Genomic DNA, 144,179 nt, shown 5'->3' on the forward strand with positions numbered 1-144,179 from the left:
GGAGGGTAAGAGAAGTACAGGTAGACCAAGACGACGATGGTTAGACTCGGTTTCTAACGATTTAAAGATAAGAGGTATAGAACTAAATGAAGCCACTACACTAGTTGCAAATCGAGGATTGTGGCGACGTTTAGTAAATTCACAGAGGCTTGCAGACTGAACGCTGAAAGGCATAACAGTCTATAATGATAATGTATAAAACATTATACATTATCATATTATTATTTTTAATATTATTATTATTATTATTATTATTATTATTATTATTATTATTATTATTATTATTATTATTATTATTATTATTATTATTGTACCGGGATGTACACCCCAACGTCGCGCATTTAAATCTAGCGCCTAAATGAACTCCCCTATTGGTGAAACAGTGAAACTGAAACTACACCAACTTAGAAATTTACTCAGAAAATGTCACCACTAAATTATGATGTAATTTTGTTATTGAGAACTTTCCTGAACTGACTGTATTTCTACTAGTTTTGTTTGCTATCTATCAAGAAGTTTGGACATTCTTCCACAGATATCACTACTAAAAACTATGATCATGCACCCTGGTGCGAGGTATAAGAACTTATATTTCAAAGAAGGTTTGTATTCATAAGTTGTTTTTTTTTTACTGATTGAGGTTCATTTATTTTTGGGTTGGCAATATTTCCTTTTTATTTCCGCCAATTTTGAATGTAGCCAATCCCAAATCTTCTTCTTCTTCTTCTTCTTCGCTTTTGAGTGTAACTTTTAAAGTGACCAATAAACGTGAGAGGGTGTGGCTAGTTTAATCTTGAATGATCTCGAACTTTCCCCGAGGGTTTATGAACTGCGGATTTTCTCGTTTCTGGGCCAATTTGATCGTCATCTTACTAAGTGTGTGAGTAAAAGCAGGAGGCGGGCGGCCTTTCTTCAGGCAGCAGTACATCCACCAGGTAATGGCCGTATAACATCCTTTTTTCTTGCTTACTCCGCAGTTTAACCCGAGGGAAAGTTCCGAATCATTAACTATGTAACCTTTCTTTTCTAGAAATGTAACTTTCTGCCGGCTAATGTAATAACTTCATAAAATCCTTAACTGAAATGAAATGTCGTATGGCTTTTAGTGCCGGGATATCCCAGGACGGGTTCGGCTCGCCAGGTGCAGGTCTTTTTATTGGACTCCTGTAGGCAACCTGCGCGTCGTGATGAGGATGAAATAATGATGAATACAAAACATACACCCAGCCCCCGTGCCATTGGAATTAACCAATTAAGGTTAAAATCACCGACCCGGCCGGGAATCGAACCCGGGACCCTCTGAACCGAAGGCCAGTACGCTGACCGTTCAGACAACGAGTCGGACAATCTTTAACTGTGAATCGGGGATAGAGAGTGATGTACCCTCTCGAGCTCCCCTTCATCTTGGTGTGAGGTGAGTACGTTTGTAACTGTTTTTCTTCCTTTCCGTAATGTATTAATTTACCCTTATACGAGTCACTTCAGTAGTTTGGGAATAGCCTCTGTTTCACCGGCCTAGTGCCCTTTAGGTTTTTTTAATTTTTCACTATCTTGGAGCACTGTACGCCTCCATTCACTTTGTGTTTCGGACCATTGACTTAACCTGTTCTTTCCGCAAAGGCCCTATATGTTGGGTACGAGATACCCCTGTTTCAATTTGTAAGTTGAGCCGTGGAGTGCCAAAAGAGTGTAAGATTTTTTGGGTGTTGCCTTGAGTAGGCTTGAGAAACTGAGAGCACGTTAGCTCGTTTTCAAATGTTGTAAAAGGTGCCTCTGGGAGGCTTGATATTGTAATTTTAGGAGCAAGTGCTCTTTGAATTACAGGATTTCTGCCCTTGTATAAATTTGTGCTCTCTTGTAAATTTGAGCTAGGAGCTCAGGAAAAGTAAAGTGAGGGCTTGAAGCCCACGATCTGTTAATACTACTAATCTTGTCCTTCCTAGACTTGTTTAATGTTTGCTACTTGTACCTGTAAAAATTGTTAAGTTTGAAGTTTGTAAAAATATAACCTTCAATTTAAGTTTTAAACTCAATTCTTGACATTGCAGTTAGACCCATTCACCCCGGTACCTTCTTTCACCTCTGCGTCCACAGATTCCCCGGAACAATTATTATTATTATTATTATTATTATTATTATTATTATTATTATTATTATTATTATTATTATTATTATTATTAGTGGTGGTAGTAGTAGTAGTAGTAGTAGCCTAGTAGTCCACCCCTGTGAACCATGTGACCTTGCCACGGTGGGGAGGCTTGCGTGTCCGAATGAATCAGATAGCCGAGCCACAGGTGCAACCATATCGGATGGCTATATGTCGAGGGACCAGACTAACGAATGGTTCACCGAAAGGGGCGTAGCAGCCTTGCAAGGGCGGAAGTTTAGATAATTGACTGATATGGCCTTGTAATAATATCCAACATGACATAGACGTGTTGATACTGCTACACGGCTGAAAGCAACGGGAAACTACAGCCGTAACTAACTCCCGAGTACATGTAGCTCTCATTGTATGAATTATGTACTGATGATGGCTTCCTCCCGGGTAAAATATTCCGGAGGTAAATTAGTCCCCCGTTCGGATCTCCGGGTGGGGACTACACGAGAGGGGGCGATCATCAGGAAGATGGATACTGACATTTTGCGAGTCGGAGCGTGGAATGTTAGAAGTTTGAATCGTTGTGGTAGGTGAGAGAATCTGAAAAGGAGACGGATAGACTAAAGTTAGATGTAGTTGGTATAAGTGAAGTACGTTCGCAGGAAGAACAGGATTTTTGGTCAGGTGACTACCGAATTATCAACACGATATCAAACAAGGGAAATGCAGGAGTTGGTTTAATAATGAATAAGTAAATAGGGCAGCGGGTAAGCTACTACGACCAGCATAGTAAAAGAATTATTGTTGTCAAGATAGACACCAAACCAATGCCCACCACAATAGTGCAGGCCTATATGCCTACTAGTTCAGCGGATGATGAGGTAATCGAAAGAATATATGAAGAGATAGAAGACTTAATACAACATGTAAAAGGTGACGAGAATCTAATTATGATGGGAGACTGGAATGATGTGGCCAGGGAAGAGAAGGTAATACAGTAAGAGAATTCGGACTGGGACAAAAGAACGAAATAGGATGTCGGCTGGTTGAATTCGGCACTGATCATAATTTAGTCCTTGCCAATACTTGGTTCAAACACCACAAGTGGACAAGACCTGGAGACACTGGAAGGTGTCAAATAGACTTGGTTATGATTAGGCAGTGATTCAGAAACAAGTTTTGGATTGCAAAACTTTCCCGGAGCAGACGTTGACTCTGACCACAACTTGGTGGTTATGACATGCCATACGAAGTTGAAGAAACTGAAGAAAGGATGGAATGCAAGGAGATGGGATTTTGGCAAGTTAAAATAAAAGCGTGTGAGGGATTGTTTCAAAGAACATGTTGCACAAGGACTAAGTGAAAAGGCTGAATAATTACAATAGAGGAAGTGTGGATAGTCATGAAAAATGAAGTCAGTAGGTCCGCTGAAGAATGTTAGGAAGGAAGAAATGATCAGCCAGGAATCAGCGGATAACTCAGGAGATACTAGACATAATTGATGAACGAGGAAAGTACAAGAATGCTAGAAATAAAGTGGGCAGAAATGAATACAGGTGATTAAAGAATGAAGTGGATAGAAAGTTGAAGGTAGCTAAAGACGAATGGCTGAGGGAGAAGTGCAAGGATGTCGAATGTTGTATGGTCCTAGGAAAGGCAGATGCTGCATACAGGAAAATGAAGGAAACCTTTGGAGAAAGGAATCTAGGTGTATAATATTAAGAGCTCAGATGGAAAACCACTTGTAGGGAAAAAAGACAAAGCAGAAAGATGGCAGGAACTTATCCAACAGTTGTATCAAGGTAACGATGTAGATAATTTGGTTCTGGAACATGAAGAGGTTGTTGATGCTGATGAAATGGGAGACCCAATTTTGAGGTCAGAGTTTGACAGAGCTATGAGAGACATAAATAGGAACAAGGCAGCTGGAATTGATGACATTCCCTCTGAATTACTGATTACCTTAGGAAAAACCAGCAGGGCAAGGTTATTCCATTTAGTGTGTAAGATGTATGAGACAGGAGAAGTGCCATACAATTTTTGGCAGAATGTTGTTATACCTATTCCCAAGAAAGCCGGTAGTGACAGGTGTGAAAATTACCGCACCGTTAGTTTATATCTCATGCCTGCAAAATTTGAACACGTATTATTTACAGTAGAATGGAAAGATAAGTTGAAGCTGAGTTGGGAGAAGATCAATTTGGCCTCTGAAAAAATGTAGGAACACGTGAATCAATCTTGACTTTACGTTTGATCTTAGAGAATCGAATTTAAAAGGGCAAGCCCACGTACATGGCGTTCGTAGATCTAGAAATTGCTTTCGATAATGTTGATTGGACAAAGCTATTTAAGATTCTGAAGGTGATTGTGATCAGATTCCGAGAACGAAGAATTATCTACAATCTGTATACAAATCAATCTGCAGTGATAAGAATCGAGGGCTTTGAAAAAGAAGCAGCAATCCAGAAAAGAGTGAAGCAAGGCTGCTATTTGTCCCTCCTCCTTTTCAATGTTTATATAGAACAGGAAGTAAAGGAAATCAAAGAGGAGTTTGGAAAGGGAATCACAATCCAAGGAGAGGAAATCAAACCCTCGAGATTTGATGATGATATTCTTATTTTATCTAAGACTGCAGAAGATCAAATAAGTTGCTGAATAATATGGACGAAGTCTTTGGTAAGGAGTACAAGATGAAAATTTAAATGTTGAAAACAAAGGTAATGGAGTGCAGTCGAACGAAGACAGGCAATGCAGGAAATGTGAGATTAGGAAATGAGGTCTTAAAGGAAGTAGGTGAATATTTCTACTTGGGTTGTAAAATAACCAACGATGGCGGAAGCAACGAGGACATAATATGCAGACTAGCTCAAGCAAAGAAGATCTTTCTTAAGGAAATAAAGTTGCTCCCTTCAAACATTGATATAGGAATTAGAAAGATGTTTCTGAAGACATTCATCTGGAGCGTGGCATTTTATGGAATTGAAACAAGGATGACGACTAGCTCAGAAAGAAAGAGAATAGGAGGTTTTGAAATGTGGTGTTACAGAATGATGCTGAAGGTGAGATGGATAGATCGAATCACGAAAGAAGAGATACTGAATCGAATTGGTGACAGGAGATCGATTTGGCTAAATTTGACGAGAAGATGAGATAGAATTATAGGACACATCTTAAGACACCGAGGATTTGTTCAGTGTTTTTTGAAGAAAGTGTAGGTGGTAAGAACGGTAGGGGTAGACCAAGGTATGAATATGACAAGCAGATTAGAGCCTTGTAGGATGCAATAGTTACGTAGAAATGAAAAGATTAGTACCGAGTAGGATGGCATGGAGGGCTGCATCAAACCAGTCTATGCACTGATGACTCAAAAACACACATACACAACACATTAGTAGTAGTAGTAGTAGTAGTAGTAGTAGTAGTAGTAGTAGTAGTAGTAGTAGTAGTAGTAGTAGTAGTATTTAACAGGGCCTATATTGGCGAAAATTCTTTCTTACAGTGGTTGAGCGCGATGCCATTTGATAATGGTCTAGTGGAGACCCCTAACATTTCAGCCAGACATCGCATACAAGAATTACAAAGAAACTGGAGAATGTGACCCTCAATGAGTTGACATACACATTACGTCTGTTGCCTTGAAGGAGGCGTGTGGTTCGTCCCTTCATTCCCCTCCCCCTTCATTGTCGAGCAACTGGGACGTGTGGGCAGGCGGGGAAGCAATTACCCTCCCCTCCGCGTGTGTTTCGTTCATGCTAGATATCATCGTACTTCCGTGTTCACTACCTCCCCTCACTCATCAAATGTGTGCATCTGTTAATGAATCTAATGGATATGAGCATGTGAGAGAGTGTGTAAGCAGGTACTGTGTGGTTCTGTGGGCTGTACTGATTTCTTGGTTGAAATTGATGTTTCTGGCAACGAGATATTACATATTTCGAGTCTACCTGGTCGCTGCCTGTTTCCCAGCATCTGCACATCACTGGTCTAATACGTCCAACATCAACATCTTCCGAAAATGTATATTTATTTTCACCAAAGTGGCGAACTTTTTCCAAGGGGGATTAGTAGACCAACGCCGTATCCACTACACCACTGCGGTCGGTGGTCAAAAGTTAAAGCAAAAATCGGTCTGATACCTCTGACTTTACGGTATACTACACGTGCTAAGAGTACAATAGGGGAGACAATCCCGACGAGCAAGTGTGCAGGTAAATGAGTAGAATTTTGCTTAATTTCTGAATCGATCTTTCCAGGAAAAGAGTTCCTTATCTCAAATTGATCAATTTTCCATTCTCCATTATCCCTGAAAGTTGTAACATCATCACGGATTCTCCCTGTATATGGGTATGAAAGTAGGTAAGGGTTGTTCTGCCCGTAGGCAGGTCCGTACCTCCGCAGAGGTGTTCCTGAGCCGGAGTTTACGTTCAGTAGGGTGGCCAGTTCCTTTCCGCTCCTCCATTCCCTTACCCCCCACCAACAGCGCGTGGCAACCCATCCAACTCCTGACCACGCCCAATGTTGCTTAACTTCGGAGATCTCACGGGATCCGGTGTTTCAACACGGCTACGGCCGTTGGTATGAAAGTGGACTACCCGAAATAAAGAAAGGCAGAAAGACAGAAAGAAAGAAAGGAAGAAAATACAGAGAAAGCTTCGAAATGTAACTGTAGAGAAGAATGCTGCGCATCAAGTGGTCATATATGTCTAACATCATCGAAGTACTGAAAAGAGTGAAGGAAGATGAAATCCTCAATAAGAAAATGAAAAGGAAAGTAAAGTGGATTGGTCACATTCTGAGAAATGATTGTCTACAAAGTAAGAATGGAAAGAAAGGTTTTAGGAAGAAAGGGAAAAGTTGTGGTTGTGACGTTAATTTAGTGCTAATAGTAAAGATATAAAGGAGAAGCGGTATAAGTCTCTGGTACGACCCCAATTAGTGTATGGTTCTAGTGTATGCGTCCCACACCAGGAGTATATGATACGTGAACTGAAATAGATCCGAAGCAAAGCAGCATGTTTTCTTGTGGATGATTTCCGGCAAAAAAAATAGTGTGACGAAAATGTCACAATCTTTGGGCCGGGAAGACTTGAGAGACAGGAGACGAGCTGCTCGACTACGAGCTGACAGTGGAGGGATGGCGTGGAATGACTCTTATATATCATACCATAAGGACGAATTTGCAATTCAAGACGAAAAAATGGAGACTATATTCATTGAGTGGAAGAGGAATTAGGGTTTGGAATAACTAATCAATGAAAATATTCGGAATATTTCCAAGTTCTTTGAAATCATTTCAGAACATTCTAGGTAAAGAATTGATAGGTGATCTGCCACCTGGTCGACAGCTCTATGTGCAGATCAATGATTCATCGATTGATAAATCTGTTGACTTAATGATTGAAGAGAATGAAGAAAATATGATATATTGACTGAAGTGAAAAATGGAAGTGCGAATAGCATAGGAGTCTTGTTCAGGACGGTAAACACTGGAGTAAAGATCCAGTTGAAACCTGTTAATGGACTTAAAAATGATGATTATTTCCAGAGGCTAGAAGGAAACAGTAGAGGTACTGGCTGCGGTTAGCCTTCCTTGTGCTGTCAGCCTCGAGCGCTTCGGGATTGTTCGATTCATTATTTTACTCGTTTTAGAGAGATAGTGAGGTATTTAGGAAATGTTTACAATATTTTCAACTATTAGGCAGTTTTTGACACTCTTAATCTAGTTTTCTAACAAACAATATTTATTACAGATTTTCCGTAGACAAAGTGAATTACTTTTCTTGGTACGACCTTACTCCTGAGTTATGCTAATTTTGCAGCGCACGGTTGGCTTCAGTGTTACCACAGATTTGTGGATGTATGTGCTACTAACACTTGTACGATCTCACCTTAAAACCTATTCGGCAGACAGCATGGATCTTCCTTTTTCAAATGAGTTAATATAGTTTTGCTAACTTTTAATAGTTTTGAAATTATCCCAGAAAGTCTGGGGTACACTTGTTTGAGACACACTAAATATCAACGCGGACATATTTTGGGGCTGGTGGTGGGTATGGAATTTTCCCGACAACATAGTAAACATGGAAACCAATGTTCGTGGTCAGTAACGCCATCTTTCCACTGTGCGCTTTCTTCTGTAACTAAGGATTTGAGAATATCCCTTATCGAGTGAATCCCTTTCAACTCCTCGGTCCAGAATTAAAACAAGCCCAGGACCTTGGAATAAGAGACAGGAGGCTGCCCCTACACCACAGGGCTGGCAAGTGGCAGTGTGGTTTGGGCCACTTAGCTATCAGAACACATCCGGGAGATAGTGGGTCCGAAGCTCACTGTCGACAGCCCTGAAGATGGTTTTCCGTAGCTTCCCATTTTCATACCGGACAAATGCTGGAGCTGCATTGTAATCAAGGCCACGGTTGCTTTCTTGCCACTCCTGGCATTTTGCTCTCCAATAGACGCCATGAGATCTACTGTATCTGTGTCGGTGCGACGTAAATCAGACCGTAACAAGAATGGCCAATGAAAATAATAAAGTAGGCAATAAGGGAAGAACCAGAGAGATGGATTTAGCCTATGAATTAGTATAGAATAGATACAATAAAAACTATGTTTTACAGAGCAAAGGTCAGACATTATACCACGGTTATAAAGCCAGAGCGTCTTTACAACTCACACTGTCTGATACTGAATAAGAAAGGGGAAATGGATGAGCTAGAAAGAACGAAAGAAAAATCTTGGGAAAGATCTTAGGATTCGTAAAAGGCAACGATGGTAAATGGAGGAATAGGAGAAATGAAGATCTATTCAGACAGACAGAGAAGAGCACAGGCACCATACGTGAGAGGAGATTGAAGTCCTATGGGCACCTCACAGGAACATCTTTAACTACATCATCAAATGGAAAGAAACTACTCAATGGGTAGGAGAAATAAGGAAAGAGATGGAGGAATTTGGCATCAATCCAAAAGAAATCATTTAGAGAGATAAGTTTCGAGCTGAAATACAACAATTCAAGGGTTTCATGGAAAAATAAAAAAGGTCCAAGAACATGTGGTCAGAGGAGAGAAAGAAGGGGAACAACAGCGAAATTAGGAAAAAGTTTTGGGAGAATAAAATAGGTGTGACCAGCATGTCAATTGTTTACCGTGGGTCAAAGTAGGCCAAAATCGAAGAACGAAGAAGGAGAATTTCATTATTATTATTATTATTATTGAAAACCTACAACCTGTTTTCCAGTCATTGACCGGGTCAGGGATGTAATGAATGAAACGTATATAGGCTGTTATTACAATGGGGTCGCCACCCTCAAGGTGATTTATTAATGAGTGATAAATGCTATGAAATGATAATGGAGAGTGTTGCTGGAATGAAAGATGACAGGGAAAACCGGAGTACCCGGAGAAAAACCTGTCCCGCCTCCGCTTTGTCCAGCACAAATCTCACATGGAGTCACCGGGATTTGAACCACGGTATCCAGCGGTGAGAGGCCGACGCGCTGCCATCTGGGCCACGGAGGCTATTATTATTATTATTATTATTATTATTATTATTATTATTATTATTATTATTATTATTATTATTATTATTATTATTATTATTATTGAGAGTTCTGGAATGGCCATAATTTTCTCACAATATATTATCCTTAGCATTCTTTTGTGGATACACTAAATTTTCTTTCGATTTATCGAAACTTTTTTACCTCCTTGTGGACGAAGTCACAGGATGCAATATCTGTACCCCCTCCATGCCGTAAGAGGCTACTAAGGGGGGAAAATCCAAGGAATCCCTATTAGATCTCTCCTCCTCCGAGCATAAAATATGTATCCATGATTCGACGTTTTTCCGTGTGCAGAGATTTTTACCAAGACACCCAGACGGTAAAAAATGATAGACTTATCCTAGATCAATGAATGAAAGGCAGAAGGAAAGCAAGAAAGAAAAAAAGGAAAAAATGGGACCCCGTACGGTAAAAAATGATAGACTTATCCTAGATCAAAGAAAGAAGGACAGGAAGAAATAAAGAAATAAAGAAAGAAAGAAAGAAAGAAAGAAAGTGGCACCCAATACGGTAAGGAAAAGGATAGGCTTATCCTAGATCAAAGAAAGGTAGAAAGAAAGCAAGAAAGAAAGAAAGAAAGAAAGAAGGAAATGACACCCAGTACGGAAAAATGATAGATTTTTCCTAGATAAAGGAAAGAAAAGCAGAAAGAAAGAAGGAAAGAAAGAAAGAAAGAAAGAAAGAAAGAAAGAAAGAATGAATGTAGGAAGGAAAAACGGGACCAGGTACCGTAAAAGAATGATAGAATTATCCAACATCACCTCCGTGCCTCCGAAAACAATATAAATAAAATAAGTTGGAAGATTTCGGAACTTAGAAACTCACAAAGCTTGTCAAGAGTCAGGCAGAAATTGTTATTAGAGACAGTCTTCAATAATAATAATAATAATAATAATAATAATAATAATAATAATAATAATAATAATAATAATAATAATAATAATAATAATAATAATGTTGGTTTTATGTCCCACTAACTTCTTGTACGGTTATCGGAGACGTCGAGGTGACGAAATTTAGTCCCGCAGGAGTTCTTTTACGTGCCAGGCTGATGTATTTGATCACCTCCAAATACCACTGGACTAAGTTTGGATCGAACCTGCCAAGCTGGAGTCAGAGGGCCAACGCCTCAACCGTCTGAACCACTCAACCCGGCGAGACAATCTTCAGAGACTGAGATCAGAACAAGTGGTACCTTCATTATTTACCATCTAATAAGCGTGCTACATATCACTCCACTTAGGTTGCAGATAGCCGGTATGCTATATCATGCTATTTTCAAAATAATATACGTACTCACGACGATCGTAGAAGGTAGTATGGAGAATGTAATCCTTCTGAATATTTATTCACAGTTCACACACAAGAACCTTATGTCATTGCTTTCTAAACTCCTTCTTGAAGCGATAAAATATCTATAAGTCTCAAATGGCTACCTGTCAACACTGCTCTGACGCTTACCTTCGCTTTCGATGTAAACATTACAGAAAATCAATATAGTCTCTCTTCAACCCTGCATGGAACATTGATAAATTGAGGGAAAATTTGGTCTTAATTAGATACTCCAAAGAAATCTATTTATCAATAACTGCATATTTTCTGAAGCGTTAAATTTATATTGTGGTGATAAATGACAGAACATGATAAATCGTTACTCCGGTGCCAAGACGGCGAATGTGACAATGCTCTTCCTGTCCATAATTTTCCTTAATTATGTCACGCCTCCGAGCCACATATTGTTGTGCAGTCCATCAGAACATTTTCGTTGAGTTGATTTTCTTATGCTAAAATGTAAAGGAATAGGAACCTTAAATTCATCATACTCTAGGAGTGGTTAAATATCATGCAAACATACAGCACGGTACAGTAAGGTTCATTTTCCTTTACACACTCATCCCTTACAGGAAATATCGAAGGAGAATCCGGAAGGCTGGAGGTCGCATGGGTACATAACAGTATACAGAGTGTGTCAGAAGTATACCGTCAGAAATATCAGTGTTGTCTTCGTGTTTCCCTATGCTACAGCATAAGTCGCTGCCGTGCTTCAGGGAGGAGAAGAGGTGGGGAGGGGGAAGGGAAGTAGGGTGTATGATGGAGACAGGGATTACATTAGATTTTCAATAAGCACCACTCCTACTTCGATGTAGAAATGACTTTGTGCACTCTGTTGAGGATGTGTGGTGTGTCGCGAACGAGCTGAAAGACTGCATTTATTCTTAGTACAACTTCATCTCCTCTTTGAACGGGATTGCCATAGTAGTTAATTTGTACAGAACACACTGTACACTCCCTACTAGGGCTTCAATGCGACTATGCGAAACGAACGAGAAACTTATGCATTCTCTCTGAGCATTACCTCTGTCTCCCCCTTCCCACTTTCCACTTCCTCTCCCTTCCATTTCCTCCTCTGACGCACAGCAACAAGCAGCCGCTGGCTCTCTGGAATAGCAAATACGGCGAGTTCGTTAATTTGAATCGCGCGCCCGGAAGTAACAATGTAACCTTTTCTCCACCAATCCGATTGCAGCATCGTTCTTAATATAATACGAAGAGCATAATTGATTTCTTTGGTCGGTATCGGCCTAGTTCTGATACACTCTGTACTGCCTAGAACTCTCTCCACTTATTCCTCAACTTAAGCACCGAGTATCAAGAAATTCTGCTTGCCGTTTTCCTGTTTTTTAAAAACAAATATACATAGGGCCACACAGAGACAAAAAATTAAAATTAACCTGAACCTTTTTTCGACTTTTATACGAAGTATTTGGCCTAAGTATGAAGTGCACAGGAAAGAAGTGTAATAATATTTTTATGTATGCTTTAAAATATTGATAATATATGTCAATTTTTTCCTTCAATACGAAGTATTTGGCCTAAGTATGAAGTGCACAGGAAAGAAGTGTAATAATATTTTTATGTATGCTTTAAAATATTGATAATACATGTTCATTTTTTCCTTCAAGTTGTTTTACGTCGCACCGATGCAGATAGATCTTATGGCGACGATGGGACAGAAAAGGGCTAGGTGTGAAAATGGGAAACACCGGCCAAGTTGCTGTTAGGAGCTTGCATCCGTGGGTTCGAACCCCACTGTCTGCAGCCCTGAAGATGGTTTTCCGTGGTTTCCTATTTTCACACCAGGCAAACGCTGCGGCTGTACCTTAATTAAGGCCACGGCCACTTCCTTCCCAATCCTAGGCCTTTCCTACCCCTTCGTCGCCATAAAACCTATCTGTGTCGGTGCGACGTAAAGCCAATTGTAAAAAATGGGAAACCACGGAAACCTCTCTTCAGGACTGCCGACAGTAAGGTTCGAACCTACTAACACCCGAATACTGGATACTAGCCGCACTTAAGCGACTGCAGCTATCGAGCTCGGTTCCGAGTTTTTAGGCAGTAATAGGTTAGAATTAAAAGGAAGTATACTATATCCTGCACAACGGTTATGCTGTGAGCTTTGCATAAACAGTAGGGGTACGATCCATCAGAACCCCTAGCATACATGTTACTCTCATTACACTAGACCTGACTCTGCTCATGGAAGCACGCAAGTAAATCGGCTCTCCGTTTAAGCGAATTTTGTAGGTGAACGGAAGCAGTGTGTGGTGTGTAAAAGTGCAGATCTGTGGAACGTGTGCCAGGGTTCAAGTTGAGACCAGTTTTTAATCGATATCGTTGTGTATATCAGCATAATATTAAAAATGGGCCGTCATCCTAATAAAGCTAGCAGCGGTAGTGCCAGCAGTGGTGCCAACGAAATCGAACAGGCGGTGAGAAAGGTACTGGACGAGGCCGTGCTCTCCGAACGCTTCGTGGAAAGTATTGTAAGTGTAGTGGCAAGACAGGTGACGGAAATTGTGGTGAAAGAACTTGAGCGTAGTCTCCAGTTCAATGCTGAATTGGTGAATGACCTAAACAAAAAACTCGAGTGCCGCGAAAGAGAAATAAAAAATCTCAAAGAAGAAGTTGAGGTGAAGTGCGACGCCCTTGAACAGTATCAAAGGAGGTCAAGTTTACGTCTGTTTGGTATTGATGAAAGTGAGGGTGAGAACACAGGCGACATTGTTGTGAGCCTCTGCAATAAACTGGACGCCAAGGTAACCAAAACTGACATTGACAGGAGCCACAGAGTAGGACCGAAGGTGCCAGGAAAACCTCTACCCATCATTGTGAAGTTCACGTCCTTCCGCTACAGGCAAGAGGTTTTCACACGGAAGCGCCAACTGAAAGGAACACCTACCACGATACGAGAAGACTTGACTGCAACTCGTCTAGCAATTCTGAAGGCAGCCATCACTGTTCATGGACTAAGGAACACTTGGACTGATCACGGGGATATCATAATTAAGTTGGCAGATGGTACAAGGCGTCGTATCAACCGCATGTGTGATATTCCTAGATTGTAATCTGCAAACATCACCACATCAGTACAGAACTACATTCGCTTTTAATGTGAGTACCGAAATATTGTCTTCCCTTGCTTTTATAGTAGGAATTCTCTACAGTTAAGTTTCACTTTCTCTTTCTCCTCTCTCTCTCTCTCTCTCTCTCTCTCTCTCTCTCTCTCTCTCTCTCTCCTCTTCCTCCCTCCCATTCATCAATCTCCCATAACACACTTCCTATCACATCTTTTACTATATCAGGTATCTGTTTTCCAAGTATAACATCGCTAGTTAGAACCCTCTAATTTAAAATTAGATTCATTTGTGTGATTTACCTTGTATAATCTGTTTGTAGTGTGTTCTGTCATTGTTATTAGCTTTGCACTGTCTTTTATTTCTCCAGTGATCAGTATTGCTTGAACTGTATTTAACCGTAGTCCTCCCGTTAGTACTGTTTTAGTTTTAATTTTCTGTTCCGAAGTTTGGCATACCTTTTAACACAACAAGGGCATGCTTCTGACGACAGCAGGTCTAAGCGCATTCCTTTAATTCCATCCCCTTGCTCCCCTCTTCCGTTAACCGCTCCCTTCACTCACATAGGTGCTACAGCAAACCCAGGTCCTATTTCAGCCGCTGCTATCTTGAAGGAAACCGTGGACCAATTTCCAAGAGCTCTTAATGTTTGCCACTGTAATGTGCAGTCTTTGCTCTCCCAAACGCGCATGGATGAAATGCATAACCTGTTTTCTACGCGCCAGTTCCATGCAATTCTTATGTCTGAAACGTGGCTGAGCAGCAAATGCCCCAGTTCAGCTGTTGACATAGACGGGTACGTCCTTCTACGAAATGACCGCGAGGGGAAAGGCGGTGGGGGGGTGGCTGCTTATGTTGCCAGAGACCTCAACCATCAAGTAATTAGCCATTCACCTTCACAGTATGAACGTAAACCAGAGTTTTTGTTTATAGAGATAACACTGTCTAGAACGAAATGCTTACTGGGAGTAGTTTACAAGCCTCCGAAAGTAGGGTATTTGACCGACCTTGAGACTGAAATACTAAACCTTCTGCCAGACTATGAACACGTTATTGTAATGGGCGACTTCAACACAAATTTGTTAGACAGTAACGCAGCTTCAACTCGACAGTTTCGTAACATTTTCGAAGCATGTAACATGACAATTTTACCTCTCGGACCAACCCACCACACTAATAGCAGTCACACCCTTCTCGATCTAATAATAACAAACAATTCAGCGAAAGTCCTGCAACATGGACAGACATCAGCCCCGGGGCTATCTGGACATGACATAATCTACCTGTCCTACCAATTACAAACTCCGAAACCAAGGTCGAAAATATTATCATTCAGGGACCTCAGACGAATTGACGCAGATAAATTAGAAGAAGATGCTCTTTCCGTGCCGTGGATGGAGATAAATCGCGCCAATAATCTACAGGAAATGGTCTCAACATTTAATAACCTAGTAACGCAACTCTACGATCGGCACGCCCCAGTGCGTACGGGAAAAGGTTCCAGAGCTCCTAAGCCGTGGATAAATGACGAAATTCGCCACTTAATGGCTAAACGAGACGCTGCTCATAGACGATACAAGCACTACCCAACGGAAGTGAACCACCAGACTTATAAAACACTGCGTAATAAAACGACCTCTAAAATTCGAAGCGCTAGACTACGTTACGCCCATAACTTGATTAGACCTGACGTACGCCCTGCGACGATGTGGAAATCTATGAAATATTTTGGTATCAATAACCAGAAATCTAACGATGAACTAAATGTTAACGTAGATGAATTAAACGACCATTTCATCTCGCCAACGGGAATTAATCCGGTCGTAAAGGAGAAAACTATTAATACATATGATAATACGCCATCTCCACAGAGAGATCAATTTTACTTCAGTCACGTCACACCGCAAGAAGTGATTGACTCAATAAAACGCATCAAGACCAGGGCTAGGGGCGTAGATAATATAGGCCATGAAATGCTCATGAAAATTCTCCACCACATCATTTATCCATTGGTGAATATTTTTAATTACTCACTGCAACAGGGGACTTATCCGGAAATATGGAAAATGGCCATAGTTCGCCCGCTTCCGAAAATAAGACTTGCGAAGGACGTCGGTGACTATCGGCCGATTAGCATCTTATGCATATTGTCAAAAGCTTTAGAATTCATAGTTCACAAGCAAATTACCGACTATCTTATTCAACACAATCTTCTTGATATCCACCAGTCCGGTTTTAGACCGAAACACAGCACCTGCATTGCATTAACACATGTGACTGATGACATAAGGCAAGCTATGGACAACAAACAACTGACAGTTCTAGCGTTATTGGACTTTAGTAAAGCTTTCGATACTGTTGACAGGGACATACTTATATCCAAATTAAATAGTTTAAATTTCTCCGCGAGTGCACTCCAGTGGATCAGATCCTATCTCACCGGTCGCCAGCAGTGTGTACTTATCAACAATGAATATTCAAATTGGCGTACGGTCGACGTAGGAATACAACAAGGATCTGTACTGGGCTCCCTATTTTTCTCTTTGTATATAAATGGCATATCTTCCGGATTAAAACACTGTAAATACCACTTATACGCTGATGACCTACAGATATATATACACAGCAAACCCGAAAACCTACACTCAGAAACACGTCACTTGAATGAAGACTTGATGACCATAGATATATGGGCCAGAAATCACGGTTTAAAATTAAATCCATCAAAATCCCAGGCAATTATTATTGGTTACCCTAAATTACTTTGCAAGCTCAATCGAACAGCGTTACCACAGTTATCCATAAGTGGTACTCCCATACAGTATAGCCAAAATGTTAGAAATCTTGGCATAATACTTGACGAACATCTGTCCTGGTCTGCCCAAACTATATCTGTGTGTAGGAAAATATACGGAACGCTGCGCTGTCTCAGTAAATTCAAATTAACTTTCCCTTTTAAACTAAATAAAATTCTTGTTGAATCACTCGCATTACCTCATTTTGATTATTGCGACATAGTTTACAACAACCTAGGAGTAGACTGGGGAAGGAAATTACAGTGCGCTCAGAATGCCTGTGTAAGATTTATCTGTGGACTTCGTTACGCTGACCATGTCACACCGTCTTATATGCGGCTCGGGTGGCTTCGCCTGCAAGAACGACGCACACTTCATACTCTTTGCTTCTTGCATACTATTCTTAAAAGTTCTCAACCAGCCTATCTCCGTGATCGAATGAAGCTCCTCTCCACAGACCATAACAAAAATACCCGATCCTGCAGCACCATGTGTTTATCCCTTCCTGTACACAGAACAGCAATCTACACGAAATCATTCACCGTTACCGCAGCCCGACAATGGAATCTCTTACCAGTGGACGTCAGAAGCATGTCCAGCAGCTTAGCTTTTAAACATGCCTGTGTCGAAATACTAGGTAAACATGCATGAATCATCAAATTATGACCTGAAAACACCTACTCCTACCGCCTCTTCATCATCATTTCCCTCTTCCTTTCACAGATATTCTTCTTCTTCCTCTTCTTCTACTTCTTACTAATCCTTCTCTTCACCTCTCAACTGAAGGCGATATTTCGGTGTACTGTAGAAATGTATATATTTTCTAAACTTTTTCTTAAGTAGTTGTTATAGTACTCATTATTCATAATGATATTCTTAGTACTCATTTTTCATAATTATATTCTTAGTACTCATTATTCATAGTTATATTCTGCACTTTACGTACGATTTATATTATATAGATGATATGATTTTTTTTAAGTGTGGTTACTTTTGTTAATGGTATTACTGTTACTATTGTCCATATTATCATATTTTTGTCATCAGTAGTTATTATTAAGTGTTCTAGGTTAAGACTGGTTAAGTGTAAGAAAGGGAGTACATCCCTAACTTTGCCAGGATAAATAAAACATATTACTATTACTATTACTATTACTATTACTATTAGGGATGACCGTGTTAGATGACACTTTCTTACTAAGTAAATTAGTTTGCATTCTAAACTATTGCTTCCCAAAAATTCGGGGTCTGTTGCGAACCATGTAAATAATACATATAATATCTAACTGTACTGCTGCCTCTGTGGCTCAGTGGTAGAGTGTCAGCTTCGGGATTACAAGATCCCGGGTTCATATCCGGCGGAGTTTGGTGGAGTTTTGAAGAGTGGAAACAAGTCCATCTACACTCCATGTCGAAGGATGCCGGCAAGTAAAAGATCGCTGGTGACACATTTGGTGTTAATTTAAACTTAGTATTAAATCACCAAAGATCGATTTGGTTTATCGTGTCATCTGGTAGAGTAAACGGGAAAGTCGAAATCGAGACGCACGTAGCCTGGACGGTGTCTGCCCAAAGTAGGTGAGGTTAGTTGGCCTTGCGGTTAGGGGCGCGCATTCGGAGAGACTCTACTGTCGGTAGCCATGAAAATGGTTTTCCATGGTTTCCCATGTTCTCGCCAGGGAAATGCTGGGGCTGTATTCTAATTAAGGCTACGGCCGCTTCTTTCCATTCTTAGCCTTTTCCAATCTCATCGTCGCCATAAGACATATCGGAGTCGGAGCGACGTAAAGCAACTTGTACAAAAATAATGGATTCTTCTTCTTATTTCTTCTAGTTTTATATAGTGCGACTAAGGGCTACGGCGTTCAACTAATACGTTTGGAGTGGATTTTGATGTTTGACCAGTAATGGTGCATCGTCTAGCCGTGCTGTTCCATCCTCTCCTTAATACAGAGGGTATCTCTCTTCCTTCTTGGACGATCATTATTATTATTGTTTCTCCATTACAGTATTTTAGGGACCACGTGACAATATCATTGCTTCATCCATTGTTGTTCCTTCTTACTCCTGTAGTATTCCTTCACCTTCTCACTAAGTCTTCTTTTCATTTCCTCGGACTATTTTGAGTCTGTTCCCTTTCCCACCCTACCTTAGAATTCTTCCAGTTTTAACACTTTATTTCTAAAAATGTCTCTCTCTCTTTCTCCGCATCTCTCTCTGTTGCTACTTCTTCTCTTATATCGTTTCTTTCCAAATCTTTCTTGACTTTATGAATCCAGGTTGTGGTTGACTTCTTGTTCCAAACATATTTGAAGATCTGTTTGGTTAACATGTTCTCATCTGTTCTGTACAAATGTCCGAAAAATATCAGTCGCCTCCTCCGCACTGTTTCCATTGAGTTTCCTCTGTTCCCATGTATTTCATCATTACTTCTTCATTACTTCAGAGTTCTGTATTTCTTAGCGGACCGAGTATTTTTCGTATATTTTTTTTCCAGTACTTCAAATTTTTTTCAGCTTGTAAATCTCTACAAGACATTCACTCTTATATAGGAATTCTCGTTTGACTACTGTCTTGTAGTGTTGCATTTTGAGGTTTTAGTTATTATTATTGTACAGGAGGTACATCTCCATTCTACTGAACTGCGCACCATCTAGAAGACCATTTGTGATGTAAACCCTGAACTGTGTATCTAAAGAAGTTTGCACCATTAATCTTCAGATGTCTCTACTGTCGACTTATGTGCCCCCTCTGGTGGGAGGACGGACAATTAAATTTTAAGGGAATTTAATATTGTAAGTTGTTAAACCTTAAGTGCACATTTTTTAATGTGCTGAGGTTATCAGCATTTCTAAGGCTTCCTTCTTCCTTATGTTATGAACCAATCAGAGATGTGTGTATATATTTTTGCAGTCAATTAAAATTGAGGGTGTGTACAGGCCTTAAGCCTAGAGAGTTCTGGAACTATCACCTCGGTTATATAAGCTGTATACGTTCTAGCATACTTCTCAACCAAACTTGGCACACACATGACTTACTATATGAAAGGAAATTGCTATGGGGCGGGAATGAAATATAAAAACACAGAAAAACCCGTGAAATATAGAAATAATAGACAACAACAAATATTAATGTACATTCCATTGTTTTTGGGGTCGCTGAGGTGAATAATAACACTCCGGATGTCGTTATTCAGCCCTCAGCGGCATGGAGATGAGAAGGGTTGGAAAATAAAACGTTCAAAATGACCGAAATTACGGATGTATGTGTGTTTATTCTAGCATATTCTAGTCATTCTAGTCATAAGAACTTGGTACACATATGACTTATAATATTAAAAACATGCTGTGGGGCTAAATCACCCCTAGCACTCCTAGGGGAGGTGGTGAAATATAAAAATAAACGAAAATGACTTATATTAATTTCGAATACGTTGTTTGCGAGGTCGCTGAGTTGAACTGTCACACTCTGCATGGTTAAGTCATACTTAAGCCGCAATCAGTATGGAGGTTGAGGAGGGGTGAAAATGAATGTAAAAATAACCAAGATTATGGATGAATGTGCGTATGTTCCAGAGTACCTCCCAAAGATTCTTGGTTGGCCTACACATAATGACTTACAATCTGAAAAAATAATACTATGGGGATGAAACATCACAGAACCCGCTGAGGGTGAGAGGAGATGACGTGTAAAAATAACGGAAAATAACCGATGTTTACGTGGAATTCATTGCTTAGGTGTCGCTGATACGAATTTTGACGCTCTGGATACCGTTCAGCCTTAATTGAGACGGAGAATTGAGAGGGGATTGCAAGTAAATAGTCTAAAATGACCAAGATTACTGCTTTTGGATTTGCAAGGCTGATTGGTGACAGTCGCAATAACAGTTGAAATCGTGTACATCATGCCTGTATCGCGACGGGTAAATGCATATAGTTATCACTATTTTATTTTTGAAAGGATCAAATACTTCCCAGCCGATTCGAAATTCCACAAGGACGAAGTTTTAATCAATGATTAAATAGTCTACAGCTTGAAATAAAACACATCTAAATAACTCTAAAATATCAATCAACATTTCAAAGGAATGGTATAAAAATTCACTTCACACATAACTAACTGGTAATACAAATCTACTACATCTAGTAATAATAATAATAATCGAGCATCCTTAGCATAAGAACAGGGATAAGAAAGTAAGTTAACCGTCTATTACTAAGCGGTCCATAAATGGCCATTTATTTCAGTCATCGATATTTCTACACCATCAGTTTACAATTGCAATACACTTTGATTTTCTCACATTCCGGTACCTTAAGATGTTATTCCTTGTGCTGCTGTTGTGTGATGATCTTCACCAGATAAAACGTGACTAAATCTTCAACGGTCACTTGAGGTATTAGACTTGGTGTGATTTCTGTGAATTTTTAACCACAGGCGCAGCGTTAGGAAGTAAATGATCTCCACTAGGCTGAGGATACTGAAACCCATGAAGAGTCCAAGCAGTCCTCCACAGTTCGCTGTAACAGGACAAACATTCAGTAATTCCCTCATAATCATGCTTTGATACCTTATGTTATTGTAACGGAATCAGTCAATTCAACTATCTATCTATCTATCTATCTATCTATCTATCTATCTATCTATCTATCTATCTATCTATCTATCTATCTATCTATCTATCTATCTATCTATCTATCTATCTATCTATCTATCTATCTATCTATCTATCTATCTATCTATCTATCTATCTATATATCTATCTATCTACCGGATGCAAGCTCACACCCGCGCGCCCCTAAGCGCACAGCCAACTCGTCCGATGAAAACAGAAAATGAGTTGACTGATGAAAGAAAGGAGGCTCGCAGAAAGGGAATGCAGGAATTCTGGGAAAAAATTAAAGCTCAAGGATGCAAACGATTGATATAATGTGGTTCACAACAGGCCGAAACGAAGAAGAAGAAGAAGAAGAAGAAGAAGAAGAATGGGGAGAAATCATTTATTAAGAAAACTAGCTGATGTACCCGTGCTTCGCTTCGGAATTCTACATTGTATAGGCTACAGAATTGTAGGTTAGGTAGTGTACACGTTGTGAGCAAGACTGTATTAAATTGCATAGCTCTTAACGTTACCCTAGAAACGCGACGAAGAAATCACCAAAAGTCTTTTCTCATATGAAGACTGCGTTAGGGAATTTTCATTGTAATCGTAGGCCCGCTTGCCTATCATCAGTCACAATCAGGTTGGGGAGTTGCATTATAATGGCAGACACTCACACCCCACCTGCCTTTTCACATCCTCAGAAAGACTGTCTTAATGGCTTTCCCAACTGAAATGAACATAGGTCTTTACAATGACGTCAGTAGGAATGGCGCGAGTAAAAGCAATGATTTCATATGAAATACTCGATGAAATTAAAAAAACACACATTTTATCACTTTTAACGAACAATACTCCGCTGCCTATCTAACAGTCCAAAGTTCCACAGTTGGGATAACCAGGCCGCAGACAGCCATGATCCGTGAACGAATAGTGAAGAGTCCCAGGGCAAAAACTATGCCCTTTTACTAATCTGTTTCCTAAGAGTACACGAAGAGTCGGAAAATCTCAATTCACTACACTGACTATTTCTTCCTCCGAGCCAGAGGAGAAACTCCCTCTTCACTGCTAATTTTTAATAAAATGAATATAGAATTGAATAAAAGTGAAGAGAAAGAAGTTTGTTTTAACAAACGGCTCTTTTCAGGGTTGAATTTTGAGTTATTTACAGAATTGTGGTGCTATAATTTGGAATATGCCTAAATTGTAATTGCAGACAAAACAGCACATCAGAGTAGGGATCGAATAGCTGGAATACTATGATGAACTAATGAATTACATACCAGCAGTATCAGAAAATGTATGAACTGGAGGAATGACATGCTAAAGAAGAAAGTTTTCTAACTCCCCAGCTATTTCCCGCCAATATTCAATCAAGCTGTTATACTCGGTACTCAGCAGTAATCCCATCTATCGGAGTTGAGCGGCAGCATAAGAGACAAAGAACATCACTACAAACAATGGTCAGTATAATGTTATTGCTGATCAATGTTATGCGCTTTCAATATTCTAGGCCTTCACATTTAGTTTTCTTCCGACTCTGAAATACCACTCTTATCATAGACGGTACGGTTAAATTGAATAAAACATAAATTACTGGAAATTGTATTATCTATAACTTTTGTTATGTAAGTTACTACATTCCGATAGGAGCAAGAAAATAAGCATTTAAAAATTAAATTTTAGGCGCCTTCTCCTAAACTACAATTTCATACAGGGCGAATAAAATTGCTTATAACTTAGACTCCAGTTTCTTATTCCCCGACTCAATATACCGACTTTAATTAAATTCTGTTAACCCATTTTCTCGTGGCTCGGCGTTGATATGGACTTGGCAATAAAAATACAAATTCATGAATATCTGTGTTATCAAAGCCGGTATGGTAACAATGTATGACATAAATGATCAGAAATGTAATTCTATATAACTTTAGTTATGTAGTATTTATCAATAGGACCACTAATAATAAAAATATTTGAGAATTAAATTTTACGCCTTCCCCTAAACTACCATTTCAATCAGCGTGAGTAAAATGATTTATAGCCTAGATTGTAGTGGCTTATTCCCCAACTTCACATACCGATTTTGATTAAATTCTGTTCAGCCGTTTTCTCGTGATGCGTGTACATACAGACAGACAGACAGACAGACAGACAGACAGACAGACAGACAGACAGACAGACAGACAGACAGACAGACAGACAGACAGACAGACAGACAGACAGACAGACAGACAGACAGACAGACAGACATTACGGAAAATTAAAAAATGCATTTCCTTGTTACTATGGACATGACCGATACAGAAATACCATTCTTTTCAAATTTTGAGCAATGTACAGACAAAACTCTTATTTTATATATATAGATAGATAAAGCTGCCAACTTCGACACAAGTTTCCCAAAGACACATCATACCAATTTAATAATGAGGAAAGACAATATTGTGAACGCATTTACATTGGCTCTGTGAGGGTGTTGCTAAATCCACACCTATCTTGAGACTTCAGCTACAGTAGTTACAAAGAAACTAATCTGAGTGTATGTTCTCCTTACCCACAAAATCTGAAGGTCCATACAGCTCACTGCGCCGTCTAGTGATGATTTGCATGTCTCTTAAGAATATCGTCAGAGTTCCGTAAGTTGCACTGAAAAAAAATCTTCTATTAGCCTAGGTAAACCTTCGAGAACACATACTTGTATTTATCATACGACTTTAGACAGCACTGGCAAATAAGAAACAAAATATTTTTACAACTTAGTATACAATTAAAATGAATTAGAAAATAATTGTACAACCAAGTGAAAAGGAGCTCGTAGTGAAGTAGAATTAGAACATTAATATTAAAAGTACACGAAAACATAAGTACATGAAGAATATCATGGAAAGAGGTCATCAGATAATATATTAATCGGGACAGTGTTTGGGAAGACTGAACAAGACTAGGGTGGAGACTTACAGAAAGATTCTTTAACCATATAATTTTCGCTGGTATCATGTCTTGAAAGTCTGCACCCGTTTGGAGACAGTTTGCTAGTAGGTGGTTAGTGGTTGGTAGATCCGCAGTAAGATTCTGGGGAGTTTGAAATTTACCGTCCACGAAGCAAAAACAAAATGGGAGGTACTATTTCCGGCCCTGTCATAAAACATCCACCGTTGGCAGCCAGCCTAGCCATAGAATCATGTAAAATTTACGTACACTCCATTTCGTTTGGAATTCAGAATAATTTAAAATTTCAATGAAGCAATCTTATTTTAATACCTTGTGTTGTCTGACGTAGTTTTTTTGTTTTTCTTTCATTTACAGTTTGCTTTACGTCGGACCGAAATTGTCTTATAGCGACCATGGGAGAGGAAAGTAGAACTCAGAGAATTGGGGAAAAACTGTAATATATTGGACATATATGTTTTCTTGTACAGTGTGTATCAGAATTACACGGACAGAAAAATCAAGGATGCTCTTCCTGTTATATTAAAAACGATGGTGGAATCGGATTGGTGGAGACAATATTTTTTTCGAGGCACGCGATTCAAATCAACGAACTCTCCGTATTTGCTCTGCCAGAACACAAGCCACTGCCGTGCTTCACGGAAGAGAGAAGGGGAGTGAGAGAGGAATTGGGGTGTATGGTGGAGACAGAGATAACGATTCGCGCGTATGCACAAGTTTGCTCGTTCGACTCGCACAGGATTGTACTTGTTTCTTAAAGGTAATATCCACAGATCGTTTATTTTTTAATTTACTTAACTGACATTTGCTGGAACAACATTTAGTCATCCTCCGCGTACGAGGAACACTCACAGCACATATACAAAAATATAAATAGTCAGCGCAAAGTACATATAAGAAATAAAAAACCTTATCTTCCACATTCTTCAAGCACATAACACCACACTGAATTTCCCTTCCTGGAGGAGAGGGGAGAACAAAACAAAACACTGGCAACAATGCTATGAGCACAAAGTTAAATTCTTATATCCACCGTTCTCAAAAAAGTCCATCACAGCATTGAGAACTGAGTTCTTTTCACCTTGCAACACCAATGGATCACTGGTCGGGAACGGCACTTGTAGATAAAATAGTTCAGATAGAAAGTGGCTACGAGAAGCATCATGAAGGCCACACTTACACAAAATGTGATTTAGATCTCCATCCTTCTCATACTGACATTGCCAATGTGGTGAAACCAAAACCCCTATGCGATGTAAATGTGAGTGGAATGATGCATTATTTAGCTTCAGTCGGATTACTCAAAATCGTTAGACCTCGTAACCGATAAAACTTGTAATACCATGGTTGAGGAGGTATGTTGGGTTGTACGAGAGCACAAGTTTTACCTATGTGCAGTTGAGATGTTCCCCATTCCGTAGACCATTTGTGACGAATTTGTTGTCGAATAGTGGGAATAAAGATCATCCATGAGGGTTGCAGAGCTGTAAGTAGACCTTCCGATGCACCACGTTTGGATAGTATGTCAGCCTTTTCATTGCCAAAAATTCCACTATGTCCTTTAACTCAAAGAAATGCTATGGAGAAACCTGAAGAGTAGATGTTAAAATCTCGCTCCGCGATGTCATACAAGTAACCATGCCTTTGGAGATTCCACTGGAGATTTTTTTAATTTCTTCATAACACTATGGGAGTCCGTAATGATGAGAGCGGAATCGAATCGCTTGTTTTGACAAAAACGAAGCGCAGCACATATAGCTCAAAGTTTTGCTGTAGAAATAGAGGATTCTCCCGTTGCTGGCATTAATATACATATCCCACCGAATCATCGAATTTGGAACCTTCCGTGAAGATATAAGTACTATTGGGCCACATTAAGCGAATCAGAGCCGGAATGTAGTTCTGTGTATGAGCTTCTGTGATGAGACGTCTAGATAGATAGTATAAAGGCAGTCGATGTGGAGAACATTGGCTTCAAATCCGGGCATGTTTCGTGTTTTGAGAGTTAGTGAGAAAATCTTTTTCTGTTCGTTGTAGCAGCGTAACAGAAGCTGTGGTTTGTATCGTGAGCGTCATCCATGTCTCTCGTGGACAACGGTCAATCGTTGAAGTGCAATAAGAATGGGATGCTGCGAAATAACAGAACGTTGTAACAGAAATGCCTTGCCTATCAATTCTCGGCGCATTTGCAAAGACAATTCTCCAGCTTCTATTAAGAGAGCATTTGTTGATGTGGATCGCATAGCACCCAAACAGATGCAAATCGCCCGAAATTCTATGGTGTCGAGTTTCTTCGTGACGTATGCAGGAGCATTCCTATACCAAACAATTCAAGACCCTTATTATGCAACCATTTTTCCAGTTCGCAGACAACATAATGTAAGCGAAGAGATATAACATCGAAGCTACAGGAAGTAGTGTAAATACACACATCGTCCACTTATTGTAAAAAGGAGCGTCTGATGGTGAAACCAGTTTGTCGATATGGCGTGCAGTTTCAAAGCCGTAACATTCCTGTAAACTCGTGGTTGTTCCTTGGGCTGACAGCAATGAGGTGTCAATCGGCAATTCTGCATGATATTGGTGGAATTCCGTTGGAAGATGAAATCGTCCTCGAATAGCATTAAGGGGAGTTGTTATTACTTGAAAAGTACCACGGAGTGTAGCCCATTATTTCACACCGTAAGCTGTTTTCAGGCATTTTCTATAATTTTTACTATATTTCTATTCTCTTCTCTTTTCCGCTTTAATGTCCTGCCTTCGCCTTGCCTCTTTAGGCTTATGTAACAAGAGCATACGTCAATTTATTATCTGTTTAGCTAAGAATCCCTGTGCCTAAATTTCCCCTCTGTTACCGCCTTCTTATATCCGTAACGCATACCATCATAATTTATTGAGGGGCATTAAATTTTCCATAACATCCACTTGGTATTTAGAGTTATTTGTCCTATACGGCTGTCCTCAGTTATAATCCTATTTTCGATTAATTTCAACTTCCATAAATGAATTACTTTCTTCCTTAATTACTCCGTATGTGTGCGAGTGACAATCCCAAAACCTGGACACTTTTTTATTTGAGGAAAAATTCCATTCTGTTGATTTGTATAACTTTAGGCCCCTTAAATTATCGAATGATGAATGCAATTTTAATGTCGGTTAGACCTATTGTAATAGGATCAAAGTTGTAGATCACTCTAAATTGAAGAGCGATTGTGCTATCTGTTTTGTCATACGACTTACCCTTTAGCCACCAACTATTTGTCGTATCCCTATCTCTTATACGATAAATAGAGCTGTATATCTCTATTTCAAGTTAATTTTGTACTTTCTACACGTATATTTTATCGTTTGGAACACTTGTACGAAAGAAAGTATCATCAAATTCAGCAAGCACATTGATATGACCAGAGGCCATATGCTAGCTAAATTTTATTATTCCAGCGGTCACATGAGTATCAAGAGAATGAACATAATCTTACTCACTACCTTTACTGTAATTTACGGAGAAATCCGTATACAATGTAGAATACCATAGCGAAGCACGTGTACGTTTGCTAGTATATCGTTGCTAGGCAATGAGAACCTCGTCATTCCACTGACAAGTAAACCACGTTTATCCACCTCTCTTTTGAAGACTTGGCGCGTTGCCTGGGAATTGAACAGAAGACACGAATGGTCGAATAAGTGGGCTATCATCAAGCAGTGACAATGCTAGGAACAGTACTCCGATCATTGCTGACCGCCCAATTTTTGGGCTTTTCTGTTGAATTTTCTTCGAAGGAGATACGAGGTTTAATTTCCCCAGCGACGTTATGTTGTATATTCAATTCACTACTGTTAATATTGGTGAACAAGGTGGTGCAACGACTTAGCTGGTTGTCTGTCATCCAGGCGACAGTGCTTTGATTCCTGGTGTTGCTGGGGTGAAATTTTCAATTGAAACTCCCGTGGAGTCGGGGAGGGCATGTGACCTTAAATCCCCAGCTACAACTCTCTCATGTAAGAGGGATAAATTGCGGAATATGGTGATTATTATAGTTTATTTGGCATCCAGCAAGAATCATTTGTTACTTCTGGTATAATCGCAATATACTCAAACATTGGGGGTACGGTGGTAAAGCAATTTAAGGTAGGAGGTACGCCAAATAAAAAATTGAATACTACTCGTACTACTCACAATACTAAGCTCTTATTCACGGCTTCCACAAACAGGATCGTAACCTCCTGTGGAGTTACCTATATTCGATTCAGCACCTTCCAAACATGCAAGCAACAAGTTTCATTCAGCTTTCTTGAAATTAAATCGCCTGCGGAAAGAGACGCTCTGCCGCAATTACCTGAACTGTGCTTCGAATGTGGTATAGAAGGGACGACACTCTTCACATGAGTGATTAATTCGCTGACAAAAATTAGGTCTGGATTGTAACCCAGCTCCCATCGCCCGCTGTTGAAAGAAGAAATCTGTTTGGCGTCATGGATCAAAAGTAGCTGATTAGCCCCTGCCCACTCTAACATTGCCTCTTCATCTTCACTGTCGTCTTATTAACCCCATACAGAGCTATGACTGGTGAAACATACAACCACGATATGAACAATCTGACTGTCATAATTTCGTGGCCTCTGGAAGTGGAATACACTGCCGGGCGGTTTGAACACAGAAACAGTACAGTGGCTCAGCCCAACTGTATGAAACTCTACGTTATCATCCCCCGATAAATGCCACTACCGTAATGTTGATTCGGTATCTCTACCATTAAGAGGACAATAACTGAGGACAGCCGGATAGGACAATATATAAATACCAAGTGGATGTATTGGAAGTATGAAATGCCCCTCACTAAATTGTGATGATATGAGTTACGGATTTAAGGGAGCGGTAACAGAGGATAAATTTAGCCAAAGATTCTTAGGTACGAAGATGACTTATAGTGTTATTACTGAAGCCTTTAGGTAAGTCAGAGGAAATAAATTAAAGCCAGAATATGTAAGTACAAGAGAAATACACTAAACATTGCAGCAAATGCCAGAAAATACCTCTCGATGTGAAATTATTGGCTACACACCGCGGTACTTTTTGGATATTGACGGCCACCCTTAGTGCTATCCGAAAACGATTGTAACATCCACAGGTAGTCCGCAGATATCCCGCAGAATGGCAGCTTGACGTCTCTCTCGACTTATACCCAACGAACAACCACGAGTTTATAGGAATGGCATTACGTTACTTCCCTGACCGAGAAAGCAGGCCGTGCGATTAGGGGTGCGCAGCTGTGTACTTGCATTCGGGGGACAGTGGATTCGAATCCCACTGTCCGCAGCCCTGAAGATGGTTTACCACGGTTTTCATTTGAACAGCAGGCAAATGCGGGGGCTGTAAGTAATTATGGCCTCGGGCTCTCCTTCCCACTCCTAGCCTTTCCCCCCCTAGTCAAGATAAGATGTCGGTGCGACGGAAAGTCGATTGTAAAAACTAAAATAACTTATAGAGGCAGAGGAATATTAGGGTATGGAATAATTTACGAAGGGAGATGTTTTATAAAAACTTAATTCCTTTCAAATCATTCAAGGAAAATCTAGGTAAGCAACTGATAAATTATCTGCTATCTGAGCGACAGCCCTAAATGTAGGTTAATGAAGATTAGTTGATTGACTGATTGATTGATTGATTTCCTGATTGATCGATTGATTGACTGATTGATTGATTGATTGATTGATTGATTGATTGATTGATTGATTGATTGATTGATTGATTGATTGATTGATTGATTGATTGATTGAATAATTGATTGATTTGATGTTTATACGACAGACATGCCCCATTACGTACTGCTCGAATAAAGCGACCCTCTAACCCGTGGCTCAATCAAGAAATTCGTGATAAAATGAAAGATAGGGACTCAGCCTATAGCTACTATGTGAAACATCCAGCGCAGGAAAATTTTGAGAATTATAAAAAACTTCGAAATAAAACCACGCAGATGATAAGAAACGCTAAAATACGCTACTCGTACGAAATTTTAAATACACATGACTCTGCTGTTGCATGGAAGACTCTCCGAGATATGGGTCTAAGTAAAACGAAGACAAAGGACAGTAACTGTAATGTACCTTTGGATGATCTGAATGAGTATTTTAGCTCAAGAAACGTCCAGACGAACGGAAATACCAAGAGAGCCACTATTGACAGAATATTTTCAAAGGGAAAGCATGGTGGTGAAACATTCTACTTCTCTCACGTGACTCCAGGTGATGTAAAGAGCGCCCTTAATGACATAAAATCAAAGTCTACTGGACACGATGGAATAAACCTGTCCCTTTTAAGAAGAATTCTAGACATCATTCTTCCTACAATAACGCATATTATTAACACCTCTCTTATGACGGGAATCTTTCCTGGGAACTGGAAAAATGCCATCATCCGACCCTTGCAGAAAAACAGTACCCCCACAACCCTTGACGATTACCGCCCTATTAGTATTCTCCCTGTACTAGGAAAAGTACTGGAGAAACTAGTACACAAACAAATGACAGCCTATCTCTTACATCATAACTTACTCGACAGATATCAATCAGGGTTTAGATCGAACTACAGTACCAGCACAGCATTAGTAAAAGTAACTAACGATATTCAGCTAGCAATGGATAACGGACAAATGGCAATTCTTATTCTTCTCGACCTTACGAAGGCATTTGATTGCGTAGATAAAGACATTTTACTAGCTAAATTAGAAATGATGAAATTTTCTAATAATGTATTATGCTGGGTACGTTCCTATCTCAGTGGACGTAAACAATGTGTGTCAGTGGGAGAGAATGTGTCTAGGTGGCGAAATACTGAGATGGGGGTAGCACAGGGTGGGGTGTTATCACCACTTCTGTTCTCCCTATACATGAATGACCTATCAGAACAACTGACGAACTGTAAATATCACTTATACGCTGACGATATCCAATTGTTTATTCATACCAAGCCGAATGACATACAAGAAGCAACCATGAAATTAAACGAAGACTTATTTAACATTAACGAATGGACTAGTAGCCACTGCCTGAAAGTAAACCCATTAAAATCGCAAGCCATCATAATAGGATCTAGAAAAGCGCATGCCAAGTTAGAAAGCATCAACGTACCGGTTGTCAAGATCAATGAAACACCTATAGCACTGAAAGACTCCGTTAAGAACCTTGGAATAATTTTTGATAAGTATTTAAGTTGGTCAGAGCACGTAACAAAAATTTGTCAACGTGTATTCGGTTCATTACACTCACTATACAAACTGAGAGATTTTCTACCTGTCAAAACCAGGAAACTGCTCATTCAAGGACTAATACTACCAATATTTGATTATGGTGATGTAGTCTATAACAACATAAGTTGTTCACTTGGTTCTAAACTTCAACGGGCGCATAATGCCTGCATTCGATTCATTCTAAATGTTCCGCTCCATTCCCACATCAGCCCATTCCTCCATCAGCTGTCCTGGTTAAGATTATGTGATAGACGTAAGTACCATGCTGTTTCCCTTCTTCACAAAATACTGCGAACAGGTAAACCACATTATCTGAGAATAGATTTCAACTACCTCTCTCCCTCAGGCAGAACACCCTCAAGGTCATCAGTACAAACCCTGCTGTCCATCCCCACTCATCACAGTAGTACGTATAACAAGTCATTTGTACCGGGGACCATACGTTCCTGGAATTCTCTCCCGGCTGAAATTAGAGACATAAGCAACCTCAAGCTATTCAGAAGAATGTGCTGGAAATTTTACCTACACTCAGATTGATTTACTCTTAGAAGTACCCTTAAATTTTAGATTATTAAGTTAAATGAATAAAATGTCAATGTAAGGTTAGAAACATTATAGTTTATATTTTTCGAGATATAGCTTTAATAATAGTAAATATTATAAATTAATTTTAAAATGTTAAAATGATTTTTATGATGCTTTACATTTCATACAAATTACATTTCACATTAACTTTAAATTATAATTAACTTATTTTTTAAGTAGTTATAATGTTCAGTATATTATGTTTATGCAGGTGCATAATTATATGGTTTGGCATAATAGCAGGCTTCATAGCCTGAGCCCCGCCATGTACAGAAAGACATTAATAAAATTAACTGATTGATCGATCGATTGATTGATTGATCGATTTATTGATTGATTTGTTGATTTATTGACTGATTGGTTGTTTGATTGATCAATCGATTGATTGATTGATTGATTGATTGATTTTTGACTGATTGATTGATTGATTGGCTGATTGATTGATTTGATGATTGATTGTTTGATTGATTGATCGAATGCTTGATTAATTGATTTATTTGTTGACTGATGGATTGACGGATTGATTGATTGGTTGATTGATCGATCGACGATTGATTAGTTCATTGAATGATTGATTGATGGATTAATTGGCTGATTGATTGACTGATCGATTGGTTAATTGGTTGATTGATTGATAGATTGATTGATTGATTAATTAATTGATTGGCTTGTTGATTGACTGATCGATTGATTGATTGATAAATTGATTGATTTGCTGATTAATTGGTTGGTTAATTAATGGATTGATTTGTTTATTGATTGATTGATTGATTGATTGATTGATTGATTGATTGATTGATTGATTGATTGATTGATTGATTGATTGATTCAACGCTTAAAATTGCTCATGGATGATTGTTAATAGGAAACAGTAGGCTATCATTTTTCGAGAACACTTTCATATGATCTAAAATACAGTGTATTTGGGACATTTGTGAGTTGGTCAACCTTTACAAATTTTTACATCAAATGAATTTCAGGCAGAAACTGGAGGAAGCTAGAGAAACTCCGAAACATATCGTATAACGAACCTCTTAGCCATAGTCGGAATTTGCAGAGAAAGACACGTACTCACTTTTCCATGTCCTTTCTGATCTTGCCCCACAAGTATGCCGCCTGGGTGGTTTCTACGTCGTACCTGAGCTCCGTACAGGCTGGAAGACAGCTACACTTGCTGTGATGCTTCGTGTCATAGTTGTATTTATCTGTCAAACAAAAGTCAAACAGCGACCAATGTACAATGTGTTGATATTTTACTACAAACTCAGTCTTCAGCCTCTCCTTGTAAACAATGAATACGGGATATTTTGCTTTTTTGTGTTATTCATTCAACGGAACAACGGTGTTGGTCATGATTGGACTTAATAATAATAATAATAATAATAATAATAATAATAATAATAATAATAATAATAATAATAATAATAATAATAATAATACAGGAACGCATTCAAAAGTTTGGTGAACAACTCTCAAGGTTTCAAAATGGCATAAACTTCCAGAAGACGGGAAAGACCTTTGTCTGAAGGGCATAAACAGGCACTCGTCGCTGGGCTCAGAAGATACTGGCAGGAAGTGAAAGCCGGAACAAGAACGGAACTCGTCTTGATATGCCTGTCGTTATCATATTGTTTTGCGTAACCTTCTCACTAGTTTTATGAACATTTAATACCGGTAATGAGGTTTATAACTTTTTTCATACAATATTCTCTGTACTTCGACCATTCAGCCGTATCTGGATCTTAATATTTTCGAACGACCTTGTCCGATGTAATGCAACATACAATTGGTCGTAGCTGAGTACTGGTCCGGGTGAGTAGACTACTCACTTGGTCAAGCGTTTGTCCCTGCGCTTTATTAATGGTCATACAGAAGGCTATGGACTTGTTACTTTCCGGTCTGTACGTACATAGACTGTTTTCTCTTAGTAGCATGTAAGTTATTAGAAACGTTCTGTTGAGTACAATAAGAAGCTGGGGAAGATTAGAGAATCAAAGAATATCTAGCATCTTCCATCATCAGAGGAAGTGTATACTCTCTGGCTTCACAGGTAGTAATCACACATGGCTGCTTGCAATGACATCAGAATATTAACGCAAGTGTTAGTCGCTTAGCAACCTGTAAAGTACACAATGTGTTGCGTGTTAGGGTGACCCTTCGCCTGCAATTTTTGGAGCGATCATTTAATGACTTGACTTTATGATTACTCATTGTTGGCTGTACTTAGAGACCTCTCAATGTCTCATGATTCACTGGCAGATAATTCCGGAGATAATAGAACGAAAATGAAGGAAATCGGTCCAATAGATCGGACGGACGGATTTGCCAAACTGGTTTTTAGAAAACTCTTTTAATATAGAGATCAATAATAATAGTACGCCTACAGAATCACATGGAACGCGTACAACAAAATATCAGTATCTCCGAACATTAAATAAAAACACTATAACCCTGTAATTAAGCCTGCATCAGAACCTTGATCATTTTAGGCAGATCACCCTCTAAATGTAAAAAAAAAAAAATACAAGAAAGGAAAATTCTTAGGAAAATCTTTAGCCCAGTATACATAGACGACTGAAATCTTATGGCCATATTCAAAGAATGGACAAGGCTTACTAAAATATACTTTATTGTGCCACATCACTAAAAGTCAAGAATAATTGGATAATAGAAACTGAAAAATACCTTCAAGAAATACGTATAAGAGGTGAAATTATAAGTGACATGCCTCTATTTAGTACGTTGTTGAACAAACATGATTTTGCTGAAAACCCCAAGATGATAACCGTCACTGCATGGAGGAAGGAACGAAAGGAAGAATCACAGCGAGAGGATGAAGGTATTCTCGGAAGGGAAGAAAGCTCATGCTTTTGCTAAATAAGTTCCATCCCACTCCTTAGTTGGGCACAGTGCTCCGAATAATAATACTAATTGACTCAGGCAACCGGTTTGAGTGACTCAGGCGATTGAGGCGCTGGCCTTCTGACCCCAACTTGGCTGCTTCTATCCTGGCTCAGTCCGGTGGTATCTGGAGGGGCTCTAATACGCAAACCTCGTGTCGGTAGATTTTCTGGCACATAAAAGATCTCCTGAGGGTCTAAATTTTGGCACCTCGGCGTTTCTAGAAACCGTAGAAGAAGTTATTGGGGCCTAAAACAAATAAAACGCTGGTAAATTTACAATTGAAAAAGCCTAAAAATTTTAAGAGCATAAATGTTTTTAACATTTGCAATCGATAAAATTGAATCATGGTTATCTTCTAGGACACTTTTTTTTATATAGGCTCGGGCCTCTCAGCTTGCATGCACTGTGCACGGTGCAAAAGACTTCTTCGCTTGGTTGACCAGAGTGCAGACCACCACTCCTCGATTTGGAGCAATAGCGCTGTCTCTCTCTTTCCCCACACCTGTCTCGCTCGCTCCGCCTGTCTCCCTCTTCCTCACTTGCTCCGTAGCGCTCCAAATCCAAGCCGAGTTGAGCCGAGTTGAGCAGAGCTTAGCCGAGTAGCCCAGAGACGAAGCGCTGGTCCGAGCCGAGCCGAGCCGAATGGGACTGATTCACTGTGCACAGGAACTCTGTGCCCCAGTTTGCACGCGTGAGATTTTGGGCGTTTGAGAGGCCCTGATGTAGGCCAAAGGCAGGCATTCATACAAGTGGAGGCATATGCTTCCCCTAGTCCACCGCCACAGCATTGTGCTACATAGGAGGATTGTAGTCGTGTCTCAACGCACTAGCGCCAGCGTCTTGGAAAGGTATAGCACTCCAACTAATGAGCCCACTGCTACACTGGGGAGGAACGCTGGTAATTTCTCGATTGGAAAAGCCTAATGACTTTAAGAGCGTAAATGTTTTTAACATTATACTGTATTTATCGACTCAAGGAAGACGAAATCCGTTCGCGAGATTGTGAGCCCCTTGGAGAAATGAAATGTTAAGATACCTCGGTGAAATCCTTTACAGGTAATGATAATGGAATGAAAGCACTTGGAGAAAGAATGAGAAATATAGAAATGGCAGTATAACTCTACTATGTTACCTCCAAATCCAGATCCATCTCCTTCAACGAAACACTGACACACTACTGTACAGAATGCAAACCAGTCCACCGTCGATACCCTGGTCAAAATATAAGGGGCAGTCAAATGGAAACCGAATACCCGCCATAACACACATACTGCGCGAAAGTTGGCAACGCTTTTGCTACGTATCTATGCTGCCATTGTTGTGGTAGGAGAATTGCATAGTGGCAACTCACAGGTGCACGCAGTTGTAGGGTTACGACTTTGTTGTTGCGAGGACTGGTCTATTGTGTTCGTCCAGCTATAGAAATGGAGGCTAGCAAAGAAGAGCAGAGAATTGTGGTTAGTTTTCTGGTGGCGCAGTGCTATGAAGACACTTTGCAAAAACTGCGACGCACCATAAAGTCAAAACGCCCTGGAATGCCGTCGGACGGAGTCATCCTGTTGCATAATAATGTTCCCCCCCCATGCTTCCAATCTGGCGAACATCCTTCGTATAGTCCGGATCTTTTACTTTGTGATTTTCACGCTTTTGGTGACCTGAAGAAAGACATTCACACCCGTCGATTTCATTCGGACGATGAAATCCAAGAGTGGGTGCGATTGTGTATCCGTCAGCGACCTATCTTTTCTACGAAACTGGAATTGATGGTCTCGTCCCCCAGTAGGATAAATGTATTAACGCTTTTGGTAATTACTTTTGTATAAAACCACTCCATGTTCACGTTGTAGATGGCGTTCCCTTTCTCCTTCTAAATCAAACTCCCTTTCCGAGATATTTTAAATATAAATCTCTCTTCGTTTAGAAAACATGGATCCATCAGTCTAACTTTTGACGGTGCAGGATTATCATCCATATTTCAATTCAATGCGAACATATGTACTTCACAAATAAAAGTACACTCAAGTCCTCGTTCCGAGGTTTGTGCAATTCCATTCCGGCACACTTCCAATGGAGGTGAGTTGCATGTACCATTCTGACCTTATGCCAGCCTTCCTACCATTTTTAAATCTGCGTGACTCCCTGAGGCAGCCCTCTAGTTAAGTCTAAACGAGTACAATATAACAGCCATCTTGCACAGTAGCTTTGCCTCAGTTCTCGCATGTCAGGCCGATCAAAGTAATAGGTCATAAGTAGCAAGTTGCGAGCCCCTGAGGCAGCCTTCTAGTTAAGGTCTATACGAATAGAGTATAACAGCCATCCTGCATGGTAGCCCTTATCTCAGACCACGAATGTTAGGCTGGTAAAACTAATAGGTCCTAAGTCACATGTTGTAAGCCCCTGAGGCAGCCCTCTAGTAAGGTCTATACGAATCGACTATAGCAGCCATCTTGCATAGTAGCCCTTGCCCCAGTTCTCGAATGTTAGGCTGATCAATCTAATAGGCCATAAGTTACAAGTTGTGAGCCCCTGAGGCAGCCCTCTAGTTCAAGTTTATAAGAATACAGTATTGCAGTCATCTTGCATAGCAGCCCTTGCCTCAGTTCTCGAATGTCAGACTGATCAAACTAATAGGCCATAAGTTACAAGTTGTGAGCCCCTGAGGCAGCCCTCTAGTTCAAGTTTATAAGAATACAGTATTGCAGTCATCTTGCATAGCAGCCCTTGCCTCAGTTCTCGAATGTCAGACTGATCAAACTAATAGGTCGTGAGTTACAAGTTGTGAGCCCCTGAGGCAATTCTGTAGAGTTAGGCCTATAAGAACAATGTATTGCCATTAGCTCCTGGTCCATCTCCTTCTCATATAAACAATGCAGAGCAACCATCTTGCCTCGGGGGCCCTAGCACTAGGAAGTTGTACGTTGCCGCCATCTTGCGCAATCGCCCCTAGGTCGCCTCCTTAAATCCTATGTCTTCCCTGAGCCAACTTTCTCCGTAAGAGCCCGTGTATAGCCGCCATCTTGCGCAATCGCCTTTAGGCTCTCTCCTTAAGTCCTATGTCTCCCCTGAGCCAACTTCCTCGATACGAGCCCGTGTATAACCGCCATCTTGCGCATTTGCCCTTGGACCAGCTTTCTCCATAAGAGCCCGTGTACAGCCTCCATCTTGCGCAATTGCCCTTAGGCCGTCTCCTTAAGTCTCCTGTCTCCCCAAGACCAGCTTTCTCCATAAAAGCCTGTGTATGAGCCAACTTTCTCCATAAGAGCCTATGTATAGCCGCCATCTTGCACAGTAGTCCCTGGCCCAGTTCCCAAGAGTTAGTCGCATAAGAGCCCGTGTATAGCCACCATCTTGCCCATTAGCCCCTGTGCCAGTTCCAGCTATTTTTCCTTACTGATATAGTAGGAAGCTCGGAGGAGGGACGAGCAGTTCAGTACAGAATAGTATCTGTAGATACTGCCGTAGAACATTTAAAACCAACCTCAGTGGATATCCTAATGAACTACATGCCTACTTTGTACTAGCTCACATTACTACATTACTGGAGATGAAAAACTGTTCTCAGTTTTTGCACCATACCAGAAGATTTTCAGACATGGGGAAACAATTAAAGACAAACTTGAAGTAAATTTTTCAGTGCAAAACTCTCTTGATTTTTATGCGAACAAGTTATTCACTTGTAAGCAATAACACAATGAAAATGTAACGCAATGGGGGAATAAAATTGAGAAAATTACAACTGAATTAAATAAGGCACTCACTAGACAAATGATAACTTGGTCCCACGAAATGCAAAACGGAGGAAATACAACTATTTCTTTGTTAAGTAAATGTTGCTTCATACATCTGGAATTAATGTACAAGGAATTAATGACGGGACAGTTTACTTAAAATCAAATCAGAGGATATACTTTTAAAGCAGTTAATTTGGACAGCGGTCGAAGAAAAAAGCGGTAGAAAATCCAGAGATCAATTCAGAGCATATAATGGAAATTACGGGAGGAATAGTTTTATGGGGAGCAAAGGAAGAACCCCAACACAGAATTTGCGAAACGGAGGTGAAACTAGCACATATTCTGTGAACACGAAAAAGGAACCAGGAGTGAATGCGTCTTCAATGGTCACTTGTTACCGTTGTCAGGAACCTGGTCACATTTTAAATGCATGCAGAGGCAGAATTTTTACCTGAAATGTAATAGGAGTGGACATGTAGCTTAAGTTTGTCGTAGTACTAACTATCAGGGAAACTAACGGCTGGACTGTCTAAGCCACCCGGTTAGAGTTCAACTTGACAAATTAGAGATTGCAACCCGGAAATAATAGCTTGTAGGGCTAATTATGAAAAGGAAATAATAGCTTGTAGGGCTAATGATGAAAAGGAAATAATAGCTTGTAGGGATAGAGATGAACCTAAAATAAAAGCTTGTAGGGCTAATGAGGAAAATGTAATGACAGCTTGTAGAGCTAATGGAATGAAGGCCGATAGTGCCAATGTACATGAAATAAAGGCCGTAAGAGCCAATGTTAATGATGACAATATAAAGGTCGTGAGAACCAACAGAAATGTAAATAAACAAAATGTGAAGACAGACAACCCGTATATAGTATATGTATTAAATGATCATTTCTCAGAACGTTATGGAGAAGCTTTAATTGACACCGGGTCACATGTATCTTTAGTTAATAAAGACAGTTTAATTAACATTAAAATAAATCCTGTATACGTATCTTTTCAAAGTGTAACTGGTAAAAAAATCCCAGTAAAAGGAGTAGTTAATTTGCGTGTTAATAATGTGAATAATGAAAAAGAAGTGCCATTCTATGTTGTTAATGATTTACCAAGTGAAGTCGGCATGTTAATTGGACAGGACTGGTTAGATATTCATAATAATGAAATTAAAACCCCTTGGAAGGATACTTCAATAAAATTAGAAATTTTGAGTGAGACAGTATTAGTTCCAAACATTAGAACCAGGAACATTAATCTGTCAAGAGCAAATGATAGGAGAAAATATAATTTGTGCATGTAGCATAGTTCAGTGTGATAACAATACATTTTGTTGCTTGATAATTAATTCTAATTAGGAAGAAACCGTAAACGAAAAAGTACAAGAACTGACAACCATTAGCTTGAAGGAAAATATTTTCGTCTTAAATACTAAATACTAAATACAGAAATAATTTACTATTAAATAAATTACGTTTCTGACATATAAGCAAAAAAGTAGAAGAATTAAAGAGTAAACAGTCATTTTTCGTTTGCCAGGTCATCGGTTAACAGAAACGAGATCAACTGTACATGCAATACCAACACCTTCAGTGGTACAAGGTAGAGCGGTAACCCTTAAAAATTATAGAATTCCTGAACAACATCAGAAAGAAATAGATAAACAAGTAAATGAAATGCTAGATCAAAATGAAATAGCACCTAGGAATTTCCCTTGGAATTTTCCTATCGTAGTACCCAAGAACCTGGATGCTTCAGGTATTAAGAAATGGAGGATATGCATATACTTTCGAAAATTAAACACAAGATCACGATAGGTGATAGTATCCTTTACCTAATATGCAAGAGGTGCTGGATAAATTAGGCAGAGCAAGATATTTTTCGGCATTAGATTGTGCAAGCGGATATTGGCAAGTACCAATAGCTGCAGAAGATCAATGGAAAATAGCTTTTAGCACCTAGAAAGGACATTTTGAATTCAGAAGGTTGGTTTTTGGTTTAAAAACCGTCCCAGCAACGTTCCAAACATTAATGAACACTATTTTAAGTGAACTAGTTGGATTATGTGTCTTAGTTTACCTCGATGATTTAATAATTTTTCAGAAACACTCCAAGCACATAACGCTAGATTGCGACAAGTATTTCAGAAATTAAGTGAATATAATATCCAATTAGAACCAGATAAAAGTGAATTTCTGAAGACCGAATTACAATACTTAGGTTATATAGTGAAAACAGTGAATTGAGTATCTCCAGGATCCTATTAAAATTCAATCTATAGTAGAATTTCCAACTCCAAAACTCAAAAGCATGTTAAATCATACCTAGGACTAGTAGGTTATTACAGGAAATTTATATCCCAATTTAGCAGGATATATAAACCTCTTAATTATTTATTAAGGAAAGATCAAATTTGGAAAAGGAAAGAAGAACAAGAAGAACGTTTTCAAAAGCTAAGAGACAAAATGACGTCACCCCGAATTTTAAAGATTCCAGATTTTACGAAACCATTTGTATTTACTACAGATGCTAACAATTATGCACTAGGTAGCATATTAAGTCAGGGAGAAATTGGTAAAGATCAATCACTAGAATTTGCGAGTAGAAATTTAAATAAGCAGAAATTAATTACAGTACAATTGAAGAAGAATATTTAGGCTTAGTTTGGAGCTGTAAATGTACAATCGTGACAGATCACAAACCATTACTTTCGATCATTAATATAAAACCTCGAGTTCTACGTTTAATAAGATGGAGATTACTATTAGAAGAATATCAGTTCGATATAGTCCATAAAGCAGGCGTTAAAAATGTAAATGCCGGTGCAGTTAGTAGATATCTCATTGTAAGTCATACTCAAAAGACTAAATTTCAGAAGAGCGAAAAGCTAAACTACTAACAGAAATGCGGACATCAGGGCGTTCAGAAAGCGTATGAACGTTTAAAATTATATGTTTCTTGGCCTAACATGTTTAAAGACATAGAATCTTATATTCGTAAATGTCCAGTTTGTCAATTAAATAAACAAACACTACCGAAAATAAAAGTAGAATTGCAAATAACAGGTACACAAAGGAGACCATGGAATAAGATTTATTAAATATTGTAGGACCATTTCAGATTTCTGAGAACAACAAATATCATCTCACGTGTCAAGGTAATTTGAGTAAGTATATTATTGACATCCCAATTGAAGATATGACGGCAGAAAGTTGGCTCGAAAATTTGTATTTGAAATAATTATAAAGTACGGAATACCGGATCATTTATTACCAGATTGTGGAACACAATTCATGAGTGATATTTTTACGAACAGTTGTAAACTGTTGAAGGTTAAGGTTTAAGACGAGTGTATATCACCCAGAAACGAACAGTAGCTTAGGGAGATCACATAAAGTAATAGAGTATCTAAGATGTTTTGGCAATACTTTTCAAAACGATTAATATCAATGGACCCTTTTTGCTTCTTTCACTTACAACTCTACACCACACAGTGTAACAAAGTTTACACCATATGAATTATTGTTTGGCAGAAAAGCCAATATACAAGGACAATTACAGCAAAATCCTCAGCCAATGTACAATTATGAAAGCTTAGTGCATGGCATTAAACAGAAGTTCTAAGTAGCATAGCAACAGGCAAAACATCGATTACAAGTAGCTAAGGTAAAGCAATGTGACAAGTTAAATGAAAATAGAACAGGAAAACAAGTAGGAGAATTAGTATTTTTAATAAGCAAAGAAGATAATTAGATCCATTTTGGAAGGGTCCGTAAGAAATTAAAGAAGTGAAAGGCACAAATATAACTTTAATTAAGGTAGGCACAACTGGCAAAAAGATAACGCAGTGTCATATTAATAGGACGAAACCGTATGCTTCAAATCAGACAGAACCATGACGACGTGGAAGTTACTACTTATTATTTGGTGGTGGACGAGTCGGGTCGCAGAGGATGAGTCCGAATCGATGGATCATAGCAAGGGTTCACAAATTACTGAGATCAAAAGTCAAACAGGTGTTTATTTTGATCATATAGTAGATGCATATTTTATTCGTACAGAATTGAGTTGTGTCGCATATGTAGATTTTAGACCCGTAAATATTTTATAGAGGGAAACTAAAACTAGAATTATGAATTTGAATAATTTGTATGTAATAGGCGAAAAGTGAGACATGTTTTGCATATACAGATTGCCAACTAAGTATTCCTTATTTTCAATCCAAAAAGAGAATTGTCGATAGGTTAAGACATACTAACAGATCTGATGGGAAAGGACTCAAATTCAGAAAGAAGGAAGCGAGATTTCTTCAATATCGGAGGTAAAATCTTCAAATTCTTATTTGGGACAGCTACAGAAAATGAAGTAGTTACTAACTTAGAACACATAGAGGCTATGGAAAAAGATCATAACGAATTTTTTAATGAATGGTTTCAGAACAATCGATAGTTCTAAAATCAATCGTTAAAAGGTGGGTCAACAAACGAGAATAAAATTAAGGATACAGACGTTAATTAAAGACATAAATACGTAATTTGTGAAATTTATGATATGACATTCTTGTACTAAATGAATGAATAAAACAAATTGTACGGGGAATCAAGGAATGTCAACACACTCTTGATTTAATAACTGATGTATACTTGTATGCTCAGGATGGTACTTTACAACCACAAATTATTACTATACAAAGGATCAAAGAAACTCTAATGCAACAAACAATGCAAGAATCTACAATGTTACCACCCTTCTCACCACCCGAACTCCTTTCATTAATTCTACCAACAATCTATACACAAGGTCCATACTTAGTATATGCTGCTCAAATACCTTTGGTATTAGAAAGTAAATTTAAATTACATAAAGTCATACCTTTCCTGGTCATCATGAAATCAAACATGACGACTAAAGTATTAAATGTAGAAAGAGAGTATATTTTTGTGGATGCTCTAAATGAAAAATATGGGAATATGACCCGGTATGAATTGGTTAAATGCCTTCAACCGAATCAGCAATGCTATGTATCCACAGAAAGAAATCCGATTGTTAATTATATTCCAAATATGGAATGTGCACCCACCTTGTTACATCCTGATACCCCTCAAATACCATAAATGTGTAATTTTAATTATCTACCATTAAGACAAGTAATGTGGTTACCACTAAACAGAAGTAATTCTTGGTTATTTGTAGCACCTAAAATAGAACTTTGCACAACTTTATGTCAAAACGGAGAAAAATACTCTAGTAGATTACTAGGCAGAGGTACATTTAATTTAAGAAAACGTTGTAAGGGTTTCAGGCCAAACAGAAGTACAATTGATATGATTTTCAGTGCAAGGCAAGTGCAGGAAAAGTCTAGAGAGCAAAACCAACTCTTGTACATGGCTTTTATCGATCTTGTCAAGGCGTTTGATTCTGTTAATCGAGAAGCTCTATGGAGAATTCTAGCTCTGATCGGATGTCCAAACAAATATATACAGATACTCAGACTGCTACACGACGGCATGTTTGCTACTGTTCTTTATAATAAAAAACAGGAGACCCTTTCTGTATTTCTACTGGAGTCAAGCAAGGTTGTGTAATTGTTCCAACATTGTTCTCACTGTTTGTTGGAACTATACTACACTTTGTGGATGATAAACTGCCATCAGGAGTAGAACTTCTGTATAGAACTGATGGAAATCTGTTTAATATTAACAGACTACGAGCTAAGACGTAGGTGTCCTCAGTGTCAGTTATAGAGCTTCAGTACGCAGATGACAGTGTTATCTTAGCCAACACAGAGGAAGATCTGCAATCAATCCTCAATGCTTTTAATCAAGCATATGAAAGTATCGGACTGTAAATTAATATTGATAAGACTAAGATCCTTTACCAGCCGGCGCCTAATTCCAATAAGAGAACTTCGATTATTACAATCAATGGCCAGTCTCTGCAAAACAAAAATCATTTTCCTTACCTTGGAAGCCATCTCTCGACATGTGCAAACATTGATGCGGAAATCCAATATCGTTTAAGATGCGCTAGTGCGGCTTTCGGTCGTCTCCTAAGAAGAGTGTTTGACAATCATGATATCAGTGTGAGAACCAAACTGTACGTTTACAATGCTGTTGTAATTCCTACTCTTATCTATGGTTGCGAGACCTGGACAACCTACAGGAGAAACCTAAAATGCCTGGAAAAATACCATCAACGATCCTTGTGGAAAATACTGAAAGTTAAATGGCAAGATCATCGAACGAACATTAGCATCCTCGAGGAAGCCAACACTACAAGCATAGAGGCAAAGATAGTCAGGCATCAGCTACGCTGGGCTGGTCATTTCGTCCGCATGCCAGATACACGCCTCCCAAAGAAAATCTTGTACTCCCAACTAAAGAATGGCCAGCGTAACCATGGAGGGCAGCTTAAACGATATAAGGATGTTCTAAAGTATAATCTTAAAAGATGCCATATTGATACGATCAACTGGAAATATACAGCCGAGAATAGGCCCAAATGGCGTAGCATTGTATACAATGGAGTTGAACATCTAGAAAAAGATAGGAGAAGATTAGAAGCTGAAAGGAGGAACCGCAGGAGAGAACGAGCGAATGCGAGGGATGGCATTCTAGCACAAACATCTGCTACAACTACTATTGTGTGCTGTCACTGCAATAAAATCTGTGCATCCAGAATCGGACTGTTCAGCCATCTGAGACGGCACAATTAATATGTCCAAATGACATTGTATTTATATACTACATATTCGTTGACGAATAAATGCCTATGATGATGAAAGGATTAAGCAGAAAAACTACTTTATTCCCTATTTCATAACATGAGGCTAATTTAACGATGGATGACTTTTTCCCTTTATTGATATCGATATTGATTGTTGTGTAACCCTTCCTGAACATGAACATTAAAAAAGGTGCTCCTCTGAACCTTACTCTATCAAATATTGTATCATATTTAAATGATTAGCAAATGGCTAGTTATAAAATTTATGAAGTAAATAAATTCATAAAAGAACAAGAAATCAGAGAGGAACAACGAACCTATTCTTGGAAAAGAATTGGTACATCATGGTGTACGTATGTATTATCATTAATTTTATCCACATTTGTTTGGTTTTGTGGATATTGCTGTTGTTGCCCTTGCTGTCACAAGTTGAACTTTTGGTTATTTAATCTATGTTCCCCTAAAATGGTGGAAAGATTCAAAACAGTTTTGTACTAAAATCAAATTTTAAAATAGTCCTGTAAATCAAATTAATCTCTCACTTGAAAGCATTCCACATATCCAACTGGAACAACAGAGTCTAATGAAAGCTCCTCAAATGAAAAATGAAAGATCGACTTCGGTACGATCACTGCCATCAACACCAGAATTAATGGAATTAGAGAATAATAAAGAAATAGAATCTGATCATCAATTGAGAAGATCAAGTACACTCAAGAAAGGGGAATTATTGTCAATGTACAAATATTAAATTATTTATGAAACTGCAATATTTGTCTAGAAGAGGGGAAATGTGGAGCAGCCACGCAAGAAACTCTCCCGTACGAAAATATATATTATTAAGAAATATTTAGTTATTCACCAGACTCCATTTTCTTATCTCTTGTGCAACTCAAACTGGCAATACATGTCAGAGATGAAGTAAATACCTTAATTTTTATGATCCAAATCTGCAATACATATCAATGAGTGAGGTAATACGTTATCTACTATATCCTGTTAACATATCAACCCTATGCGGTTTATCCAGTTAGCCTAATGACCACATCGGTCCACCTTTCTAAGAAAGGGAAACTCATAAACATGTTGATATCTAATTGTAACCAGTCAATAGGTTAGGACAGACCAAACACTCTCGATTGTGAGAGTATATAAAAGGACTGTGTAATCTATGTAAATTTGTGAGTGTACAAGCACCACCACTGTAGCACGTGTACTGGAGGACTTGACTTCACTGCTATTAAATATCATCTGTACATTTCATCTTTAAATAAGGCTTACTATTCAGAAGTTGTCGTAGTACCACGACAACTACGAATATGATAGAATCACGTACTTAGAAAGCGGAATAATACTATCATCACTCTTCGACTTGTAAATCGACATCTTCTGTTTCAAATTTTCTATTGGACTCGAGTTACAGCTTAGGTCTGAATCCAAGATGATTTCATTCTGAAAATAATTCAAAATTGATTATCGTCACACATTTGGCTACGCGTCATCGCCATCTATGACCCTATAATAACACCCAAAACAATAAAAGAATCCACTTGCTAGATTAGAACAACATCAAGAGATGGTTCCAGCTGAGTGAGTTAGCGAGGAGCTCAGCCGAGAGTTTGGAGTTGGAGTTCACCTGGTGTAGTGAGTTCAATGTGTGGACTCAGTGAGTTAGCGAAGAGTGCAGTCAGTGTGTTAGTGACAGCCTGGGCTTAGGTGTCAATCTGTTTGAGCCGAAGACGTGATTCGGTGCGCCTGTTGTCATGCGTGTGAGTGTCTTGGACCAGTTGTTGCAAGAGCACCTGCCCTGTCCTGTGCACCGTGGAGGACAATGCTGGGTGCCGACATGGTTCTGTGAGTGGAGTTCTGCGGACTGAGTGGACAGCTGATATTATCTCGAGATGCGATACTGACGTGTGTAGCCTATGGTGATAGGCATAACGAAGTAACTGTGTAACTGAGCGAAACTGCAATGTCGGTGATAGTAGTCTATGTCAATTAGTGTAAATAAGAGAAAGGGAGAGCGAACTGTGTAATTGTGTGTACTTGTGTAAGTCGTGAGCTCGCTTATATTTTGTGTGTAAATGTGTAGCTGTAGTGATTAGGTAATCAATTTTAGAATTAGAACTCTGCCAGATTCTATTTATTTACCCCGCCAAGTATGATAAAGTGAGTTCACACGACCTTACCAATTATTGAGAAATTAAGTCTAACTTTCTTGTGGGTATATGTTCACCAATTTGTGCTCGTGGGTGACTTACCTTCTGTTGTTTGTATGCAGTCATAACTCCGCATGCCACAAATCGGTGTGCTACGATGTCCTGTAAAAAGAACAACTTTCATTAAAATGAGCATGCTTTCTCGATGGACTTATGCTAAATTGTATCAATGTATTTATTTCAAAGAAAGAAGCTAATGACATAAATATGTCTTATTGCTGCACGAAATGTGTGATGCGATGTTACGTAGCAACCGTACAGGCTGTGATGTGAAGTACTGATGGATGGCCATGACTGAGGGACATATTATTAAAGAGAGGCATTAGAGTAAAGATTGTCGAAGTAATCTTGCAGGCTGTGATGTGAAGTATTGATAGATGGCTATGACAGCGACATGTTACCGAAGAGGAGCGTGGCCATACAGGTTGTCAATGTGACATTTTGGACTGTGATGTGAAGTATTAATGGATGTCCATGCCTGGACCATCTGGCGCACCGTGTTTATCTGCCTCTCGTTGACTCATTACTTCCCGTTATACAGCGTAACGACAACACGGGAATGCTCGCACTTCGCACTTCAGGTTCATGCTTAGAACGTGGATTAAGTGTTGATCTGTCGCTCCAACAGTTCTCGAGATGTAAGTGTTATTTCGGGGTAAACTTCTCACAATGCTTCCGCATGTGTACGTAGTACAGGAAAAGGTATTTATGTACGATAATTATGTGAAAACAGAGTCTTGCAGGGAAATCGTTAGGTGATTTGTAACACAATTTCCATGTGCACGGTCTCTGCATAGAGGGACAGTGCGAAAACTCGTAAAAAAATAGAGAGGGTTCTTTACTCGATAAGAAGCGAAGTTCTAAAAACATGTAGTTAATGAGGAAAAAGTAAATGACATCGCTGAAAGATTAGAACATACGCCTATAAAATTCCTAATACGACTTGGACATAAAGCCGGTGTTTCGGAGAGTTCAACATAGCGGGATACGAAAATGTTAAAATTGAAACCATACAAGGTAACGAACTGCATCCATGTGATGATGATAAGCGTGTACATCTTTGTAACTGGATGTTGCGAAACGATCATGATGAAATAATTGATCCTCGCTTAATATTTTTCTCTGTCGAAGCATGGTTCCATTTACACGGGCATGTTTCGACGTAGAATAACATGTACTAAAGTACAGGAAAACCCCATTGCATATACGACATTCCTTTATATGACGAATGGATCAGAGTATGTTGCGCAATGAATGGATACAGAGTTGCAGGGCCTATCTTTTTGCTGGGTACATTCAATGCGCAAAGATACAGGGATTATATACTCAAACCATTGTTTGACGAACTGACTGACTGTTGAACTGGATATTTTCAGCAAGACTCCGCCACCGCGCATACATTAAACTTAATTGAGGACACTTTTGAAGACCGTGTTATTAGTGCGGACTTATGGCCGTCACGGCCCCAAATTTAACTGTTTGTGACTATTATCTATAGGGGAGTTTAACAAATAAAGTGTATACAAGAAACCCTTACACGATGGACGACCTGAAAGAACATATCCGGAGTGAAATAGTCTCAATTACGGAAGACGAACTTATGCGTGGGAATCGGAGTTTCCTAAGACGATGCCAGAAATGCGTGGATGCAAGAGGCGAACATTTCCAATATTTTCTGCCATAAGGGACGAACTTATTTTCTTAATGGCTAATCACTAATTTTCTTAATTGTTATTTCCTTAATTTTAATGGTTATCTCATGTCATTCACGGATAAAAAGAGTGGACTGCTGTCCTTGTTCCTATGCCGCGGAGTGAGGAGTGACGAGTCAACGGGAGGCGGGTAAGCTGGGTGCGTCTGCCGGCCAACCAATGAGAGAAACTCACTGTATATCTTGCCGTTCTACCGTTAGGTCGCTGAGTTGCACAAATTTTAGGGGTTCAATTAGTTCATATCGCTAATATTTTTGCAAATCTCACAGTAGAACCCTTATGCGGGTACCAGAAACTTGCGCCTTGGAAAAGTACGTCTGCATTCTGACTTACACATGCATAAAAATCCTGCCAAGATCATATCTGAACGATTTTTAGGTCCTAAACATTCGAGCCATAATCATCATGTTTGATTTTCCTTCTGCTTACGATTTGGCTGTCCCTTCTCACAGGTGTAAACATAAGTTTTTGCCCGTTTTTGTGGTAAAGAAAGCACGTCATGTTCAAGGGAAATTCATTTTTCCTTGCTCAAAATATAGGCCATCGGCTTCTACACACTTCCCCAATCTTTCAGGTAAGTTGTGAATATCATGCAAGAAAAACTGCTTGTCTTTTGCGGCAAACTATTTGTCGAGCCATTTTCGAACTTCCTCGAAATTGCTGAAGTGCTGCTCTGCGAGTGCATGCCCCATTGAGCGAAGAGGTGATAGTCAGATGGGGTCAGATCGGGCTTGTACGGCAGGTGAGGACGAATGTCCCTTGGAAGTGATTTCAAGGTGTCTTTCTCTGGTTTTGCTGTGTGAGACGGCGCATTCGCGTCTAACAAAATCACTTTGGCATGTCATCTGGCCCATTCGATCAATGCGTGATTTAAACTAATCATTTGTGTGGGATAGCGTTGTGCATTAACGGTTTTGCCGGGCTTAAAGAGTTCACAATACCGCTCCGGTCCTACCAGACACAAAGCATGGTCATCTTGCCGAAGCGATTTAGCTTTGGTGTTGAAGAACGGCCTTCGCCAGGTGACAGCCACGATTTTATCTGCTTCGGGTTTTCAGAATAAATCCATTTTCCGTTACCAGTCACAATTTGGCACAGAAATGATTTTAAGCTCTTGAAGTTTTAGGCTTTTCCATTCGTGAAATTATCATCTTTTCGCGCCAGTGTAGCAGTGGGCTCATCAGTTGGAATGTTAAACCTTTCCAAGACGCTGGCGCTAGTACGCCGTTGAGACACCACTGCAACCCTCCTATGTAAGACAATGCAGTGACGGTGCACTAGGGGAAGCATGTGCTTCCACTTGAATAAATGCCTGCCTTTGGTCCGTGTCAAAAAGTAAGGTTCCTAGAAGGAAACCATAATATAATTTCATAGATTGCAAATGTTAAAAAGATTTAAGCTCTTTAAGTCTTTAGACTCTTTCAATCGTGAAATTTCCAGCGCTTTTGCCGCACTGTAGCAGTGGGCTCATGAGTTGGAATGCTACACCTTTCCAAGACGCTGGCGCTAATGTGTCGTTCAGACACCACTGCAAGCCTCCTATGCACAAAAATGCAGTGACGGTGCACTAGGGGAAGCATGTGCCTCCACTTGTATAAATGCTTGCCTTTGACATTGATTTTCTTTCGTTGCGTTGAAGCAGAATTCAACAAGTGACTTTGCGATTTTCCATTTTCCGTTAATTCAGATGATGTGGGACCCATTTACCGAGTTTACTGATCTTCCCCACTGCTCTTAAACGTCTGCTGATTGTTTCTTGTGACACATTTAATGCTTCTGCCAATTACTATTGAGTTTGAACTCCGTCTTCATCCAGTAACGCCTGCAATTGTCTTTCACATTGAAATCACCACGTTTAAATTGTCGATACATGTTCTAATCGATAGACCGTGTTCACCATATGTCTCTACCAGCAAGCGATGACTTTCCACAGCCGTTTTCTTTCGTTTAAATAAGAAAACCAATGCTTGCCACAAATGCTATTTTTCAGGCACAAGCGTCGAAATGATCACTGAACGATACAACACAGACTAATGTACAATCGCCGTGAGTTAGCTCACAAGAGCTAGTGACGATATAAGATATTACAAGTATTTCTTTAACGCGTACGCGGTTTGTGTTAATAACGTGTGCGAGTCATGTAAGATATAACCGCAGTCAAGGACTCATTACAACCGGACTAGTTCCCGTTAATTAGTGCCGCACAGACGGGACTCATCTCCGAGCTGAAGATATAGTCAATAGTAGCCAAACACTAAGGTTGTAGTCGTGTGTACGATCATGCTAAGCGGTGAAGTAGATGTTCTGAAGTAACTCCACAATTCCAGACACGACCAGGATCAAGCAGCTGACAACCATGATGTGTCCAGGGGTCGAGCAGAAGACCTTCATCCCTGTGCCGTGTGCCGTCATCATGAGCTAGGCATGCATGACATAGCGGTCATGTGTTTCGTCACTTGTGGAGAGGTTGCTGTTAGGTCCTTTTGTTCTATAAGCATGTGAAGTAATATTTGATGCACTAGTTTAGACCACTCTTAAATAAGTTAATTCATTGTTAAATGTAAGCCAGTGAGCCATTTTCTTTCTTCAGTTTAAGTAAAATTGAATACGTTCAGGGCTGTATGCATGTTCAGGCCTCGAGCTAAGTGTTGCATAGATTAGATGGGAACAGGGGACAGAATATGTCAGATGTAGGTGTGTGCATTAGTTATTAGTAGTTTATTCCTGTATGAGTTGATTTTTGATAGAGTTGTTGGGCAGATTCTTCATAATACCTAATGGGCTGAACGCCATCAGCGTCGCCAAATTAAACGGATTAGACTAGAGACAGCATATGTCATGATGTTTCTGTGCAAGACGCATGCATTTTCAGCTGCAAGGAGACGTAACGGGAGTGAGGCTAGAATTGCCGTGAGATCTTTACGGGGCTGAAATGATATGAGAAAGGCTTTGAGAGCCATGGTGCATCATTTGGTTCCTTGATATACATGTGTTGATAAGCCAGTCTGTTTGAATGCGTGAGAATGTGTAGGCCGTGAGCTATATTTGTCAGTGAGAATTTTGTGCCATTATGCAGCACCAAATAGGTCGGCCAAGCCCCGAAGAGATAATTGCTTCCCAGATAGAAAGAAACCCCTGAGTCAGCTGCAGGCTGATGGCTAAGTTTAGTGAGTGAAAGTCTTTACAATAGATACCGTTACTTCCGTGAAAGGCCAACCACAAAAACCCCTTATTTAAATGTATTTTGCTAACCAGCTGATTTGCTAACCAGCTGATCTCCCCTGTCGTGACGAGTCATGCTGAAATGTTGTGTCTATGTGTGACTTGCAATATTCGGAGCCTGAGTAAGTTGAGATCGACCCCCGGCGCATCTATTATCTTTAGAGAATATCCTGTTTGTGTTTTATTTTTCAGGTGTGATTTATATATATTTATCTTGTGTTGTTTATTGTTGCGTCCAGTGTAATTATTTATGTGTTGTAGGGTCCTCTGGTGATTACTGGGGAGACTAGGCTCGATGGCTAATTTTGGGGAAGTAAGGTTCTGTCCTTATACTTTGCTCATTTTTACGGATAAATATGATTAGAATCGTTGTTGTTTTGGATGGGTAATTTAGAGCAATCCTGAACAAGTGTTTTATATATTTGTGTCCGAGTTCTTGGAACGTACGTATTTAAATTAGGCCAATTACTAGTGTATCGGATATCACATTCGCATCTCATGAACGGTTTTAGATCGAGTATTTGAACAAAGAATTTGGGAATTGACGAGGCAGTCAACATAATGAAATAACGTAACCCATACAAATTCCATGTAACATGATATCCCTTTTTCTCGGGTTCTTTACACTTTCTAATTAGTAAACGTTTGTTAAAAATGTCAATTAACGTAAATGTGCGTATTACTTTCCTTGTGGTCGGTTCTTCATTTTGTTTGATAAATGGTTTTTAATTAGTATGATATTAATTCATGCTTTTAGTTAAATGAACCTATTATGCCCCATATCTTCATTCACTAGCTTTATATGTACGTATTTCCTGTCCATATACTTTTAGTATACTTTAGTAACTAGTGGACGTACCACGCACTTCTGCCGAGACCTAGGACGAATTTAAGATAGGATACGGTACAATATGACTGAGATATAAGTAGTACTTGAAGTACCCACATGTACTCACGTGTCATGTGGAACCGCGCACAACCACACATCTCCACCGTGTAGTTGTTGAAACACTCTATCTCACAGTTCTCCTGGGTGTAGATGTTAAAAAAGTGGAGATTTCGTTCATTGTCGAAGTAGCATTGACGTAGTTTTGGGTTGTAATTTCTTAATTCCTCGGTGGTAGAAATTATTTTAGGATGTATTCCAACCACCACATCTCGTTGGGAGGGGACACGAATAAACACTTCTTCTACTTCGGGGAACACCGCTGGATTGTGTACCACCACCTAGAAATACATTCACTGATTAGAATGCGGATTATTTGTACGTCTTCTGTATCAAATTATATGAAGTATGAGGTTAAGGATCCCAATGAAACAAATGATCATAGACGCATACCAGGTGTATGCATAGGATTTTGCCGGTTTTTGTGGTAAAGAAAATACATTATTTTAAAGGGAAGTGCTTTTTTTTGTTTATCAAAATATTGGCCATCGGCTTCTGCACTCTTCGCCTATCTTTCAGGTAAGTTGTGAATACTGTGCAAGAAAAACTCCTTTTCTTTTGCGGAAAACCATTCGTCGAGCCATTTTCCAACTTTCTCGAAATTGCTGAAGTGGTGTTCTGCAAGCGCGTGCCCCAGTGATGCGAAGAGGTGATAGTCAAATGGCGCCACGTCGGGGAAGTACGAGGGTGCGGAAGGATGTCCCATCCAAGCGATTTCAAGGTGTCTTTCACTTGTTTTGCTGTGTGAGACGGTGCATTATCGTGTAACAAAATCACTTTGCCATTTCATCTGGCCCATTCCGGTCGTCTTTCAATCAATGCGTGATTTGTTGGTGATAGCGTTGTGCAATAACGGTTTCGCCAGGCTTCAAGCGCTCATAATACGCAATACCGCTCTGGCCCCACCAGACGCAAGGCATGATTTGCTTGATGTTTAAATTATCGAAACCATGTCTTACTTGTTCCAATTGATGGATCGTGTTCACCATATGTTTCCACCAGCACAGACTTGTCCTTTTTATTAAATAAGAAAGGCAATGCGTGACGCAAATGTTTTTTTCAGGCACAAATGTCGACATGATCACTGAACGATACAACACAGTCGCTACTGTGTTTGGCGTACTCGACTAGTGTGCTTTGGTAGGTTAATCTCAGACGAAGAAACTGACGTATGTGTCAATTTCATACGCTGCCTGCTGTTCGCTGAGGCAATCTCTTAGTGAAAGCGGAAAAGGCTTATGCATACACTTGGTAACATCTGGATACTCACAAGCAGTGGCTGCTCTTAGTCTATTCAAGTGGGTGTGCGAACTCTCTCTTCCACATACAGAAATACGCACAGAAACAGAATAGAAGACTTAACCTTTCACAATTCGTTGACACTCCCCAAGTAACGGTTTAGACCAACACAGCGATGTATTAAGTCTATCCTACTGTCCTTTATACTGGAAAATTTATCTATCATCGGAAACGAAAGAGATGAGCACGTAGGCAAAAAGCGGAGTGAAATAGGCTCCACCCTTAAGACACATTTCACTTGGTTGGTCTGATCAAGCAAGAGTGAGTAATTAGTATGGGAAGGTGTTTTAGGCACGCATAAGTAGGAATATATAAGTATTTAACCAAGGCGAGAATGTATTCTACCCTCACAACGAGTTCGCACTGAGATTTACATAAATATTAGCGATCTGAACGCCTAACATTTATGCAACTCACCTACACAACTGTAGAGCGGCTAGACGGTACTTGCGCCTTGTTCAAATACCAAGGCCAGTAAGCATGTATGCGAGGCATAAAAGAATGCTGTAGTAGAAACAGTTAGCGCTTGCAAGGCTCAACCAAGTGTATGCTTTCACAACTTACGCAGTTTTCACTCTAGGGCTCTACACTAGGTCACCTAACATCACACAGACATTGAACGATATAAAAGCGCAACGCTAGTGCTAGTATCCTAAACTGTTTGGTTTCATCAAGGCTTAAAGTGGGACACATGTTGAAATTGGCAGTCGTTTGGAGGGACAGACCGGGACTCCTAAATTTTAATGGCTTTAAAAATTGAAAAATAAAAATTTCAGCACAAACATTTTTCATTAGTTATACAGAACAGAACAATAAAGTACAGTCACACTCTGAGGACACATTCCTCACACGGAGAAGAAGTATCATCTTTGATGACAGACGACATCTTATATGAACAAAGATTAATTTTACATTAGGATGAAAACACATTTTCATGAAATAATCATCGTACTTAAGCTTGGTTCTTACAAGGTTTTAGCACAATTAATATTAACATTATTATTATGTAATGATCAGAGTCCAGCCTCCGAGGCTCAGGTGACAGCGCGTCGGCCTCTCATCGCTGGATTCCGTGGTTCAAATCGCGGTCATTCAATGTGAAATTTGTGCTGGACAAAGCGGAGGTGGGACAGGTTCTTCTCCGGGTACTCCGATTGGACCTATCATCTTTCATTCCAGTAACACTCTCCACTATCATTTCATTTCATCTGCCATTCATTAGTCATTGCCCTAGAGGAGTGTGACAAGCTGCAGCAGTCGGCACAATTCCCACCCTCGCCGCAAGATGGGGCTTCATTCATTCCATCCCTGACCTGGTCACTGACTGTAAACAGGTTGTACGTTTTCAATGATCAGAGTCAGAGTCCAGATTTTTAGGAGCTGATAGGTTAGAATGCAAATTTAGCTTGTAACAAGTATACACTACCCTGTACAGCAATTATGTTATGAGATTTGCATGGGCATTAGACGTACGGCGGATAGAACTCCTACATTTTATGTTACCCTTGCTACATTATGGAAGGAAGGGTTGCACGACATTTCCAACAAATCAAGACAGTTTATATTCTAACCCATTACTAGAGCCCTTCACGGATGCGAATATCCGCTGATTTAGTTAGTGTCTTGGTGGATGCAAACTGTATGGCAGTGCGCATAGTTATGCTGAATAATTACGTTTATTGAGATTAACCCGGCTATACTTTTAATTTTGCTTGTATTTAGGCGACCCTTGATATTGGTATTGGAGAATGGTGATATAATACGTAGCCTTGAGACCATAAAGCCGTAAATCTGACCTAAGTTTAACTGGCTTGTGCCCGTAATTCAAGGAAGGAAGGAACACAAGTCAATACGACCGTTGTTATCGCAAGAGAAATCCCTCATGAACCAGTGACGTTAGAGGTTGTTTCCAGGTAACAGGCCTGTTGTATTACGTTAACAAATGTATCCGTTTCCTCGTTAGTGTAATGTGCTGTAGTTAAATATCCAAAATATTCGCGGATAACCATGCGCGGATGTGGATGCGGGTGCGGATATGGGAAGTATTTTGTATATCCGCGCAGCGCTCTTCCCTTTACTGCCTAAAATTCCGATGTCTAGTAATGATAACTTCCCTTTCGAATTTTGGATAATTTTTGCGCGAGATGTAAAAGAATAATGGAAACACCATATAGGAAATTTTACATTGTTGCTATGTACCACATATGAGGATTTCATTCTTATTTCAATACAGGTTGGAGAATAATACTTCTTACTTTATTATGAGTTACAAGCTTTTTTACAATTAAATGGGAATAAAATTCCTATATTTAATAACAAATTACTTCAAGGGGCAATTCCAGGAACCGGTTTACTGTTTTTACTTGTCTGGTTTGAACTGAAGGTTATCATAAATAACATTAAGGTATTTTTAGTTACATCTGTCATCTCTTGCAGGTGTTTAAATTTAACTTCTCTGTTTGGTACCTCAGATCCATACAAGTCCTTAGGAACTATTGAAACATTCAAGGGCTGTCTTCTTCGTCTTCTTCTTCTTCTTCTTCTTCTTCTCTGTGCCAATACAACAGAGTTCTAAATAAAATAGTTCCATCTGAAAGATATTTCAGAGCTCGAATACTTGTCACAACGTGATTCTTAGATTTGGTTCCAGGTGTGAGACTGAATGTTTGTGTGCGCTTCTTAAAAACTCAAAAAGAATGAGCAATCTATAATTTCGACTTTGTATGGGTTGTTCTCATTCGAGCAACATAATCCAATTTTCGGAAACCTCCTCTGTCTAGGTTAGCATTTGAGAGATATTCTGTCATCAATAAAATTCAAAACTACACATAGGATTATTCATAGAATTACCGCTCACACTATTTTTCCTCACATAGGAGGTTGTCTATCATCAACGACCATGTGTTTTATGGACGCTTTATTTCCATGTTAGAACTAGTTTTTTTTTTGCTACTTGTTTTACGTCGCACCGACACAGATAGGTCTTATGGCGACGATGGGACAGGGAAGGGCTAGGAGTGGGAAGGAAGCGGCCGTGGCCTCAATTAAGGTACATCCCCAGCATTTGCCTGGTGTGAAAATGGGAAACCACGGAAAACCATCTTCAGGGCTGCCGACAGTGGGGTTCGAACCTACTATCTCCCGAATACTGGATACTGGCCGCACTTAAGCGACTGCAGCTATCGAGCTCGGTAGACCTAGATTTCAACTACTCTACATAGTACAGTAATTATTGGAAAACACAAAGGAGCAGAATGCTTTGACAACAGAGAGGAAGCAATCCAGTCTGTAGGGAAACTCCATGAAATAACAGCCAAGCAGGACTTGAAATTTCTTATGGAAAGGACTACGTAGATCAGGTTTCAATAGTCAACCATTAATCGTGAAAATATGGAAATATCGCTCAAGTAGACAAATTTAAGTATCTAAGATAAATTATTGAATAAGTAGGGTTAAATCAGCAAACTAACAGTAAAAGAACTGGAAAACTTCAAGGATCATGCAAATTTACTTGGAAAAGTTACAATAAATGAACTACGAGTTCATTAACCCGCGAGTGATCGCTATATGAGGCTTTCTCTCACATTATTTTTTATTGTGATATTACTTCACAGTGATGAAAGGAAGGTGACTGTTACCTCTTCCAGCTGAGTTTATAACTGTCGTGAGTAGAGCGATTCACATTTGAAACATAAGCACCCCTCCCCTAGTCAGAACAAAGGGTCCTATATACCCGTGCGCGCTGCGTGACAGTTTCTCTCATCGCGCGACTAATGACGTTGGTGTTATTTTGAAGTGGAGCGGGAAACTTCCTCCTGTTGTACGCGTTAGTATTTGTATTATGAGCACTTCTTGTTTTTGAAAATGTTATTGTGTTCAGAATCCTTGCTTTTTACGTAAATATTACTAGATATAATGCATGTGTGAGATTTTATTATTTACAACTTCAGGACGGAAGTTAGTTTTATGTACATTGCATATGTTATTTTAAGTAGGAATTTGTATCTTTAATAAACAGCTAATTATTTCATTTTTCTTTAAAGTATATACGGTAGAACTTACGTTTTATTTCAGTAGTAAATTTCAACCTTACGCCCCACAGAACTGTGAAAAATATTGTATTTATTTTAATGTGAGAGAAAGTTGCACGCGACCACTCATGTTACATTTCGGCTAGCGACCACTAGCGGATTAAAACAGGCAGAATTGCGACATTAAAACACAGTAGTTGAAACAAAAAGGACTTTATATGCATCTGAAGCCATTATAACTGCGGTAACTTTCGATTAAAGATGATCGAAAAACAGGAAAGGAAAATCCTCACAAAAGTTTTGGGAATAAAGTGCAAAAATGGAACGTGGATGAAAAGTACATCGTATGAAATATGTCAAAATACAGAAAATATCGAATACCATAAGGAAACGGCGATTACAATTTTGTGGTCACTTATATAGAATGGATCATAACACGATCATAAAGAAAATTTTAAACTTTGCCTTATCAATAAAACATCACACTAATTAGCTATAAAGAGATCAGTGAGTACCTAAATGAAATTCTCATTAATGAATAAACCACTAAAGTAGAATATAATTAATAAATTTACAAACACAAAATTTCTGTAAAGCCCACCCTACTAAATACAGGATGAACTGAACAACGTAAAAAGGAACAGAACGAGAAGATGAAGAGATACTGTGATGAAAAGAAGGAATAACACAAAAGTGCTAATAAGTACAAACTCACTACTTAGTTGGGCATGATAAATCCAAATAGGAAAAAAAGGAGCAGAATGTGCCAGCTTGCCACATGAAATACTCAAAATGTCCTCCGTTATTGATTCATGCATGAACCGGCAATAGCAATCAGTACTTTTACATTTTCAGTAAGAAACTTACTTTGAATCCCTCCATAGGTATCTGACAATACGAGTCCACTTCATGATCCAGGGCTTCCATACTGATCATGAGACCAGCAGACTTGCCGTCGGCTAAAGTTCGCCGTGGGTATGTGTCATTGAAATCCTCCTCGAAGAAGTAACCTCTCTCCAAACTCCAGTCCTTGGTCTTCTGTGATTTTCCAATAGTCGAATAATTCTTTTGAACCCTAGAAAATGTCACTATGTTAGCAAAGATATCATATTTATATTCAAGCCTTCTGTTATACTATAGAGCAAACCTCAGCAACATGCTGGGTATGAGAGGATATACTACTGTGCGTTGAGTGATGTTTGAGAACACATAATAAATTGGCAACATCGCCCAGCTCCTACACGTTGCGTGGGAAAGCAGGCACGTATCGTCGCTGCGGTGCCAAAACCGCGATTCTGTATCCAACGTTTCCCTTATAACTGGTCACGACTCCCAGCAATATACCGATATGCAGTCCATAAGATCATTAATATCATTATTATTAACAAATACCTCGCAATTGGAAAATATCCCTGTGGCAATCATCGCTTACAGTAGTGTAGTAACAAGTTAAAACATAACTAACCAACAAAAAACAAGAGTACAACAAGAACGTCTATGGAAATAAAATATTACAAGAAATAATACTACCTTAACATTCCAAATCCAGCATCATATACAAATTCACGACAAGGTAAGCACTTCCAGTGCTTAATACTACGGCTTGCAATACTATAGGTTGAGCTTTTCTTTGTGTTCATTTCCCTACGGTAAAGTGTAAAAGAAAAACTGAAACTTAAATGCATGATACTCTAGGAGTGCGTAAATATGTCATGTAATCGTACATTCCTACAGTAATCTATAGTAAGGTTCATTTTCCTTTACATACGCGCATAGGAAAATGAACTAAACGAAAATTATGTACATGATGTAGGCTTTTTGGCTTATGTCGTGTCAAGAAAATAAGGTAAATTCTTTATTTTTCGCAGAGGACTTCGAGAATAAAATCTCGTCTGTTCACGAAGAAGACTTCCGCAATAATGAAAGTTCAAAACTTGAAAAGTTTGGCACCGTCACTAAAACAGCTCACAGACCAGGTAAAACCAAGTGCAGATTGTCTCCACTTTGACATCCTGGGATGTACGAAATTCCCAGTACTTGGGGCAAGATATTCATTCGCCAAACATGTCCGTCTATTGGTACCCGTATCAACCAACACGAGCAAAATATTCGTCTCAACCAGCCAGAAAAATCAGCAATACCTGAGCACGCCCTGTCGTCGTGTCATGATGTCGAATTCCAAGATTTGCGAGCTCTTACCCACACTAGACAGTACAGGTCCAGGATTATACGGCTGTGGAAATGCGTAGAAACCGTAACAATATCAACAGGGACACTGGCTATCAATTAAGTAATACGTTGTTGCCAGCCATTAAGGATTTACGTAGGCAGTTGTCTACCCTGTCTTTTCACTATCGTTATTTCGTTTCGGTGTTTTCCAGATTCGTGCGTTCCTCATCACCAGATGTTTCATTCCAGGCTTTCATCAGTGTCATACTTTCGTAATGTGTGTATACTTGTTGTGCCCTCGCCTCTCATTCATTCCCCATCCCAGACCGATTCTAATGGTGCCCTCAGCTTCCGCTTCGAATGCTAGCGCTGTACAGCGAACCGTGAGCCATCTGGTGACGAATTAACGTACCACTTACACTTCTATTATTAACGTCAAAATTCAAACTGTCGTCAGTGGAGTAGTCTTCCACGTCAACTATAGAGATTTCCTTCTGAAGACGTGGTGCAAAGTTCTCTGCGAAACATAAAGAAATTCACCTTAATTTCTTGGCACGATATAAGCCGGAAAAGGATGTAATCGTCTATATTACGGACCGTGAATGCATCAATGGTAACATTAAACGAAAATTGTTCTGATGTACTGCATATCAATATGTGGCTGGGAGGCCTGAACAGTCCTGAGGGAAATAATGGATAGGGTGAACATTGTCACGTTGACGGTTTTGACACTGCAGCGATGATAAATGGTGTGTGTATGTGTGTGTGTGTGTGTGAGCGAGTGATCACTCTCTTAGACTGTTCTCCACACGGACAAGACTTTAGTTCCATGAATTGCGGCATGGCCAGTTTATGGTTGATAACACAGTGTTCTGAATCGAATGCCCTGTCAAAATGTTTTCCAGCAAATAATGGTATGGTTTGTTTATTAAGATTAAATGCTTTCTTTCAATTCCTTGCCCGTACATTTCCACCTACATCAACAGCTAACTCCCCCCCCCCACGCACACACAGAGCGGTAGGTGTAGCTCTCCCCCATTGGTTGTACCGGGAAAAGCAGCTACAGAATTGGTGAGGCAAACATTTCCTGGGAGTCTCCCGACTTTAAAAGCAGTTGATGTTGTTGTTTGGGACATCAGTCCATAGACTGATAGGATTCAGAGATATTCTCATGGAACTGGAGTGTGTATCGTAGAGATATGGTAGGAACGGTAGGAGGGGGAGTATTCATTCTGGTGAAAGAAGAATTTGTAAGCTACGAAAAAGTTAAGGATGAAAAACATGAAATTCTGGGTGTAAGGCTCTTCTCTAAAGATAATAGGCAACTTGATGTCTTTGGAGTGTACAGACCGGGAAAGGATAGCGCTGACGCTGATTCAGAATTATTTGATAAGATAATCAGCTATGTTGGAAATGATATGGAAAGGAATGTGATAGTAGCAGGTGATCTCAATTTCCCAAATGTCAATTGGGAAGGTAATGCGAACGACAGGAAGCATGACAAACAAATGGCAAATAAGTTAATATGGGAAGGGCACCTGATTCAGAAAGTGATGGGACTAACTAGAGGGAAGACTATTTTGGATATGGTGCTGATAAAACCAGATGTGCTCTATAGAGAAACAGAAGTAATAGATGGTATTAGTGATCACGAAGCTGTTTATGCCGTAGTTAAAAATAAATGTGAAAGAAAGGAAGGTATAAAAATTAGGACTGTTAGGCAGTAACATATGGCTGATAAAACAGGCATGAGGGAGTTTTTAAAAAGTAACTATGATCGCTGGAGAATGGTATATAAAAATGTGAACAGACTCTGGGATGGGTTTAAAGCAATTGTTGAGGAATGTGAAAATAGGTTTGTTCCTTTAAAGGTGGTAAGGAATGGTAAGGATCCACTATGTGATAACAGAGAAGTAAAGAGACTAAGAAGGAGGTGCAGACTGGAAAGAAATAGAGTTAGAAATGGTTATGGAAGTAAGGAGAAATTGAAGGAACTTACTAGTAAATTGAATCTAGCAAAGAAGTCAGCTAAGGATAACATGATGGCAAGCATAATTGGTGGTCATACAAATTTTGGTGAAAATGGAAAAGTATGTATAGGTATTTTAAGGCCGAAACAGGTTCAAAAAAGGACATTCCAGGAATCATTAATGAACAAGGGGAGTGTGTATTCGAGGATCTTGAAAAGGCAGAAGTATTCAGTCAGCACTATGTAAAGATTTTTGGTTACAAGGATAATGTCCAGATAGGGGATTTGAGTAACACTAAAGAAGTATTCAAATTTACCTATGTTAACAATGACATTTACAGTAAGATACAAAAGTTGAAAACTAGAAATCAGCTGGAATTGATAAGATTTCTGGGGATATACTACAGGCAATGGGTTGGGATATAGTACCATATCTGAAATACTTATTTGATTATTGTTTGGTTGAAGGAGCTATACCAAATGAATGGAGAGTTGCTATAGTTGCCCCTGTGTATAAAGGAAAGGGTGATAGATATAAAGCTGAAAATTACAGGCCAGTCAGTTTGACATGCATTGTATGTAAGCTTTGGGAAAGCATTCATTCTGATTATATTAGGCTTGTTTGCGAAATTAATAACTGGTTTGACAGAAGGCAGTTTGGGTTTAGGAAATGTTATTCGACTGAAGCTCAGCTTGTAGGATTTCAGCAAGATATAGCAGATATCCTGGATTCAGGAGGCCAAATGGATTATATTGCGATTGACCTATATAAGGTATTTGATAGGGTAGATCATGGAAGACTACTGGCAAAAATGAGTGCAATTGGACTAGAAAAAAGAGTGACTGAATGGGTGGCTATATTTCTAGAAAATAGAACTCAGGGAATTAGAGTAGGCGAAGCTTTATCTGACCCTGTAATAATTAAGAGGGGAATTCCTCAAGGCAGTATTACTGGACCTTTAGGTTTTCTGATATATATCAATGATATGTGTAAATAAGTGGAATCAGAGATAAGGCTGTTTGCGGATGATGTTATTCTGTACAGAGTAATAAATAAGTTACAAAATGTTGAGCGGCTGCAGGGTGACCTCGATAGTATAGTGCGACGGACGGTGGACAATGGTATGATGATAAACGGGGTTAAAAGTCAGGTTGTGAGATTCACATAATAGGAAAAGTCCTCTCAGTTTTAATTACTGCGTTGATGGGGTGAAAGTTCCTTTTGGGCATCATTGTAAGTATCTAGGTGTTAATATAAGAAAAGACCTTCATTGGGGTGATCACATGAATATGATTGTTAATAAAGGGTACAGATCTCTGCACATGGTTATGAGGGTATTTAGGGGTTGTAGTAAGGATGTAAAGGAGAGGGCATATAAGTGTCTGGTAAGACCCCAACTAGAGTATGCTTCCGTTGTATGGGACCCTCACCAGGATTACTTGATTCAAGAACTGGAAAAAAATCCAAAGAAAAGCAGCTCGTTTTGTTCTGGGTGATTTCCGACAAAAGAGTAGCGTTACAAAAATGTTGCAAAAGTTGGGCTGGGAAGATTTGGGAGAAAGGAGACGAGCTGCTCGATTAAATGGTATGTTCGGAGCTGTCAGTGGAGAGATGGCGTGGGAGGACATCAGTAGACGAATAAGTTTGAGTGGTGTCTTTAAAGGTAGGAAAGATTGCAATATGAAGATAAAGTTGGAATTCAAGAGGACAAATGGGGGCAAAAATTCATTTATGGGAAGGGGAGTTAGGGATTGGAATAACTTACCGAGGGAAATGTTCAATAATTTTCCAATTTCCTTGCACTCATTTACGAAAAGGCTAGGAGAACAACAGATAGGGAATCTGCCACCTGGGCCTAAATGCAGATCAGTAGTGATTGATTGATTGATTGATTGATTGATTGATTGATTGATTGATCTTTTTTCTTTGCTGTTTGCTTTACGTCGCACCGACACAGATAGGTCTTATGGCGACGATGGTATAGGAAAGGCCTAGAGTGGAAAGGAAACAGCCTGGTGCAAAAATGGGAAACCAGGGCTGCCGACAGTGGGGTTCGAACCCACTATCTTCTGGATTCAAGCTCACAGTTGCGCGCCCCTAACCGCAGGGCCAACTCGCCCGGTCCCTTTCAATCTTCCCACTCCTAACAAGGCCCCTGTTCAGCATAAAAGGTGAGGCTGCCGGGTGAGGTACTGGTCTTCCTCCCCAATTGTATCCAGATAAAATGCCTCACGCTTCAGGATACTGTCCTTGAGACGATAGAGTTGGGATCCTTCGCTGAGTCCGACGGAGAAACCAACCCTGTACTGTAAACGGAATAAGAAAGAATAAGAAACGGATCCTAATGATTTTAGTACTTTTCAACGGTCACCTTATTAATTTATAGAAGTGTTTCTGTGATTACCTAAGCTGCTGATCAATCTTCCTCTATTTTCACCAACTGAATCCTGACTTCGTTGCAAAAATTCCCATCCTCAACAAACTTAATATTTCTTATTTTGGAAAACACGTCACCTGGGCATAAATTACGTCGTGTTTCAAATGTCGTAATATTACGTATGTAGTGCCTCGTATTGCTTTGGTCTACCAAGTTACACTTCAAATATCGACTGATTTAACCTCCGCGATGTTTTTCTCATGAGACATGATCAAATTTATGCATAATAGCCTGCAAACAGGGCCACGTTTTGCGTGAGCTCCGAGTATCAAGAGCAATCCAGCAATGGTAACGAGAGTGCGAGAGAGAAACTTTGCATTTTGTGGGAATTTGGGAGGGGGTATTTAAAAAATATATTTGGACGAAATGTTCAACAATATTGTTACGAATAAAACAATCTCTACCGACCGAATGGCTGCACGGTATGAGTTTCATGGCTGCCAGCTTGCATTCGGGACGTAGTAGATTGGAACCCCACCGTTGGCAGCTCTGAATATATTCTTCCGTGGTTTCCCATCTTCATACCAGGCAAATGTTGGGTCTCCTTAATTAAGACCACGGCTGCTTCCTTCCCATTCCTAGACCTTTCCTACCCCCATCGTCGTCATAAGACCAATCTGTGTCGGTGCGACGTAAAGCAAATTCAAACAAAAAAGAAAGCTTTCAGGCTGCATTCGGGAGATATTGGATTCGAACCCCATCGTCGGCAGCTCTGAAGATTGTTTTCCGTGGCTTCCCACTTTCACACCAGGTATACGCTGGGGCTGTACTTGAAGGGGGGAGGTACTCCTTTCGCATGACAATTCCTGCTCTGTTAATTTTTTATACCGAGCTCGATAGCTGCAGTGGCTTAAGTGCGGCCAGTATCCAGGATTCGGGAGATAGTGTGTTCGAACCCCAATGTCGGCAGCCCTGAAGATGGTTTCCTGTGGTTTCCAATTTTAAGACCAGGAAAATGCTGGGGCTATACCTTAATTAAGACCACGGCCGCATCCTTCCCACGCCTAGCCCTTTCCAGTCCCATCGTCGCCATAAGACCTATCTGTGTCGATGCAACGAAAAGCAACTGCAAAAAAAATAATATATATATATATATATATCTCATAAACTGCATGTTGCAAAGGAATAATACCTAGCAGGATTATTAAACATAGTTCACTCATGTTTACGAACAAAATCATTTTATTATATGTTTGTAGTCATGCTTTATCGTACCACTAAACCTTCGTGCTGTTTTTTGTACGGTTGGACGGCGTTTACGTGATAAGTACCCCAAAATTTAAAATACTTACATTAATGTTCTTTTGAGCTGTTGGTAACATTCTCGGCTACAACATACACCAAAATAATTGATACACATATTCAGGATTTCTTTCATATCCTTACTCTAAATGCATACATGATTTTTTTTTTTTACTTTTGTTGAGTAAAAGGTATTCTCTTAAATGGGAAGTATGTTTGATATACAACATATTATGGTGTGTACTGTTCATATTAGTACAATACACAATCGTGAAAAATATCAATGATATATTTTGAATAGTGTTTGAGTTATCATGTAAACGCTGTGTGAAAATACAGTTTTTGAGAAACGAGCTTCAAAGTTATCTCAGGGTAGAATTTAGATCAAAGAGGCCCTGCTGCATAAACTAGGCCCTCCTTGTAGCTGGTTTTTGCTGCTTCTCTAGTTGAAGCCTTCTTTTGCATTTTCTGTCCTCTTTTGTGGCTTCATATGCACGTCTATTTTCTTATCGTACCTGTTTGTCATCCTCTTCATAAGGTCACCGTCAATTCCTTCCCACTCCTAGCACGTTCCTATACCAACGTCACCATAAGACCTAACTGTGTCGGTGCGATGTAAAGCAAATTCTAACAGCAACAGAAAAGAAAGCTGGAAGGTTGTATTCGGGAGACAGTGGGCTCGAACACCATGTCGGCAGATCTGAAGATGGTTTTCCGTGGTTTTCCGTTTTCATACCAGCAAAATGTCGGGGCTGTTACTTAATTAAGGCCACGGACGCTTCTTCACATTCCTAGCCTTTTCCTATCCCTTCGCCACTATAAAACCTATTCGTGTCAGTGGGACGCAAAGCTGTCCATTTACAAGTCTCTGTCCTCCAGTTAGGTCGTGTACCCGAATGGGGGATAATCCTTATTGAGAGACTTCCTTTCACTTTTGCACCTGCAATCTCAGTCAATTCACACACACACACCTGCACGCTGAGAGCTAGATTTGAACACAGGGCTGCTGATCCCCACAAAGCAGGATGACTGTTCCTTAGTTTGATTCCAAGCAAAGTCCAGTAATTCTCACAGCCAACAAAGTTATTCACGGTGTATCTATACACAGGGAACTACTTAACAATGACAAATAAGCCGTGGTAACAGAACAACAGTAACTCAACAGTGCTAGCCAACATTGAAGTACTCCTCACAACAACGACAATTAACACTGCTCCAATTTTGTTCACGACAGTTGCTTCACACACGGTGTGTAGTCCGCGGCAGTACACATCCAGTACTCCAAGGCAGCACACAGAGATTACTGCGCTTCGTATGAGACGATATTCTGACTCCAGCAGGGCACAGCACTCCATTCACTCAATCAACGTCGGTACACATTCAGCAATCCAGTCACAACTCCAAAGCACACCGCCGGGACAGTAACACCAGCCACCACTACCAATTCAGCCCAGCTACTGAACTCCAACACTAGGTGACTGTTCGCGGCTAGCCTCCTTTTTATAGCTCGGGTGATGTGTACCGGGATATTCGCAATGTGGGGAGAGGCGGAAGTTTCTTGCTTCCCGTTCCAGAAAGCGCACGGAGAAACCAGACAAGGAGAACAATACTGAGAGTGGCCGACTATGACCTCCAGGCCGGCTGGGAGGGCCCCGGTCGAATGCCTGTTGTACACCATCAAATTGTTCTTTCAATTCAATACTTCGGAAGAAAAATTGTCACATCTTGGCAAAGATTGTTCGACATTGCTGAAGGTTGACGAGATTTCAAAATATTTGGCAAGGTTTTATAACGTTTTAACATGAAGGAAAAACAAACAATAATTATTGTTCTTGGAGTAGCAGTGGAATACGTTCTAAAAAGTAAGATAAACACGTAATAAACCATAATTGATATGGAGAAAATCTTAATGTGGTTGTCTTCAACATATTTTTTGCAACGTATTTACTGTCGTAACATCTTTTGCAGAATATGTTGCATTTACTCACATTAATTGATTAAAAATGACAGCAATGCAACAGAAATTCATATCTTATTACATGAAAACACATGCGGAATTCCATAATAATAATATGCGAAGATCGTCACAAGAAATGTTTACTTATACTGTAAGTATCCGTTTAGTAATAAACGTAAAAGCTGTCTATATCCTTGAGATATTTCTCTTGAAGTCTCCTCGTAGGCTGTCGTTTTATTCATTTCATTGTGCTACTCTGTGGTGTAGTGGTTAGTGTGATTAGCTGCCACCCCCGGATGCTCGGGTTCGATTCCCGGCTCTGCCACGAAATTTGAAAAGTGGTACGAGGACTGGAACGGGGTCCGCTCAGCCTCGGGAGGTCAAATGAGAAGAGGTGGGTTAGATTCCCACCGCAGCCATCGCGGAAATGGTTTTCCGTATTTTCCCACTTCTCCTCCAGGCAAATGTCGGAATGGTACCTAAGTTAAGGCCACAGCCGCTTCCTTCCCTCTTCCTTATCTATCCCTTCCAATCTCCCCATATCCCCGCAAGGCCCCTGTTCAACATTGCAGGTTAGGCCGCCTGAGCGAGGTACTGGCCATCCTCCCCGGTTGTATCCCCCGACCCAGAGTCTGAAGCTCCAGGACACTGCCCTTGCGGGGTAGAGGTGGGGTCCCTCCTTGAGTCCGAGGGAAAAACCGACCCTGGAGTGTAAATAGATTAAGAAGAAGACTCTAAAGTGTCCACTGAATATAGGCAAGGACGTCCCTTACACTTGGCAATAAAAACACACACAACATATCTCGGTCATTCTTGTTGTTTTGATTCCCGTGCCGGCAATCCCCGCGTGCCAAGATGCACAGCAAGGACCGTTTGTACTCGAACTCCATTGGTCAATTCTGTCAAAGACTTGGCAACTCTTTGATCGATTAGAACATGTTCTAATTCATTTTCAAGACTTTTGGAGACTTCTCAAGACTTGCAAAGTATTACAAGTGATTTGACAAGTAAACTTGGAGTATTGACAACTGTTGTGCAGTCTTGTGAAGTCTTGAATTTGATCTTTACAACAGTATTAATTCACTAATCTCTTCCAGTGAATACGGAAGTGAGATACGAGAGACCTGGCACTTTAAAATATTAATACATACTGTATTTTACCTCCCATTATCCTTATGATACGAATATACCTGCCAGGTAAATAAGTCAATGTGCTAACCATAGGTTCAGACGTATAATACAAAATACTGTCCTTACGCATGATCTGTAAAGAGGTGCTCGGCGGTAATCGTGTTGAAGGTGTAGCAAAGACCATCGTCAGTGATGATGGGATGAAACAGTTCTCTGCACGGTATTTGTTTTGATCTCCACACACAGAACTTGAGCAGATCGTCTACTTCCGGCGCGAACTGAAACAAAACGTTTCGTTATCCATTTAATTGCAAACTTTATCATAATAATAATAATAATAATAATAATAATAATAATAATAATAATAATAATAATATATACCTACAGACACTAAAATCGTATAACTTAACGCCCACTCAAATATCACTAAAATATGCTGCCCCACATGGCTAAACATGAGAGTACTGTGCGAGTTGGCCGTGCGGTTAGGGGTGCGCAGCTGTGAGCTTGCATCGGTGAGATAGTGGGTTCGAACCCCACTGTCGGCAGCCCGTGGTTTCCCATTTTCACAGCAGGGAAATGCTAGGGATGTAGCTTATTTAAGGCCACGGCCGCTTCCTTCCCACTCCTAGGTCTTTCCTGTCCCATCGTCGCCACAAGGTCTATCTGTGTCGGTGTGACGTAAAGCAAATTGTAAAAAAACAAAGAACATGAGAGCTGGCCTTATAAATACACCTAAACTCCCTGTGTTTTCTCTACTGTTAAGGCAATTTTTATTTAGGAAGAGCTATTCCAGCGAAGCTCATCTTATAGGATTCCAGCAAGATATAGCTTATATCATAGATTCAGAAGGTCAAATGAACTGTACAGTTATTGACCTATCCAATTAGTTTGATAGGATAGATCATGGGAGAGTCCGCCTCTGTGGTGTAGTTGTTAGTGTGATTAGCTGCCCCCCCCCCCCGCAGGCCCTGGTTCGATTCCCGGCTCTGCCACAACATTTGAAAAGTGGTACGAGGACTGGAACGGGGTCCACGCAGCCTCGGAAGGTCAAATGAGTAGAGGTGGGCTCGATTCCCACCTCAAATATCCTGGAGGTGGTTTTCCGTGGTTTCTGACTTTTCCTCCTGGCAAATACCGGGATGCTACATAACATAAGGTCACGGCCGCTTCCTTCCCTCTTCCTTGCCTATCCTTTCCAAACTTCCCGTTCCCCCACAGGGCCCCTGTTCAGCATAGCAGGTGGGGCCGCCTGGGTGAGGTACTGGTGATCCTCCCTAGTTGTATCCCCGACCCAGAGTCTGAAGCTACAGGACACTGCTCTTGAGGCGGTAGAGGTGGGACCCTCGCTGAGTCCGAGGGGAAACCGACCCTCGAGGGTAAAAACATGAAGAAGAAGAAGATCGTGCGATATTATTGACGGAAATTAGGGCTACTTCACTGGGCAAAACAGTGGTTGAATGGGTGGTTACATTTCTTTTCTTTTTTAATTTACAATTTCCTTTAAACACAGAGCTCTTATGGCGACGTTTGAACAGGAACAGCCTAGGAGTGGCAAGGAATCAGCCGTGGCCTTAATTTAGGTGGAACCCCAGCATTTGCTTGGCGTGAAAATGGGAACCAGCAGAAAATCATCTTTAGAGGTGCCGACCGTGGGGATCGAACCCACTATCTCTGGGATGCAATTTCACAGCTGCGAGTCCCTAACTGAACAGTCAACTCATCCGGTCGGCTGCATTATTTCTAGAAAATAGAGGATAGGTGAAACGTTATCCGATCCTGTATTTATCAAGAGGGGATCCCACAAGGCAGTATTGCAGTATTATTGAACCTTTATGTTTTCATATGTAAATAAATGATATGAGTAATGAACTGGTATCACAGGTAAGAATATATGCAGATGATGTTATACTGTATAGAGTAGTAAATAATTTGCGGGATTGTGAGCGACTGCAGGGGGAAACAATGCTGTGAGATGGACGACAGACAATGGTATGGATCTACGTGGGATAAAAAGTGAAGCTTCTAATTTTACCAAGACGAAAATTTCTCTCAGTTTTAATTATTGAGTTGAAGTTTTAAATTTTCTCAGGGGCACACTGTAGGTACCCAGGTATGATCTACATTGGGGTAGTCATATTAACACGGTTGTTAAGTAAGGTTACAAATCTCTTCACATGGCTATGAGAGTGGTTGTAATAAGGATGTAAAGGAGAGGGCGTGTAATTATCTGGTAATACCGCAGTTCGAGTATGGCTCCAGTGTATGGACCCTCATGAGAACTACTTGATACTTGAACTGGAAACAATTCAAAGGAAAGCAGTGCGGTTTGTTTTGGGAGATTTCCGACAAAGGAGTAAAAAAACCAAAAAGCAAAAGTCATCTCCGTACAGGCCATGAAGGCGCCTGGAGAGGTGGAAGACTTCCTCTATCCGCAACCTTGGCACTCGGTGGGGTAGAGTGGTTAGCTCTACGCCCGGCCATTGTTGACCCCAGAAATTAGCCTGGTACTCATTTCTTGCGTAGGCTAAGTGAACCTCAGGGCCATGTGCACCTCGAGAGGTGGAAATCTCGTTTCTTAAATTTTACAGCTTCCTGACGGGGAACCGAACTCATGTCTTTCCATGTGAAACGAGCAAGCCTTTACAGCCTCATCCAGGCAGCCCCATCCGACGAAGGAGTAGTGTTACGAAAAATGTTGCAAACTTTGGGCTGGGAATACCTTGGAGAAAGGAGAAGAGCTGCTCGACTATGTGATATATTTCCAGCTGTCAGTGGTGAGTTGGGGTTGGAATGACATAATTGGAAGAATAAGCCTGAGTGGAGCTTTTAAAAGTGGGAAAGTTATGATAAGATATGAAGATAAAGTCGGAACTCAAGAGGACACGTTGGAGCGAATATTCATTTATAGGACGAGGAGTGTCCGCCTCTGTGGTGTAGTGGTTACTATGATTAGCTGCCACCCCCGGAAGCCCGGGTTCGATTCCCGGCTCTGCCACAACATTTGAAAAGTGGTACGAGGACTGGAACGGGGTCCACGCAGCCTCGGAAGGTCGAATGAGTAGAGGTGGGCTCGATTCCCACCTCAGCTATCCTGGAGGTGGTTTTCTGTGGTTTCTCACTTCTCCTCCTGGCAAATACTGGGATGGTGCATAACATAAGGTCACGGCCGCTTCCTTCCTCTTCCTTGTCTATCCCTTCCAATCTACCCATCCCACCACAAGGCCCCTGTTCAGCACAGAAGGTGACGGCGCCTGGGTGAGGTACTGGTTCTCCTCCCCAGTTGTACCCTCCGACCCAAAGTCTTACGTTGCAGGACAATGCCCTTGTGGTTTTAGATGTGTGATCCCTCGCTGAGTCCGATTAAAATCATCAACCCTGGAGGATAAACAGATAAAGAAGATGGACAAGGAGTGAGGGATTGGAATAAATTACCAAGGGAAATGTACAATACATTTCCAAGTCCGTTGAAACATTTAAGATAAAGCTAGATAATCAATTGATAGAGAATCGGCCACCTTGACAACAGCCCTAAATGCAGGTGATTGACTAACAACATACTACTGTAAATGATGCCACGAGAGAGCAACTAGCCCGATTACAACGAGCTGCTACCTATTTTTCTCCTCCTTACGCTATGATGCTCATGTTACTCCTTATTATCGTCCGCATTCCCCTTCTAAAATTTGAGCAAAATACAATCCTCCACGTAGCAGTATTGATCTTTCGAATATTAAATGGGGAGAATGCCCCCTATTGGTTCTCTTCACAGTTACATTTCCTATCATATTTTAAGCAACATAACTCATGCTCTGATAGCAATCTTGCTATCCCTCTCGGTAGATCGCCAGCAATAGCCAATGCTTTGTTTCAAACGGACATAGAATGTGGGACTCTTTTCCGCGTAACTTTAGAGCCGTAAATAGAATAAATGATTATCATCAATAAAACTCCGTATGTTTTCTTTCTTAATCTGTTTACCCTCCAGAGTTGGCTTTTCCCTCGGACTCAGCGTGGGTTCCAACCTCTACCGCCTCAAAGGCAGTGGCCTGGAGCGTGAGACATTGCGTGGCTGATAAAACAGGGAAGGAGGACCAGTACCTCTCCCAGTCTGCCTCACCTGCTATGCCTTATGGGGGGGTGGGAAGATTCGAAGGGATAGACAAGAATGAGGGAAGGAAGCAGCTATGGCCTTTAGGTACCATCCCGGCATTTGCCTGAAGAGGAAGTGGTAATCCGCGGAAAACCGCTTCTAGGATGGCTGAGGAGGGATTTGAACCCACCTCTACTCAGTTGACCTCCCGAAGCTGAGTTGTCCCAGCGCCAGCCCTCGTACAACTTTTCAAATTTTCATGGCAGAGCCGGGAATCGAACCCGGACCTCCGGGTATGGCAGCTAAACACACTAACCACTACACCACAGAGGAGGACTTCGTCTGCTTTATTACTGTAATTTATGTCAGGATGACCCAATAAAATGCAGACACACATACGCACTGAATGACAAAAAAAGTAAAACACACAGAAAGAGTGGTTCAATATTATCCTGTTTCGGCATACGTGCATACAATTGATGTGCGAGTAAATTATTAGATTTACAAGGACCTGTAATGTGCAAAACGCCCACCAGAGTGCATTCCTGATGGCAGATTCCCGTTGCTGATAACTTGTTAGCAGTCAACTTCTGTGAGTCAGGCTGTTATGCAAGACGTGCAGAGAGGACTACGTACATTACGATGCACCCGCGATGCCTCACAGACGCGTTAGACAGCCTATCCACCAACTGACAGCATTTGACAGAGGCCGCATTGTGGGACTCCAAGAGGCTGATTGGTCGTATCGTGAGATTGCGATCACGTCGTGCATGTTCGGGTAAACCAAGAAACATTACCCCGAGGAAGGTCGGTCGTATGGTGTGCCAAGCATTGTAGGATCCCATAAGTTCCGCACCCGCCATTCACGAAGATCTACTGGAGACTCTATAACATCCTGTGAATTCCGGCACAGTGTCTCTACGACTCGAATCCTCTGACCCATACGTCGGTTGCCATTGACATCGGAACACTACCGCCTGCGTTTGGAGTGGTGCCTTGCCCGGGAGGCATGGGCAGGGGGACGACTGGTGTCACATCATGTCCAGTGATGAGTTCCGCTTCTCCATAATTTCCGATGACCACCATGTGCAGGTTTGGCGGCGTCGATGGCTAAGGGCAGATCCTGCCACAAACACACACACACACACACACACTAAGGCGTAATCCCTGGCATCATGGTGTGGGGAGCCATAGGATATGCGTCCAAGTCACCTCTATTAGTGCTTCGGCAGGCTTTGACGGCCCAGATGTACGTCACAGATATTCTGCATCCGCACGTTTTACCACTTATGGCATAACACCCTGGAACAGTGTTCCAACAAGGTAATGCACGTCCACGCACAGCACATGTGTCTATGGACTGCCTATAGCATATTGAGGTACCCCCCGTACCCAGCAAGTTCCCAGGACATATTTATCCAACCACAACAACTACAACAACAACAACAACAACAACAACAACAGCTACAAGAGTACAACAAGCAATTTCCTGGAAAGAAAGTATTACAAGAAATACTACCGGTTTAATATTCTAAAGCGGCATCATCATATAAAAATTCATACAGAACTTAATTATTTTCAGTGCTTAACATTACGACTTATAATACTACAGGTTGAGCTTACTACTAGCTTAACACTACAGCTGATATAAAGAAAAAGTAAAACATAACTGCTCAACAACAACAAGAAAACAACAAGCAATTCCATGGAAAGAAATAATTAGAGGAAATACTACTAGTTTAGCTTTCTAAATCCAGCATCATCATATAAAAATTCACTTCACGTCGCACTGGCACAGATGGATCTTATGGCGACGATGGGTTAAGGAATGGCCAGGAGTAGGAAGAAAGCGGCCGTGAGCCGAACTAATGTACAGCCCCAGTATCTGCCTGGTGTGAAAGTGGGAAACCACGGAAAATCATCCTCAGGATTAGTCGACAGTGGGGTTTGAATCCAGTATCTCTCGAATGCAAGCTCACAGCTGCATGCCCCTAACCGCACGGCCAACTCGATCTGTCTTCATTGAAATGGCAGGTCGTCTTATCTACTGTCGGTCACAGTTTGGTTGACTTGTTTTCATTATAATGGCAGACACTCACTCTACAACAGCCTTTTTATATCCTCAGGAAGACTGTCTCTACGGTTTTCTCAAAGTCTTGAAGGATCTGCAAATTGACAGAACACCAAAAAGTAGTTACCCAGTGGCTGAGCAAGCAAGGGATGTGCCTGTTGAAGGTGGCATGAGAATAATTAAGGCCTTTTGGCCAGTAGATGGTTGCTGGCATGTACGTACTTCTTGTCGGTTTGGAATGGCAAAATTCCTTTTATCAATGTGGGAGTATAACAATTAATAGTTTAGAGAATTCGTGGATGAATTGTATTGAGTTCCTGCATAGGTGAATATTAAATAGTATATGACAGACTTCATGTATTAATGGGTGAAAGTTTTATTTTCGATGAATAAATGAACGAATGAGCAGATTGGTTGGTGAATGATTGAATGCTTATTGTGGGGTATGTGGGTGACCCGGTCTAGAAAGCCAAGAATAACGGCCGAGAGGATTCGTCGTGCTGACCACACGACACCTCGTAATCTGCAGGCCTTCGGGCTGACCAGCGGTCGCTTGGTAGGCCAAGGCCCTTAAAGGGTTGGAGTGCCATGGGGTTTGGTTTGGTTTGGTTTGGTTTGGTTTGGTTTGGTTTGGTTTGGTTTGGTTTGGTTTGGTTTGGTTTGGTTTGGTTTGGTTTGGTATGTGGGTGACATGTTACTTTATGTTTGGGATGAAATGTATTGGGTCGGAAATGGGGCGAGGAATTCTTGGACCGAGTGAACAACTTGAGTAGCTCATGACTGCAACAATTCGAATCAATAAATAGTATTCCTGCATTGTGTTAGGTTACTTTCAGTACCGATTCAGAGGTAACGAGACAGTTACATGTAACAATGAGCTGGGGCTGTACTTTAAGACCACGCCCAATAATTCCTTCCCACTTCCAGCCTTTTCTGTTCCATCGTCACCATGTGACCTATCTGTGTCGGTGCGACGTAAAATAAATTTTAAATAATAATAATAATAATAATAATAATAATAATAATAATAATGAGTGGGTTAAGACAGAGAAGAAGAGAAATATTCTGCAAGATACGTCAACTGCGAATTTGAGAGGTTACCTACAAATTGTACAAAATAATATATAGGCCTATATTTAAAGTAATTATCCTTGAAATTGATAGAATCCATCAGCGGGTAGTTGCCCGTAGATAATGAATATTACTACTAACATTCTTATTCTAAGCAAAATTAATGAAATGTATTTTATTTTCGATTTCTTCATACATTGATCATACTGGATTTTCTCTCTCTAGTTGTAATAATAATAATAATAATAATAATAATAATAATAACTTACTTTCAAGAAAGTTTCAAGGAAATCCTCATCAGCAGTTTTATTCCCTCTTTGGAAACTATAGTCGTTACAAACGAGGGATGAGCACCTGAGTTTCTTCTTCCTAAAACAAGAGTTTTACATTAATGCATAGAATATTCCACTAAATATTCTCATAACTCTTGTGCCTTGTACCTTTCAAGACATAACATGAGGTTGTATTCCCACATTTCTGTCATAGTGTTATTACGGTACTTCCCCTGTCGGAGTGAAAGTGATTGTGTTCTCCCGTGAGCTTAATTGTTGATTCCCTCCCTGAGGTGGTGGTGGTGGTGGTGGTGGTGGTGGTGGTGATTATTGTTTTAAGAGGAAGTACAACTAGGCAACCCCCCTCTATATAACACTAATCAGAGGGAAAAATGGAAGGGATCCGCACTTCGAAAAATGAAGGTACCCACCAAAGGAAGACAAGGGCCACGAAGGCCCTGAAAATGAAAGACTCCCTAGCCCTCGCAAACCTAATAGCGTCGGGGTCGGAAAAGAACAAGAGTTGACCAAGTGAGGTCGGGTAGGTTAGATGACAGTGAGGAACCTGGCACAAGTTTGTGGAAGCAATGCCAGGACTCAGCTAAGGGCCCCGTGGTTACCAACCCACGCTCCAAATTTCAGAGCCCCTGGGGCCCCTTTAGTCGCCTCTTACGACAGGCATGGGATACCGTGGGTGTTATTCTACCGCCCCCACCCACAGGGGGACCTCACTGAAGGCCAGGATGTAAGGTGAGTTGTGGACAGACCATGAAGCAGTTCGTCAGATACCGTCTACTCAAATGTATGACTGAATGTTGGTGTATATTTATTTTCTTTCAGGATGTTTAATCAGTCATGTGATTTTATATTTTGAGTTTCACTTGGCCGAATCTGTGGTGTAGTGGTTTGTGTGATTAGCTTCCACCTCGAAGGCAGGGGTTCGATTCCCGGCTCTGCCACGAAAATTGAAAATTTTTACGAGGGCTGAAACGGGTTCCACTCAGCCTCGGGAAGTCAACTGGGTAGACGGGGGTTCGATTCCCTCCTCAGCCATCCTCGAATTGATTTTTTCGTGGTATCCCACTTCTCCTCCAGGCAAATACGAGGATGGTACGTAACTTAAGGCCACGGCCACTTCCTTCCCTCTTGCTTGTCTATTCCTTCCAATTTTCTCATCCCCCACAAGGCCCCTGTTCAGTATAGCATGTGAGGTTGCCTGGGCGAGGTATTGGTCCTCCTCCCCTGTTGTATCCACCGACCCTAAGTCTCACACTGTAGGACACTTCCTTTGAGGTGGTAGAGGTGGCATCCCTTGCTGATTCCGAGAGAAAAACCAACCCTGAGTGTAAATAAATTAAGAAAAGAAAGAATGATTTGCTTGTATAACTTTAGTAAGTGTCTCTTTAGATTCTAAATTGCTTCCCTGCATTCAGAGTATACTGTAATCTTTCTTTATCTTGGGTATTTTGGAGTATATTTAATAAAATTCATCAGCTTCCTTGTCTGATCCTTGCCTACATAATTAATTCTAGCTTTCCCTCATTGCTTGCCAGGAACTTTTCCTAAATTGTTCTGCCATTGGCTTCTCTTATACTAGGTACCGTTGGTTGGTTCTATCCCATGCGTAATTGGGATATTGGACCCCGATAAATATTTTTCTCTTATGTTATAGGGTAGTATTTATACTCATTCCCTATTTGTAATGCCTTAATAAAATTAGTTTGAGGTTAGCCCTTGTTTAAGAGGAGACTCCACCCAAATATTTAACATTTTTCCTACATGGTAGATTTCAACCAAATTTCGAAATGTTCATCATGTTTATATGTAGAATTGAGCAAGTTTTCAAGTCCAAACTTAATGGTTTCTTGAATTTTGAATTTAATTTTTAATGGTAATTTTGAAAATTAAGTTTTGATATACACACGTCAAATTTTACATTCCATTTTTTTTGATACATTGACAAGACGTAGTGCAATAGTTCTATGCACTCATTTTGGGAGAAATTTGATTAATTTACTTTCACCGGGCGAGTTGGCCGTGCGTGTAGAGGCGCGCGGCTGTGAGCTTGCATCCGGGAGATAGTAGGTTCGAATCCCACTATCGGCAGCCCTGAAAATGGTTTTCCGTGGTTTCCCATTTTCACACCAGGCAAATGCTGGGGCTGTACCTTAATTAAGGCCACGGCCGCTTCCTTCCAACTCCTAGGCCTTTCCTATCCCATCGTCGCCATAAGACCTATCTGTGTCGGTGCGACGTAAAGCCCCTAGCAAAAAAAAAATTACTTTCAGTCTTTATCAAACGTAAACTTGCCTTAATTATCTGAACCTAAAAGTCATATAAAACAGAGAAAATACATTTCCCTCAGTATTAATACATTGAAGATTGTAGATACCTTATGCCTACATCCTGCAAAAATTTCACTGAGATTAGTTAACATTTAGGTTAAAACTGTTGGTATTGAATTACATAAAATCTTTAGTACAATTTTAGTAAATGAATGCTAATTCAAGACACATATCAAGTAAAATTCCCTAGCGCCATATGTTTCCCTTCCGGAAGTACTAGACGCTATTATGTTCATAAGGAGGCCACGTGTTGCTGTTACTCTCTGCCAAGCACTTCTCCGAATACTACAGCACATTCTCTGTGGTCACTACTACAGTATTCAAAAGTATATCCAATATAACTGCAATACTTATATTGGCAGTCATTTATATAAACATAACACGCAACGTAATGGCTGTAAAGGGGAAAAATCTTTCATGAAGTTCACTCTAAAAAAAAAATTGTTTACATAACTAGTGATGTTTTTCTTTCCACAAGGAATCTCTAAATGTCTATGAAATGCAAGGAGGTAACATTGGAATAGAATCTAATGGAATAGAATATTATTTATTTATTTATTTATTTATTTATTTATTTATTTATTTATTTATTTATTTATTTATTTATTTATTTATTTATTTATTTATTTATTTATTTATTTATTTATTCCTGACTTACATTTGTGGCGAAGTTAGGGCTCACGGCCCTCTCTTACACTTTAATAATACATTTTAATAATACAAAAGTCCAAAATTCCACAAAAAATATTCTCTAAAAATCGTGACTATACATATACTGTACTATTAAACATAGTTCAATCCTTGTAATATATAATGTACAAACTATTTTATGCTATTACAACAAGTTAATTATTATTATGATCACTATTAATAGGAAAAGCACCCGAAAGGGCATATACAATACGATTACATGACATTTTAAAAATATTCCTTGCTAATTTGCGTGATGCTTTTGGTCCTTTTCGAACACAACACAATATGGCATTTTTCGCAGCACTTTTCCACAGAGTGAACATATGCAATTCTCGTTTGGTAGATGGAATTTCTTATTGCTACATTACTTGTGGTGGTCTTGTAATTATATCTCTTTGTTCTTCGTTAGCGTTTGTCCATGATCTGTCTTGCATTGCATCGGTACTGTAAAATTCCAAGTCGATGTCCATTCGTTTCCTTTGTCCAGTAGCAAGAAGTGCCTGGTAAGCGTCAGTAGATGGCAAGTTGACCTGATGTCTTCTATGAAGGAGGCCTCTCTTGCTAATTCATAGGCAAGTCTCGATGGTGCATACTTCCCTATTCGCAGGCAGTGCTTTATGAATCTTGCTTTCATCTTTTCAATTCTCTCGAGGTTCTTGTACGTTATATTTTCCCATATTAGTTCTATGCCATATGTTATTATTGGTGTTATTGTGGCGTCGAAAAGCGTCATAGCTGTATTCAGCGATAAGCGATGAAGATTCTTGAGTCCACATATGTTCTTAATAGCCGTTGTTTTCCTTTCTTCCACATGGTAGCTGAGTGATCGACCCGTTGTATGCAGGATGATGCTTAGGTGTTTAAATTGATTAACCACTTCCATCTCTTCGTTGTTCAATAACAGCGTGTCCTTTGGTGATGCTGTTCCATCTTTCCTGAATGTCATATGTGCTGATTTCTTCATGTTTATCTCGAAACCATTCTCCAGTGCCCATTTTTCCAGGGCTTTTAACGTCATCTGTAATTCCTTTTTGTTAGGGCCCACTATGACCATATCGTCTGCGTAAATCAGGAGGGTCGTCTCTATTGTATTTCGAAGGATATTGGTGATGTTCGCTGTGGCTATATCAAACAGTGTTGGACTGATGGGGTCCCGTTGTAGTAAACCATTTGTCTGCCTGATTTTCTTAGATGTTGTTATTCCATCATTTACTACAATGTCGTTGTATGTCAAGATGTCTTCTATTATTCTACTAATGTAGTGTGTCTTTCCAATCATGTCTTCGATGTTTTGCAGTAGTTGTTTTCTGTCTATAAGATCAAAAGCCTTTTTGTAATCAATGAAGACTGCGCAGTATTTTCCCTTGAGCATTCTTAGTGCTGATTCTATTTCGTCCAGAAGAAATTTTACAGCTTGTGTTGTGTTTCTACCCTTCCTGAACCCGAATTGGCAATCAGGTATTTTTGGGTCTACTTCCTGTTCAAGTTTCCTCGTTCGTATTTTAGTATAGATTTTTGAAGATATTATTCTCCAGTGCTATTCCTCTGTATGAATTTGTTTCATTTGTTTCCCCTTTACGTTTGTATAGCATTTAATATTTGCAGTTCTCCAGCTTTCCGGCATTGTCCCTGATTGCAGGCATTTGTTGAAGAGATTGGTCCATAAAGAAAGTAGTATTTCCAGTGAGTCTTTCAAGATTTCAATGCAAATATTATCTGGTCCGGAGACTTTCCTACTTTTCGCTTTAGTAATGACGTCTGTGATCTCTTCTGGTGTTATCGGTAGTGGATTTTGAATCCGTTCCTCAGTTATGCTTCTGCACACAGCTACATTAATATTCTGTTGATTTAGTATTTTCTTGAAGTGTTCTTCCCATTCTTTCATCGGTATAACTGTGGCTTGTGGTACATTTCGTTTCCTCAGGGCAATGAATGGGTCTTTCTTTGCTGCTTCTGCGATTCTATTCGCTTCTTCTTCCGTGAATGCAGTTTTCGTCTCCTTCAAAAGTTGCATGTAATTTCTCCTCTTAGTTGCATAGGTTTTAAGATCTTCATCTCTGTTACAACTGTTACAACAAGTAATATATAGACATATATACACATCTTTACTCATTTATAAGGAGGTGTACCAATTTTTCTTCAAAACCCTGTGTACTATAAATGTTGTTTCCCATAGGCCAGCTATTTAGAGTCTTTTGAAAGGATTTTACAGATATATTTCTTAATTTCTGTGGAAGCTTGTAAAAAAGTATTGTTCCTGTGTATTTGTGATATTTAAGCGTTTTCTTTAATCTAACATGAGGTGTGTCTAAATCATTTCTTATTATTGTATTATATTGATGTACTACCTTTCTTAATGGGTAACTAATAAGGTTCTCTTTAATGTCCATTATGCATTGGTAAGTGTATATTTAGGGAAGAGTCATTATTCCCAGTTCTTGGAAAATGGCCTCACACGATTGCTTGTCTGAAACTTCCTGTATGCACCTGATTGCTTTCTTTTGCCCTATAAAGGCATCTTGAGCCACTGAGGAATTTCCCCACATTATTGTTCCATACTGTACATGTTAATGAAAGCATATTGAGCAGATATAATTTGAGGTTTACTTCAGTTTTCGCAGTAAAATTATCACTCGAGACAGTTCCTTGCATAGTTGTGTATAAACATTCCAGCTCGGTTTTAAGTCTAAATCTAATCCTTACATTTTCACTGACTTGCTGCTGTCCTCCCTAGTTGTATTGCTTAGATGAAAGAACATTTCTTCTGTTTTGTTGCAATTTAAGACCAGTTTATTCCTCATTAACCATGTCAACGACTCATGAAACCTCAGCCTGCTTTGAGCAAGTATATTTTCTAATACATTATCTGCTGTTATTAGAGTAATGTCATGTGCATAGAGTACAATATTGCCTTAAATGTTTCTAGGAAAGTCATTAATATACACAAGAAAGGGGAATGGCCAGACTACTGACGCTTGGGCTACCCCTGTTGTTGTTTGGAGTAACACGGAGTGTTGATTGTCAACCGTTACCTTTTGTCTTCTATTTGTGAGGGAAGATATATATTTTTTTTTTTTTTGCTAGCTGCTTTACGTCGCACCGACACAGATAGGTCTTATGGCGACGATGGGACAGGGAAGGGCTAGGAGTGGGAAGGAAGCGGCCGTGGCTTTAATTTAGGTACATCCCCAGCATTTGCCTGGTGTGAAAATGGGAAACCACGGAAAACCATTTTCAGGGCTGCCGACAGTGGGGTTCGAACCTATTATCTCCCGAATACTGGATACTAGCCGCGCTTAAGCGACTGCAGCTATCGAGCTCGGTAAGATTTAATTAATGATAGTTCAAGACCCTTAACATCATAATGCTTACATTTATAAATTAGTATATCATGTGATACTGTATCAAGAGCTTAGCTAAGATCAATAAATGTAGCACCAGTAATTGTGTGGGACACAAAATTGTTTATTATTTCAGAGATTACACATCCTGCAGCTTCCGTGGTTGATTTTATTGCCCTGAAACCAACAGACGTGTCAAGATGGTCGTGTTTTATGCCGATAGAAATAACAATTATCCTTGTCAGCTTTCAATGTGCCGCGCCCCCTCATGCAGTCCATATTGTAAATAATTTCATACAAACTAGTAATTCGAATATAGCCAATCATTTTGAGATCTAGGTGTAGTTAGCAGTTACAATTGGGGGGTTCAGTGGCATCCGAAATCCGGTGGCCCGTGGACGATGAAGCCATTATTGGTCAAGATACAGCAGCTACAGGCCAATATGCTCTCATCCGCACAAGAATAGTGTCAGAGACCATAACATTGAATCAGGTTATGCCTGCACTTTTAGCCAGGGTCGAGTTAGGTTAGGTTAAGCTTACGGCTATCAGCGTGAGATTAAGCCAGAACTCTAAGCTAGCGTGTAAAGTTATGCCCGAACTAATGCAAGGAAGGGAAACCGGTTAGATAAACGTCTGGTTAGCGTAAGGTTAAGCCTGCACTGTTAAGCGGTTAGCCTTGGCATCGAACTTCAGTAAGGTTCACGCCCTTAAACCCCAGATCTGTGAGGTTACGCCTAGTAACGAAGCCTGCGTTACGTCATGTGAGGTTAAGGGGGCTCTCTTAGCTAGCAGTCCACACCGCGCTCTGACGTCACTCACTGGATCAGGCCTCGTTCAAGGGGTTTGACTGTAGTCCTAGAGAACTCTTCGAGAAATTGGTGTGAATAATCTCCTTCATTATTGTATTTGTCTTTAATTTTTCTTACGAGGGTCATAAACACATTTTTCCTCTCTGATAATTAATAAACAATTCATTTTACTTTTATTCTTGTTTATGCTTTGATATTGTTACGGGGATACCCGTGGAGCAGAAGGAGGTTAAAGAAGGTGCTGGGGTGAATGGGTCTGACTATAATGTCAAGAATAGAATTTAAAACTTAAACTGAAGGTTATATTTTCAGAACTTAACAATTTTTTCATGACAGTATTACAGGTACAAACAGCAATCATTAAACAATATCGGGGAAAAGTTTAGGATTCACAACCTTAACACCTTGGGCTTTAAGCCCCTAGCTTTACATTTCCTGAGCTACAAGCTCAAATTTACAAAGAGCACAAATTTACTCAAGGGCAGAAATCGTCCTAATTCATGGAGCACTTGCTCCCAAAATACAATATCAAGCCTCCCGGAGGCACTCTTTACAACACTTCAAAAAGAGCTAACGTGCTTTCAGTTTCTCAAGCCTACTCAAGACAACACCAAAAAATCTTACACTCTTTGGCCTTCCATGGCCCAACTTACAAATTCAAACAGCGGTATCTCGTACCCAACCTATAGGGCCTGAACGGAAAGAACAGGCTAAGTAAATGGCCCGAAACACAAAGTGAATGGAGGCGTACAGTGCTCCAAGATATGAACACTAAAATATCCTAAAGGGCTCTAGGCCGATGAAACGGGGGCTATTCCCAAACTACTGAGGTGACTCGAATAGAAATTACTTTACCACATCACAGAATGGAAAACAGTTATAAAAAACGTAGTCACCTCAAATCAAGGTGAAGGGAAGCTCGAGAGGGTAATTCTCTCCCTATCCCCGATTTACAACTAAAGAGTTTCGAAGTTTTTACATTAGCCGAAAGAAGATTTGTATTTTAGAAAAGTTGGTTACATAGTTAATGGTTTGGACCTTTCCCTCGGGTTAAACTGCGTAGGTAGCAAGGAAGAAAGATGTTATGTGGCCATTACCTTGTAGATGTATTGCTGACCGATGAAAGAGGCCACCCGCCTCCTGCTTCGACACACACACTCAATAAGATGACGATCAAGTGGCCAAGAAACGAGAAAATGCGCAGTTTATAAACCCTCAAGGAAGGTTCGAGACCATTCAAGACGAAACCAGCCACACCCTCTCATTTTTATTGGTCACTTTCAAAGTTACACTCAGAATCGAAGAAGAAGCCGGTGATAGGTGGAAAATTAATTACAGAAATTAAGCATTGGCTAGATTCAAAACTGGCGGAAATAAGAAAGAAATATTGCCAACCCAAATGTAAATGAACATCATTCAGTTACAAAAACCTAGAAATACAAAACATCTTTGAATTATAAGTTCTTATACCTCGCACCAGGTTGCATGAACACAGTTTTTAGTGGTGTCCTCTGTGGAAGAATGTCCAAACTTCATGATGGATAGCAAACAAAACTTGTAGAAATTCACTCAGGTTAGGAAACAGTACAACAATAAAATTACTCAATATTTTAGTGGTGACCTCTTCTGATTAAAGTTCGAAGTTGGTGTAGTTTCAGTTTCACTGTTTTACCAGTAGAGGAGTTCATTTAGGCGCTAGATATGAATGCGTGGCGTTGAGCTGTATCTCCCGGTACAGATATAATTGCGTGATTTGATTGTTCTCTTCGGCTTATGAGGCTCAAGTTCAGCTCTAGACTAGTTCAGTCTGATCCGGTCGGATCCATTGGGTTACATGAATTTCTTTTTGGGATAAACTATTCTTACGCTTCCACTGCACGGCGATATCTGCTTAGTATATGATTATTATTGAGTATACCTCCATGGTCTCTCTCTTTGGTATTTTATTGAGTAAGAATGAATGGTACAAACATTACACTGACAACGCGTTAACCTAACCGGTTGCCCTTCCCTACACCCTTGGCCAAAAGTGCAGGCTTAAACATACGCTGGCTAGGCATTAACCTTCGTTGCCCTTCGTTATACCCCGGCTAAAAGTGCAGGCTTAACCTCGCGCTGATAATCCGCTAACCTAACCTAACCGGTCACCCTTACCTACACAAGGTCGGACATAACATTACCGCTAGCTAATTGTGCAGGCTTAATTTAACCTTATGCTGACCAGGCGTTCAACTAGCCGGCTGCCCCTCCCTACTTCAGCTTAGCGGCTACACGTTGTACTAATAGTGCTAGGGAGATTGTGTAAGACGTAATGCATATGCTTTATTCATAGAGGCGTAAGGAAGGAAGGCTACCTATGGGACTTGGAGGTGAACTTGGAACAAAAGGCAGCTACACATTTTTAACTGGACTAGGGATAGTAGTAAGGGAGATTCTAAAACACCGTGTCAGCATATTTTGTGCTGAGTCAGCACCCGAGGTCATTGACCCCTAGTAGTGTACCTATGTGGCTTCTGACCCCGAGGTCATTGACCCCCTAGTAGTGTACCTATGTGGCTTCTGACTCCGAGGTCATTGACACCTAGTATAGTAGTTGTTCAATGCGGATTCACGTAAAACAGCAAGCCTACCCTCACCATCGCCATCTTGGATAGGGCTAAACTCACTTTTTCGGCCAGATACCCTTCCCGACGTCATATTTTGCACAAGAGAGCAAGCGTAGCCTCACAGTCGACACATTGGAGGGGCCTAACTTCACTTTTACGGCCAGATTCCCTTTCCAACGCCATCTTGAAGGGCCTAACCTCACAGGGCCTAGTTTTATGGCTAGATGCCCTTCCCGACGCCATCTTGCAAGATGGCCTTCCCGGCGCCATCTTGGAGGGGCCTAACCTTACTTTTATGGCCAGGTGCCTTTCCGGACGCCATCTTGGAGGATCCTAACTACACAGAGCCCTAGTTTTACGGTCCAATGACATTCCCATCGCCATATTTATCGTTCCACCAGAGGGGGCACATAAGGTCTAACCTAGTTCTGGGATCAGATCCCCTTCCCGACGCAAACTTGGAGGGGCCTAACTATACAGGGCCCTAGCTATTACGGCCAAATGCCCTTCCCGACGCCATTTTGGAGGGGCCTAACTACACATAGCCCCAGCTTTACGGTCAGATGACCTTCCCGTCACCATTTTGTTCCCACCAGGGTAGCATATATGGTCTAACCTAGCTTTGCGATCAGATGCCCTTCCCGTCGCCATTTTGGAGGGGCCTAACTAAAAAGTCGTCATCTTGGGCCAAGTTTTACGGTCAGAAGCCCTTTCCTCCGTCTCCTCATCTGGCCTAGTCTCGCTCGGAGTAGTGACAGACCTGGGACATAATAAGCGCGGGCTATTTAAAAATGCACACAACCGAACGTGCAGGCCTTCTCCTGACTGAACTGTGACGTCACAGCGTGAGTGATTTGATATGCGGACTGATGGCTTATGGTGCATGACATGTGTCCATTCCTTCTCTTATTTCTCGGTGGTGTCGCTTTTTTGTAATGTGATAAATCTTTAAGTTCGATTACCGGATGCTCTTCCTAACGTCAGGGAAGATAAAAGTAATATCATGATATATGGAGAGATGGTAAATCTCGTTAGTTTCATGTAGCCTTGTCCTGTTGAATAGCATCGAGAGGTCTGCAAAGGCTTTGCGTCTTCATCCGACGGACAATTAACCAACAACAACAGCGTTATATGCCCTTATTGCGAGGAGGGTTAGAAGGCCTTTTTGTGGACACAATCTAGTAATTAGAAATAGTATACGACGATCTACCTTACCCTGTTAGGCTGAATGGCGCAGACGGTTGAGACGGTGGCCTGTTCGTTGCAAAATTTTGCCTTACCTCATACCACGACCCTCTTTCCTCTCCTCCTCCTCCTCCTACTCCACAAACGCATTTCTACTTAGTTGATTACCAGTGCCAGAGTTGTCACACACGGGACTGAGCATGTGCGATACTAAGGTCATTCCGTTTTAACATGCAGCGTTACGTCGACATGGTTATGATGTTTGAAATTGCTCGTTATCGAGGATATTCTCTAGTGAACGCAAGCCTTTATAGATGGTATAAGTTTGAATATTTTCGAAAGGTGTAAGGAGCCAATGGGAATGTTGTAAGTAGAACATTATGAATTTAATAAAATAATTATTGTGTAATTATTTTCAAAATTAAACAAACTACTATCGGTTAGATAACAGTCTTTCTTATGCTGTCGACAAGGTTGCTGTACTGCTCAACAGCTTACTGCGAAGCGGTAGCATGCTTCCAAAATTGTAGTGCCCCATTGCAACATTCAAATTGAACAAAACATTTAATATTTATGATATTAAGTTTTTAAAATATATTATACTATGCATGTTATGCTTTACAATAAAGTTAATGCAGTTCTTACCTTGTAGTTATTCCTGTGCTTTGTTCCTTTCTCAATTATTATGAGGTACTGTAATGCAGGGAAAAAGTTCGTCCATACACTGTGTAAAGTTTTCAATCTCCGAATTAGGTCCATGCCAATCGTCCGAAACATGCTTACCTCTATGCTTGTAATTACGTCGACAGGGCCTGCATAAAGCTACATCTATTGACATCCTACTGTGGAGGGGAACGATGTCCCAAAAAGCATCTAAGAAAGGAGCAGCGTACGTAGATAAAAATCCTGGTGATGATCATTGAATCAGATACTTTGACATCCTATATAAGGATCAATCTTTATAGAACATCTTAATTACCTCACTTACTTGTGTGAGGTGAATAAGATGTTGCATATTAGTTAGGGTAGGCAAACAGGATGCACATTCACAGCTTTGTATGTTAACAAGACAATTGTCTGTAACCGTGTAGACTTTTTCTTCTTTCTATTCCATAGTACACGGTGTAGAAGCACACACTAACGTTTATGATAAAGGGCTATCCATATTTATAGTCTATTAACAATATCTGTTAGCGGGAGGTAATTAACATCACTCATATGAATAATAAGACGATAGGCTGCTGTGTTAGTAGGAATGTTTTCAGATGTTTCAAATTCTAAACGAATATCAACAGGAGATTCTTTCATAGATTTTTCATTATAAGAGAAGTCTATAACTACAATCGGTGCTTTATTTTTATAATCTTCAGGCGAATATAGCGGATGATCTTCTTTATGATAATACGATGACTGGAATTTACAGAACATGTCATAGAGTAACACAAATTTATTTTTCTCAACATTAATGTCCATATTTTCGTATGGATACGTAATTCCGCTGAGATATAGTCTAATATGTCTTAATTTACACTGATAAAACTGTCAGCTATCTTTTTCGTGGTTGAATTTAAGATGGGTTTGAAATCCATAAATAATATACAATGGCTTTTCAGTAAAACGTGACGTTTTAACAGCCCATATATGCTTGTTTGTAGATGGTAACACAGGATATTCTTGCAGCTCCCAACTTCGAAAACGCATAGGTAATGGTGTATCAGTTTCTACAATCTTGAGAAATCGATGTTTTTCTCGACCAGGTAATGTACATGTAGTATCCTCCACAATATACGATGAAGTGTAATTTTAGAGTCAACTGATGTTTCTGGTGTTTTAAGAAAATTGTAATCACATCGATCATGGATTAGAATGAGCTCTTGTTTTGCGTTGATTATGATACGTCTAAAATCATCCGCAAGGCCGAGAATATGTTTTAATGGTAACATAATGGAAAGTACCGCCCTCATTAATCATCCAGTTGTTATTAGGTTTCGGGCACCAACCTGCCAACCGCAAAAGATTACTTTCTTCATCACTATGAGAAGGGTAGAGTTTCATTTCACTTGTAATACCAACATTCTTCGATCTATCTAGTTCCACATTATTTACTTCATAACACGCTTCAGAAAAGATAAAAGATAGAGCATGGTTGTTTAGTTGAGATGTGCTTGGTCCACTTCCACCTGCCTTATCTAGGCGTCCATCAATTTAGAGGTAGTTTTCAAGTGGTAGGGTGTATACATCTAGCTGATTAATGATAAAGCGAATTTCATCATTGTTATTGAGTCCAAACCTAAAAGTTTGATAAGAATGAAGCTCGCTTCGTACTACACCTTCATATGTTTCTACTGTGTTCATGATGTCTAGCATTTCTTCCATTTTGTTGTAGTAGCGTATAACCTAGATCTTGGAGAATCTGCTTATGGGCATCTGTTATTTCGTTGAGTCTTCGCAAACATGTGTGCCCTAACCACGGAGACACCGTAGCCAGAGCTATCGGCATTACCTCTCTACTCGGATATCCTCCCTCCCCCCGGAGATATCCACCTGCTGGGCCGCCTATTTTATCCCTCCCGTCTTAGTACAATCATCTCACGAGTAGAACAGGTCACCCTCCTCGGGAACACGTACGCTCACACCCGACACCTTCCCCTTCTACTCTTAGCCGGTAGTGAGAAATCTTTCTTAACCTTCACTGAGTTGTGTGTTCTAGTTCACGTATCATGCCATCATAATTGTCTTGATTACATGTCAGAATCACACACTACCTAATTCTTGGTCACTATCCGCTTGACACATCTGAATTTTGCTTTAATTGAAACTGTACATCGATTCCTAATTCAACCCAAAACTTATATAAATTCTATCATTAACCACTCTAATTTTTTCTTCAATACGCACTTGAGGTACCACTTCCAACTGCTTCTCTGAGAAATATTCGTCTCTCTTCATACGTTTCTTTGCACACTGTCTGGGAATGAAAATCCTCTCTTTTATCACCACAATATATATAACCACGTATTATTATTAAACTTAGACCAGCCCCTATTCATATATATTCTTAACATCCACCATACTAAGTCTTTTCTCTCTACCCTGTTCACGTTAGAAACTTTCACACTCAATATTTGATTTATCCTCATAAACTCCTTTATGGTTTCTATCTTTCTGCATTCGACCACAAGTCCTTGTTCTACTATGTCCCTGGCCCTGTTTATCACGTGTCTCCAGTATACATCACACCTGCTTTCCCATTCTATATCATAATAATCCCCTGAGCCTAGTCTTTCTAAAGCCTATTTCACCTTATCTACCCAATAATCACCATAATTGCTCCCTTTGTTGATATTGGTAAGCCGATTGCGGAATTAGGCCCCTTTCACCTTTTCTCAGCCTGCACCAGTAACTAAGCACCCTTTTTTTTAAATGTCTATCTTGTTATACTCTTTACACATTAAAGTTGCGTCAGCGCTAGTGGAGCAAAACGGTAACTTCATAACAATTTTGCTGAACTTACTCCCTATCTATTCCAATGCCCCACTTTCTTTCTCCACACTCCAAATTTCTGCCCCATACAACATTCTACTCTTCATCACTGCATTAGACACCATTCTTTTTATACCATAATCTACTCCCTGAAATTTATTTTCCAATACCATCATTACTGAGAGCGCTGCTGGGCCTTTACATTTGGCTCTCCTAATTTGTTCTACCCAACAACCATTTCTAATCATCATCAGGCCCAGATACTTCAGCTTATCTACCACCTCTGTGTTCTCCCCATTTGTTATCCATTTTTCCCTATGGTTCCTTTTGTTACCTCTCCTAAAATCCATCATATTTATCTTGCTACTGTTAATTTTCAATGACCATACCTTCGCAAAACTGAATTCACACTCCATTGCAGGCCTCCACCTGACATCGTCAACAATGATACATCATCGGCGAAACATCAGCCCTTGGATGTTTTGTAACCCTACAACTGAACAGGTCCATTTTAACTCCCAGTGGTGATCTAATTAGTCGTTAATAAACACCAGAAATAGAATTTGCGACAATTTACATCCCTGTCTCAGACAACTTTCGATTCAATCAATCCCCAAACCACCCCATCCTCTACCCTAATGCTACAGTAGACTTTTTCATATATGCCTTCGATCGCTCTTCTCATCTTCCCTTCAACCCATACCCTCCCCAGTCTTTAAAACAAAGCCTCCCTGCTCACTGAATCGAACGCCTTCTAAACGTCTACAGTTGCTGTAAACACTTTGATACCTTCTTTTATCACGCATTTATTTATCGTTGTTCTGGCAATCGTCCTCCTACCTTTCCTAAAGCCACTCTGGAATGCCAACGAAACAGAGTAATCTTCCGCCCACATCCTCAGCCTGTTAGCATAAATACCCGTGTATACCTCGCTAAGAGAGTCCAGCAAGGTTATACCTCTATAGTCGCTGGGGTTGGTCCTCTCTCCTTTATCTTTACAAATAGGACATATGATTCCTTTCTGCCATTATCTCGGAAATTTTGCTCCTTCGAATACCTAGTTTAGAAATCTAACCAAACTGTTCCTCACCAGTATATTTTTTGCTACTTCCTTCATATATACGTTTGTTATTCCATTTTCCCCTCCCTCCTGTTCTTTAATTTACTTAGCACGTCCAACCCCTCATCACCTGTTATTCCTTTATCCAACTCATAACTTCCAATATCTAATCCTCGTTCAAAATCATATCCTCCTTCTGCCCTTTTCCAGCCTTCATTTTCTCCTAAAAGTTTCTGGAAATAAATACTTCACTCACGCTCCGTAATCAATTTTTGACTTTGAAGCTCTACTCGCACCTCTATAAATTTTATTTATTCTCCCCCGTATTTTTCTCTTTCAGTGTCCTCACACTCCCTGTTTATCGCTTCCGTTTGAATCTTTTGCCATGCTTTTTTCCTCTCTACTAACATTTTCTTAAATTCTTTCCTCAACCTGCAAAACTCCTCCCTTAAACCTCTCCCCCTATATTTTCTGTCCTCGCCTAGAGTGCTCATCACTAACGTCCTCTTTTATTTACACTCTTTATTGTACCAAATCTCTACCTCTTCTCCAATGATCCTCCTACATGATTTTTAGCAGCCACTCTTGTAATAGGATACTGCAGTAACTCTAAAGCCTTATCAATACTATTACACTCTAATTCTGCATCGAGCCCTATCCTATTAACCAGAAATTCTGCATGTTCAAGGTCGTTATTTAACTTCTATTTGCCTTCATCTGTACATATATACTTGAGAACTCTTCGACCAATCTCCTTTTCCCTCTTCATAATCCCTTCTCCTCTACGTTCCCTCTCCTATTTGCAATCACATATACAGGGGTGTGATGTGATTCCACCGAACCAACTACCTGAATCTTGCTTATTATATCTAACATACTGCATCTTCTGAACTAATTACCATATCAATAACATTTCCTCCCTCTTCTGAAATGTATGTCATTTTTTTTTCCCTATCTCCCTTCCACCAGCCGTTCAGAATTTACAAGTTGGCCGCATCATATAGCTCTAGCAACTTCTGCCCGTAGCCCTTTCTCCCTTTATCTTCACTCCTTCTGCCCGCTGTCTTTAAACCCGTCCTCGCGGATGATTGCGTATAAAACCCAAAATCACCCTTTCCTTCTCTCCTACCTCCATCACAAACCTAACCCACATCACCTCTTCCATCTCATTCTCTATTTCTACAAATAGATCTCTTATCTCTTCCTTTACTAATAATGATATACCTCCTGGATTCCTTCCGATCCTCCCCTGTTTCTTTCTCGTAGTGTTCCTTATCACGAATCCCTTCCATGTTAATTTTTTACTTTTTTGAGCCATGCCTCGAGGAGGGCCACGACATCGAACTCTCCACCATCGTACTTACTTCTTCGTTACCCAACTTACTTACTAACCTTTCAATACTGACAAATCCTATCTTCCACTCTCCTTACCTGCTGTCCTCTATTGTCCCATCTTTCACTCCCTTATTTTTAATTCCATCCACTGTACTAGTCGTTTTACTTCTAGTTCTCATTCCTTCACTTTCCTCACTGTTCTCCTCCTTTGTGGACGTCTTAACATAATATTTTACCGCTCTCCCCCTGCCCTTTGATTTTCTTTTCCCACAGATCCTTTAGATATAAACATCAACCCCTGCCAATTACTTCTCTTTCTATTCTCTCTTTTCCCTTCACCACACCACTTGCCGCCGGTATGGCTCTGCTTCCCCTCCTCTTGCCACTCGTTGATCATCCGCTTCCTCGTCCTCTCTGTCTTCTCTGCTGACCTTCCTTTAACGGCACTGGACTTTACTCCTTTCATCACCTTCAGCCATTGCCCCGTCCTCACGAGCCGGTCCCTTTTCGTCTCTCCTTTCACCTTCCGCTGCCGCTTGTATATCAGTCTGCAAATACTTTTTGACAATTTTCTGCAACTTATCAAACGGCCCCTATCTTGGCCGTTTACCATTTCCAACCACCAGCTGCTGGCCTCCAATGTACGCTCTCAGCCACTGTTGCCTTGCTCTCCCCATATGTCTTCTTAGTACTTTAAAATTTCTACTAGCTTCACTATCTACGGTATATCCAGTTTCATCTAGATCATCTCTCTCTTTTAGGTCCCCTGCGTTCCTTCCAATATCTGTCATCAGGGTAGATATTACGTAAGTTTAATTGGCCTACCACCTTTCCCTTTCACCCTTCCCACACTCTGACCCTCATCGATACCCACAACACTAAAATTTATCTTTATTCTGTTCTGTATCATCTCAGCAACTTTATAAACTAGTTTCACTTTATCTCCTTTCGCATCTTCTTCCACTCCATATATAAAATAATCTTATTTCTTCGTTCCTGGATTCCATACGCCACTTCTCTTTTCAGTTCAGCCATCTCCCTCTCCAGCAACTGTACTTTCGCATTTTTTCCATCTCCTCGTTACTCTCTACTTTTTCTTTTATCTCTTCCACTTTATTCGTAGTGCACTGACTAAAGTCTTTTAACTTTGGATCGATCCCTTATTATTTCCTTTATTTGGTCCGTTTGGCACGCCTATATTACCACGTCTTTTACCAACTCAATTTCTTCCCACCCAAGGGCGCCAACTAGAACAGGCCTTTGGTTATCCTCCACAACCCCTATTATAAGCTGCGCTTCCACCACCACCGCCACCAGCATCAATGCCATTTTTCCTATTGCCTCTCCCTTTATCTTCTTGCACAATTCCCTTTTCTTCTATATCCTGTACTGCCAACTTCAAATCCTCACTCTATATAGCTCCAGAGTAATCCCCATCCTTCATGACTCACTCAGCACATCCGCTCACATTGCTTACTCAATCGAGACTGACTGTCGGCGAATTCATTCTATTCTCTCTTGACACGTCGGAGACCACAGTTATTCCTATTTTGCTACTTTAGAAGTGCGATTTCTTATAAATAAACCACACCAAGAAGTGCAAAAATTAAATTCATAATGTGAAACTGTCTTTATTATACAAAAAACTCATGCGTCTGGAAAAAGGCAATCAAAGACACCGAACATGCTCCCACCAAAGTCATTTGCTGACATGTTTGTGACAACACTGACAGCACAAAATGCTAAATTACATTGCAATACTCCATGACTTTATAGTGTATCTACGATTGTGTGGTGCTACACTAATTATATCAAATGAAAAGACGCATAAGTGGGAGGAACAAAGGCAGGATTCAAAACCAAACTCTTTAAAATGAAATTCGGAAAACTTTCCCAAGTAGATACATTCCAGCATGTAGGGGAAATTATTCAATCAGTGGGAATAAATCAGCAAGTAAACAAAGAATTGCAAATTACAAAAATCATGCGAATTTATATGGACGAGATCAAAAATCTATTTCACAGAACCCAAATTTACGGCACAGCAACACCTCCGTCAAGCCAAAATCGCTTTACGCACCCGAAGTACTGATAATTGTCAGCATAACAAAACTAAGAGGAGCTGAAAGACAACAAAGACGAATTCTACGACAAATCCTCCGACCAAAATGCGCATACGGGACTGGGAAACAATCACAGAAAAATTTGCAAATCACAGATCAATTCTGAGATAAAAACCTAAGAAGTTGATTAGAATTGTATTGTCTTAGGTGAGTGATCAACGTACTGGCCTTCAGTTCAGAGTGTTCTGTGTTCGCTTACCTGTAGATCATTTCATGTTCATTTAAACAACGTTCCCTCTCTCCACACTCCAACACTATTAAATGCCTTAAAAGATATTCACGTAGAAAGTATTCAGAATGGATAACAATAGGTTAACAAATACAATGTAAGCACAATCCCTAAAAATCCACAACTGGCTAGTAGAAATAAACAAATGCTGTATGAAATTGGTACAGCATTAACGAAGGAGCCATTTAATAGGGAAACAAGTTCTATAATAAACAAACACAAATTTGCTGGAAAGCTTCAATGAAAAGATACAGGATGGACAAAAGTTACTTTGAAGAAAAGAAGGAAATGTGTAACAAAAATGTTCAAATACACCCTCCTACTTCGGACACAGTGATTAATAATAAGGCCCGCGTCTGTGGTTTAGTGGTTAGTGTGATTTGCTGTCTCCCTGGAGGCCTGAGTTCTATTCCCGACTCTGCAATGGAATTTTAAAAGTGGTACGAGGACTGTAACGTGGTCCACTCAGACTTTGGATGTCAACTGAGTAGATAAAGGTTTGTTTCCCTCCTCTGCCATCCTCGAAGTGGGTTTCCGTGGTTTACCCACTTCTCTTCCAGGCAAATGCCGGGAAGAACTAACGTACGGCCACGGCTGCTTCCTTCCCTCTTCCTTGTCTACCCCTTCCGATCTTCCCATCCGCGACAAGGCCTCTGTTCATCATAACAGGTGAGGCAACCTAGGTGAGGTACTGGTCATCCTTTCCAGTTGTATCCCCCGATCCAAAGCCACGCGACCCAGGACACTACCTTTGAGGTGGTAGAGGTAGGACTCCTCGCTAAGTCCGAGGGATAAACCCACCCTGAGGTGTAAATGGATTAAGAAAGAAAGAAAGAAAGAAAGAAAGAAAGAAAGAAAGAAAGAAAGAAAGAAATAATAATAATAAAAAGAAGAATATAATCGTAAAAATATTTATCCTACTCTTCATCGGTGAGGTTTCCAACTTCGTTCCTCAAAAGCAGATCTGTGTGGTTGTGCTTAGATTGCTTGAACTTCACCTCGCTGCAGATGGTGATCGCAGGGAAAGGGATGTTAGACGCTGGTGTGTATCTGTCGGCGAAGGTGACGATGACGGGGGAATTCTGCCACTTATTCCACTGCATCATGATGACATACATACAGCACACAATGCTGGCACAGATCATCATCAGCCAACACATCCTATGAGCACATAAGACACAATTTTAAATTACACCCACAGACTTCATCAATTTAATTAAATTGAGAGAAAGTCCACCTATCAATACATAGCACTTGGCTGAACGAGCTTTGCTCGGAATCATTGTGAACTTTCAATTATGCACCACCTGACAACTAAAATGAAGCCCCCAGAAGGGGAGGAGAAAATGAAATGACACTTCGCATGTCCAGAGGGTGTATCGTGTTATTTCACCGATTACAAAATTGAGTCAATGAATACAAACCCACTTATCAGTATGATGTCGCACCCCCTCTGACTTGGGAGCATACACTGATTCCGTTGGGAAGGTTGTCATAAAGGTGTTTTATCTTCTCCTGAGGCAAGCTGACCCACATTTGTTGTAGCTGGTCTTTGATATCCCAGATGATGGCACTGGGACAGAGTTGACATCCGAGCTGGTACCACACATGTTCTATCTGGGACAGATCTGGAGATTTTGCTGGCCACGGGAGTACTTTAACATCACAGATATACTTGCCCTGTGTGGATGAGCATTGTCCTAATAAAAAATGGCACCACGATAATGTCGCAGGAGAGGTAAAACATGAGAACGCAGGATGACCGTGCCGTACCGTTCTGCTGTCAGAGTTCACCCAATCTTTTTCAGCATTGATCTAAACTCATACCCGAAGGCTCTCGACACCATGATGCCAGGAGTAACACCACTGTGCCTCTAGAAAACATTGGAGGAATGGGACCTCTCCTCAGGTCTCCACCATACTCACAGACGATGGTCATCCGGAGTTGAGCAGAACTGCGATTCATCGCTGAACACAATGCAGTCAGCCCATGCTTCCCAGCCATGGCACCACTGTGTGGTGTTAACGGCAGACTAGACATGGGACGTTAATTTGCTAATCCGGCTCCTGCCAGGCTCCGACCAGTGGTGCCAGTAGGACGCACAATTTTGCAGGGAGTGACAGGCGTAGATGTGAAGGGGTTACGATGTGTTTGGTGCACAATACGGCGATTTTCTCTTGCGTTGGTCAGACGTGGTCGACTGGGCCTTTGACAACAAGTCTGCCTGCCCTCACGTTCTGATGCAGTCAAACATCAGGCCACTGTCACATACGAATGACCCACAAATCTGGACAATGCAGAAATCGACCAATCAGACAGACGGAGACCCACAATGAGGCCCTTTTCGAACTGTCAGATGCTGAAAATGCTGTCCCGCACAAGTCTGCAACATCCCCATGCCCTTCGCAGTGTCCACTCAACATCTAATGCTGTTCACCCCCTTATATACCCTGCCAGGCCTGGTAAAAACAGTAACACGAGGAACACTAATGGACTCTGGTGGCCGTTCTACTTGTCGCAGAGAATTTAAAATCTAATCCTTTACACACCCGATGATATACGTGTACGAAGTTACATTGACATCCGATTATTTCTTTTGGGTGCTTCAATTTTTTGTCAGGCATTGTATTTGATGAACAGTAAAAAGGATCATGAAAATATACAGTAATTTATACATAAATTATTTATTAAAATTTCGAACAAAATTATGAAAACAACTTATTAATTTACATAAAGGAGTGCAACCATAATTATAAATTGATGTCAATAAACGTCAAACACTTTAATTCACACTATATTGCGAGAATGACGTGGATTCACCTGTGGTAACAGTACCCTTAATGTGCTAGGCCTCTTGATTCTAGAAAATGCCACGTACAGCATACCATGCATAAACACTGATGTTTTAAGTCCACGTCAACAAACTGGAAAGGTTGCTCCTGCGCTTTGAGCACCGTAATACCAAATACAGCTCTTACTGCAAACAGATGTCGTTGCATGAAACACCAAGATGACCTTTGTGGAATTAAGGGTGGTTCTAATAATATACATTTATCGGTTTTATTTTTCACCAGTGAGGATATTTGCTTTAATTACGTTATTCCATAAGCTTGTTACAATCAGAGTGTAGTCTGTCTTGTAGATGACAGGTGGTCTAATGTCAGGTGTCAGTGAGAAATTAGTACGAGTAACTGAAGGTAGATCAACAGAAGGAAAATGAGAAGTGCTGAGAAGTGTGGAAGTAGGAGGAAATGAAAAGAAAGGAAATGGAAATGTAGAGTAGAGGATAGGGAAATACCGATGTAACAGGGTCATGGGAGGGAGAAAACGGAGGAAGAAGCAGCTTCTGCAGTCGTCAAGAAAGACAGGGCTGACCAGGAGGAGAGGGAATCAAATGAGGTGGGTAGGGTTGAGGCTCTGGTCATGTGTGGAAAGAGTGTGGAGAAAATGGAACCAGGCTAGAGTGTTATCCATGAATTAGGTTAAGGCACATGTTGAAGAAAGTAAAAGAGAAGGAGGAGGGAAAGGAGAAGGTACCAACATAGTTGGAGATGTGTGGGATCTAGTAAATGCAGCACGGGTGATGTTTAAGGAAGCGGATATTTTTATCAGTGGAATACTGTGTAGCCTCCGTGGCCTAGGCGACAGCGTGCTGGCCTCTCACCGCTGGGTTCCGTTGTACAAATCCCGGTCACTCCATGTGTGATTTGTGCTGGACAAAGTGGAGGGGGGACAGGTTTATCTACGGGTACTCCGGTTTTCCCTGTCATCATTCATTCCAGAAACACTCTCCAACATCATTTCATTTCTTCTATCATTCATCATTGCCCTAGGGGAGTGCGACAGACTTCGGCAGCCGGCACAATTCCTATCCTCGCCACTAGATGGGGACTTCATTCATTCCATTCCTGACCCGGTCAAATGACTGGAAACAGGCTGTGGATTTAAAAAATACTGTGTAGGAGGGATACTGACTGGAAGGTAATTGGGGATTTAAATGGAAATATTCAGTGGATACGTGGGAAACAGGGAGTGAGATTTCTATATATTAATGGGTGGGTAGGGGATAGGGAGTTGCGCACAGATGGCCTTCACTTAAAAATCAGTGGTACGTGTAAGTTAGGAAATTTGTTTAAAATTGTTATTGGGGGGGGGGCTAAATTGAGGGAAACGGTGTGTTCTAGGGAGTGGTGATAACGGTACAGGGATCTGGAAGTCAAGAAGGGATAGCATAAAAATGTTATTGTTGAAGTGTACAATTATTGTAAAGAAAGGAACAGAATTATGAAATTTAACAGATATATATATATATATCAGATATTGTGATAGGAGTTGAATCATGGCGGAGAAATGATATAATGTATGAGAAAACTTGCTCAAGGAACTGGAAAGTGTATTGTAAAGATATGATAGGAATAGTAGGAGCGGAAGTATTAATTATGGTGAAAGAAGACTTTGTAAGCTACGAAAAAGTTAAAGATAACAAACATGAAATTCTAGGTTTAAGGCTCATCCCTAAAGATAATTGTCAACTTGATGTCCTTGGAGTGTACAGTGGGAAATGGTAGAGCTGACACTCATTGGTAAATATTTGATAGGATAATCAGCTATGTGGGACACGACATGGAAAGGAACATGATTGAAGCGGGTGGTCTCAATTCATGAAATTTCAATTGCGTAATTAATGTGAACGACAGGAAGCATGACCAAGAAATGGCAAATAAGTAAATATGGGAAGGACAGCTGACTCAGGAGGTGATGGAACCAAATAGAGGGAAGAATATACTGGGCATGGTACTGGTAAAACCAGATGAGCTCTATAGAGAAACCGAAGTAATAGATGGTATTAGTGATCATGAAGCTGTTTTTGTGGTAGTTAAAAATACATGTGAAAGAAGGGATGATATTAAAGGTAAGGTTATTCCACTGAAGCTCATGTTGTAGGATTTAAGCTAGTTAGCATTTATCTTGGATTCAGGAGGTCAAATGAACTGTATCGCGATTGACCTATCCCAGGCATTTGATAGGGTAGATCATGGGAAATTACTAGCAAAAATGAGTGCAATTGGACTAGACAAAGGAGTGACTGAATGGGTGCCTCTATTTCTAGAAAATAGAGCTCAGATAATTAGAGTAGGCGAAGCTTTACCTGACCCGGTAATAATTAAGGGGGAAATTCCTCAAGACAATATTATTGGATACTTATGTATTCGTATAGTTATAAATGATATGAGTAAAGATGTGGCTTTTTGTGGATGACGTTATTCTGTATAGAGTAATAAACAAGTTACAAGATTGTGAGCAACTGCAAAATGAGTTCGATGATGTTGCGAGATTGACAGTGGGCAATGTTGTGATGAAAAACGGGGTTAAAAGTCTGGTTGTGAGTTATACAAATAGGAGAATTCCTCTAAAGTTTAATTATTGTTTTGAACGGGTGGATGTTCCTTTTGTGGTTCATTGCACCTAGGTCATAATGTAAGGAAAGTTCTTCATTGGGGTAACTACGTAAATGATATTGTAAATAAATGGTACAGATCTCTGCACATGGTTATGAGGATATTTTGGGCTATTAGTAAGGATGTAAGGAACAGGGCATATAAATCTCTGGTAAGACCAAAACTACAGTATGGTTGTAGTGTATGGGACCCTCGCCAGGATTACTTAATTCAAGAACTGGAAAAATCCAAAGAAAAGCAGCTCGATTTGTTCTGGGCGATTTCCGACAAAAGAGTAGCGTTACAAAAATGTTGCAAAGTTTGGGCTGGGAAGACTTGGGAGAAAGGAGACGAGCTGCTCGGATAAGTGGTATGTTCCCAGCTGTCAGTGAGAGATGGCATGGAATGTCATTAATAGACGAATAAGTTTGAGTGGTGTATTTAAAAGTAGGAAAGATTACAATATGAAGATAAAGTTGGAATTCAAGAGGAGGAATTGGGGCAAATATTCGTTTACAGGAAGGGGAGTTAGGGATTGGAATAACTTACCAAGGGAGATGTTCAATAAATTTCCAATTTCTTGGTAATCATTTAAGAAAAGGCTAGGAAGACAAGAGATAGGGAATCGGCCACCTGGGCGAGTGCCCTAAATGCAGATCAGTATTGATTGACTGATATTGATTGATTGGTATATCTGATGTCGCCAAGGCCTTACTTCTCGTCATTCGTGCTTTTTTAACTGTATAATAGATCCACTTTGGGAGCTAACTATTTCTTCTTCTAACCCTCTAGCTTCCTCAGATCTTGTCAACCCTTTCTTTGCCCAAGCGGCTTTCAAATTTAACGTTGGCTTACGTTTCTTTTCTTCTTTTCTCCATGTGATGTCTTGCCTCCTCGGTACCACCTCTTCTTCTTGAGTTAATCTCCTGAGTTGGTGATGCTAGGTTTCGATCGCCGCGTCATCCAGTTCACTGTCCCTGCTTTGTTGGTTGCCACACCACCTGCTGACTTGGATGTACTGCCATCACTCACTAGACTGCTGGCCTTCCGCATAGCTGACGCATCAGAGCAATGTCCCAGCTCGCGGAGCTGACTAACAGTCCATATCCTGCTCCGAGAATCGCCTGCTGTTATAAGTAGGCTTCCACGGATAAATGTTTTAGGCTTGACTGCCGCGCCTTCCCTTGATGAAAACGTTATATTAGCATATTTTCCATTTCTTCTTGGTCCAATTCTTTCTTAATCTATATTTTTGTGCCCTTCAGGTTTTTCGTGTTTTCCTAAATTTTTCCAGCCTTCAAACTAGGTACTATACATACTTTCACTGGTCGTTTTCCCATGTTCCTTTGTAATCTAATAGCACTATCTGTATCACTCTCGTTGCACCCGACGTTCAAACGTTCCCTGATTAGGGAAAGTATTCGGTCTAACATATCGTTAAAGTTCTCTTTTTCTGTTTCTTCTAGCCCGTAGATTATTATGTTTCTCTTCCTATCTTCCTTCGCTCGAGTCTTTTCCTTTTCTTCGAGGTTCCTTAACCTTGCTTCTAGCTCCATTACTTTCGTCCTCATTCCATCTATTTCGTTTTTATTCTGCAGTACGCTGTCTTTGATATCCTTGAGTTCTGATTGTATGAATGTCTTCAAATCCTTGAATTCATTTTTTGTTCCGTTAACATTTCCTTTGTCTTCTCTGCTTGGTATTCTTGCATGGCCTCCTTGAGCTTCTCAATATCTTCCCATGACGGCCCAGGGCCAGGATTTAGCTCCACTCCACCGATCACTAGTAGCACCATCACCACCACTAATGAAAATACTATCTGTGTAATTTTGAAACTGTGTTTCATCATTTGAGAAGATTTCACCTTCCATCTGCCCTGCCATCTGCCTATAGTACACCTGTATTGTTCAATTTAAACTCCCATGTTAGCACACTACTATACTTTTCACACGTTCAGCACTACGTCCGTTCACCTCGCGAGTTGAATTGCAACTAAATAGACTATACCTTAACAGACTTAGAATTCAGGAAATCTGTAAAGAATGTAAGAGTTTTCCGTGGATGTTTCGACGAAGCAGACCACTATCTGATCTGCAGTGAACTAAGTATCTTTAGGCCTAGGATAGAGAAAGTGAAACTGTCTGCAAAACAATAAGGGTAGAAAATCTCCAGGGCGGGGAAATTAGATAGAAGTACATGGATATGATTAGTGAGAAGTTTCGAACAGTAGACAGTAAGCAGGTTTAGGATATAGAAAGAGAATGGGTGGCATACAGGGATGCTGTAGTAAAAACAGCAAGGGAATGCCTAAGAACAACTGTGTGTAAAGATGAGAAAAGGCGAACATCTTGGTGGAATGATGAAGTGAGAGCAGCTTGTAAACGTAAAAAGAAGGCTTATCAGAAATGGCTCCAAACTAGGGCCGATGCAGACAGGGAAATGTACGTAGATAAGAAACGAAGGGAAACAAGTAGTTGTTGAAACCAAAAAGAAGTCGTGGGAAGATATTTTTAATAATCTGGAAAGGCAGGGATGCCTTTCTGGACAGTTATACGGACTCTAATGACCGGAGGGGAAAAGAAAATGAACAGTGTTTTGAGTAATTCGGGTGAACTCCTAACAAATCCCAGGGAATCACTGGACAGGTGGAGGAAATATTTTTAAAATCTTCTCAACACAAAAGGAATCCATCCTAGTGGGGTTGCGAACAAACAAGCTCATGGGGAGGAATAAGTGATGTTATACTCTAACATATTAGTTTCATGGTCCGTATTAATAGTTCAAGTGCAAGTATGAAGGATGAGTTCTCTACCTAATCAATACTTTATTTTACATAGTGTCAATATTATTTACATAAAAAGACAGTACCTGATTCGACCTGTAAGTAGGTTATCTTCAGTTGCTACAGAACCTACTTAATAGCGACTGTACAGAATAAATACTAATAAAATTTAATTAAACAAGGACGCCATCCTGATTTCTTGCCTGAATTGAAAATTTATAGCCACGAGATACTGAAGATTGCGAGTTTACCATCTCGGTTTTTCAAGAATGGCTGAGGTGGGAATTGAACACTTTGTACTGAAGTGACCACCCGAGGGTGAGCGAACCCCATTCCAGTCCTCGTACCACGCTTCAAATTCCATGGCAGAGCTGAGAATCGAACCCGTGCCTCCAAGGGTGGCGGCTAATCCGACTAACCACTACACCTCAGACGCGATGTGGATGGTTTGGAGGATGAGGATGACGAAAACTCACTATACTATCCAGGGTTTTAATAGTCAGCTTTTAAAAGAATAAGGAGGATAACACTAACAAACATTCTGTGTTAATATCAAGGAGGACTGGCTAATGTAAGTATATTTTTATTTATTTCTATCTCTTCTTGTGATATTTCAGTATTAGAATGTGATAACGTAAACACTTGTTGGCTTCGATAAACATCGTATTTTCAAAAATAATTTGGTTTTTAATTTTCGGAGATTGTGTTTCTATGAATGTAAACGCATTATATACTACAGTTACCAATAAATACTTTCTTTGGTTCAGTCACGAGCGAGACATCGGGAAGTGCAGACGTGTGAGTGAGCTGAGGAGTGCAAGATGGGAGTAACGCTACAGCAATACAGGCTAAGAGTTGGATGATGGAATGGTGCAAGGTGGTGTTGGAAGAAAGGTGGGGCAGTGAGAGGAAGAGAAATTAGTGGTTATAAAGGACTGTTGGAGATTATGTTGTGTGCGACGGTTATTGCGATGCTGCTGGTGGTAGGAGGTATAGAAAAGAACCCGGGTCCAAATCAGGGACCGTTCGGTTGGGAGGAACTTGAAGAGATCAAGAGAGTAGTGAGGAAAGCGAGCAAAGGAGAAATAAACGAAATGATGCAGGAAGACCAGGCAACCCAAATGAAGGAGATGAAATACTTAACATGTTTATAAAAGAAGAAATTGGAGGGGTAAATGACAAGTTAGCGGAGATATAAGATGAAGTAGGGAGCTTGAAAAAGAAGGTGTTAGTACTGGAAGAGGAGTTGACAGCAATGAAGAGGAAAGTAAGGCTAGCGAGGAAGGAATCAGCAAGAAAAAATGTGCTTGTATATGGTGTACCTGAGGAAGGAACAGAATCTAAAGTGGAGTTAGTATTGAAAGTGGTGGACATAGTTTCGAACGAAATGAAGATAAACTTCTCTGAATTTTATATAGATGATATACATAGAGTAGGAAGGAACAAGGGACATAGGCCGGTGATGATAAGATTAATTTCAACCCTGATGGCAGATATAATTATGAGGATTGCTGGAAATTTGAAAGGATCGAACATTTATTTGAAGGCTGAGACTGAGAAAGATGACAGGATGCGGCTGGATATCCTTAAGTGGCACATGTGGCGGACTAGAGTACAGGGATTGCGAGCCAAGATAGAGGGGAGGTGTCTGGTGACTTCAGGCAGAAATTGGTCCATATCGTGGTCACAGGAGAAATTGCTGAGGATGGAAAATTGTGAGGAGGAAATGAGTTGCAGAAATCGAGAGCAAGGAGATATCAGTCGGGGGAAGAAGAAGGAAGGCGGGACTGCAGTGTCAGCGGTCAGGTGGCGAGGATAGCAGAGACCTTGGAGAGTCAGAATAACCAAGGAATGAGTGGATCAACAAATAAGACACTAGACCGAAGGGAAGTGAGTAGAGGTAGTGAAGAGGTGATGGGAGGGAACAGGAGTCAGGGTAGTGACTTAACCTCCCCGAATAAGAGAAATGCAGAAAGAAACTTGGAGAGAAATCAGGCGTTGAATAAGGCGAGAGCGTTAAGTTTAAAAGGTCTATGAGGAGAGCACGGAAAAGGGGAAGGATAGGGGGGAGAAGAACGGGAGAGAAGGGGAGAGGTAGGGGAGCAAGAGTTACGAGAAGTAAGGGGGAAGTGGTGAAACGCAGAAGTATAGAGAGGGAGGGGGAGGAAATAAATAACTAGAGATGGTGATAGGGGAGTTGAATATTGAAGGGTTGATAGGGAAGTTAGGGAATAGAGAAATTGTGGATTTAGTGAAAGATTTTGAGATAATTGCTCTAGTGGAGACGTGGTTAGGGTAAGGGTTTGAAATTACATGGGACGGTTATAGGATAGTCAACGTGTTAAGGAAGAAATAGGAAAGAGGGGCCGAAACCCAGGGGGCATGGTAGTTCTAATAAGAAATGAGGTATATGAATGGGTGGAAATGTTACAGAGTAGGGTAGAGGGCGTAGTGTGGCTGAGAGTAAAAATGGGAAAGAGGGCAGAGGAATCAATTTGTCTGGCCCTGCTTTATAACCATCCGAGTGATTCAGTTATATGCAAATAAACGTTTTTTGATGAACTGATTGAAGAAGTAAACATAATTAAAGGGCTGTATGTAGAAGATGGGATGATTTTATTGGGAGATTGGAATGCGAGAGTGAGCAATAGGGTACCGGTGTACGGAAAAGAAGTAGGCGGTGGGCTGCAAAGAAAGAGTAAGGATATTGGTGTAAATAGTTATGGAGAAAGCTTATTGGAGCTATGTGCTATAGAAAAATTATTTATTTTAAATGGCTGGATGAAGGGGGATAGTCCGGGAGATTTGACGTATATTGCAACAAATGGAGGGAGTGTAGTGGATATAGGAATAAGCTAAGAGATAGCGTTAAGGAGAATAATAATTTTTGAGGTGTTAGAATGTGGGTTAACGGAACATATGCCTATTAAAATAAAATTGAGAACTATGGTTGCTGATGTGAAGGGAAAGATGGAGGAAAGTAGGGAGAGATATAGGAATGGAGGATGGAAGTATGTATGGGATGATAATGCGAAAGAGAAATTGAGACGGGATTTGAAAGAGGAAGGAGATATATTAAGGGTAGGAAATGAAAGGGCGGCAGAATGGAATGATATGGACAGGGTGTTCAAATTAATAGAACTCCCTGTATGGAGGGTGGGGAAGAAAGTGAGAAGGGTAGAGGGAAGAAAGAACAAAATGAATGAATGGTTTGATGAAGACTGCAGATGAGGTTGTAATGAGAGCCCTAGCGGAGTTTAGGAAGGAGGGTGTGCAAGAAAAAAAGGAAGGAATATTGTAAATTGAGAAGGGAATATAAGGAGGTATTGAATGAGAAGAAAAGAGGATGAAAGGAGGCGGAAGCTGTAAAAATAAATAGATATTCTAGAGAGAAGAAATTTCAGAGGATATGGGAATAAGTAAACACGATTAGAAGAACGAAACCGGTGGGGAAGGGGAATAATAGGAGAAAACGAGTGGCTTAGGCATTTTAAAAGGCTTTGAGAAGTGGAGGGGAAGTTGGGTAGAGAAATAGACAAGTCATATGTAAGAACGGAATTGGAAGTTGAATTTCCAATATTGGATGAGGAGATAACAAGGCAAGAGGTAATGAGAGTATTAAAAAATGCTAGACCCAAGGCTGCAGGAGGTGTGAACTGTATTTCCAATAGTGTGTGGAAGGAGGTTGGGGCAAATGAACCGATGTTTAGAGGGATTGAGAAATACTTTAATAGGTTGCTGGATACGGGGAAATTTCCGAGGGAATGGAGGAAGGGGGTATTTTCCCCCTTTTACAAAAATAATGGGGCTAGTAGCGATCCTAACAAGTATAGAGGAATTACACTTCTGGACGCGTTGTCGAAGGTGTACACAGGGGTTTTGGCGAATAGGGTAACAAATTGGGCGGAACAGTATGGTAGGATATCTGAGTTTCAAAATGGATTTAGGAAAGGAAGGAACACAGTTGATAATGTTTGAATTCTGGACAACTTGATTACAAAGTATGTGAGGATAGCAGGCCGCAAATTATATGTAGCAGCGATCGATTTAGAAAAAGCCTTCGATACGGTTAGTAGGGAGGCGCTAGTTTTGAGATTAAGGGAGGTTGGCATGTCGAAGAAAATTAGGGTGGCATTAGAAACAATATATGAGGAAGTGTTTGTGATGATTAAATTGCAGGATGAGTAAGTGTTTTGAATCGAATAGCGGGGTGAGACAGGGGTGTAAGCTATCCCCAATATTAGTTATAAATAATATTTTAGAGGGCCATGGAGGAGAGGCATGGCAATGTCCTTGGATAGGGAAAATGGAGGTTTCGTGGTTGCTATTTGCGGATGACCTATTGATTTTGGCTTTGACGGCAAGTGGGTTGCAAAAACGGTTGGACATTGTAGTTGAGTATACTAGGAAGTGGTCTCTCAGAGTAAATGTAAGAAAGACTCAGATAATGGTGTGTAGGAAAAGGGGTGGGAGAAAGAATAAGGAAGTCTGGAGGCTTGATCAGGAAGAAATTAGACCAGGGGGTAAAATTGAGTATTGTGCCGCACCAAGTTTCCCTTGGTGGTGCACTCCTCTGTATGTAATACATTATTTTACCGCTATCGACTTTTTGGTCGATCTATTTCCTGGACGTGACGTATGACTCGTTTTCTCCTTGACAGAGCGCGCTTCCGGCCATCAGCCGAAGTGCCCTCTTAGTTAGTCTTGTGCTCGCCTTCTTTGAAACAAGTTCGCATGACGGTGGTAGCCATCATGGCGACCGATGTAATAATGTGGATCTTGAGATACGAGATCTTTTACCTGTGTCGTCTGCTTTTCCTGCAGTGGATTTATCCGCTTGTATAGGCTACCCGACTCTTTATGTGAGTCGCTATTTTGTGACTACCTAAAGTTCTGAGCAACGCCTGACTATTAAGGTAACCTTCTTTGGCTTGCTATGGTTGCGTGGGCATATTAGTCGTATATATATTTTTCTGTTAATTTTGCATTTCACCTTACTGTTAGTTTCCATTGTATTTGTCTGTTCTTTCTTTTGTGTGACATAAACCTGCAAGGACGGAGGATGGTTTTGGTCGGTTGTATGTTTGTTTGGCGTGTATGTGATCTGAAGTTTGAGACCTACTGCCTTTTATTTATTCGTCGATTTCTCTCATGGCCGAGCTCTTGATGCGTGACGTTGTGTTTTGACGCTATGACTGGTATTCATGTTCTTCCGTGGCGAGGCGATATGAATACGTTGCGGGAGTGTTGGTTACGATGATGCTACTGTGATTTAAGTGGGGATATGCCTTGCCATGATGTGGCAATCCTTTGTTATATTATGCGTCTTGTATTGAGCTCATGAGTCCATGAAAGCACTTGTCTTGCTATGCGGATCTCTTTGTGTTCGTTATGTGTCTGGACAAAACTGATTATTCTACCTGTATACATTTCTTTTGGGACTCTATGGTGTGTGTGTAAGGCATGAGTGAATGAATGCATGGGTGCAGTATCTAGGTGTAATGAAAATGAAATGTCGTATGGCTTTTAGTGCCGGGATATCCCAGGACGGGTTCGGTTCGCCAGGTGCAGGTCTTTCTATTTGACTCCCGTAGGCGACCTGCGCGTCTTGATGAGGATGAAATGATGAAGACAACACATACACCCAGCCACCGTGCCATTGGAATTAACCAATTAAGGTTAAAATCCCCGACCCAGCCGGGAATCGAATCCGGGACCCTCTGAACCGAAAGCCAGTACGCTGACCGTTCAGCCAACGAGTCGGACATCTAGGTGTAATAATTATTAAGAATGATTCTTGGAAAGAACAGTGTAGGATGGCTAAATTTAAAGGAACAGGTGCTTTTGCGGCAGTGGGGGTATTAGAAAAAAATTCCAGATATTAATTACACAATTCAGAAAACGGTTTTTAAATCACTGGTAATGGGCAAAATGCTATTTGGGGTGTAAGTATGGGGAATGGAGGAGGACAGGGGTGAACTAAATCAGGTGGTGGTGAAATTTAGTAAGATCATGATGACCTCCCGAACTGTACAGCCAATGCCGGTGCCAGATTAGTTTGTAAAGAATCGATGGAGGTTGAAATAACTAGGAGGGTGTTCAAGTATTGGATTAGATTGGAGGAAGGGAAGGGTGGGGTATTAGTACAAGAAACGCTTAGTTTTCAGAAATATTTGGCGAATGAAGGTTACTGGGTGAATAAGTGTAAAAAATGGTTACATCAGATTGAATTGGGGGTATATGGAGTTGTTTGGGGGGAGGTAGGAATAAATGGGTATGGGAAAGGATAAAGAGAAGATTACTTGATATTGAAAGACAGAGTTTAATAAGGGAATGTAGAGAGAGAGTTTCTTTATCCGTATTAAATAAGTTGGTGGAAGTAATAAACCCTAAAACTAAGTTTGAGGGTAGAAGGGATAAGAGAGGTTTGTATTGGTGGATATTGGGAGTTTCGAGGAACAGGGGATGGGTAGGTAGCGAGAATAAGGATAGATGTGTGTTATGTGGGGAGAGGTGGGAGGACCTGCATAGTTTCAATAATACCGAGCTTTAGAGGAGATAAACATTAAACTACTTAGTAGGAAGGAGCTAAATAAGGTAGGGGAAAGCTATAAGATGACATCTTGGTTATGTAGAGAGTGGGAGAAAGGAAGGATTATAAGGAAATTCTTAAATGTGGCAAAGAAACTGAGGGAATAACATCGGTTGTGAAGATAAGGTGGTTCATTCCGAGGGATTAAGGGTGAGGGCATTCTGCTCAGAGGAATGGATTTCTGCCCTGAGCAGATGCGGGAAGAGTATCATGGTGACCATGATATCAGAAGAGGGGGCTGTAGTGTTAGGGAAAGGGGGAAGGGCACTTTGCCCTGTGGAAAGGTGATCCTCCCGGTACAAATTGTTGTGAAGTAGATCGAGGAGTAGTGGGATGGGAGGGTGTAGCAGATTTAAGACCTGAGGAATACGAGAGTAGATGTGTTTATGAGAAGAGTTGGTAACGAAGTAAAGCCTGAGAAAATTACGTAGGAGTTGAGAAGAGAGGAGGTTGAGTAGGCTCTGAGGGTAGTGTAAATTTAAGAGGTTGGTATATAGTTGAGGTTTATCGATGACGGTTGAAATTACGCTTAGCTGGACGCTAGTAAAAAAATTATTTAAAAAAGTAGTGAGAAATCTGAGTGAACTAATGGACTCGGAATGGATAACTGTCTGTTTGTGTGTAAATTAGGTGTGAGGAAAAATTTGGATTGTACAAGTGTATTTGTGTGAGAAGAAAGGATAAAGAAAGGTTATATAACAATAATTAAGGTAGATTAAGCGGGACTGTATTTAAGGAGAAAATGTTGGCAGTATAGAAAGTATGAAATAGGTCAGAGTAAAAAAACATTGTTTTAGGTGCTTTGATGAGGGTTTTAAAACGATGGATTGTTGGTGTTTAAGTCTTAAGTTTAATAAGGTGGAAGATCTGGGATAAGTCTAACCGTTTGATGTGTGTAAGTGTGGTGCTGTAGATAGAGAAGACTGAGTGAACTAATGGACTTGGAATGGAAACTGTTTGTCTGTGTGAAAGTGAGGTGTGAAAACAATTGTTAATTGTTTTAGGTGCATTGATGAGGGATGTAAAATGGTTGTTAACTCTTAGTTTAATAAGGTGAGATGTAGTGAGCGGGAGTAGTATGTTTAAGTCTTAAGTGTAACAAGGTGAGATGTAGTGAGCGAGAGTAGTATGTTTCAGTCTTAAGTTTAACAAGGTGAAATGTAGTGAGCGGGAGTAGTATGTTTAAGTCTTAAGTGTAACAAGGTGAGATGTAGTGAGCGAGAGTAGTATGTTTCAGTCTTAAGTTTAACAAGGTGAAATGTAGTGAGCGAGAGTAGTATGTTTCAGTCTTAAGTTTAACAAGGTGAGATGTAGTGAGCGAGAGTAGTATGTTTCAGTCTTAAGTTTAACAAGGTGAAATGTAGTGAGCGAGAGTAGTATGTTTCAGTCTTAAGTTTAACAAGGTGAGATGTAGTGAGCGAGAGTAGTATGTTTCAGTCTTAAGTTTAACAAGGTGAAATGTAGTGAGCGAGAGTAGTATGTTTCAGTCTTAAGTTTAACAAGGTGAAATGTAGTGAGCGAGAGTAGTATGTTTCAGTCTTAAGTTTAACAAGGTGAAATGTAGTGAGCGAGAGTAGTATGTTTCAGTCTTAAGTTTAACAAGGTGAAATGTAGTGAGCGGGAGTAGTATGTTTAAGTCTTAAGTGTAACAAGGTGAGATGTAGTGAGCGAGAGTAGTATGTTTCAGTCTTAAGTTTAACAAGGTGAAATGTAGTGAGCGAGAGTAGTATGTTTCAGTCTTAAGTTTAACAAGGTGAGATGTAGTGAGCGAGAGTAGTATGTTTCAGTCTTAAGTTTAACAAGGTGAAATGTAGTGAGCGAGAGTAGTATGTTTCAGTCTTAAGTTTAACAAGGTGAAATGTAGTGAGCGAGAGTAGTATGTTTCAGTCTTAAGTTTAACAAGGTGAGATGTAGTGAGCGAGAGTAGTATGTGTCAGTCTTAGAGGGAAAGTAGTGCGCTGACAATGGAGAAGAGTATGTGTGACGTACATAGCGGAAGTGTGTGGCAGGCCACCTGTTGTTTCTGGTTTCAGCCAAGGTGGCATGTCGCCCATAGTAGGGAAGGAACACAGTGTCAGCGGGTGTCGGTGAGAGATGATATCAGTTCTAACGTGGCGAGGCTGGTGGCTGCTGCCGACGGGTTGGTGGGCGTGTGTTCCATACCAGGGCTGACGCAGCGACCAGTCTAATGTTTTAGGTGGTAGGTAGGGGTTGGGTTTAGGGCAGTTAGTAGTGCGGTAGCGTCCTGCATGTGTGCTGGCTATCCGCGTACGTGTGGGGTGATACTGAGTAGATGTAGAGGTAGTCATAGCTAATGTTTTTTTCGCTCTGTCTTTATTGCCTGTAAGCCGATGGTATATACTAGGGTGGGCAATAAAGATATGTATGTATGTATGTATGTATGTATGTATAAAAATACTTTCTTTGATATCCAAAATGTAGGCTAGTTTTCAAATAATGGTACAATAAGCGAAACTGAATAAATTGCTAAAATGGGTTAAGTTAATGCACTTTAAACATAAACAATGTATAAAAATTAACTTTATATTCATTTTTGGAGTTATATACAGTAGGTCGGTCAGATGTAGAAAACTTATTACAAGAAATTTTTGCTTCCGTAATGCAATAACTCAGGATACAAACTTTTTCCTCGATTTTCTCAGAACTAGGTTCAATGGAGCCGGCCCCGTTGTGTAGGGGTAGCGTGCGTGCCTGCATCTAACCTGGAGGTCTCGAGTTCGATTCCAGGCCAGGTCATGGATTTTTCTCTCGACCTGAGGGCTGGTTCGAGGTCTACTCAGCCTACGTGATTACAATTGAGGAACTATCTGACGGTTAGATGGCGGCCCTGGTCTCGAAAGCCCAGAATATCGGCCGAGAGGATGCGACGTGCTGACAACACGACCCCTAGTAATCTGCAGGCCTTCGGGTTGAGCAGCTGTCGCTGGGCAGGCCAAGGCCCTGTCATGGGCGTTATGCTCCGTGGTGTTTGGTTTCCTTTGGTAGGTTCAATGGACTTACGCCCTTTTAACAATTCATGATTCAAATGTTAAATCTAACAAATTGTTAATTTTTGTGTTAGACCATTAGCAGCTGTTAGAATTTCAAAAGGGTAGCATGTAGATGTAAGTTTAAAGCTTTACTGTTCTATGAAGACTATTTATAAACTGAAGAAGTCAAAGGACGAGACATACTAAGAGAAAGCAAGTTTTTAGAGTTGTCAGAAGAAAGTTGTCTAGAAAGATACCTAAATACCAAAGCCATAATGAACAAGGTAAAGGCAGGAATTGAAAATAGTTTAGGGTTACCCACAGATTGAAACTTATTACACCAGTTGTTTATAGTTCTTAGATATTATGCTTCAGACTCTTCTCATTTAATTGCAGGTGACTATGTTCATGAGTGGACGGCAAGAGAGTGTAGAATTCTTCAAAGAATTCCTGCTACCATTTCAGCGTTAACGAAGCATTGCATTATTTTCCCCCGCAATAAAGGAATGCCCTAAAATTATTCAAGACATCACATTTCTTGGTGATGCAGGAGCCTGATATTGCATTCATATAATTATATACTGAATGTTGTGATATAACCGCCCGTTATTTTATTTTTCAAGCACGCTCGCATACTTACAAATTAAATCTATAGCCACATTTGTCTCGCATTTATCATAATAACGCTTGTGTTTAAGTTGAAGAAACAAGTCTTTTCTTCGTGCTATTTTCAAGGCTTATCGACAACTTACCTCTCGGTTAACGGGCGCTGCTCCTCGCCCAGATACTGAAGACCATGCAGACTCGTGTTGCTGCAGTACTCGCGAAAGTACGACAGGGCTCGCGAAGGAGGACGAGTCCTGGTTTTCAAACCTGGAAGATGATCACCGTCGGGTGTGTCGTCTCCAACCCAGCTGACTGATAAATTTTTCTCGTTACTAACCCTCTTCGGACTGAAACATGAGATGTGAATTAGTCTTCTACATTTCTAGAAACAACACTGTGCCACTTACAGTTCGAAGCAGTACACCGTACACTGAGTGGCTAAAAATCATTGGAAAACACTGAATGTAAGGCCTCAAAACGGCGGCAATACGGCGAGGCATCGACTCTACAAGGTATTGGAATCGTTCTGGAGGGATCTGAACCAGTGCTTCTTGCAATGCTATCCACAACTGATCTTGTGTATTTGGTGCAGTGTTCATGGAGCATACACCAGCACCGACAGCATCCCAAAAATGCTCGATTGGATTAAGATAGGGGGATCTGGAGGGCCAATCCATGATCGTAACTTCACTGGAGTGCTCCAACCAACAGAACGGTGACATGGCGCATTGTCCTGTTGAAACATGGCATCTCCATCAGGGTACTCTAGGGCTAGAAAGGGATGCAGATGGTCTGAAAGACTATCCACATGTCGTACGCCCGTCAGAACTCCCTACATCCGGGCAATGGAGCCGAATTGCGACCATGAGAATGTCGCCCAGACCAAAACTGAACCACTTCCCACCTGGACACAACCTTGTTGACACACAAGATCCGTAGCTTCATGGGGCATACGCCACACTTTCACGCGCCCATCAACTCCATACAACTTTAACCGAGATTCATCGGACCATACTACACGCAGCCACTGTTCCATAGTCCAATGCCGATGTCCGTACGACGTTGAGCTCTGTGTCGAGGTGTCAGCAAAGGGACACGAGTTGGTCGTCGACTATTGAAGCCTATGCGGCGCAGTTGCCTCTTTACAATCCTGGTAGAAATGGATTCCCGAGTCCCAAGATTCAACTGCGCGGCGATTTTACTCACAGTAGCCCTTCGAGCGCTCAGTATGGTTCTGCGGAGCCGACGTGATGTCCTTTCGTTCAACACGTGTGGTCTTCCCGTGCGGTAATTTACGCGAGTGCTAACATTCTTTCTGCGATATTGAAGATCTACCCACGACACTGTTGACCTCGGAAACCTGAATCCGCATGTAATCTCCCCAAGGCTATGTCCCATGTGCCGTGCGCCGATGATCGTCCTACGTTCAAAGTCGGTTAACTCACGATGTGTTTGCATTTTTCGCGACACTGGTGTCTGTGACGGACTGCTCAGCTACGCCGAAGTTAGGTGCAACGCTCATACTCGGCATATTTTCTAATGGGACACCCCTTCCTGTGACTTTTGACCACTCAGTGTACATACGTACAAACATACATATATCTTCACAATAGACAGTTATGCCCTTCAGCTGTCAGTCTGCAAGATTCTGTCAATTTACCAACCACCGCCACAATCATCTATTAGTATATGTGAAATCGTTTAATTCTACATCTCTTCTCTACAACCGCAAATCTGTGTGAAGACCACAGTGAAGTAGTAGAAAATCACTACTTTTGCCGTCATAATGTGGACATTAGTACTTCTTCTAGGTGAACAAAAATGATCATGTGCAATGAATGGATGTAGTAAATATTCGTTAGCTTATTAGTTACTGATTATATTCCATGATTAGTTTTTTATGACAGTTGATTCCTTGCAGTGTTTTTAAGGCTGCAAATTCACTCCAAGCAGTCGGAAGGGCAAACTAGGAAAATACTCGTGTGACAGGAATGGTATTTTTTCAGCTACTACCCACAGCCTGTAGGTAGAAGTAAACTACAATCATGATAGTTGTAAATAGCTTTTGGAGGAAAATTTCAAATTTTGTCGAATGTGTTATGGCTTATTTTTTATAAATAGACAGCTACATGATTGACTGTAGTTCAAGTTTACAACAATTTCACACTAAAACAGTTTGCCAAATTACATCGGTCTATCAATAATAGCTACTGAGATACTGGATTTATTGTTTAATTTGTGTTACTCTCCTATAAAATTCTATATTTTAGAATATTCATTTTACTCCATCTTTAACCATTAACCACAGACAAATGAAATTCGGCACACTGTTTTAGTGTGCAACTGTCTTTTGTTGTTGTTGCTAGTTGCTTTACGTCGCAGCGACACAGACAGGTCTTATGGCGACGATGGGATAGGAAAGAGCTAGGAGTGGGAAGGAAGCGGCCGTGGCCTTAAATAAGGTACAGCCCCAGCATTTGCCTGGTGTGAGAAAGGGAAACCATGGAAAGTAATCTTCAGGGCTGCCGACAATGCGATTCGAACCCACTATCTCCTGGATGCAAGCTCACAGCTTGGCGAAATGAAAATCATTCTGATACAAGCATGATTTACAACAGCAGATGTCTAATATCGGATAATCATTACATCAAAAATTCACAAAATGGCCAGCGGGAAACACCAAAAAAGAAGACCGGAAGAAAACGGTCTGAAGGGACATAAGGGAATCCGACAGTAAAAGAATGAACTGAGGGAACTAAGGAAGGCAAATACACGCCTATTACTACTTTGCATATTTCTGAATGGCTTACTCGCAAATATATAATAAATAATACTAATACATACACCTACAGTACACACATAGACAGATAGATCGGCAGCAATTGAACCTTGCAGTAGATTTACAATGTTTCCATATGACCTGGAAGTTTTTTTAGAAAATCATTATCGCTCTCATAACGTACAGAAGAAATTTAACTTATAAACGGTACTCAGCAAAATGTGGTAAGTTATCAGAACACTCTAAAACAACCTAAACCTCCTTGTGATGGTCGATCTTTTTACGAATTACAGCAATTTTAAATTTGCACTAGAATTATTAGTAACAGCCCTACCTGGCACGTCCCAAATGGAGTATCTGGAGGCATTTTTGTGTACAAAAGAACGGCTCAAACTGTCACAGGTTTGATGGTACATAAGATCTGATTGTGATTCACTCCTAAAATTCGAGGTTAAACAGTGTTTAAAAATGACGGGTTGAAAATCGGTTTTAGACAGTACCTAAGTGATAAATAACGTACATAGATAAATAAAGGACATACTTCGATATTGTTTAACCCTAAACATCGTCTAAACACTATTTCTGCAATTTGTATCGCTCTCCTAACTGACCAGCACATTTTCAAGTGCTGTTGGGAACAGTGTCTAACATTATTAACGAGAAAATATTGAGTTATTTTGGATATGGAGGAAGAACAGACACCATGAAACCTTTAATGATTAGATTGTAATTAAATGATACAAGACTGTAAGGCAGAATTTCTGACTCGCATACAATACATACTCTTCATTCCAGCTGATAACATAGGCTGGCATGAAATAGTAATGTCGTGAATTAAGCCATGCGGATTATTACTGGGGCAGTTAAATCAAACCCTGTGGGTGGGGAAGGTAGAAAACACCCCCCACGGTATTCCCTGCCTGTCGTAAGTTTGGACTAGTGGGTTGGCGACAACTACACCTTAATCTGAACTCTGCCATTGCTTTAACGTACTTTATCAGGCACCTCACATTCATTTATCCTATGTGACCTCCTTGGTCAACCCTTGTTCTCTTCCAATCCCGACTGTATTAGGTTTGCGAGTCCTAGGGATTCGTTCATTTCTAAGCCCTTTGTGACCCTTGTCTTTTTTTGGCCGACACCTTCATTTTTCAAAGGTTCAGACTCCTTCCAATTCTTCCCTCTGATTAGTGTTAACAGAGATTGGTTGCCTAGTTGCACTTCTTTTAAAGCATTAATGACCACCACCACAATCACCACCACCGTAGTTAAATCCACCCCTCTTTTCAGGCTAGGCTGTGAGCTTGCATCCGGGAGATCGTGGGTTCGAGCCCCATTGTCGGCAGCCCTGAAAATGGTTTTCCGTGGTTTCCCATTTTCACACCAGGCAAATGCTGGGGCTGTACCTTAATTAAGGCCACGGCCGCTTCCTTCCAACTCCTAGGCCTTTCCCATCCCATCGTCGCCATAAGACCTATCTGTGTCAGTGCGACGTAAAGCAAGTAGCTTTTCAGGCTACTAGTAGTCAGTTTACCGAGGTCGATAGCTGCAGTCGCTTAAGTGCGGCCAGTATCCAGTATTCGGTAGATAGTAGGTTCGAACCCCACTGTCGGCAGCCCTGAAGATGGTTTTCCGTGGTTTCCCATTTTCACACCAGGTAAATGCTGGGGCTGTACCTTAATTAAGGCCACGACCACTTCCTTCCCAGTCCTAGCCCTTTCCTGTCCCATCGTCGCCATAAGACATATCTGTGTCGGTGCGACGTAAAGCCAATAGCAAAAAAAAAAAAAAGTAGTCAGTTACACTAGACTAAGGAAAATGAATAACGTGGTACGAAAGTACTAAAAATGACTATGATTAATCTCTTACTATACACGGAAATACTGGCTGTGGATTAATAATAATAATAATCGTATGGCCTCAGCTACCGTGTGCAGACATTTCAATTTGACGCCATCTGGCTGTCTGCTCGTCAATTTCGACGTTCCGTTTTACTCTAGGCCCCCACTAGATGGCAGACCGAGTAAACCGAAACTCTCTTGGGCGTCTATGGCTGAGATTTAATGAATTTTGTCGGGTAAACACCAAATGTGTCACCAGAGATCTTTAACATGCCGACATCGTACGACATGGAGTGTCGAATGGACTTTTTTCCGCCCTTCAAAAATCCGACTACCTCTGCCGGGTTTGAACCCGCTATCTTGGGATCCGGAGGCCGACACTCTACCGCTGATCCACAGAGGCTGTGGATTTATGTGGTTTCACATTTTCACACTAGGCAAATGCTGGGGTTGTTCCTTACGTAAGGCCACGGTCGCTTCCTTCCCATTTCTAGCACTCTCCTATCTCATCGTCGCCATAAAATATATCTGTGCCGGTACGACGTAAGGAAAAATGTAGAGAATAAAATTATAAAATGGTGGATTTTAACGCCTGAAGTCCAGGTCAAGAACTCAGTGTTGCAAATGAATGGAGCAGAGATTGGTGTATCAAAGTTTTTCATGACTAGCAGCCTTTGCGCACCATCCCCCTTCTGGTTTTGACCAGCCATGGAAATCTTAGATTGTTTTCAGCAGGGTTCGAACCAGCTATAGACGATATGCTTCATATTTTCACAAGTGGGGTTTGCAATCCTCCCCTAGCTGTGTTTTCTGTATGGTGGAGCAGACAGTCCATCACATTGTCACTGAGGACCTGGCAGTTTCAGTCCAGATCATGCAGTGGCTGTATTTCACAAAGTGATGCCCACTCTACATTGTGAAATACTCTGAGTGTTCCTTCGTTGTATTAATGCTGAAAACATATATTAGTATAAAAAGTAGGGTCCCCATACTACGAAAAACATAAAATTAAAAATGTTCCTCAATTGCGCCGAAAGTTGAAGGGATAAAGGGCCTGGAAATGTTTCAAATTGTGAGTCTTGGATAGCTCTATCAAACTAAAAAGACCAATTTCGAACATCACATCCGGCCTAAATGCAGATCCGGAAAAACAGCCTAAAATCGCTTGTTTCTGTACTCGTTTCATTTTTTTACTCAAATCCTAGCCAATTACTTACTTATTTACATAATTCTTTCTGTAATGTGTCCCTTGGTTCAATACGCTCGCACATTTTTTGATTTTTTGAAAAATGTCCAGAGCGAATGTAGTTGTAATGGCTTAAGTGAAACTCTGCATTGGCTAACATTAGCGCTCGCAGTGGTAGAACAATACAAACTGCTAATCGAATCGACAGGATAACGAAGATTAAGAAAAGGATTGTAATTTTTAGGAATAAATAAATAATATATTCTCATATTCATTATATATTATTTACCTAAAATTCGTTGCTCATATCCTTAGGATGTTTTCAACATTGAGTTCCTTGCCTGAAGAGATATAACTGTGGAATTTTGTATCTATCTAGGTATTATAATATTTTTAATGCAGTGGTATTCAAAGTATGGTACACGGGGTCGTCTGAAGGCGTTCGCAAATTTACCCTAGCTTCTGGCGGCTTTCATTTAGCCGTTCAGAAAAGAGTTGAACCTGCTCATTTTGAATAAAACCTTGTTTTAATGTAGTGTTTTAATCTACCAATACACAGAGTCCCCTTTATGAACTATTTATTCTAAAGTATGTTTCACTTCATCGGGGAGTTACTGAACCTCCTCCCCAGTTGATACCCTCGACCCAAAGTCCCACGCTCTACGACACCGCCCTTGAGGCGGTATAGGCGGGATCCCTCGCTGAATCCGAGGGAATAACCAACGCTGGAGGGTAAACGTATTACGAAAGAAATAATAATAATAATAATAATAATAATAATAATAATAATAATAATAATAATAATAATAATAATAATCTGCCTCTATGGTGTAGTGGTTAATGTGATTAGCTGCCGCCCGTGCAGGCCCGGCTTCGATTTCTGGCTCTGCCACGAAATTTTAAAATTTTACTTGGCCTGAAACGGGGTCTACTCCTCCCGAGGTCAACTGAGTTGAAGGTGGGGGGATGGGGTCGATTCCCTTATCAGTCATCCTCGAAGTGGTTTCCGTGCTTTCCGACTACTCCTCCAGGCAAATGCCGGGATGGTACCTAACTTAAGGCCACGGCCGCTTCCTTTCCTCTCCTTTGTATATCTCTTCCAAATATCCCAACCCACCGCAAGGCCCCTGTTCAGCATACCAGGTGAGGCCCACTAGGCGATGTACAGCTTCTCCTTCCCAGTTTTATCCCCCAACATAACGTCTCACTGTCCAGGACACAGCCCTTGAGGCGGTAGAGGTGGGATCCCTCGCTGAATCCAACCCTGGAGGGTAAACAGATTAAAGAAGAAAGATACAAGAATTTTATCTTCATGTTCCCTGAAATTTCAATTTATTTTGTACAAGAAATATAGCTGTAATGAGACTCAAGCTCAACGTCCTCGAGGTTCACACAGGTAAGGTGACCACTATGCCACCCTTCCGGTTGACTGCGATATAACTCTACAAGTATATATGCGTTGCATTGGAATTGCAGTTTCATAATTTTTTCGGAAATTATTAGGTTGCGGGCCTGTAATGTTTAAGTAAAATTTGTTCGCCTGTTGGTATTCTGTCACCTCCACTTTGTCCGAAGCCGATCCTGCATCATTACATGTGCACTATTTTTTATTTTTTTATTTTTTCGAAAACATAAACATATGACCTAAACTCTTATATAGAAGATACTGTTGAGTGTCATCCAACAGGTACATTGAAGGTCGTTGAAATCGGTCGGCCGCAGATCCTGGCCTCTCTTCGTGGGCCCGAAGGTCTGCAGATTACGAGGTGATGCATGGTCAGTGCGACAAATCCTCTCGGCCCTTATTCTTGGCTTTCTAGACAGGGTCGCCTATCTCATCGTCAGAAATCTCCTCAATTATAATCACATAGGCTGAGTGGACCTCGAACCAACCCGCAGATACAGATAAAAATCCTCCACCTGGCCGAGAATCGAACTCGGGGCCTACGGGTAAGAAGCAAGGACGCTACGCGTGCACCGCGGGGCCTGCAAAAATAACAATCACAATAGGCATAACTCGTGAGCGACGACTGATATGACGTACGTACACAGGATGTTTTGTGTTGTTTTGGCAACACGCATATTTTAGAGATTGACATGAACTGCAAAATGATAACATTTCACCTAATTCGTTTATTTTGGCCACTCCCTGTACATATGATCTGTGGACATGCAATTTACGTAATTTAATGAGTGACATTGTACACAACATAAACATTGCCATCTGCTGCGTGACAACAGGCAATTGTTCCATCAGCCTGAAAGCAGTCCTGATGGAAACAGCCAGTTACGAAATGTATGCACTAAGGGGAATCATACAACAGGCTGCTAGAGGATACATTCTACTCGAGAGAACCTCTAATAGGGGATGTCACGTCGTCATTCCTTCTCCTGCCCTAACATGACGAAAACTTGATACAGGCTGTTAAGTCTGGAAACCACTGTGAATTTACTTAACTCCTCAGTAATTATCTAATTGCAACTAATGCTGCGGCCTCGTAATTCCACATCCCTTGTTTTAATAATTGAATACTGTAGTGTATAAAGGATCTAAGTGCCAAAATATAAGATCAGAGAAAAGCATTAAAAATCGGCCGTAGACTGACACTGTTGCAACTTCCGCAGAGTTTTGAGGGTTTCCTGGACTTACTTATTCAATTGTTTTCGCTGTTTCATAGTACCGCCTATTACGTTCTTTTTGTTCCATTTACTTTCTTACTTCATTATTCACTTTTCTCGTTACGACGGTTACTTTTGCACGCTTTTATTCCTCACCTTAACCAAACTTTATTTTCTGTGATTAACTTTGTTATTCTACACAACCGACCACGATGTGTTCACAACGACAGCTAACGTCCAACTGATCGCGGGAGTCAAGACAGCGCCATCTTATAACAGAGTATGCATTTGACGTCATTCTTTATTTCCCATTATTAAATTTGTTATTCTACACAACCGACCACGATGTGTTCACGACAGCTAACCTTCAAATGAGGGCGGGAGCTGACACGGCGCCATCTTATAACAGAGTACGCATTTGACGTCAGTCTTTATTTTCCATAATTAAATTTGTTATTCTACACAACCGACCACGATGTATTCATAATGACAGCCAACGTCCAACTGTGGGCGCGAGTCAAGACAGTACTATCTTATAGCAGAGTATGCGTTTGAACTCAAGCTTTATATTCCATTATTAAATTTGTTATTCTACACAACCGACAACAATGTATTCAGAGTGACATCTAACGTCCAACTGTAGGCGCGAGTCAACTCAGCGCCGTTTTATAGCAGAGTATGCAATTGATGTCAATCTTTATTTCCCATTGCTAAATTTGTTCTTTTACACAACCGAGTGAGTCAGCCGACAGAGGAGCTCCCGGCAGGTCTGGGGGGCATGGCTGGCCATTCCGTGTATTGTTCTCTTCGGCTAGATACCCCGTGCGTTTCTGCGAGGTGCAATGAGAATGTTCCGTCTCTAGCCACATCGCGAATATTCCGGTACAGACCACCCGAGCTATAAAAAGGGGGCTAGCCGCGAACAGTCCGTGTGTTGGGGTTTGGGGTCTGGGCTGAGGATGACAGCGGTGTTGGCTGTCCATAGTGTCCCATCGGATTCTGAACGATGAGTTGTTGTTGTTGTTGCGTCTGGGTGTCGAGTGAGTAGCTGGACTGGTACGGCTGTTGGTGGCCGTCAGTGTGCCATCGGAGTCAGGGTATCGTCGCGTACGGATGGAATAAGATGTGAACTGCCTTAGAGTAGTGTGTGTGTGTGTATTTTTGTGGACTGAGGACGGTCGTACAAGCAATGATTGAAGCAGCTATCAAAAATGATATACGACATTGTTAATGGTCGTTGTCATGAGGAGTATTTTCCTGCTGTTTAACACTGTTGAACTGTTGCTGTTAATTCTCACTGTGTTTGACTGTCTGAAATACCTGACTGTCTGTGGAGTCGAATCAAGGAACAGTCATGTGTATTGTGTAGCCAGTAGCACAGTGTACAAACCTATCTATCTGCACGCAGCTGCTTTACGGGGTGACTGACTAGTGAGCGCAAGTTAAAGGCCTGCCAATCAGGATTGCCGTCCCTTAGATAATACAAACGAGCCGGACCGCCTGCTGTGTGAAAAGAAGAGTAATTTGTAAATATAGAGCAATACTGAGTGAGGTCATTCATGGCTGAAGATAATTATATGTATTTGTGTGTGTGAGTGCAATTATTGGGTTCTAATGAAATAAATTACAACGATAAAACAGACGGTGTTTTATTCCTGACATGTACATTTGTAAATTTGAAACAGTCGCCACTTTAGTACCCAGAAATCTACAAATCTTAACCGTGAAATTGTGTAATAACACTGTTTGATGTATGGAAAACAAGGGATCGTTTTCCGAAAGTCTCTTCTCCGTGTTGCTAGATCTTGTCATCGTCTTCTAGGTTTAACAAAGTGACTGGTGATCCAGGTGTAAATATCATTAAAAGACTTCCTTCCGAGCAACTCAACGATTTCCGTTCATGATTTTAGTCCAGGAAACTTGAGAAATATTTAAGTTTCCAGATTCACAAAATCGTATGCAGCTTTAAAATAAACCTTGAAGTCACTTTACAGCAAATTTGCAACAACATAAAGATGTTTTTTAAGCGGATTATGTTTAAAGGTTCCAAGTCTTTAGGCACAAATACCATTCTTGCATTGTAGTATTATGTTCTGAAATATTTACAAAGTTATCTCATCACAGTTGAAACTGTTGATACAAACAGCTCAGTATCTGCACTAGTGTCCAAAATTTAAGCGTAATCATTATTCGAGCCCATACCGCCTGAGGAATGTCAAACGGATTGCTGAACAAACTGAAGCTGACTCAAACACTATTTGTCACACAACTTGTCCAAAAAAAACAAAACAGTGTCAGAAAGGTTCTGATAGCTAAGGTACACGTTTGACAACAATTAACAAAACTTGGTAATGTCTTCCACAAAAAAATATGCTGTTAATAGGGTGTTTGAGTACCCCTAACGGCCACACATGCTTCGCAGCGACGTAGCATGCTCTTTATCAGATGGTCCAAGAGCTCTTGTGACAGTCGATCCCATTCCTCCGAAAGGTCTTGGAGGGTCCTTGGTGGAGGCTGACCGGATGCAATTCGCCTCCCCAATGCATCCCAGACATGTTATATAGGATTCAGATCCACAGACCTCGCTGGCTGGTCCATGCGATGAATGTCCTCCCTAGATAGAAATTCATCCACCAGAGCAGTGCGGTGCGGTCTGGAATTATCGCCCATTAAGAGGAAGTCTGGACCACCGCGCCTCTGAATAGTAGAACATGTGGTCTCAGTACCTCATCCCTGTATCTCTGAGCGTTAACAGTGTTCCTCGGACCACCCATGAAGATGTGCAGGTCCGTACGGCCATTCAACATGATACCACTCCACACCATGACGCCCCCACCACCATACTGGTCCCGTTCCACGATGTTCCTGTGGTTGTATCGGCTACCCGGTTCTCTCCAGATTAATATGAGACGGGAATCGTTCTGCAAACAGAAGCGGGATTCATCTGTGAAGAACACATGCCTCCATTTATTCATGGTCCGGTTTCGATGTTGACGGCTCCACAGTAAACGGTCCCGTCTCTGTGCTGGAGTGAGCGGAACGCACACCGCTGGACGTCAGGCAAACAGCCCTGCCGTTCTGAACCTTCGGTACACAGTTTGCCCCTGAGACGGCTGCAAGCTCCGCCGACAATTCAAACAGCCCTGCCGTTCTGAACCTTCGGTACACAGTTTGCCCCTGAGACGGCTGCAAGCTCCGCCGACAATTGTCTTGCAGGTGCACTCCGATGTTGTCGGGCGGTTAAGGCCTGATATCGGTCCTGCTGTGGGGTGGTTACCCTTGGTTGACCTGGTACTGTCCTACGATAACATATCCTGTGTCTCGAAGTCGTCTCCAAAGCCTGGAAATGACACTTTGTGGCACATTCACGGATACGGAGACTTCGGTCTGTGTTCGAGTATTCTACCCTACAAAACGGGGTCCAAATGGTGTCATTGTGCCATTATGTTGTCACGTTCACCACGAGGCTACACTCCGCACACTATAACAGGGCAAACACGACTGAAGGAATATGGGTCCCAGGCACTGGCCGTGTTTACCTTGCGGTTAGGCCGCTAGGCATGGCAGGGAACACTCCTTTCTATACAGAGCGAACACGTAAGGTTGAAAGGTGCATACGTCGTGCGAATTGCGGTCCATTTCCTGTTGCCCTGCTTACTCGTAACTTATGCTTAACTTTTAGACACTAATGTAGACTGATCTAGCAACTACTTCCTCAAAATCATTCTAAAAGCCCTTTACACATAAATTGGTGTATTACACAGAACCTGAAAACCCGGAAATTCTCAGCCATGGCAATAATTCCCTTTTTTATTCATAGTTTTCGTTTGAACGGGTGGGTTGGGAAAGGGGATATGTCCATAAAATTGAAGGTTTTAAGAGACACAGGGAACTGTTTTAATCCACAAGTGTGTGGACATATTACCCTACAGTTAGTACGAATCAAAGGAACTATAGATGAGCCAAATTATACATTTAAATAATTAGCTGGGGAGTGTGGTCAGATATCGTCTTTGAATGTGATGGAAAAGACCCTTGGTACTAAAACGGTCCCTCACGAGGACTACATTATACGAGAACTGAAAACTATTCAAAAGAAAACAGCATGATTTGTTCTGGGTAATTTCCATTAAAGGAGTAATATTCCAAAAATGTTGCACACTTGGTGCAGGGAAGACTTGCGTGTAAGAAGAAGAGATGCTCGTCTATGTAAATTAATCCAAGTCGTCAGTGGAGAGATGGCGTGGAGTGACATCAATAGGCGAATGAGTATGAGTGGTGTCTTTAAAAGTAGGAAAGATCACAATATGAAGATAAATTTGGAATTGAAGAGGACAAATTATGGTAAATATTCATTTAGAGGGTAAGGTAGGTAAGGGTTATTCTGCCCGAAGGCAGGTCCGAACCTCCGCAGAGGTGTTGCTAAGCCGGACTTTACGTGCGGTAGGGTGGCCAGTTCCTTTCCGCTCCTCCATTCCCTTACCTCCTACCAACAGCGCGTGGCAACCCTTCCAACTCCTGACCACGCCCAATGTTGCTTAACTTCGTAGATCTCGAGGGATCCGGTGTTTCAACATGGCTACGGCCGTTGGCTATTTAGAGGGAGGGGAGTTAGGGACTCGAGTAACTTACCAAGGGAGATGTTCAATAAATCTGCAATTTCTTTGCAATCATTTAAGAACAGGCTAGGAACACAGCTCATAGAGAATCCGCCACCTGGGCGACTGAGCTAAATGCAGAATCAGTGGTGATTGATTGTAATTATATGTTTGAAGCAATGTCAGACTTTCAATTCTAGAGAGCCTGGCGTCCCATTCAGTCGTATCTTACGACAGGCAGAGTTGGTAAGAGAAAGAGCATGGTTATCTAACTCCCCAGCTCATGTCTACCAATCAACGGATAGAATCTATCCCAGGTCACCCTTCATTTTCACGACCCAACAAACAATACATTCAAGTATCGGGATCGATAACTTCTATACTACTTAAGAATATACGTAGGTCGAGTCATAAGTCATGGCAACTATTATTTTTCTCGCGAACAGGGGAAATCTAAGATATGCATTTGGAAACGTACGGTATGTACTTGCGTATGATGCCACTAGATGGTGTATGTAAACAACAGTGTGGGTCTAAGCATGCCCCCAAGTTCGGTGTGTGAGTGAGAGCGTCACACAGTGGAAGTCACCAAGCAGGAAGAACGATCGTATATTAAAATAACAGTTCTCCGCGGCAGAAATGAACGCCAATGTACCACGGAGACACAGGGCTCGACAAAATCAGTCGCCCAATAAGATTATGGTAATCCTGGCATACAATGTTCAAGGTGTTCTTGTGTGTTATCCAGTGCGTGAGGGATACACTGTCAATACAGTTTATTACAATTCATTTTTGTTGTACCAATTGCGCCGTGCAGTGTGGGCCAAACGTCCAGATCTTTGAGACAACGCCATAATCCTACACGATAACGCGACAGCTCACACGGCAGCCATCATTCAGCGTCGCTTACAATGGTTCGGATGAGAGGTTCTTCCACACCCGCCTTATTCGCCTGATATGAGCCCACCTGACTATGATCTAATCCCCAAAGTCCACAAGCCATTACGTGGACAACGGTTTGCTAACAAAGAGGATATCGTAACAGCATTTCTGAGAGAGGTGTCACACGTTAGCGATACACGTGCAGCAAATGGTATTCAACGCTTGCGCCACCGCTAACAACGACAGTGGAAGTCTTGGCTGATTATCTGGAAGGTTTGTAACCACTGGAAACCTGTCCCTTTTACGTAGTCTTGTGTATTTGCTGTCTACACCATAATAAAACAATGTTTACCAATGGCCTGTGGTCTGTCTTCTTCCTACGAGAATCTCCTGAATTCAGAATTTGTCGTCAGGCACTATGCATAAGTACATGCCCTATATTTCCGAATGCATATCTTACACTTTCCTTGTTGTCCCCTCTTCGCGACTAAAAAAATTTAGTTGCCACGACTTATGACTCGACCCTCGTATGAGTAATGAGACTAGTTATAACAGAACTAGACCAACTGTAAATTGATCCCAGTGAGATCTAAAGCACAGATACATTCTGTTTCTATCCTGTCAAAAACAACCAAAACACTGGGACCTAGAATAGGAGTGAAATAGAATCAGGAAGTAGAAAACATTGACTGCCAAAAGATGTGAGCGTACTGGGCTGATAAGAAAGCCCACCACAGCGGTCAGTATTCACTCTAAATGAACCAAAATGAATCGCACTGGCACATTTCCTCCGCTACTGGGAAAAACATAGATTCATGTTTATGTTTTTGAACTCAGAATACGAGAGTGCGAATACAGATTTGTTGGTTGTTCTTTTATTATAATGCCGGTCCCGCGGTGTAGGGGTAGCGTGTCTGCCTCTTACCCGGAGGCCCCGGGTTCGGTTCCCGCGAGGTGAGGGATTTCTACCTGAACCTGAGGGCTGGTTCGAGGTCCACTAAGCCTACGTGATTAGAATTTAGGAGCTATCTGACGGTGAGATGGCGGCCCCGGTCTAGAAAGCTAAGAATAACGGCCGAGAGGATTCGTCGTGCTGACCACACGACACCTCGTAATCTGCAGGCCTTCGGGCTGAGCAGCGGTCGCCTGGTAGGCGAAGGCCCTTCAAGGGCTTAGTGCCATAGGGTTTGGTTTGGTTTGGTTTGGTTTGGTTTGGTTTTTTATAGTATCCTCTTGGGATATGCAGGTGGTAATTACAATGAATCCTTAAGGGAGATGAAGAGTTTCGATGATTCGAAAGAAAAATGAATTTATCCACAAGATAATGGTAAGGCTCATGAATTGTGAGAACAAGGAAGACAGTCTACTCCTCGTAAATATAATGCTAATCTAATTAGTCGTCTTACTACTATTAAGCTAACCCTGTGGTGAACGGATAGAGTGGCTGTCTCGTATACCACGGCCGTAGGTTCGTTTCCTGACCAGTTCAAGTATTTTAGTTCTATATTGAGGAGTAGAACGGGCTTCGATATTTGCTCAAGTTCTTAGTTGCAGGAAAAATGCGCACAGTGATAAGATGGCGCTACTGACCTGGTGTACGAAGAACACTGGTTGCCATGGTTACAATGGTATCGGGAAATTGACGACGTAATTCCGGTTAGCTTCCCAGTCCTAAAACATTTCCATGTTAAAAGGAACCAAAGAACATCAGAATGTGCTATTTCTTCCCTCTTTAATAAGGATATTCCGGTAATATTAACAACACAGGTAACAAATAAAAAATCCACTGTTCAGGCAAGCAATTCAGTGTTGAAAACATCTTATCCTACGCATTGTAGGTAAATAAAATATAATAAAATAAGAGATTATATTCTTTATTTTTTCCTAATAATTACAATCATTTTCTTATTAATCGTTATCCGGTCAATTAGATTAGCAGTCTGCCCTTTTCTACCACTACGAGAGCAAATGTTAGTCAATGCTGAGTTTCACTTAAGCCATTATAACTACATTCGGTTTGCACATTTTTCAAAAAAAATCAAAAAATGCTTGAGGGTATTGATCCAAGGAGCACGTTACAGAAAGATTTATGTAAATAAGTTAATTTCTCTAGGATTTGATTAAAAAAAGAATAATAGTAAACAAACAAGCGATTTTAGACTGTTTTTCCGGATCTGTATTTAGGCAGAAAGTGATATTGCGAAATTTGCTCTTTTGGTTTGAAAGATCTATTCATGAACCACAATTTGAAATAATTCCCAGCCCTTTAGTCCTTCAACTTTCAGCGCAATTGAGGATATTGTTTAATTTTACGTTCGAGTGTGGGGGACCCCGACTTTGTGTGCTAAGAAAGGTTTTCTACATTAGAACGTAAAATCGTATATATTTCCCCTTATTGTTCGTCGTAGGATCAATTTTTCCTGCGCATATGACCGGAAATTTAATTTTTCTGTAACTTTGTTATGTGGCATTTATCGATAGGATTAGTATTAAAGTAGATATTTCTAATTAATTTTTATATCTTTGCCTAAGCTATTATTTTACCCAACGTGAACAAAATTATTTATAGCCTAAATTTCAGAGTGATAGCCGTGCGGTTAACAGCGTGCAGCTGTGAGCTTGCATCCGGAAGGTAGTGGGTTCAAGCCCCACTCTCGGCAACCCTGAAGATGGTTTTCCGTGGTTTCCCATTCCCACACCAGCCAATTGATGATTATATACCTTGATTAAGGCCACATCCGCTTCCTTCTCACTCCTAGGCCTTTCCTATCCCACCGTCGCCATAAAATCGATCTGTGTCGGTGCGACGTGAAACAAATTCTTGTTTGATTTTAAATACAAATGTTCATTAAATTCCATTCACCTCCTTTCTGGTGATTTACAGACAGACAGACAGACAGACAGACAGACAGACAGACAGACAGACAGACAGACAGACAGACAGACAGACAGACAGACAGACAGACACACATGATAGAAATTTAAGAATTGCATTTCCTTCTTATTCTGGACTTTTTCAGGATATAAATACCATACTTTTCTAAATGATGACCAAAGTTCAGACAGAACATAGATTACCTGGTACGTTTCATGATGACGGAGTCGTCCACTGCTCTGGTCCACTGTCTGTGCTACTCTGCGTGCTCTATTAAGTCAGAGACACACCCTGTGCTCCCAGGGGGGCTGTACTCTCGTCATATAAATTTGCCATAACATTTCTTCCTAAATAAGTGCATGAAAATAAATAAGGCCATTTGGGTATTACATTCCTCGTAAACTATAATTGATCAACAGAAGTAGGCTATGCTCACCGTTCTCTGAATGGGACGTGGATTACAGAGGACATGACAATTACTTTTTCTAAACGCCACCACTTGGTAGCGGCTGCTGTATAAAATCAGACTTACATACATTCGAACTCTGGAGTAACGAAAGAATGTCGGTCCTATAGCTCCGAAACGAAGAATCCGATCTAAATGTCTGAGATAGCGTTTGATTTTAGATGTTGAACAAAACAGAACCCAATGGCATCATGATATTTATTCCATTCGTAATTGATAATAATTCACTTTATGATGTTCTAAGATAGCTAGTAGCATTCGAGCAGTTCAATAAGGAAAAATCCAAACTATGTAATAATTTTTAAGACAGGAGGTATGTACAAGGCGAACTTCTTTTAAAACCTCGTGATTTACCTTACATATTGACGTAAATTACATTGATTTTCACTGCAAATTTTGTTGTATATTCAGAAAATAGTCCGTGCAAATATGGTACTATCAACTTTAGCTACTCCTTATTAAACCAACGACGAGAATCGTCTTATAGCACTCATGTTAACTATGTTCAACCCTTGTCTTGTCTCACTGCGGAGTCGGCTATGAAGTGAGATGAGTCTTCGTAGCGAGTTTCTACGACCAGAAGCCCTTCCTGACGTCAATTTCATCAGAGGAGTTAATGAGATTAAATGAATGACGTAAGATATTATAGGAAGGGAGAGGGTCAAACCCATTACCGGCACATAGCCTACTCCTGTCGAATAGAACGAAGGGGTCTACTTGAGGCTTAAAGTTCCCATCCGACGACGAATCACCATCAACAGCGTCATATGCTCCCTCTTTATATGGGCACTGCTGAGAGGTTTTGTAATTTAATCAAGGCTCTTGGTACGCAATCAAGTGATTAGAAATTGTATGCCACCACCTCTCTACACTGTTTTACCAATGGGATTCGATCCGGGCTAACTACGGAGTCAGATCATTTAGCCTTAACGCCTTAACAGTTAAGGCCACCAGGCGGGCTACATGGCACTCATATAAAGCATATAGAGAATAATTTCTGCTTGCCTTTGATGCTTTGTGTGCTTTTTCTTTCTGATATACACGTAATATTTGTGCCATGTGTTTTCGTATCTTCATTTTTATTCTACGGGTGTCTTACTATATCGCAGATTTTCCTCCACATGTGTTCCTTAACCAAAAATATGTATTTTCATTAGGAATCTTTGATCAAATTTCATAACTGTATTACTGTTTCACAGATTTGAAGATTATACTGACTCCACCTTATGATGGATGCCTCTCTCCATGCCAGAGCAATATTAATATTCGTACGGTATATTTGTAAAAAACATGTTATTAAGAAAAGGGAGTTTCCTAAAGACTATACACAATTTCATGCAAAACCGCGACTATTTCAGATCTCTCTCCTTCATTTTCCAGTGTAAAGTCGATGCACCTGCAGATGTTTTGGATGGAACACATTTAAAAATACTCGAATGTTATATTTACTTCAAGGGACTAATTGAGCAATTTTCGCACTTTTACACTGATTGTCACACTGAAATACAACAACTGGTGTAAAAAAAGTAATCTAGAAATGTTCAGTTATCATGGTTCCGAACTGGCATTGTGATAAGATGTTATTAATATTTAAACATAAGAACGATTGAAAACATATTCACAAGAACATCAGCAAACGTACTGGGTGTGACCACAAGGACCCTTAATTTTACAAACAAAGCCAGTAGACGTTATGTTACAACTTGGATAAAAAGTTGTTTATGCATAAATAAAGATCTGTTAGGACTTCACCGAACACAACACACTCATAGGGGATTATTACACACAAAGTGGCCAAGGTAGAGGTGGTGGTGCAGAATGCTTAACGAGTCTTTGATAATGCCTATTGTGATGTTGTTGAGTAAGTTTCTGGGAATACCGAACCCTTTCAAGATATTCCGGGTTATTGTGTAGTACCTCTCCTGCTACCGAAAATCAATCCTTCAACTCACCATTGCTCAAGTCCGATGCTGTAATATTTGCTTATATATGGGAGGCATGGTTAGTAAAAATATTTCTTTCCTTTGTCAATCTCAATCGCCTGCTCAATGTCTCTTTCAAAACAAATGGTGGTATCGAGTACTAAAGAACTGAGTTCAAGGAGCAATTTTTCATGGAAGGGAAACTTTTATCATCAGTCGAAATAGTTTGGACTAGGTGTTAAATACGAAAACTGGAAAATATCAAAGAAAAGCAGCACGATTTGTTCTGGATGATTTCCCTAGGAAAGAGTAGTGTTACGACATTGTTGCAACCTTCGGGCTGGGAGACAGACGAGCTGTTCGACCAAATGGTATGTTCCGAGCTGTCAGTGGAGAGATGGCGTGGAATGACATCAGTAGACGAATAAGCTTGTGTGGAATATGGAGTTGTAATTTAAAGGAATAAATTGGGACAAATATCCATTCATATTGATAGGAAGAGTAAGTATTGTCATCATCATCATCATCATCATCATCATCTGTTTACCCTCCAGGGTCGGCTTTTCTCTCGGACTTAGCGAGGGATCCCACCTCTACCGCCTCAAGGGCAGTGTCCTGGAGCTTCAGACTCTTGGTCGGGGGATACAACTGGGGAGTATGACCAGTACCTCGTCCAGGCGGCCTCACCTGCTATGCTGAACAGGGGCCTTGTGGAGGGATGGGAAGATTGGAAGGGATAGGCAAGGAAGAGGGAAGGAAGCGGCCGTGGCCTTACGTTAGGTACCATCCCGGCATTCGCCTGGAGGAGAAGTGGGAAACCACGGAAAACCACTTCCAGAATGGCTGAGGTGGGAATAGAACCCACCTCTACTCAGTTGACCTCCATAGGCTGAGTGGACCCCGTTCCAGCCCTCATACCACTTTTCAAATTTCGTGGCAGAGCCGGGAATCGAACCCGGGCCTCCGGGGGTGGCAGCTAATCACGCTAACCACTACACCACAGAGGCGGACGTAAGTATTGTTTGGAATAATTTATCAACGGAAATGTTTGATACATTTCCAAGTTCTTTGAAATCGTTTAAGAAATGACGAGGTAAACAGTTGATAGGGAATCTGACACCGGAGCGACATAGAGACTATTAGGTAAGGAAAGTTTAATTTTAACCACCCTGCAGAAAGAATTAGATGGGGAAAATATTTATTGAACCTTATTTTGAAATGACGATGACTAGAGATGTGGTAGAAATGCTGGACTGTGCACCCTGCTGTACAGACGCCTCCAATTCCTTGTACCTAACACTGGCACTCTGCGCCACATTCCTCCGCAGACTTCTTGCTCTTACTCGATTTCTAAGATTTCTCTCTATCCTCCTGAATGCGTTTACTGTAATTTATGATTCATCCAGATCGAAGGTACCATAGATATTTAGCGAAAACACAATTTTCAACTTTGTGACTGCCTGGTCATGAAGTTATGGAACTTAGGATGACAAACTGTAGCTAGTATCAGTTGAGTTTTCTCAGGGTGTGTAAGTTGTGTGACAAATAAAACTGAAAGAAAAATAATTAATTATTTTATTTCGTTTGTTTCAGTGTGACGTTAAATTATAGTGTGTTTTTCTTTCGTTATCATTTGTTATTCCGCTCCATATTGAACCATTTAATTCATGGTCCAATGGTCATGATTTTAGCCCGAGATGTTAGGAATACTCGAGACCACCAAGGAAGTCTTTGTGTACTAATTTATTATATAAGAGAAGCTGAGTGTGAGCAGTTCTCATGGGAATAGAGCAGTTATGTCATCATGAAATTTCTAGCATCTCATAAAGGAGATTTATAGCCCAAGCGACTCTTCCCAATTAAGACAGGGGACGCTCAGCACTTCATGTATGTAGCGGGCCAACAAAGGATTTGGAGGGAAGGAAGAAATTAATTTAATATCTTTGGTTCCAGAAGAGATGCATTGGATCTGATAAGAGATTTGCAACCTCCATAAATTTTGCTAAATTTGATATGCAACATGAGTATAATCAGAAGTGCACACGGTAAATGAATTACTCGAAGTGCTTTGTGCAGGAAAGCTTCATGGCGCGAGCGGGATGAAATCGCCGCCAACCCGCGAGCGAGATGACGCCAGCTTCATTATAAATTCAGAGCCGCAGAGCGCTTGAGATTAATTCTTTGACTGGACAGCTGCTGGAACGACGTTGTGAGGCTGCGAGTCGGCATCAAGAATAGCATCTTATCTTCGAGCTGTATACATATAGCACGATTGACTTGGAAGATGAAGTAAGTAATCAACCTGCACGATTAAGTTGAATTTTGTTCCTACATGTGCTAACCTGCCTGTGATCAGAAGATGTGCTGCTTATAATTCGACTGTCAGTAGTATAATAGGGGGAATCGGCCGCCTCCTCCTCCGAACGCGGCGCGGGAAATTTCAATTATGGCGGGAAATTTGAATTTTGGCGGGAGATTTGAATTTTGGTGCGAGATTTGAATTTGTAAACAAAGCCACGTGCTTTTTGACAGCTGTCATCGACAACAACGCATCGCTAACCTCACTGCTGCCATCTTGACGGGCCTAAACCTCACTAGTGCCAACTTAACCTAACTAGCATGAGCTAAACAAAGCCTCGTGTTTTTTGACAGCCACGTGCTTTTTGACAGACAACAACGCATCGCTAACCTCAGTACTGCCATCTTGACGGGCCTAAACCTCAGTAGTGCCAACTTAACCTAACTAGCGCGAGATAAACAAAGCCACGTGCTTTTTGACAGCCACGTGCTTTTTTGACAGCTGTCATCCGCCATCTTTAAACCACAGAGCACTGTGCTGCCCTCTTTATCGTAGTAGATGTAAAATTCGTCACCTGTCATCGGCAGTGCTGCCATCTTGACGGGCCTAAACCTTAGTGGTACCAACTTAACCTAACTAGTGCGTGGTAAACAAAGCCACGTGCTTTTTGACAGCCACGTGCTTTTTTGACAGCTGTCATCCGCCATCTTTAAACTACAGAGCACTGTGCTGCCCTCTTTAGATGTAAAATTCGTCACCTGTCATCGGCAGTGCTGCCATCTTGGCGGGCCTAAACCTTAGTGCTACCAACTTAACCTCACTAGCGTGAGATAAACAAATCCACGTGCAGCTGTCATCCGCCATCTTTAATCTACAGAGCACAGTGCTGCCCTCTTTAGCTACTTACCTTTGAAATGTGGTGGCGGATAATTTGAAAAATGCTTTTTGACAGCAGCCATCTTTGAGCACCGTGCTGCCCTCTTAAACAAACTCACGTGCTTTTTTCTGACAGCTATCATCCGCCATCTTGCATCACAAACCTCAGTGCTGCACTCTTTATCTAGATAGCTTTGAAATGTGGTGGCGGCAATTTGAAAAATTCTACATTCTCTTGTTTGGAAACAAACCCATGCGCTTTTTTGACAGCTATCATCCGCCATCTTTAATCCAGAGAGCACCGTGCTGCCCTCTTTAGCTACTTACCTTTGAAATGTGGTGGCGGCAAATTCCACGTGCTCTTGTTTGGAAACAAAGCTATGTGCTTTTTTGACAGCTGACATCCGTCATCTTTAATCTATAGAGCACAGTGCTGCCCTCTTTATCGTAGTAGATGTAAATTCGTCACAGCTGTCATCCGCAGTGCTGCCATCTTAACGGGCCTAAACCTTAGTGCTACCAACTTAACCTCACTAGCGCGAGATAAACAAATCCACGTGCTTTTTTGAGAGCTGTCATCCACCATCTTTAATCCATAGAGCACAATGGTGCCCTCTTTAGCTACTTACCTTTAAAATGTGGTGGCAGATAATTTGAAAAATGCTTTTTGATAGCAGCCATCTTTGAGCACCGTGCTGCCCTCTTTAGCTAGATACCTGCGGTGGCAGGCAATTCCACATGACAGCAGCCATCTTTAATCAAGAGGGCACCGTGCTGCCCTCTATGTGGTGGCGGCAATTTGAAAAATTCTACATGCTCTTGTTTGGAAACAAACTCACGTGCTTTTTTCTGACAGCTGTCATCCGCCATCTTGCATCACAAACCTCAGTGCTGCGCTCTTTAGCTAGATACCTTTGAAATGTGGTGGCGGCAATTTGAAAAAAATTATATGTGCTCTTGTTTAGTAAACAAAGCCACGTGCTTTTTTTGACAGCTGTCATCCACCATCTTTAATCAATAGAGCAGTGTGCTGCTATCATGCGGGCAATTTCGTCATCTGTCATCCGCCATCTTTAATCTACAGAGCACCGTGCTGCTCTCTGTAGTAGCGGGCAATTTGAAAAGTTCTGTTAGCTGTCATCCGCCATCTTTAATCAAGAGAGCACCGTGCTGCCATCGTTGGCTAGATACCTTTGAAATGTGGTGGCGGCAAATTGAAAAATTCCACGTGCTCTTGTTTAGTAAACAAATTCACGCGCTTTTTTGTCAGCTGTCATCCACCATCTTTAATCTATAGAGCTCAGTGCTACACTCTTTAGGTACATACCTTTGAAATATGGTGGCGGATAATTTAAAAAGAAAAATTCTACATCAGCCATCTCTCAACGCTAATTGCACAAGATGGTGGCTATACATGACTCCTTAAAGGTGCTTATGCAAGATGACCGCTATACATAGGTTCTTATGAGATGCCCTTGGGATGCTTGCGCAAGATGGCGGTTATACAAGGCTCCTTATGAGACGCCCTAGAGATGCTTGCGCAAGATGGTGGTTGCTCTTATGAGGCGGCTTAAGGGTCCTTGCACAAGATGACTAGAGACGCCCTAAGGATGCTTGCGCAAGATGGCGGACGCAAGATGGCGGCTATACACGACTCCTTATGAGACGCCTTAAGGGTGCTTGCGCAAGATAGCTGCTGCTCTTAGCTTAGAGGCTAACGTGTCGTGCTAGTTCGATTCATTAAATTTGGGGCTTAAATGCATTATGTTAAATATCTCGAAAACGGTTCATCGTAGAGCAAAACGGACAAAATGTTTCTACCTTATACCTCGGTTAGCAGTATGGGGAACAAGCAAAACATAGTCTAATGATGAGATCAACGGTTCGGATCTAACTTAGGCCCTTTGGCATTAGCTCTGTTTCAGCTTGTAATGAAGCAAGTCTTCGTAACATGATCAGGTCTAGCTATGGTAGAGAGTATAACGTACCGTGCAGGTTCGATTCATTACATTTGGGGCTTAAATGCAAAATGTTAAATATCTCGAAAACGGACAAAATTTTTCCACCTGATACCTAGGTTTGCAGTATCAGGAACAAGAAAAAAACGTAGCCTAATGATGAGATCAACGGTTCGATTCCTACTTAGGCCCTTTGGCATTGGCAGCTATCTATTTCTATAAGATGGCGGCTATACATAGCTTCTTATGAGACAGCTTAAGAGCGCTTGCACAAGATGGCTGCTGCTCTTATGAGACGCCCTAGGGGTGCTTGCGGGAGGTAGCAGCGACAAGATGATGACTATACACAGCTGCTTATGATACGGCCTAGACGTGCTTACACAAGATGGTGGCTGCTCTGATGAAGAAAGCTAGCTTTGCATCGTGCAGGTATTTTTACAGCACTAAACCTCATACCTTTGAAATGTGGTGGCGGGTCATTTGAAAAATTCGACGTGCTTTTTCTTCACAGCGGCTATCATTAGACAATAGCGGCTATACATAAGCTGTTAAGGCCTCCTCTTATGTCAAGGCATAGCTCTATCGAACAAGTTTAAACCTGCATCGGAATAGCTAGAGTAAGCACGTGCTGCAGTGATGACGTCATTAAGCATGTTTAGACTTGCAAATCACAGAAGAAACGTAACAAGGCTGGAATCGAAAACTGCACTCTATGCCGTTAACTTTATCATGTGATCGGAACATTGATTGAAGTGTTTAGAACACTAAATAAGTAGAACCTAACACTGTATTCGATACAACATGTCAGGGGATATCTTTGTTCTAAGAAGATTAGTTTACCGCACATTCCTTGGCTAAAGGGCTAATGGGCTAAAGGGCTAATGGGCAAAAGGGCTAAAGGGCTAAAGGGCTAATGGGCTAAAGGGCTAAAGGAGCAACAACCTCATCGATCGCTATCAGCAAGAACGCTTGTACTTTGTTAAGTGTAGAAAATTAATCTTTATTTGTAAATGGTTTCATGTTCAGAACAAGGAATGGAACCTAGGGGTTACGTCTTTCCTAATAAAATCCCCGAGGTGCGATGAGTTACGTTTTTCGAACTAGTGTTTGGAACACTGAACTTTTCAAGATGATAGCAGAGAGTTTAGCAATGTTCTGTTGTTGGATTATAAATTCCGCGCTACAACATGCATAAGGTGGCAGCCCTTGAGGTTTACTGCCGTAAAGATGACAAGAGTGAGGTTAACAATGTTCCGTTGTTGGATTTTAAATTCCGCGCTATAACATGCATAAGGTGGCAGCCTTGAGGTTTACCGCCATAAAGATGACAGCAGTGAGGTTAGCGACGCTCTATTGTCCTTCAAAGTGAGGTTAGGGTTCGTCAAGAAGACAGCTGTCAAAAAAGCACGTGGCTATGTTTACCAAACAAGAGCACGTGGTCGTGACGTCACGGTCACGTAATCAATCCTTAGCTCGGCGTCGTTAAGAGCAGCATTAGGATTAGCTACGCTTAAAAGTCTTGGGGACAGAGCAGCAGTATGAATAGCCATGTTTCAAAGCGTGTACACATCACCTATCGATTTTACATGCATCGACCATCGAACTAAACTTCATCCGCTAGATCGTGCTGCTATCATAGCATAACCTATACCCATAAAATTAAAGTACAATGAATAGCCATGTTTCAAAGCGTGTACACATTACCTATGGATTTTGCATGCATCGACTCTCGTACTAAACTTCTTCCGCTAGATTGTGCTGCTATCTTAGCATAACCTATACGCGTGACCTTAAAGTACAATGAATAGCCATGTTTCAAAGCGTGTACACATTACCTATCGACTTTGCATGCAACAAATATCGTACTAAACTTCTTCCGCTAGGTTGTGCTGCTATCTTAGCATAACCTATACCCATGAACTTAAAGTACAAAGAATAGCCATGTTTCAAAGCGTGTACACATTACTTATTGATTTTGCATGCATCGAATCTCGTACTGAACTTCTTCCGCTAGATTGTGCTGCTATCTTAGCATAACCTATACCCATGAACTTAAAGTACAATGAATAGTCATGTTTCAAAGCGTGTACACACCAACTATCGAATTTGCATGTATCGAATCTCGTACTAAACTTCTGCAGGTAGATTGTGCTGCTATCTTAGCATAACTAAGACGCATGAACTTAAAGTACAAAGAATAGCTACTGTATGTCTCAAAGCGTGTACACATTACCTATCGATTTTGCAAGCATCGACTCTCGTACTAAACTTCTTCCGCTAGATTGTGCTGCTATCTTAGCATAACCTATACGCATGACCTTAAGGTACAAAGAATAGCCATGTTTCAAAGCGTGTACACGTCACCTATCGATTTTGCATGCATGCACTAACATGGCGGCAAGTGAGATGTTCGAGTAAAGTTGCTCTTGCTACACCCTGCGTAAATAGAAAGTTAAGTTGCAGAAAGTGCTAATCCGTGTGAACTAAGTTATATTTTCAAGTGCCTTCTTCCTTAAAAAGTAAACACCATGTCTCTGAAGGAAGTAGCTAAGAAGATATCGGCTTTTGAAGATTCCATGAAAGACTTTCAAGATCGCCTAGACTCAGCAGTCAGTGCCGCCAACCCACCGAACGTGCTTCAAGCGCTTGGCGGCGAGTTCCAGGCATCCAAGAAACAGGCCAACGAAGACATCTCTAAACTTAAGGGGGAGTTGAAGGCTCTGGAAAATCGGCTTCAGAAACAAGATGAAGTTTTGGATGAGGCCGAACAGTACAGTCGCCGGAACTGCCTTTTATTACATGGTGTGCCGGAACAGCCGTCCGAGGACGTTTACATAAAAATGCTAGAGACACTAAAAAATAAACTCTCAATAGAACTTTCAATTCTGGATGTGGATCGCTGCCACAGGCTGGGCCGCCGTAATCGAACGTCTGCTGAGGTGGTCTCACATGGAAATCGACCGATCATTATCAAGTTCCTTCGATACCATGATCGTGATCGAGTGTGGCGCGCGAAGCGAGCTTTGAAGGGCAGTGGACTCATGCTAACTGAGTCTCTCACAAGTGTGAGAAAAAACATCCTTAATAAGGCAAGAGATTTATGGGGAATGCAGAAATGCTGGACTCAAGATGGGCGCATTTGTGTTTTACGGGAAGATGGAAGTAAAATTCAGATATGCACGATGGCTCAATTAAAAAACATTGCAGGGAGTAGGCTGAACATGTGAACATAGTGAAAGAAATTATGTGTATACTAATTAGTTTTATTTGTGTGTGTTGTGTGTGTGTGTAAGTGTGCTTGTGAAAGTCAGTGGATCTACTCGCCAAGCTGCTCGGGTAAGCTCATTTTACTTCTTGTTTAATTGTATGTCCTACTGCTTAGTTTCAAATGTTCGTTGACCAGTACAACGGTAATACCATTGACCTGCATTCCTCTCCACAGCCCTCACCCACCCCTTCTCTTTTGTCCCTACCACCTTCAAGAGGACTTGTGTTGCAAGAGCAGCTCAGTAGCCACCCGCGATCGTTACATTGTTGCCACCTAAATGGCCAGTCATTATTAGCTCATATGGAGGAGGTACAGGCTATTTTTGAAGTGAACAATGTACATATTATTGGAATCAGTGAAAGCTGGATGCGTACAGACATGCCGTCATCGGCAGCTAACCTTGACAGATACTCAATATTACGCCATGACCGCACTGACAAAATAGGTGGAGGGCTTCTACTTTATTACAGAAATGACCTGAAATGTAAGATAATTTCCACTTCTGACCCAAGACTTACACTACGACCAGAATTTATGTTTGTAGAATTAGACTGCCATAAAAAGATATTAATAGGGATTGTATACAAGCCACCTAAAATAAGACAGACTGGTGATTTTGAAGAGGCATTAGCAAATCTTATCTCGGCATATGATGACATTATAATCATGGGTGATTTTAACACTGACCTTTTAAAGCAGACTAGTGAAGCGAATAACCTACTAAATTTATTTCTCGCCACAAACATGACTGTTCTACCCCTCAACGCTACTAATCACGTTCATTACTCTGACCGCACAAGTCATACCTTAATTGACCTTCTTGTGACAAATCAACCTCAGAAAGTAATTAAACACGGACAGATCCCTGCTCCTGGTATCTCTTCACATGACCTATTGTACATGTGTTACTCTACGCGAATACCTAAGTACAAACCACGCTACATTACAATACGAGACTTACGACATATGGACCGGAATAAACTGCGCCACGATGCATATAACTTGCCTTGGGACAGTATACGTAATTTTCAGAACATAAACTCTAAAGTAAACAAATTCAATTCAATGGTACTGGAAATATTTGATAAGCACGCACCAAAGAAACAGGTAAGAATCACTCGCCATTCATCCGGGTGGCTAACGGCCGAGATAAGATCTGCTATGGCCAGTCGTGACAAACTGTACAGACAATACAAACTGACGCATGGCACAGATGATTTTGAGCGGTACAGGATTCTGAGAAACAGAACAAAGCAACTAATTAGGAACTCTAAATATAAATACTTTCAGAAACTGATGAACACTAACAGCCCGAGACAAAAATAGAGTAAATTACGTACGTTAGGTATAGGTAAAACCGTAGAACAACATGTACCAAGCATATCACTAGAGGCTTTAAATGATTATTTCGCACGGCCAAGAATAGCCTCTACCTCCTTCCCTAAAAGTTCACTACCCTTGTTTCAACAGCATTCTGTGCATTAGAAATATCACTTCGAATGAAGTTAAAGGTGTGATATACTCTATTACATCT

General features: G+C 40.8%; 1 protein-coding gene across 1 annotated transcript; it reads right to left on the bottom strand.

Annotated features, from left to right (window-relative positions):
- Positions 1 to 21,143: 21,143 nt before the first annotated feature.
- On the bottom strand, positions 21,144 to 115,798 carry LOC136874581 (pickpocket protein 28). The gene is made up of 10 exons (XM_068227861.1): positions 115,506 to 115,798; positions 115,223 to 115,423; positions 97,589 to 97,828; positions 77,453 to 77,552; positions 70,075 to 70,226; positions 59,910 to 60,117; positions 53,723 to 53,993; positions 33,335 to 33,464; positions 24,030 to 24,121; positions 21,144 to 21,392 (listed from the first exon to the last, which is right to left on the bottom strand). The coding sequence occupies exons 1-10, from the start codon at positions 115,796 to 115,798 to the stop codon at positions 21,253 to 21,255; spliced, it is 1,827 nt and encodes a 608-aa protein (XP_068083962.1). The 3' UTR covers positions 21,144 to 21,252.
- Between the last annotated feature and the right edge of the window lie 28,381 nt (positions 115,799 to 144,179).

This window comes from Anabrus simplex, chromosome 5 (assembly GCF_040414725.1).
Source record: "Anabrus simplex isolate iqAnaSimp1 chromosome 5, ASM4041472v1, whole genome shotgun sequence".
Classification (NCBI taxonomy): Eukaryota; Metazoa; Arthropoda; class Insecta; order Orthoptera; family Tettigoniidae; genus Anabrus; species Anabrus simplex.

What these genes read in the sequence shown, in the direction of transcription:
- LOC136874581 (XM_068227861.1), bottom strand. Translation starts at nt 115,798, where the DNA reads ATGTCACCGTTCTGTTGGTTGGAGCACTCCAGTGAAGTTACGATCATG. An exon ending in ATGATTTTTAGCCACTCAGT is followed by an intron (nt 115,424 to 115,505) that starts GTACGGTGTACT and finishes CTCATGTTTCAG; the next exon opens with TCCGAAGAGGGTTAGTAACG. An exon ending in ATCAGAAAGGACATGGAAAA is followed by an intron (nt 24,122 to 33,334) that starts GTGAGTACGTGT and finishes ATTTTTTTTCAG; the next exon opens with TGCAACTTACGGAACTCTGA.